Source organism: Micropterus salmoides, unplaced genomic scaffold, assembly GCF_014851395.1.
Source record: "Micropterus salmoides isolate LMB-PRFRI ecotype aquatic unplaced genomic scaffold, ASM1485139v1 Ms_hic_scaffold_5, whole genome shotgun sequence".
Classification (NCBI taxonomy): domain Eukaryota; kingdom Metazoa; phylum Chordata; class Actinopteri; order Centrarchiformes; family Centrarchidae; genus Micropterus; species Micropterus salmoides.
In genome coordinates, this window is record NW_024044237.1 from 39345986 (window position 1) to 39468030 (window position 122045).

The window sequence follows — 122045 nt, forward strand, 5'->3', positions numbered from 1 at the left end:
GTTTTTGTCCTTTTCGTCCTCAGGGTCAAATTCATTACTCTTGATGTCCTCTTGGAGACGTATTTCGGGCTCTTTCCGGTCATTTTCCTGCGCAGGTTCGTCAACGAGACTCATTTTCTATCGAATTCAGACTCTTTCAGACTTGTTTCATTGTCTTTGACACTGACTTAACGTTAATGTTTCTTTTCACCTCTCATTCATGTTCGGCTTGTTTTCAGTCTTCACAACAGATAAATCACGCGTCTCGGATACTTACGGCTGCTCGTTTGAGTCTGATCCTTTGAAACCACCCAAGTGATTAAAAAAAGAAATCCAGATCTGTGTTCTCAGTCAGAAAGCTCAGTGTTGTGGCTGTAATCTCAGCTCTGTGTTTTAAAAAGGACGGTCGGCATTCTTTCATTGGGCTGAACTTGTTTCTTGTGACCAGTTTGTCTCCATATTACTCTGACAGCTCAGCTGATGATTGGCTGACAGTGCAGGACTTTGGGTTGTTTTCTCTGTTTGGTTCCTCCAGACCGTTGTGAAGAATGGTCCCTTTCAGAGTTACATTATTATATATTTCATATTTTACTGATTCTGACATGGATTTTCAAATATTACAGCTGGTGGAGCACATTTTAAACCATGTTGGATAGTTTAATTAATCACGCAGTAACATTTTATAAAAGAATTATCTAATCTTGATTTGTTTTAAAATCTTATTGTAAAGTAACTATAGGTATTCAATTTTCAATTACATTTTATTATATAGAGCAAATTCATAACAGAGTTTTTTCATTGCAGGTCTAGACCGCACTGTTGTAACAAGTTTATAAATAAGACAATCCTTTACTGATCCCACCACCAGATCATCATCATGTGTTACAGAAACAAGGACAAAAGTTAGTTCAGATAAATAGAGAAACTTAAAGAAGTGGTATTATACTCATTTCAGGTTCAAAATCTTAATTAGGGGTTGTACCAGAACAGGTTTACATGGTTTAATTTTAAAAAACACCGTATTTTTCTCATCCTGCACATTGCTGCAGCTCCTCTTCTCACCCTGTGTGTTTGGACGCTCCGCTCTTGAGCTACAGAGTGATGCATCTTGTACAAAATCTTTGTTGGAGTTCACATGCGCAGTTCCCAGGTAAGGACTACTACCAATCAGAAGCAGAGAAGGGCGGGTCGTAAGAAACAAGGTAGTGTGATCCAAATCAAGCCGCTTCAGACCGTAACCTAGCAGATGGTAGAAGTTACTCTCATCCACAACATCATTGTTCCACATCTTACAATAACCCTACAAAATCACCATATTTCACTCTATTTTACTAAAATTGGCCAAACGTTTGCTCCGTAGCTTTCACATCAGGTGTAACATTAGCTTAACTTTAGCTGTGTTAGCCAACTTTACAACAACTCCGCTCTTGAACAGTCCTGAAGTTCATTGCCGTGTTTATTTTAAATATAATTCCCAACCAATAAAGCAAACTTACAGGTTGTGTTTGTGAATTTCCAGAGTTGCATCGTCTTTTAGGACTAAACGTTGAACTGTTGCCGGTGTTCTGACGATCTCTGCTGACTTGCCGAAAAATGCACCATAGCGCAAATCGATAGACTCGACTCTACTCTACCTGCTCCGTTTTCCACTGCAGACAGTACCCAGAGATAGTACGCAGCCTGACGTCATAGCGACGCCACACAACGGCCATGACGTAATGTTCAATGCGACACAACACCCGCGACACACACAGCTTTCTCTTTTTAAGAGAAGCTTCCTCAGAATGTAAAGACAGATAAGCGTATGAAAACCTTCCAGCTGTGTTTTCCTCTGCCGTTGTTGCTGCAGCGGTCTGTGTGACGGCGGAGCAGAGGGCTGGCCGGCCTAGCGCTCCTCCCGTGGTTGCAGCAGGCTTCCCCCGCCGCCGCCTGTGGAGCTCCTCAACTCCGAAAATATTCAAGCACATTCACGTTACATTTTAGTTTCCCTCAGCTCGCTTGGAACCTCGATGAAGGTGAGGTGATATGAAAAAAGTACCTGGAAGCAGGTACAGGTGCAACATTTCTACAATGGCCTCCACTCAGACTAGCTTGGTTTGAGGGCGTGTCTGACCCCGCTAGCCGCTTGGCGAGCTTTATGACTCGTTTGCATTGTGACGTCACAGGGATGAAAGGGAAGCAGCTGGACAACAAACGAGCTGTTTTCAGTTCAGAGCAGAGTTTTCTGTGGGAGATGGGAACTCACTTTGGGCTTTTTCACTTTGCAAACTGTTACAGCACAAAAAAGAGAAATACTCAATAAAGGAGGGAAAGCTAAATAGCAGAATACCACCTCTTTAGAAAATGTGTGTTGTTTCATGTTGTAAATTAAATCTCTGTGCCACAACAGATGTAAAAGGTTAAAACACGTTGATTAAAGCTGCATAACCACAGAGCAGTCTGTAAACCAACATCTGACACATTATCACCTTTTCTAAGGTTTTAGCGAGCACCAAAGGAAATCACCAGCACCAAAACAGCATTTCATATCCTGAATGAATGGGTTTAATAATTTATCAAACAACTGTTGCAGAACATAACATCAGTCCATCCACAGCCGCTGTATTTTACACATGTAGCTGGTGCTGGATTATAAACCAGCTGCTGCGCTGGTTTGACTGCGCCTGAACGCTACGAAGCTAGCGCTAATGGGAGGGATGACTTCCTGTGAAGTAGTATCAAAACCTAGTCGGTGTGGTTGGCTGGATGTGCAGCTTTCTTTTCCTTTGAATGAGTCTTTAGGACGTTTAGTGACTTGTTCAACTCCTTTCTTGTATTCTGCTTCTTATTGTCATCTTTTTTAGAGGAGCTTTGCAGCTCACAACTAAGGAAAAAGCACTTGCGAGATCTTTCATTTCAGTTCTTTGAGATTTGTTGATCCAAAGTTAACATAATTATTATCCGTGGTTTACTGTCAACAAATGGATAAAAAATTTAGCTTAAATTCCCTTTCCACAACTCACAGTGGTCACTGACTTTTAAAAAATCAGGATGAGGAACGATCTGATTCAAGTTTCACAATAAAAATAAAATCATCTGTCAATAACAATAGTAAAATTATTAATTAAATATGGCTTACAGTATTGTGACCCCGCCCCTCCCAAAGGCCTATTCTGAGCCAGGAAAAACACGTAGCATCAACAGCTGCCTGGGTTCAGATTCAGTGTTTGTGTTTAACAAGCAGCTGAAACTCATTAAATATTCATGAGATGTTTTTTCTTCTGCTGAAATGACTTAGTTAATAATCTCCACACTGTTGAAACAGATCTGTTCAATAGAGTGTGAAACGCTGACACAGTTAAATCAGTCGGGGTCGTCTTCGTGCTGATTGGTGGGGGGAGTGGAGGGGCGGGGCCTGACTTTGCTAAACAATTCATGAGCACAGCAGAGATGATTTATTATTTATAGGCTGAACTCAGTGTGACCTTTTTGACCCACAAAACCAAAACGAATCACAAAAAAACATCTTTTACAGTTTTTAATAATTTTACTTTAATAAATGAATATTATGCATTTAATGAGCTTTAAATTAGAAGACCGTCCATCTGTGGTCACTGATCTGATCACTATCATTACACAGATTCACAGTAAAGTTTTTTTTACCTTTTAACAAATCTACCTAAACTCCATAATCCAAGTCTAAGTTCCCTCTCGGCCGCTACGCTCCTCCAACGAACGCCGCCTGGCTCTGCCATCCCTTCACACAAAGCGACCTCAGTCCCTGTTCTCATCTGTGACGCCACGATGGTGGAACGAGCTGCCGCACGCCATCAGAGCAGCGGCGTCCCTCTCTGACTTCAAGAAGCTCCTGAAGAACACTTCCTGTGATAACACCTCTGACCTCTGACATGCACTTCCTGTGCTCTTCTTCTGTCTCCTTACTGTTCTCTGGTATTGATTGCAGTATCCGTTAACTCTTACTTCTTCCCCTGATGCTGGACGTGCTAACAGCTCTTACTAGTATTTGTCAGTCGTAGATCTCATACTTTCAGTGCTTGTAAGTTTTTCCTCAAACGTGAGTCTCAAAACAACATTAAACACGTGTAAAAATTAACATTTATTATTTGCAAACCTAAATTTTAATTTTAGTTTTTTTAAAAGACCTGACTGGAGAGTATTCCAAACAAAGATCTGCATCCAGAATGTAAACTGAGAATAGACCCATAAATATGATGTGTTATTATAGGTTAAGAAGAAGAGACTTTTGATTCACAAGCAGTTTTAAATAAAGTAATTAAAATCTAAGCGAGTGGCTGGTTTCTGTGTGTGAATCTTCTGGTTTAATAAAAATGTTGCTTTGGACCGTGGGAACCGAGTCCTCAGCAGACTAATCAATAATCAGATATCATCCTGACTCTTGCATTTTAACTGGACTGATCTCCTGCGTCCTTCGGGGTTTCTGCACACGAAGGTTCTGGTTCAGTAGAACCTGCAGAAACTCTTCTGATTAAACATGCAGACGACTCTCATCCTCCTCCCGCTCCTCCTTCTCCTCCTCCTCGCTCTCCGGCTCGTTGCTATGCAGAGAAACCAGGTCTTTTCACCCGGCTCTGAGCCGAGCTGTGATTGGCTGTTGCCAGGCTGCAGGGTTGGCACGGAGCGAGCGTGTCTGAGATAAAGAGGGCGAGTCGATCCGTCCTCTCTCTGCTCGGCTTCCCTCTGAGAATAACAAGGAGGCCTGCGGAGACATGAAACCGTCTCCGTCAGGGAGGAACAAAAACTGACGGGCTGTTTTATTCTTAGCGAACACGTGACCTCCTCAAAGGGTCACTTCACAAATCCTCCCCTCCCCTCTGGTGCTGCCGGGCCCTGCAGGTAGTTCTGGGTTCTGTCTCCAGTTTAGTTTGTGAAATATGACATTTAAAATCTGTTTTTGTGGATAAACTCACACAACAGACAGAACTGCTGGTTTTAAGTGGAGGTCAAATCGACTTGTATAAAACCCAAACCCAGGCGTGAAACAAAAGAACCCGGATCAGAAGGGGACCAGAGGAATGCATTCTCACTAGAGCTGCAACGATTAGTTTCCAAGTATTTTGATAACTGATTAATTGCTTTGAATCCCTTTTTTTTTTACTTGTGAATATTTTCGGGTTTCTTTGCTCCTCTCTGGCAGTAAACTGAATATATTTGGGTTGTGGACACAATAACACATCTGAGGACGTCTCCTCAGGCTTTAGGAAACACTAATCAACATTTTTCTCAATTTTTTGGACCTAACAACTAATCGATTAATCCAGAAAAGATTCGTTAGTTGCAGCCCTAATTCTCTCTCCCAACTCGTCACATATGGACACTTGGTCAAGAACCCTTGGCGTCGCTTTTTAATGCCGTGTAGGGCTCTGTGGTCAAGTTAGCAAGTCCACTTATAAACGTCGCACTTTGGTTAGGTTCAGGTAAAGATCATCATAACTAAGTTATGTAATTTAAGAGAGATTCCTGTATTAGATTCCTTGCATGATCCATAACAACTGCAGCACTGCCTGAAACTGCGCTCAAAAATGCATTAAATAAATGAATTAATCGACGCCGACTTTTTGTTTCACACGGAAAACAAACACAGGCTTTCGCAATGTCTGGGTTTTCTGATTACCTTTCTGAAGCTCGGATTAGCTGGAGCTTCCGTCTGACCCACAGATCTGCATCTTTGAGAAAAGTATGGAAGAAACTGTCTTTGCTCCCTGGACTTATTCTGACTCTCTGTCCCTGAAGTCTAGACTGAACTGGGAAAAGGGGGCGTTTAAGAACAACTTGGAATCAGTCACCTGGACCTTCAGGTGGATTAAATGACCTGGAGCAGATCTTTTGACTGATTCATATTGACCCAGATTGATTCCTGATGTTGACGTCCGACGAATCCTGATGAATATTTTTGATATCTCATGATACCGTAACTTATTTTCATTGTAAATTGTTCCATTTTTCTATGTGTGCAACCCTGTTAATCGTGCTGCTGCACGTCTCGGGACGCAGAGACTTTTCCTGCTTAAATAAAGACGACAAAATTTTTAATAAATGAATGACAGGACTAGTTTTTATGTTCACGTTTCTCTTGATATGCGGCTGCACACACGTGTTTGTATTTAAATCATCTGCGGGACATTATATGAAGAATGTTTGATGTGTTGCTGATTTAATGCGTCTGAATAATCCTACGATTCATGTAAACACAGTATTCATTCATTCGCAGGACTGATTCTGGAATGATCTGCTTTGCGGGGGCTACCGCAGCTATATAACACACTCTCTCTTCTAAATGGAGATTTCTTGTGAATGATTGTGGGGTCGTCAGCAGGAACTAGTGAACATGGACTCGTTGGTATTCGTCCTGCAGGAACGTGCTCAGCAGAATGTGTCCGGTAGCTGTAGAGGTCTCTGCCGCAGAAGCCGATGGATGAATCAGTGTTCAGGGTTTCTGTCGGCTGCGTCTCGTCTCCTCTCGCCTGGCGTCCATTTTGTCGTCATGTGTGCAGCTGGCTGTGTTTTTAATGGAGGAGGTTTGGATCAGAGCCACAAAATCAGTCCGTGAGATGCACAGGAAGAAGAAAGATATTCAGGTTTCCTTTTGTTACACACACACATGCACAACGGCTTCATTTGGATTCAGACTGAAATCCTCAGAGGGTCGTATCAAAGCCTTCCTCCCCCCTTTCATCATCCCGTTACCACGGCAACGCCTCGGGATGGGATGTGTGTGTGAGCCAGAGACTCTGCAGACAAAGAGGAGAGCTGTGTGTGTGAGAGAGCAGTGAAATGATCGAAAACTCTCTGTTTTTTGCTTCTTAAATCTGTCAGGCTGAATTTCAGGAGGGGGGGGGGGGGGGTCCTTTAGTGAAGACGTGAAACAACATGGAGTCTGTGATATTCACTATTTCCCTCAGTGGAAACATCAAAGGTTACAAAACACACACACAAAATAATAATTAATCTATTATAAAAGGGTTTGTGGATATATTTGTGGTTTATATTGTATAAATGTGTACGCAACATTAACATTAACCTGTTTATAATTCTTTAATTATTATTGTGTGTGTGTGTTCGTAACCTTTGATGTTTCCACTGAGGGAAATAGTGAAAATCACAGACTCCATGTTGTTTCTGTGTTTCAATCATAATGTGTATTTAAAAAGTGGGCGTGGCCGCCGTGACGTCCCCCATTGGTTTGCAGACTACAGTTTTGAGGCCTCTTTTTAGAACCAGATGTGACCATATTTGGACGAGAGGGTGGAGCTAGCTAGCTTGGTTAGCAAGGTGCATCTTTAGTTCACGTTAGCTGTGATATTAGCTGGGATAAACATTTAAAACAAAACGTACTTCCTGAAAAATGAGCGGCCTACTCCTGATGAGCTTTTTCAACAGCGCTGGTTAAACATACACAGAGCAGCGGGTACAAGTCGCCTCTATTCTTATTGACAAATTGCCATGGTAGCGACTTGTCAATCAGCTTGTAGCCCCGCCCTAAAGCCTCCCCTGCTTCCTGGTCTCTGTTCCTCTAAATGGGACCATAATTTACTAAATGAACATCATGCTGTGTTGAAGAAGACTTGAAACTAGCGACTGAGACCAGAAACTCATCAGGAAAGTGTTTACTGAGGGAATAAATCAGCTGACAAGTAGAAACAGTTTCTCTCTGCAGCCGCTGGAGTCGCCCCCTGCTGGCTGCTGGAGAGGACGCAGGTTTAAGGCTCTTCAGCGCTGGCTTCAGCTGTGAGATCCGGAGGTTCCCACTTCGTTTTTTATTTTCTAATTTATATCCATTAGCTCCTGTTTGTTGTAATTGTTTAATCACACACCTGATGCAGAATCCCTGACTTTGTGCAAGTGTACCTAGAAGAATTGATCTTGTTTTGAATGCAAAGGGTGGCCACTCAAATATTGATTTGATTCAGATTTTTCTTCTGTTCACTCATTTTAAAATTTGTTAATTTATTAATATAATATTTTAACATGTCTGTTTTTGAAAACATTCTTATTTTACAGCATTTTTCCACGTCTGCCTAAAACCTTTAACTAAACCTATAACCTTTATTTCTCTCTAATATTTTCTGACTTTAGGATCAGAAGATTATTAAAATGAAGAAATATTGTCAAATGTTGGCAACAAGAATCAACATTTATCACTTCAAATGTAAACTCCTAAACGTAAAAAGCTGGAATATTTTGCAAATAAAAATGCATATTTATGGGTTAGATTCAATACTTGTGTCTTCACTGTTACTCAAAATCTTTTGTGCTACTGTAACCCCTAAAAATAATAGAACAGTTAAACAGTTAATAAATCTTTAAAAACACCCGTTTACAGTCTTTCATCCAACTGGAGGATTAAATAGATGAAATGAAAAGTTATTATCTGTGTGTTTATAAAATACAAAAATTCTTCAGCCTGAAAACACTCAGCGAAAACATAAATAGGTCAGCGTTGTTTCCGTCCTCTTCTCTGGCAGTCGGCCCAGAGTTTGGGACCTCTCTAATATTCTCCAATACAGAAAACAACTTCTACACCAACTGCAGTTTATATCGCAGGATTTGTATGAATTGACCTTATTTCAGATTTTAGGTTAAATTATAATTATACAGGCACAGAATAATAACCTTTTTTTTACCAGAGTTTCCTTGATTTGTATATTTTTAATTTCACATGACGTACTTTATTTTATACAGCAACATTTCAACAAGACAAATAAAAATCAGACAATTAAAATATTACAAGAATAAAACAGGATAGGTATAAGATACAGACAATGATGATGATAACAATAATAATAAAGTTTTGGAAATAAAACTGTGCTAACATTAATAAAACCTCTTTGAGATGTGATTTAACAGATTCTGCAGATTTAAATCCTCACTGATGCAACATTCATGTTTCTGTTGTTTTTCTGCTTTTTTACCTACATGTTTTTCTTTTTTGTCCTCGTTTCTAGATAAATCTGTATAAAATAGTGTAGTACACGTGAATGTCTGAAATCGGTTAATTGATCTGTCTGCAGTGATGTTACACCTGCTACACGGTGAGTCTCTGAGCTTCTGATGCAGTCGGATCATCACTGCCAGGCGTCAGAGACTCTGCTCGGTGATGTGTTTAAATCTCTCCCCCTCATCTTCTTCCTCTCTCTCTCTCTCTGTGCAGCTATCTGGAGCAGAGAAGCCCCCTGCTGGAGAGCCGGAGAACAACACGTCGTCAGCTGCTGCAGCAGGAACGGACGCTCCTGCAGACGGAGGCAGCAAGGTGACACATCCTGCACCACCCGGGGTGAACGAGGGGTTAATACAGACATTCTGCAGCTTTACAGAGAAAAGCAGATCAATCCATTTACTCAAGTACTGTACCAAAGTACCATTTTGAGGTACTTGTACTTTACTTGAGTATTTCTATTTTCCACTCTGCCACATTTCAGACGGACGTATCGTACTTTTTACTGCACTACAACGATTTGATAACTTTAGTAACTTTGCAGATTCAGATTAATAATATAAAACATTATCAAACAAATAAAAATAACACTTTCTTGATCCCTTGGTGAAATTCAGAAGCGACCCAGCAGAATATAAGTCAGCAAAAATGGGCCAAATAAGGTTGGAGCTTTATGGCACAATTACTGATCTTGAATTGTTGCTACAACAATAGTTGACATGTAAAATAGTTTTGATTGGTCTGAGATTTCATCACGTAGATTTCTCTCATCGGGTGATAAAGCTATTATAAGTAACCTCACCAACAAAGTTATATGTTTATGAAAGATGTTTTGCCAGGCTCTTTCAAATGAAAATATTCATTTTAGGTACTAGCGAGCCAAAACGGGCCACTCAAGAAATTGAGGTTCAAAGGTGTGTGATCAATCTGTTCACTTGTTAATGCATTTTTCAATTAAATATTTGTTCAACTTTTTATTGCATGAAATGTATTTAAATGTTAGTTTCCTGGAAAAATGTAGATGATTTCAGTTAAAATTACTTTACATTATCCTAAACAACATGCTGATACTCAAACTATCATAAAGACAAAACAATTAGACTTTTTCAAATGTTTATACGAATAAATATTTTTTACAAATAAAGATTATTATTATTATTATTATTATTTTAAAAAGAGTAAGATCCTTTTTGTTTAACCAGAAACAGTCTCTCTAGCGCTCTTGTCAAAGCCACCAGACTGTGTTGATAAAAGCAGTAACTTTAGCTCACAGAACCCGGGATTGCTGATGTACCGCTGCCTCGGTCGGGTAGATTGTTTGTGTTATTGTGAGACTTAAAAACACCAAAGTGACACAATAACACAAACTGATATGTCGAGGCAGCGGTACACCAAACGGGTAAAATTCCTCTTTTTGTCAATGGAGTCTGGTGGCTTTGACGAGCGATATAGAGACTGTTTCTGGTTCAACAAAAAGGGTCTAACTCGTTAAAAAAAAGATGTCAGTAGGAATCCGGCATCAGACTGGTTTCAAATAATGTTCTCTGAGTTGAACAGATGTTGACCTCCCCTCCCTTCAGGTGGAGATGGTGTTCTGGCTGCTCTCCATGCTCGCTAACAGAGATAAGGAGGAGATGTCTCGGACGCTGCTGGCTCTGTCCAGCTCTCAGGACAGCTGCATCGCCATGAGAAAGTCCGGCTGCGTCCCCCTGCTGGTCCAGATCCTGCACGAGGCCCCGGTTGGCGGCGCCCCCGGGGAGACGGGCGGTACGACGACAGGCTGCAGCCGAGATGCCAAATCCAGAGCCAGCGCCGCCCTCCACAACATCATCTACTCCCAGCAGGACGAGGGCCAGGCCCGCCGGGAGATGAGGGTGCTGCACATGCTGGAGCAGATCCGGACCTACTGTGACAGCGGCTGGGACTGGATCGAGAGCCACGCAGGGACACCTTCACCCGGAGGAACCAAAACCACCGGTGAGTCAAGCGCCCTCTAAACCTGAAGGAACCAGTCCCTCAGGTTCCTTCTACACCTAGAGCCTAAACCACTCCTGAGCCGTGCAAAGAAACCTGACCTTCTGGTTTTGTCCTCTGCAGACATCCCTGAGCCAGTTGACCCTCAGATCTGTCAGGCCATGTGCGCCATCATGAAGCTTTCCTTCGAAGAGGAGTACCGACGCGCCATGAATGAATTAGGTTTGTGAAACACTTCAAACTCTTCTGGTTTTCCCAACATCAGAGACACATTTATCTGTAAGAGTTTCATGTTTTCCTCCAGGTGGTCTGCAGGTGGTGGCGGATCTGATCCACCTGGACCAGGACATGTACGGCATGCAGAACGACCCCATCAACATGGCGCTGCGCCGCTACGCAGGGATGGCAGTGACTAACCTCACCTTCGGAGACGTCGTCAACAAGGTGAACAGAGACGCACGACGCTATGAACAGTCAGACGTGGATCAGGGACAGCAGGGCTCTGATACAAAGGTGTATCACTACCTGTAGCCCCGCCCACAGGAGATAAAATAACCTTTAGTGAGCTCAAAGGATCCCAGCAGCAAAAGAAAGTCTGAAAACATAATTTCATTTCATTAGGATGAGAGAAGTAAACCAAAAGCATCTCCACTGATCTTCTACAAGAATAGAAGTACTTTATACTGACTGAAAACTAAAGGGGACAGAGCGTTTGCTGTCAGGGCCCTGAGGCTCTGGAACAGCCTGCCCGAGGAAATCAGGTCGGCTGAGTCAGTGAACTCTTTTAAGTCCCTTCTTAAAACATACTTTTATAGGAGAGCTTTTCCCGATCTTATTTGACTTTTTTATCCCTTTTATTTTATTGTATTTTACTAATTTTATATTAAATTTTCATGCTCTTATCTTTTTTTTGTATTATTCTTTACACTTGTTAAAGCACTTTGTAACTTGTTTTTGAAAAGTGCTCTACAAATAAGGATTATTATTATTTATTATTATTATACACCTAAAATAATTATACACCTAAAACAAGTACTTTATGCACCTAAAACAAGTACTTTATGCACCTAAAATAATTATACACCTAAAATAATTATACACCTAAAACAAGTACTTTATGCACCTAAAATAATTATGCACCTAAAACAAGTACTTTATGCACCTAAAATAATTATGCACCTAAAACAAGTACTTTATGCACCTAAAATAATTATACACCTAAAATAATTATACACCTAAAACAAGTACTTTATGCACCTAAAATAATTATACACCTAAAACAAGTACTTTATGCACCTAAAATAATTATGCACCTAAAACAAGTACTTTATGCACCTAAAACAAGTACTTTATGCACCTAAAATAATTATACACCTAAAACAAGTACTTTATGCACCTAAAATAATTATGCACCTAAAACAAGTACTTTATGCACCTAAAACAAGTACTTTATGCACCTAAAATAATTATGCAGCTAAAACAAGTACTTTATGCACCTAAAATAATTATGCACCTAAAACAAGTACTTTATGCACCTAAAATAATTATGCACCTAAAACAAGTACTTTATGCACCTAAAATAATTATACACCTAAAACAAGTACTTTATGCACCTAAAACAAGTACTTTATGCACCTAAAACAAGTACTTTATGCACCTAAAATAATTATACACCTAAAACAAGTACTTTATGCACCTAAAATAATTATGCACCTAAAACAAGTACTTTATGCACCTAAAACAAGTACTTTATGCACCTAAAATAATTATGCACCTAAAACAAGTACTTTATGCACCTAAAACAAGTACTTTATGCACCTAAAATAATTATGCACCTAAAACAATTATGCACCTAAAACAAGTACTTTATGCACCTAAAACAAGTACTTTATGCACCTAAAACAAGTACTTTATGCACCTAAAATAATTATGCACCTAAAACAAGTACTTTATGCACCTAAAACAAGTACTTTATGCACCTAAAATAATTATGCACCTAAAACAAGTACTTTATGCACCTAAAATAATTATGCACCTAAAATAATTATGCACCTAAAACAAGTACTTTATGCACCTAAAACAAGTACTTTATGCACCTAAAATAATTATACACCTAAAACAAGTACTTTATGCACCTAAAATAATTATACACCTAAAACAAGTACTTTATGCACCTAAAACAAGTACTTTATGCACCTAAAATAATTATACACCTAAAACAAGTACTTTATGCACCTAAAATAATTATGCACCTAAAACAAGTACTTTATGCACCTAAAACAAGTACTTTATGCACCTAAAATAATTATGCACCTAAAACAAGTACTTTATGCACCTAAAACAAGTACTTTATGCACCTAAAATAATTATACACCTAAAACAAGTACTTTATGCACCTAAAATAATTATGCACCTAAAATAATTATACATCTAAATGAAGAAGCACTTTATGCACCTTGAGTAATTGCTAACTGAGACACCAATGAAAACTTTACAAGCTGGAATAAAACAGAAATAGAAGCTTTCTTTGAATGAAAATGTTTATTTTTTAATATACAATGAGGTATTTCTTAATTAAATTAGCTTTTTAGCATATCACACAAAGTCAGATGTTTTCTTGTGATAATAAAGCAACCATCTCCAGATATTTACAGGAAGCTTCATCGATTTAATTTTTTTAAATACCACTCGTAGATGTGACGAACAGCTTTTTTCCACATATTTACAGATCAAATGCCACAAAAAATGAGAAGATATTTAAACCTCTGTAAATGTCTGGCTGTAAGAAACAGTGTGTATGATGATCTGACTCCCTTAGAGGGCGAGGAAACAAGTCATTTAGAGAAAACGGCTGTTTAAGATTAGCTAACACAAAAACAACTCACTCAGTATAAAACTGAACACATCTCTCTTAGATATCCGATGTATGAACCAACACTGTGCTCTAGAACAGTGGTTCTCAAACTATTTTTTTTCTTTCTTTTTTTTTTTTTTAAATCAGACCACAGACCCCCATTCTGATTTTTTATTTTTTTATTACAGAAAGTTTATGAAACCTGTGACCCAAGTAGTCATACATTCTGTCATTGGGTTACTTATTGATGGAATTATAACAAAAATAAATTGTTCCAGATTTTGCTGGGGACACCCAGGAACCTCCTCAAGGACCCCTAGGGTCCCTGAACCACACTTTGAGAACCACTGCTCTAGAAAACAAACTTTCAATTAAATAAGGACAGTTTAAAAAAGTTTTAAGTTTAAAATTCTAACTAAGATGAATGAAGTATATAACTGACTCAGTATTAAAGAGACAAATAATAATGTTTATATCTTTTTAATAATGGTTTTGTACATTTTATATCAGTCTGGTAATAATAATACAATCTGAAAAGAGTCATCATCACTTTGCACTGTGGTGTTTCGCCTTAAAGGTTTTTTTTATTAGAAATCAGCCTACTGTTGTGAAACAGTCAATGTCGCATGCTAAGTGTTAGCATTAGCATAGTGTTAGCTATAATGCGAGTGTCAGAACGTCATTAACCTTGGTGTTAGCATTAGCACGTAGCTTCTGCCTTCATAATGAAGTGGTGCGTTTATTGTAGAGTCTATATAGGAAGTGTGCTTTGGACACCAGCTCTGACAGACAGACTTCAGATCTGGTAAACACGTCTTTACTGATTCACCAAAGTAACCCGGGCCCGTCTGTTTTGACCTCCTTTAGGCCACTCTGTGCTCGAAGAAGAGCTGCCTCCAGGCTCTGGTGGCTCAGCTGGCCTCCGACAGCGAGGAGCTCCATCAGGTGGTCTCCAGCATCCTGAGGAACCTGTCCTGGAGGGCCGACATCAGCAGCAAGAAAGTCCTCAGAGACATCGGCTGTGTGTCTGCGCTGATGACCTGCGCCCTGCAGGCCACCAAGGTAACACAAAACAAACCAACCCACGCTGATAGAACGATAGAGAGAGGATGTAAATGTAACTGTAAGTGCCCTACTGTTATTTACACGTCCCTTAATATTCTGGTGAGAGTTAGGTTTATAAAAATAATAATCACCTTTATTTATAGAACACTTTTCAGAAACCATGTTATTATTTAAATGTTTATTTTTAAAGTGTAAAACAAACATCAGACAATAATGATGAAAACAAATCACAATTAAATACTAAGATATTAACTAAATAATATTTAAAGAGAAGGAAATTTATGAAGCACTTAAAATACAGTTAAAAGAAAAATATCTAATCAGGACATGCTCTCTTATAAAAGTTTGTTTTAAGAACGGACTTTAAAGAGTTCACTGACTGAGCCGACCTGATTTCCTCCGCAGGCTGTTGCAGAGATGTTTATATTGATACCGTTCTCATATGTTAAATGTAAGACTACAGAGAGCAGCCAGTTAGCTTCAGGACTGGAAACAACGAATCAGTTAGCCTGGCTCTGTCCAAAGGTAAAAAAATCCACCTACCAGCACCTGAGATTACGAGCTTTAAAGCTGCTGGTGGGTGGATTTTTTTTTTTACCTTTGGACAGAGCCAGGCTAACGGATTCCTCGTTTTCAGGCTTCATATCAAGCTGCTGGCATTAGTTTCATATTTACAGTAAAGACATGAGTGGTAACTATGGGGGTAAATCGATGTATTGCAATTCGTAAAGAGAACATTATTTACAAATAGATTTGAAATCTACAAACTCTCCACGATCCACAAAGAGAAATCAGTACTTGAAAACCAGAATTTGAATGAAGGCTAAGGGATTTGTCTGCGCTTGAGGATCATTTTAGTATTTATAGTTTCAAATTACAATTACAGGTCCAAATTCTGTGCAATGCTCAGAATTCAAGTGTGAAATCTGTGTTTGTGTTTCTAATCGTTGTCACAGTCCCCGTGGTAAACCAGTGTCAAAATGATTTTTAGACTAATGGGAAGCGGTCCGTATACAGAGTTGACACTTGAATGCTGAGCTTTTCACAGAATTTGGACGGTTGTATTGAAACAATGGTTTGAAAATATAAGTTGGACTGAGTTTGTTTTGTTAAGAGTGCATTTGTACAAATTCTAATTTGTGAAACAGTAGTGTCCAAATGCTGAGAACAAATATGAAATAATCTACAAATAGAATACAACCGGATCATTTTGCATAAATTCTGGTTTTCAAGTACAAGGACTGATTTGTGGATCACAGAGAGTTTGTTTGTGGATTTTGAAGCTATTTTTAGATCGTGTTTACAAATTGGTTCATTCATAGTCTCTGCATTTACCCCCATAGGTATCAATCTGAACATCTAACTCATGTTTAACTTTTCCTTTAAAAGACCAAACCAGTGTGTTTGCAAATTTTTTTAATATACCTGAATGTACTTTTCTTACTGTTCATTGCAGCCGTTACTTTCCATTCATTTCTATAAATGAAAATCAATTAGCAGATTCTTGAAACTTTCTTTGAGTTGGCTCTTTAGATTAAACATCACATCATGTCCTTTCTCAGTTCCTCTGATGTAGCATAGTTTAATTTGAAAAGGCCACTCTGATTGACCTAATGTGTACACCTTATGTCCGCTGTGATGGATTACACAACGTCTAAGTTTCAAGTGTCTGCTGATTTATTGTAATACTGTAAAAACGAATGGGAAAACAATAGATGGCTGGAACACTAGAAAACGGTTAGCTGTGATGTCAAGTCTACTCCAACTGTAGTAAATTGGCTAAAACATGCAAAACCACTGGGATGGTCCTTTTAATCATACTTCAAACATCCTGACAACAAAAACATTATGATTGAAGCTGTCAAGATTCAATGAGTGTATTTAGTATATTTTCTGTGTTGAAACAAACCTTTTGTTTTGCTGGTTTTCCAGGAGTCTACCTTGAAGAGTCTTCTGAGTGCTCTGTGGAATCTGTCGGCACACAGCATCGACAACAAGGTAGCGATTTGTTCGGTGGACAGCGCTCTGGGCTTCCTGGTCAGCACGCTGACGTACCGATGTCAGACCAACTCGCTCGCCATCATCGAGAGCGGCGGAGGGATCCTTCGTAACGTGTCGAGTCTGGTCGCCACACGAGAAGACTACAGGTAATGTTTCTGGGAATCAAACACTGAAACTCACATTAGTTAAATGTTTTTAGCGTTAATTTTCATTCTTCACATTTCAAATAATTTGACCAAAAAAATCCAAACTCAGCTTTTTATGGAGCTTCCAAACGCATCTAATGGTCTTCATTAGTGGATCAGTTGGAATCTTTGATGACCTGAGACGTGGTTGAAAACTCAAGAAACAGCTAGTGAGTCAAACTTGAGTTAAGATGTCTTTGTCGTCTTTTAGTTGGACATGAAATTGTTGTTTTCAAAGTCAAACATTAAAGCTAAAGTGATCTCCATTAACATTTGAGTAGCCAAAATAAACTAATACAAATTTAAATATGGTGGCTTTTCAATTTTAAAAGACTCGAGTTAAAGTGTTTTTATATATTTTTTTTTAGCTAAATTTATTACACAAACTGTTACTGCTAATCACTTTACTGGGCACAACAGTTTGTAGATGTTTTCTTACCTTTTCCACACAGCCATTGGCTTCTATTTATCAATCTCTCATATTGACATCAAAGGAAACCAATTGGGAAGAAACACATTTAAGGTCTCTTTCTTTCTTTCCTCACAGGCAAATCCTCAGGGACCACAACTGCCTCCACACTCTGCTGCAGCACCTGCGCTCCCACAGCCTGACCATAGTGAGCAATGCCTGCGGGACTCTGTGGAACCTTTCTGCCCGAAGTCCGAAAGACCAGGAGTTGCTCTGGGACCTCGGGGCAGTTAGCATGCTACGCAACCTTATCCACTCCAAGCACAAGATGATAGCCATGGGCAGCGCTGCAGCTTTAAGGAACCTCCTCACCAATCGACCCCTGAAATATAAGGATGCTGCGGTTGTATCCCCTGGATCCTGCATGCCCTCACTCTACATGAGGAAACAAAAGGCTCTGGAGGCAGAGCTGGACGCAAAACATCTAGCAGAGACTTTTGATACCCTTGAGAGACAGAGCCCCAAGCACCTGACCCTCAACAAGCCGCTTCGGCACATTGAGAGTCTGGCGAAGGATTACGCATCCGATTCTGGTTGTTTTGATGATGATGAGGCCCCCAATGTCTCCAGTAGCCTGGACACTGGGAGCTTCTCTATGCTGTCCATGTTCCTTACCAACTCTAACTTCCAGCAAAACCAGCCACGTAAGAGAGACAGTGAACCTGAGAGAGACATAGACCCGCCCCAGATGGTCGAGAAGAGACGTGCACCTTCTGACGATGTGGTATCTGCCGCTGCAGAGAAGCTTGCAAAAAAGATCACCAACACGGTTGCCAAGATCGACAGGTTAGTGGAGGACATCACCATGCATACATCCTCGGAGGACAGTTTTAGCCTGAGCTCTGAAGACCACCTGGCGGATTGGCCTTACGGACTGGATGAACTCAATGAAGCCCGGGCAAAATCATGCTCCCCCTGCCGTCTCTCTGAAACAAGCAGCTTGGCTCACAGAGAACGCCTCAGTAGAGCCCACGCTCTTTTGCGCCTCAAAAACGCTCATACAAGTGTATCAACAGACAGCCTAAACAGTGGAAGCACCAGTGATGGCTACTGCGGCAGCAAAGACCAGATGCGACCAGCTCCAAGAACTCTTATGATGCAACAACGACCCAATCAGCTTGATCTCAAGGTGGCTCATGAAGATTACCTTAATGTAAGATCGTCTGTTCTGAATGAGACTAACCAGCAGGATATTCCTGAGAGAGATTATGTGGACAACAAAGATATGAAAGCTCTAGAGCTCAGCAGCACAGATGCTGAAAAGAACCAGGATCAACCTGTACAAACACCTGTCAGTGCATCCACTAAAGTCTCCTCTGATGTCAGCATGACTTCAATTAAACTGTCTCCTTCTTATCAACAGGTCCCACTTATTCAGAGTGTGGCCAAATTTGGTGTAGCTAAGACGGCCATCAATGTCCAGGCTGCCCAAGCAATGAGGAGGCAAGCATGGGTACCTACCGTGATGACTGGGGGGAGTATTACAAAATTTTCTCCAATGACATCCACCAGAAGCCCAACTATTGGAACGATGGAGACTGTCCAGAAATACTCAGTGGAGAACACCCCGATTTGTTTCTCCCGCTGCAGTTCACTTTCCTCTCTCTCTTCTGGCGACGGAGCGCTGGATGGACAAAGCGAAAATGAGCTGGAGAGTGACTCGTCATTAGAAATAATTGAAGTGGAGGATGAAGAAGTAGTGAAGAGAGCTGAAGAGGATGAAACCTTGGAGGATTTGAGTGACAGCCAACTGCTCATGACTGACTCAAAAACCTTCCCCAGCAAAGACACCGATCCCACCGGCATCCCCTGTCCTGCCAAAAGAGAAAAGGTGTTCCTTAGAGGAGCTTCACCAGCCGTACTTGAAGACAGGTCTCCATCTAGTTCATCTGAGAACTACATCCACGAGACACCCCTGGTAATGAGTCGCTGTAGCTCAGTCAGTTCACTGGGCAGCTTTGAGTCTCCCTCTATTGCCAGCTCAATCCAAAGTGATCCTTGCAGTGAGATGATTGATGGAACAATAAGCCCTAGTGATCTTCCAGACAGCCCGGGGCAAACCATGCCTCCTAGTCGAAGTAAAACTCCATGTTGTGTTGAGTCAAATGGACCAGAAACACAGGCCCCAGGAGGAGCAGGCCAGTGGGAAAGCAGCCTGCGAAAGTTCATGGAGATCGCAGACTCTAAGGAGAGGTTTAACCTTCCTCCTGACTTAGACACCATGATCTACTTCACTGTGGAAAAGCCCACTGAGAACTTCTCTTGTGCTTCAAGCTTAAGTGCTTTGCCTCTTCACGAACACTACATACAGAAAGATGTGGAGCTGAAATTGACCCCCCTACTCCAGCAAAATGACAAAAATCTACCTTTCCCAGACAATGACGAGCAAGGACTCGACCATGGGGAGCGATATAGTGAGGGCAACTCAGACGACGACATAGAAATCTTAAAGGAGTGCATCAACTCAGCAATGCCCTCCAAATTCAGAAAAGTAAGACCTTCCCTGATGACCACCATCCCTCCTCATATTCTCAATTCCCAGATCCGAAAACAGATACATCTTCCGGTTTACATGATGCTCCCAAATGGCAAAACCCAAATGTGTACTGGAAGGCGAATTGTCATCCCACAGAAGGACTTCAAATTTGATGATTCATCCTTCACAGATTCTGCAGAAGGTACGCCTGTCAACTTCTCCAGCACAACATCGCTAAGTGATGAAACACTTCAGTATCCAGTGAAGGAGAGGGGCGCTAAAGACTGCACAGCTAAAGGTATGAACAAACATGAATTGCTCGACGATGAGGCAAAGAGGATCGAAGACTTGAGGATATTCTCACACTTCCACAAACCAAACAGAATAAACTACCCACCTGAGATACAAATTAACCGAACAACCAAACATGTTGTTCCCACTCAGAGGGTGCTGATGCAAAGCAAAGAGGTAGCCGATAGAGTGGCAAGCCAAAGAAATCGTGATCAGTCTCCTAACCAACAAAAGAAGAGGCAAGGTCAAGGCCCAGTCAGGAAACTGGAACTGCCTGTCATAAAGCAGAACACAGAAGGGAACCTCAATGTGGGATCACAAAAAGGAAACGCAATCTTTCGACAAATGACACATTCTTCAGAGGACAGTAACAGCTTCTACGATGACGAAAATGAAAAAGCTGAAACAATGAAACGAACAAGTAGAAAACAGATCAGGGACGCGAGTAGAAATACTCTCTCCCGGAGCATGACGAATATTGGCAGGATGGATAATTCCCAAGGAAAGTCCAGAGGGTTTCACAGGATAAAACAGAATCTAATAAAGGACGACTCCCTGGCATGTTACTCACTCAGCTCCTCTCTTAGTTCACTGAGTGATGCTGAGTTTGAGGATCCTAAATCAAAGGCCCAGCAAGTATGGCACAAAAACAGACACAACAAAACACTGAATATGATGCAACAAACAAAGCCTATGACCATTCACACCCAATATGAAGAGCCAAGCTCACCGAGCTCTGTCAGCATGGATTCAGAAGATGACCTCCTTCAGAAATGCATAACATCTGCCATGCCCAAGCAGAGAAGGAAGCTTGCTGCCAGGAAGAAGAAAGCAGAAAATACTCAAAAACAAAAGGCCTCTGATGGATGGAACATGGATGAGGAAATGGATAGTGATGATACGGCATGGGATAAAGATTCAGACCTCAATAGTGTTGAATGGAGAGCCATACAAGAAGGTGCTAATTGTGTTGTCACTGGGCTACAAGCATCGAAGTCTCAAGAGCCATCTTCTGAAGAGACTGAATCGGTCCTCTCATTCATGTCAACATCCAGCTTTACGCCAAAAGAAAGGAAGTTTGCAAAAGACAAAAAGGCAAATAAACCTCTAGACTTCGCTCAGCGCAAGCCAGTTCCAAACTTACCAGTTGTTTTCAGAGGCAGGACAGTGATCTATACACCAAAAAAAGAGGAAGCTCCATCACAAAGACCTCCGCCCAGAAAAGTACCAACCAAGACAGATGCTCCAAAGAACCCAAACCTTGCTCAGCACAGATCAAAGAGCCTTCACCGATTAGGCCACCCCCAGGATACTGAACTGTCTTTGCCAAAGAGGAGCTCTACTCCACCTCCAAGGATACCAAAAAGTTCATCCTCTGGATCCTCGCAAAGCTCTACACCATCCAAACAGTCGCAGAAGAAGATAACATCCCCGATTCAGACAAATAAATCCATCCAGAAAAAGAATCCCTTACCAGCTAGCAGCCCGCCAGCTAGTAGTCCCCCTGAAAGAAAGGGACGCTCTCCTGTTGTGAATCAAAATGAGAAATCCCCACCACCTAAAACTCAGAAATCCCCTGTGCGAATCCCTTTTATGCAAAATGCAGTCAGAGCCAGACCTCTGTCACCTCTGGTGACCAACCAAACAACAGGCAGACAAACCAATCAGGTCAATGGGAAAAGGGGGCCACCAGCCAATCGATTTGAACTGGTCAGGATGACTTCTGTCCATTCAAGTGGTGGCGAGTCTGATCGCAGTGGATTCTTGAGACAGCTGACTTTCATTAAGGAATCAAAGACTGTGCTGAGACGTGATGGCTCGGCACGCAACATGCCTGGATCTCAGAATGGATCCCCCAAGAGAGCAGTTCCTGGGGCTTCAGCTGTCTTCCTTTGCTCATCACGCTGTCAGGAACTTAAGGCAGCTGTGCAAAGCCAGAGAAGGGTGCAAGTTAAAGGTCCAGGACAAACACAGCAAGTCCAGAGGCCAGACCGCGGACTTCAGAAGCAGACTACAACCCTATCTAGAGCAACCTCCAGTGAAAGGGACCTATCTGCAAGACGCCCAGGCAGAAGAACTAGCTCCGAAAGCCCCTGCAGGGTGGCTCAGCGAAATGGGCCTGGCAGAGCTTCTGGAGCCAGGCAGCAACAAGACAAAGATACTTTTAAACGTCACGCCTCATCACCAAGCATAAACATACTGAGCCGAGTGACCAGCCGTTCTTCTCTCCGCTCGTCGTCGTCTGATTCGAGTGGAAGAGCAAAGAGCGAGGACGATACAAAGAAGAAGGGGCAGAGATCTGTATCTCGGCTAAATGACAGAGTCACCTGGAGGAGGATCAGGGATGAAGATGTACCGCAGATCTTGAAAAGTACTCTGCCAGCCAATGCATTACCTCTGGTGCCTTCTCCTGACGAGGAAAAGCCAAAGCCACCAGCTCTTCCAGGAAAACTGCCAACCATTTTACTTGCATCTCGCAAGACAAGTGACGCAACAGTCCAGACAGAAGATTTTTCAAACAACAAAACCAACTCGAGCACCTCTCCAACAGTCGAAACAGTTCCAGTGATCTCGGAGGAAGTGGCACGATTAGCGCTGCTCAGAAAGATTAGCGCCACCTCTGGGAGTAACCTCCAGGATGGAGATTCCGACGGCTCCCTTAGGAGCCACAGCACTGTTGCCACAGGAACATCAGACAGCCACGTGGGGGGAGCTGTTCATTTCCGCCAAGGATCCCCCAGCAAGGCCGCCCGAGTCACTCCATTTAATTACATCCCAAGCCCCATTGCCTGCTGCCTACAAGACACACAGAGCCAAGCAGCCACAATCAATGAGAAGTCAGAGGGGAAAAGTGAGTCATAGGACATTTCGTGGACAACATGGACGACTGTTTTCCTGAATGAAACTCAGCACTCAGGTGGAAAGACTAGGGATGTGCTGGTCTCTATACCTCGGGTATTGACCCTTTACTTTCCCCATTCACTGCATTTAAGTTTTTCCTCCCTGAACAATTGACCACAGCTTCCATCTACCATTCACAAAGGGTTGGATGTATGCATTGAGATAGGTCTAACAAACAGACCATCAATAACTTTTAGAGATGCACAGAAAAATCGTACATGAAATGGAAGTGCATCTTTTTGTACTTTTTTTGTATTTGTAGAATAATCATTGCCTGGTAGAAATGTAGTGAAGACAAAGAAAAAGACAGAATTTGATTTCAGCACATAAATCACCATCGGTCTCCTGGACAGAATCGATAAAAGAACAATATTATGCAAACTTTTGAAGGATCTCTCAGCTGGACTTTTACCTGAAAAAGGTACAGACTATGGCGGACTGTTGACAGACTCTCAAAGGACATAAATTCACTAACATGTATAGTCTTTTTTTACATCTACGCTTTGGGCCTTTGCCTATCCACAAAACTGAACATGTTACTCTGTTAGCTTTTTCATATTTACAGCCCAGTGGGGTGTGGGGGCACATTTGTGATAAAACATTTCTTCAAATTAGTAGTCCAATCACCTTTATTCCGCTTTTTTCTGGCTGTAGACATCTAGATTGTGGGGTGGTGATGGGGCAGTGGATAAGATTCATACCTTTGGTGAGAGAGACCCAGGTTCAATTCCCACTGTGACACATTCACCAATTTGTCCCTGAGCAAGACACTTAACCCCTAGTTGCTCCAGAGGCGTGCGACCTCTGATATATACAGCAATTGTAAGGTCGCTTTGGATAAAAGCATCAGCTAAATGAATGTAAGAATATATTTTGATCTTGGACTGACGTCTTATGGCAGCTCAACACAAAGTTGTGTTATCAGAGACATCCCCTGTAATGTATATTACAGGTTAAGAGAATAAAAACTTACCACTAAATTACATTTATTCATTTAGTTGTCACTTTTATCCAAAGCGACTTACAATTGCTATATATGTCAGAGGTCGCACGCCTCTGGAGCAACTAGGGGTTAAGTTTCTTGCTCAGGGACATGTGGTGGATGCGTCACAGTGGGAATTGAACCCGGGCCACCACCCCATTTAATTTTGAACTTCTAGCTTGACAGTCTGGCGTTAGCGAGACGGATGAAATCTATCACCATATATATAATTTTGATGTTACAAAATTTATATACATTGTGCTATAGTACATTTTCTGCACAAATAATTGAGTAGCTGTTTGTGGCTAATTCAGCCAATTAAGTACTTGACAAATCAACGTATTTAATCACATAGATGCAAAAATCCTATTTAAAATTATTTTTTGCATAAAGTAGTCCCAGTCTGTGATTGGCAACATATCCTGCCTGAAATATTCTAGGATTGCTATCGCGATATAAACTGTATGACAAATTTACATTATGTCATCTCCCACAGTAGAAATTTACTACTTGTGGAAATTAAATAAGAATGCTGAGCACTTACATTTCTAATTTGAGGGTATGATTTATCACAGCTGTTCATCTCGACACCTACTGGACTCCAGTTCCATTACTGCTGCAGAAAATATTATAGCAACTACTGTCATTTTCCAAACTATCAGCTGATTCTGAGTAACTTCACACTCTCCTGTACTCTTTTGTCTTAATCCGTATTGTAAATAACATGCAGATATACAAAATCTTCAAAGCTTCCCGGTGGGCAAGAGAATCTCTGTGTTCCTCCCTGACAGCATGCTAATATATTCACTAACTGTATAAAAACACACACCTGTTAACATTGTGGACGCTGGACGACAATGATGTTGTTATTCAGTGGTAAAATACTTTCTGAAGCCAGACGAGAGCGTTACTAGCCATCTGTATTCAAGTGCCGCAAAGACCTATAATGCTATAAACTGTCAGCGTAGATGAACAAAGCCTGTCAATCGAATGCGATGACATATATTGTGTTTGCTCCTAGATTCAGACAGTTTGCTTTTGAGTATTACCTGTCAAGAAACAAAAAGATTTGATTCAATGATGGTTGGGCTTTGAGTTGGGGGACGCGTGTCCTTACTGAAGTTATCCTCTGGAAGTCTTTATAACGTGTTAATATCTGCTTAACTGTGTTGCTGTAAAAGTAGTGATAGGTCGAGAAGAAGTCGATGAATATTCTCTGTAGTTGTACCATCACTCCTCCATGTGTGCCCGGAGATCAAAGACAGCAGAGTGCCGGACAGAAAGATGAATTTACATTAAGGGGCTGTTTATTCATCAGAACGAGGTTTTGTATTTACTACTACCACCCTATTGTATTTCCAAAGCATGTTTTGAGTATGAATAAAGCCCATGTAGCTTTTGAATGCTAATACTTCAAGTCCCACCCGCTATTATGAGATTGATAAATGAGAAGCTGTAACTGTATCTCACCTATTGCTTATGGGTTCAAATAAGGGTCAATAAGATTTTGAGTTTGTGAAATTATTTATAATTTCAACACCTGTGGTTGTATATCACCTTTTGTAAAAGTGTAGCTGTGGAAAACATGTTAGAATTTGTGTGTTATAATGAAAATTTTGGCCAAAAACCTCAGCATTGAAATAATTTCAGATCTCTTTTTTTTGAATTATCATTTTATTTTCTGCAGCTACAAACAGGGCAGATCAATATCTCAAATGAATTAAATTTCGTCAAATGTTTTGGTTTGATGTGTAAAATGTCAACACTGTGAAACCTGACTTATTCCAGCGAGCGCAATGCGGTTCAGTCAAAAGGTGACGTAGACTTCTACATTAGCTGTCTTGAGTCACGACAGTCCGGTAAATTATTATCAATTACACCATAAGTTAGGTTCTCCAACTGGGGGGGGGGGCGGGCATAGAGCCACTTCAGGGGGGTTGTGGATGTTGACTGGACCTAAAGTTGAAGTTCATGTGGTGACAAACACAAGTTTTCTGTTGCTAGCAAGGCTATTTTGCTAATCTGAACTTAATCGCCTGTTTTGTTTTTGATTGATAAAAATCATATCCTATGAGGCGAGTAGACTCACCTCTGCTAACTAGACTCTTGTATCGCCATGGCAGTTGACTGAATAGTGGATGGATCATCTCATGTTCACACAGGTTTATAAATGGTAAAATACAACCACAGAATTTGAAGTGATGTCATAATTTCACAGTCAAAATGTTCTGTCCTTTATTCGAGCCCACAGCAGGAGGTGGATTTATAAACGCTGTCGTTGAGCATTTGATACTTAAAAAGACAGATTTGTAGGTCGAGAATCATTTTAAAAAAACAGCCCCTGAAAGTAAAACCAGAATGAAACGATGAAAATTTGTTTGAATGAGACGCACAAGTTTAAACGCCATCCGAAGGTCTTGGAAGTTTGTCACTGTCAGCTGATTTGTTCACGCCCGGCTGGAGATGAGAATTTAGTCGAGCTCATGTCCAAACTAATGCAGATTAAGTTTAAATAATGTACCTTATGCTCTGCATTTACTCTCAATTCACAAAACAAATATTCTGCATAGATAATGTTATGAACTTGCATGTGGATCAATGGTTTTCAAAACTGGAAATCAGATACATTATTAGATTGATTAGAGGAAAAACCTTTAATTTAATGGACACAAGTTATTAGGTGATGTCTTGTGTCACCTGATCTTAAGGTCCCAGCCTTTCGAGCGTGAACAAGACCACAGAGGCGTTTGGTGCCGTGTGAAATAGGCAAAGCAACAGAGGTGTGTCGTAATAAATGTTTTCATCCAATAAAAAGTGATGTGTTTCATTAAAACGGCTGTGTTGACTTTCCTTCACTCAGACGCAGGACAGGAAAAACAATTTCATCATCAACATAGTGCTTTTTATTTGTTTTTGGGGTTAGGGGTAACATTCACTGACACCTCGTCAAAACAAAAGGTGTTCAGACTGAACGTGAAGTCAGTTTTAAGAGGAGACGCGTAGATAAACAACGTCGGAAGCGGACGACTCGATGGTGTCAACCTGTAAACAAGATCAATTGATGCGCCAAAAATTAGGAGACCACCATCACTACAACCCACATATGTATAGGTGGCGTACTGGTTTTAAATACCGGAGGTTCTCGTCTATTTATTACTCGCTGAGCCGCAGTGGAGGGACGGTAGGAAAAGACTGGAAGAAGAACTTTAACGACGTAGACTAGATTTGATAAACTCAAACTGAAGCTTCATATTAACTTCAGATAAGCTCGTATACTTCTATGTTTGTTCTAAAAAAGACTGAGGATTGTGACCCAAACACTTGCAGTGAAAGAGCATCAGGATCTTCTAATGTCCAGTATGAACAGAAGGAATGATAGAGAGCCCAAGTTTGCCCACCATAGTTTGTCCTAAAACAGTAAATTAACATTTAGTTTTGTGTGAAACCGCTCAATGAACTACATCTCTTGTCTCGCACAACATATGTTAATGACATTTTAGCGCTGTGCTGCTAAGCTAACATTCATTGCTTGCTTGCTACTAGCTAGGTAGCTTAGCTATGTTCCAAGCACAGATGTATCTCACCTGATGTGTTCAATAACATTAGCTTTAGTGACATTAGCGTTAGCTTCAGCAATGTTTGCTTCAGTGAAGTTAGCTTCAGTAATGTTAACTTTAGTGACATTAAGTTTAGCTACATTAGCTTCTGTGACGCAAGCTCCTACGTCATTAGCTTCAGTGGCGTTAGCTTCAGTCGCTGAGAGAAAGTTATGGCGTCACATATGCGACTTTTGGGTTTGTGGTCTTTGTAAATACGCATTTTCTTAGACTTAAACAAAGACGACAAACACAAAAGTCACACGTGATGCCATAACTTTCTCTCAGCAACAGAATCTAATGTCACTGAAGCAAACTGAATCTAATGTTACATTACTGAAGTTAATTGAAGGGAACATCCCTGAAGCTAACGTCCCTGAAGCTCCAGCTACAAAAGCTAACGTCATTAAAACTCACATTACTGAAGCTAACGTCAAAGAGCTTCCTTGTGTAGATGATGTGATGAAAAGACCAGGAGTTGTTGGATTAAACACGTCAGGTGACTTATATTTATGCGTGGAACATAGCTAAGTTACCTAGCTAGTAGCAAGCTACTAATGAATGTTAGCTTAGCATTACAGCGCTAACATGTCAGTGACGTATATTTTGCAAGACGAGAGATTTAGTTCATTGAGCGGTTTCACACGAAACTAAATGTTACTTTACAGTTTCACGACAAACTGCAACTCTTGAATTAAATTATCTTTGAACTGACAAACGTGTGAAATTCTGTGTACAATTCAAACAGGGTCTAAACATTAGTTGCCTCCTGCCGTTGATTACCGTACATATTTTTCTGAAATAAAAAAGGTCCCATCATGGTGAGACTAAGGCTTTCTATCCATTTCTGCAATGGCAAGCAGTTTTAACATTTATTCCTTAAAACTTACAAGTCGCTATTTAAAATCTACTAGTACTTATTTATAAGTCACTAGTAACTTTTTCCATTTTACTAGTAACAATTGATTAGATACTAATACTTAATTTAGTAACTATTCCATTAGTTACTAATTGCACTTTTTTGCCTCTGAAATCTATGGAGCTCTGCAGTTCAGATATCACATTTTCATTAGTTACTAGTAACTATTTAAATTTTAATAGTATCTATTATTTGGATACTAGTACCTATTCATTAGTTAATAACTATTCCAAAAGATACTAGTAATATTTTCATTCTTACTAGAAATTGTTTTGGGTTATTGGTCATTCATTAATGACTAGTAAAATGGCTTGTTGATAGGAACATTTTAATTTTACTAGTGACTGATAAATAAGTACTAGTAGCTTTTCAATAGCGCCTTTTAAGTTTTAAGGAATAAATGTTAAAACTGCTTGCCATATCCATCTGACTGTTGTTAAACGACAGACTTGAAATAATTTGAACTTAGTCCTTCAATAAAAATGCCGTACAGATGTCCCCATCTTGACGCTTTGAAACAGTGAAGGGTTTCCAGCTCTGCTGCTTCAGAGTTCCCTTATTCTCTATATGTGACTACACAAGATGAATAATTTAGGATTTTTACTTCAGGAGCGTGCATACGGAAAACTCAGAGGAGGGCAAATTATCGACGACTGACCACAAACGGACTTCAAGTTCAGTCTAAACACTTCTATCTGATCTGACCAGCAACAATGGCTGATAAATCAAAACTCTACAGTTCTGATACCTGACAAAGGATGTGATTATAGTCAGTTAAGGGTTAGGGGTTATGGTCTTGGTCTGAACTTGTTAAACATGATCATCTCTTTGCTTTACCTCATTTTAGAAGAAATTTAATAGTTTTTAGTAAATGGTGTCCAGGAAAAATACATATCAGTCAGTTTAACATCATTTAACACTCTGGAAATGTATGTCATTTATGGTAATATTTTGTAAGTTAATTGATTTGACAAAGTAAATTGATTAATTGATAAGTAATGACTGAATCAGCCTTATTAAGTTACCGCTGATACAAACATGTCCTGCTGCTGCTGTTGCACGTTAAAGGTTTAGCTGGCGAACCAATGGGAAGCAGCCATCATCAGCACAACGCACATGTTTAAATCGTGGGGTCAGAGGTCAGCCAACACTGGGGCTCCTGAACCACCACCAAGGTCCATCATTGGCAGCTGGGCCACCGGGCCGTCTGCACTGAAAACGTCCCGAGCAGAGAAGGAGAGGACAGTTTCAGAGTGTTTGACCTTTGACCTCTGCCACGTCTCTCTCTAGCTGTTCCCCGCCGCTCGCAGCTCCATCCTCTGTTTCAGCAGCCGATCTCCAACCTCCTGCAGCCGATTGTTCAGCTCCAGGTACTGACGGCATTGCTGGAACTTCAAGTCCACGTCGCTCTCTGAAGGCCGGGACGAGCCTGAGGAGGGAAACAGCCGGAGAGACAGTCAGTAAACTACAGGAGAGACAGTCAGCAAACACACGGAAAGACAGCCAGTAAACTACAAGAGAGACAGTCAGCAAACACACGGAAAGACAGCCAGTAAACTACAAGAGAGACAGTCAGCAAACACACGGAAAGACAGCCAGTAAACTACAAGAGAGACAGTCAGCAAACACACGGAAAGACAGCCAGTAAACTACAAGAGAGACAGTCAGCAAACACACGGAAAGACAGCCAGTAAACTACAAGAGAGACAGTCAGCAAACACACGGAAAGACAGCCAGTAAACTACAAGAGAGACAGTCAGCAAACACACGGAAAGACAGCCAGTAAACTACAAGAGAGACAGTCAGTAAACTACAAGAGACAGTCAGCGAACACACGGAAAGACAGTAAGTAAACTACGAGACCAAACTACAAGAGAGACCGACAGTTCACTACAAGAGAGACCAACAGTAAACACACGGAAAGACAGTCAGCAAACTCCAAGAGAGACAGTCAGCAAACTCCAAGAGAGACAGTCAGCAAACTCCAAGAGAGACAGTCAGCAAACTCCAAGAGAGACAGTCAGCAAACACACGGAAAGACAGTAAGTAAACTACGAGACCAAACTACAAGAGAGACCGACAGTACACTACAAGAGAGACCGACAGTAAACACACGGAAAGAAAGTCAGTAAACTACAAGAGACCAAACTACAAGAGAGACCGACAGTAAACACACGGAAAGACAGTCAGCAAACACACGGAAAGACAGTCAGTAAACTACAAGAGACCAAACTACAAGAGAGACCGACAGTAAACACACGGAAAGACAGTCAGTAAACTACAAGAGACCAAACTACAAGAGAGACCGACAGTAAACACACGGAAAGACAGTCAGTACACTACACGAGAGACAGTCAGTACACTACACGAGAGACAGTCAGTAAACTACAAGAGAGGCCGACAGTAAACTACAAGAGAGGCCGACAGTAAACTACAAGAGAGGCCGACAGTAAACTACAAGAGAGGCCGACAGTAAACACACAGAGAGACCGACACTACACTACAGGAGAGACCGACACTACACTACAGGAGAGACCGACAGTACACTACAGGAGAGACCGACAGTACACTACAGGAGAGACCGACAGTACACTACAGGAGAGACCGACAGTACACTACAGGAGAGACCGACAGCAAACTACAAGAGAGACCGACAGTAAACACACGGAAAGAAAGTCAGTAAACTACAAGAGACCAAACTACAAGAGAGACCGACAGTAAACACACGGAAAGACAGTCAGCAAACACACGGAAAGACAGTCAGCAAACACACGGAAAGACAGTCAGCAAACACACGGAAAGACAGTCAGCAAACACACGGAAAGACAGTCAGCAAACACACGGAAAGACAGTCAGCAAACACACGGAAAGACAGTCAGCAAACACACGGAAAGACAGTCAGCAAACACACGGAAAGACAGTCAGTAAACTACAAGAGACCAAACTACAAGAGAGACCGACAGTAAACTACAAGAGAGACCGACAGTAAACTACAAGAGAGACCGACAGTAAACACACGGAAAGACAGTCAGTAAACTACAAGAGAGACCGACAGTAAACACACGGAAAGACAGACAGTAAACACACGGAAAGACAGACAGTAAACACACGGAAAGACAGACAGTAAACACACGGAAAGACAGACAGTAAACTACAAGAGAGACAGTCAGTAAACTACAAGAGACAGTCAGCGAACACACGGAAAGACAGTAAGTAAACTACGAGACCAAACTACAAGAGAGACCAACAGCAAACACACGGAAAGACAGTCAGCAAACACACGGAAAGACAGTCAGTAAACTACAAGAGACCAAACTACAAGAGAGACCGACAGTAAACACACAGAAAGACCGACAGTAAACACACGGAAAGACCGACAGTAAACTACAGGAGAGACCAAAACTAAACACACGGAAAGACAGTCAGTAAACTCCAAGAGAGAGCGACAGCAAACTCCAAGAGAGAGCGACAGCAAACTCCAAGAGAGAGCGACAGCAAACTCCAAGAGAGAGCGACAGCAAACTCCAAGAGAGAGCGACAGCAAACTCCAAGAGAGACAGTCAGCAAACTACAAGAGACCAAACTACAAGAGAGACCGACAGTAAACTACAAGAGAGACCGACAGTAAACACATGGAAAGACAGTCAGTAAACTACAAGAGACCAAACTACAAGAGAGACCGACAGTAAACTACAAGAGAGACCGACAGTAAACACATGGAAAGACAGTCAGTAAACTACAAGAGACCAAACTACAAGAGAGACCGACAGTAAACTACAAGAGAGACCGACAGTAAACACACGGAAAGACAGTCAGTAAACTACAAGAGACCAAACTACAAGAGAGACCGACAGTAAACTACAAGAGAGACCGACAGTAAACACACGGAAAGACAGTCAGTAAACTACAAGAGACCAAACTACAAGAGAGACCGACAGTAAACACACAGAAAGACCGTCAGTAAACACACGGAAAGACAGTCAGTAAACTACAAGAGACCAAACTACAAGAGAGACCGACAGTAAACACACAGAAAGACCGTCAGTAAACACACAGAAAGACCGTCAGTAAACACACGGAAAGACCGTCAGTAAACACACGGAAAGACCGACAGTAAACACACGGAAAGACCGACAGTAAACACACGGAAAGACAGTCAGTAAACTACAAGAGAGACAGTCAGCAAACACACGGAAAGACAGTCAGTAAACTACAAGAGACCAAACTACAAGAGAGACAGATAGTAAACACACGGAAAGACCGACAGTAAACTCCAAGAGAGAGCGACAGCAAACTCCAAGAGAGAGCGACAGCAAACTCCAAGAGAGAGCGACAGCAAACTCCAAGAGAGAGCGACAGCAAACTCCAAGAGAGACAGTCAGCAAACACACGGAAAGACAGTCAGTAAACTACAGGAGAGGCCGACAGTAAACTACAGGAGAGGCCGACAGTAAACTACAGGAGAGGCCGACAGTAAACTACAGGAGAGGCCGACAGTAAACTACAGGAGAGACCGACAGTAAACTACAGGAGAGACCGACAGTAAACACACAGAAAGACAGTCAGTAAACTACAAGAGAGACAGTTAGCGAACACACAGAGAGACCGACAGTAAACACACAGAGAGACCGACAGTAAACACACAGAGAGACCGACAGTAAACACACAGAGAGACCGACAGTAAACACACAGAGAGACCGACAGTAAACACACAGAGAGACCGACAGTAAACACACAGAGAGACCGACAGTAAACACACAGAGAGACCGACAGTAAACACACAGAGAGACCGACAGTAAACTACAAGAGAGACCGACAGTAAATACACGGAAAGACAGTCAGTAAACTCCAACAGAGAGCGTCAGCAAACACACGGAAAGACAGTCAGCAAACACACGGAAAGACAGTCAGCAAACACACGGAAAGACAGTCAGCAAACACACGGAAAGACAGTCAGCAAACTACAAGAGAGACAGTCAGTAAACTACAAGAGAGACAGTCAGCGAACACACAGAAAGACAGTCAGTAAACTACAAGAGACCAAACTACAAGAGAGACCGACAGTAAACACACGGAAAGACAGTCAGTAAACTACAAGAGACCAAACTACAAGAGAGACAGTCAGCAAACACACAGAAAGACAGTCAGTAAACTACAAGAGAGACAGTTAGCGAACACACGGAGAGACCGACAGTACACTACAGGAGAGACCGACAGTACACTACAGGAGAGACCGACAGCAAACTACAAGAGAGACCGACAGCAAACTACAAGAGAGACCGACAGTAAACACACGGAAAGAAAGTCAGTAAACTACAAGAGACACCGACAGCAAACTACAGGAGAGACCGACAGCAAACTACAGGAGAGACCGACAGCAAACTACAGGAGAGACCGACAGCAAACTACAGGAGAGACCGACAGCAAACACACGGAAAGACAGTCAGTAAACTACAAGAGAGACCGACAGTACACTACAGGAGAGACCGACAGTAAACTACAAGAGAGACCGACAGTAAACTACAAGAGAGACTAAACTGACATGTAGTCAACAGTGTGCACTGCTGGACATTATGTTTTATGGAGTTACTGTATTTTAACATTATCTTACAGCAGCTGCCTCCCTGTTGACTCTGCAGGTCTGTGTGGACTCACCTTGTCCAGTCTTCTCCAGGATGCTGAAGACCGGATCGTTGGGAGCAGCTTTGGTGAGGTCCTCCAGGATCTGGTCTACGGTCGGGGGCTCAGGACGGCTGGGCAGAACCACCCGCTTCTTACTTTTAGAACCAATATTCATTCTGCTGCCGCTTCACCTCCTGCATCTGTGCACAAACCGTCCATCAGTTTACCTGCCACAACAAACATGAGACTGAACAGAGAGCAGCTGCAAATCCCGCGCTCAGGTTCCTCCTCCAGGTGTTCCCCGTTAACGTTGATTACCTGGCCAAGCACTGCTGATCAACAGTGGCACTGAATGTTATGCACATATTATGCTTAATAACATCGACTTTTTATTTAGGATGTATTCCCTGTGTACTATAATTCAACATACACAGCCCCACACGTGAAGGGAGGATACCTTCACCAGACTTCTCTTAATGCATCTATTAAATTACACGTATGTGTCGATGAACGTACACAGCTTGCAAAACACTGACTAAAATACATTTCCGAAATGCTACGTGTTAACTCTTTAATTCGGCATAAAACACAACAGCAAACAATTATTTATTTCAATAAAGAATCAACTTATATAACTTTAGCACAGTAGTAAACCTGTTTCGCGCAGGTATCGTCCGAGGACAATATTGCTAACTTAATCGGTCTCTACGTGGAAATGCGTTGCAGCCCCGTGAAATATTTCTAAGCCGAATTTGACAAAAACTCCTTAAGATTCGTCCAAGATCTTCGGTAAAGACACAAGACAGTTACATATGTGCTGTTTAGCAATTATAGTTCAACTTCCACAACTACTCTACGGAATTCGGCATTTTCACTGAACAGGCCAGAAGGATTAGTTTGTAGGTGCTCACCGGTGAAGTTGTGTTGCTGGAAAACAGCGGGAGGGTCTCAGCTCTGATCCAGACCGTCTCCTGCAACTAACACGGGACCGCAGGACGGTCAACACGGGAGCGAAGCAGGTGAAAATGCATCGGTGGCGCTGCTGGATGGGAGAATGGACGCAAACAGCACGCCACGTCAACGTGTTACCTGCCACGTCAGTACGTCGACAGTCGACGCACGAAGGCCACGCCCTCGTGAAACGTCACACGCTCTCCTCACAGAGGAAATTTGCTTCAGACAGAATTAATTTTCTACTGGAATGTTTTGTAGAAATGAGAATGTGTTTTTCTGTTAACAAACTCTTTTTATTCTTTACTTTACTATTATTCTTTATTACTTCTGCAGTTATCCTTCTTTGGTTAGATTATAATTGACACCTATCCTGCTGCCTTTGGTGAATTTGTAGTTTTGATGAATATGAAGCCTTAATATGATTTTTTATGTATATGTGATGCCTCAATGTTTGTCATGCTCTTGGTATGCATTTAAATGTTAATAAAGTTAACAAAATTACAAAAGGACCATTTATTAGGTCTAGAGGAAGGGAAAGGGACACATGTTACTGTTTTGCTCTTGAGAAAATACATTTTTCAGTCATTAACTGTCGGTAATACTAAAATTATATGAATCCAAATTCAATACTAAATATTTAGCAAGTTTCCTGGAATGTTTATATCCCTTCAAATGAAGAATTAAAATCTTATGTGTGTGACTGACTTGTCAGGACCGGATTTTGTTTTGTTTTTTAGCACAATGACAAAATCTAAATCTAAATCTGAACTCGCCCAGACTCTAAACAGGGTCGGACCTGGTTAGTACTATGATGGAGGAATAAATCTTAAGACATTTGTCTTGACAAAAACTCAAATTCTGCAGCTTCTCTGTCGGCCTCTGCTGGTTCGGTCCAGATTTGCAGATGAACGGTGACGACTCCCAGACAAAAAATATATAGAAAATAAGAAAACATAACTGTGTTAAGTAATGTAAAGTTTTTTTATGTTGAATATATAGGTGTGTGTATTTACCTGTAGATATATTACTTATGGCTACATAAATAATATTCACAAAAGCCATATTTCTAATATAACCCATCCATAGATCAGTATGTAACCGTAAATACTTTAAATATAGTATATACCATAGAGTGTAGTGAATTAAACAAGGTATTTTTTCATATGTATGGCCATAAATGAAATCAAAGACACATCAAAGAGATGAAAAGGATTAAAAATCCATCTAGCAGCTGTGTGAGGCTGTACTGACGTTACACACAAAATATAGATAATGAACATTACACCTGCTAAACATTAGCATGTTAGCATTGTCTTTGTGAGCGTGTTAGCACGCTGACATTAGCATTTAGTTCAAACCTCCGCTGTCTCACAGCAGTCTTGTTTTTATGAGGCTGCGATCTTTGCACCTTCCGTCCGACAGAGAAGTCAAGTGTTCAATTTCTTCTGATTAGTACTTTTTATTTCTTATCATAATGTAATTGTCATATCAAGGTCATGATCTCGTTTATCTTAATGAACAAAACAAAACACATATTCCATAAATAACAGCAACAGGTGTAATGAGAAAGAAAAAGGATACAGTGTCACTGATGCAAAGCACCCGAAGCTGAAACCACCAGATGTTGAGCTTTCACCACCTGCAGGCAGAGTGCTGCAGCTGCTGCAGATGTTAAATATAAAACATTAAACACTCGTAAACAGCAGCTCTACATAAGCAGGAAAGTGCCGCTGTAACTCGCTGCCTGCAGGTGATGCCCTTGTTAAAATCTCAGCGGATGTCTTCTGCCTGCAGGAGGCGACGCTGACGTCTGCAGGTTACTTCCCTTTCCTCCGGGTGGTGCAGGCTGGCAGGTGGATAAGCGTTCTCACAATGATGGAGCAGCTCCACAGAACCTGCAGTCTGCTAAACGTGAGCTGGTGAGTGTTATTATCCAGCTTCAGGTGATTTACATAAAAAAAAGAAAAGAAAATACATCCCCTGAGCCTCAGAAAGCCATTAACAAATAAGAACAATAAGAAACAGGATGTAAAATCAGTCTGTCTGCAGAGTTTTGAACCAAACTCTCACATTTATATATTAAAGCCTGTTAACAGATAAAAATATATGTAATATTATGGTATATAAATATAACCTATCTGACATAAAAAGGAAATCAGTCCCTTTGACAGGAGGTGTTCTCCTCTCTGCTCCTCTCCCCCCACTGAGGCTCCTCCTCTTCCTCTGCTGCTATCTGCAGGACTGAAACAACAGGAAAGAAGCTGAACCACGACTTGACCGGAGGTTCTCCAGCATGCTTGGAAGGGGAGGGCGAGGGAAGGGGTCATCCGTTGGATGAAATCTGCAGCTTCACCGCTAGATGCCACTGAATCCTGCACACTGCTCCTTTAAGTAAGTTGCACACATGCTTTAACGGCGCTGACTGAGCACTGAAACGCCGTTGGGCAGAGGGAGAGCATCGCCAGCGGCTTGTGAGTCTTACTGTGTGTTAATAGAGAACGTAAAGGGAGCTTTTCGCACGCTTGCAAAGTCAATGCAAACACGTGAACAGACGTGAAGTCACGCTGCAAAACCCAAATGACATAATTATCGGGAGTGTTAAGAATAAACACAAGTAGTCAAGTGGTGAAAATTCTATGCGTTGAATGTGAACACACCATTACTAAAGAACACATGAGCTGTACTAAAGTGCATGTGCGACTTATAAAACGCGTCGTCCAGTCACCTCCTGCGCTCCGTACTCCTGCCCCGGACTTTATCAGGGAGCATCCAGGATCAGTGATGTAACGGCGAACCCTGCACGTGACTTGATGAATGCTTAACTCAAACTCTTCTTGCTGATGTTTTCATCAAATCAAGCTCCCAAAAGGATCACTATTATATTTCCTTGCTCTTTATACAAGACTAATATTTATTTTCCAGCTTATCTCCTGTGGCTTGGAGTTGGAGTCGATAGTTGTTGCAGCTGATATTTTAAAAACCAATCAGCAGATTTGTAAAAATATCAGTCAGGGAAACTGATTTCTCTCAGCGCTGATGCTTCTAGTCTAGCAGCAGGCCGGGAGGGAGGGGTGTTCGAAGCTTCCAGGTCTCCGTAGCTTCTTGGAGGATCCTGTCAGCTCCTGCTGCTGCTACAGCACCACGTTAGAAAAAAAGCTGTTTTACCTCTAAAACGTTACAACACTGATGTCCTAAGAGGGTCACCGAGGGTCTAATGATCCTCTAACCACATTCACTGACTGTAAAATATGCCACTGACACCAAACCAGTAGACTTACCGTACTGCTTAACCCAGGTAAGGCTGGAACAGTGAACAGGACAGATGGGTTAGTATGTTCAGTCCTCATCTCTAATCTGAATGTACACAATGTTCATTTAATATTATATTAACTCGCATTTTAACAGTAAAGAGTCCTGCTAGCATCCCACAGATGCAGCCATGGAATCGTACTTATCAGTTGATTTGCAGGGCTGAAGGACATTTGAAGTAAATCTGTGTAAATCTTTTGGACTAGGTTGAACGTTTGTGGACACAAATATGAGAAATCTGTCCTGACCATGTTGACCTTTGAGGAAATAGAAACAGCACACAGTTCTGAGGCAGGAGTTGATGGTACAAAAACATATCTTAGATAAACTGAATATTTATTTGGTGTGTTTGCAATCGATCTAGCTAGCTTGCTAACGGAATAAGAATATGGTGAAAAATGTCCCAAAGACCAAGACTATGTCCTCAAAGGTCCTCTCTTGTCCACACCCCAAACATAATCAGTTTGCTGTCATTGAGCAGGAAATAAATTAATCGCTGTGAGGACGGACTGAAATGTCAGCAGTCAGGGCCATGAAGTGATGATACTGAGCTGGAGTCAGGACAGTTAGCTTAGCTTAGCATAAAGACTGGAAGCAGGGGGAAACAGCTAGCCTGGCTCTGTCTAAAGAGTATTTAAATGGACTGACCAACTCCTTTAAAGCTCACTAACTAACATGATGCATGTCACTGTTCAGTCTGTACAAAAAGAAGTGCCACAGTTTGTAGTTTCAGGAGGAGTCTGTTTCTTCTGCCTGAACGGCTCATATGAAGTTTACCGAGACCCTTCGCGATGGGGGCCGCTGGGATTTTATCTGTCCTGCCAGTTGGTTCAGTTCTGTATCGATACTCGTTTTCATGACTAACTAATAATAAATAAATTCATTCAGAACGGGATTAGAATTTAATATTTTAAACAGAACTATGTTTCTACAGTGAACAAAGTTCAACGGTAAAGTTTACAGCAGTTGGGTTAACAGGAATTATCCAGATTTTAAGGTTCATAGCTGTGCTTTACTTACTGGTCGTTCTTCGCTCGGCTCTGATGGAGCTACTTTAGCTGCTGATGAACTCGGTAAACTTTTGGGTTCAGGCTGAGCGACCGGCTGTCCCGGAGTCACCAGGGCTTTGTTCTTTATCAGGGTGGTCAGGACTGAAGAGAGGGAAGACAGGAGAATTCAACCGAGTAAATGCTTTTAAAAGCTAATGTGTAAGCACAACGTCCAGGTGTTGAACCGGTCTGTACCTTCTCTGGTAAGGTTCTCGGCGGCACTCATGGCCCTCCCGCCGAGGTTGCTCACCATGTTGTCCACCATGGCCTCGTGGCGGAGGAAGATGGGCCGTACCACTTTGTCGTAGATTATCTGGGAGCCGTTCCAGGACATCGGAGCCATGCACCACAACAGGAAGAGACACTGGAACCACAGAGGACAGAGAGATCCACATTAGTCCTAGCCTGGGTTCAGACCTCCGAATCCCTCGTCTCTGATTCTGTAGGGGAATCTAAGAATCTAATAATATACATGTGGGCCACGACAGACATGTGTTGCTGAGTGTTAATGGTCAACTTTAAGTCCTAACTTCAACAATCACTGGTTCTGAAGTGTTCTCTCTCACCTTAAAAGCATAGTAGAACGGGAACCAGTAGAGGAAGATATCGGAGAAGAACTCGCCCAGGCTGAAGACGCCGTACACCACCCAGTACGTCAGCCATTTTGTGTCGTCTTCTTTGCTCGGACTTTCAATGGCTTTGATTCTGCAGATACGAGAGGAGGCAGCCTGTCAGAATGTTTCAGGCGAGCCGTCCATCACGCAGACCTTTCAAATACCGCCATAACCGTCGTACAGTAGAGAGCCTAGGCCTTCCGGTGGACCACCAGGGGACCTTATTACGGAAATATGTATATAAAAATATATAACGAGTATATTCTTTATGAAATAAGGTTCCATGGGGTGGAAGGGGAAGGGAGGGACTTTATTTCTCTATTTTAACTTAGACATAAGCTGGAATCCTTTGCTGAGAGCTTCCAGTTCAGCACTCACGTCCCAAAGGCTTTAGGCAAAGTAATACGAGAAACACCAGGCACCATCTGTCTCGTTTGCTGTCTTGACTGGCAAACAAAGGGACAGGCAGAGCTGTATCTTCACAGGAAGTACTCACGAATAATAAGCTGGATAGACAAAACCAATCAGGTTGCAGAGGAGGGAGGCACCATATCCATACACCAGGTAGAGTCCTGTCAGTGAGACGGCACCTGGACGAGACACACAGGAGACAAACTGCATGTCCACAATGAGGCAGATATACATAAAAAACGATATTAACTGACGAGTGACGAGACACTTAACCCACAAGACGAGACGATATTTTAACATTTGTTCTAACATCTTCAACTCTTAAACATATGAGCGATTTATAGTGGAAATGTTTTTATTTGTGTGGGGAAACACAAAGTTTAGGCAGCAGGTGACAATTGTAAATCTAACCCTCTAACAGAATGTAAGTGAGTGCAGCTCTCAGTCATTCTGTGCTGCTTTCAGATCTGTTTCTCCTGCAGACCAACTTTTCTCCTGTAATATCCAGTCAGCTCACATGCAGCCATGATTTAGTCCTTCCTCCTCTTTTGTCATGTTCACAGGGGGAAAACTTGGCCCAAAAGAAACTGTCAACAAGTTGCTGATCGGTGCTGCACGGTTTTGGGTCATTTTATAATCAGTAGCTTGTTTTTTTAGCTTATTACTTATTGTTACTTATTTTAGACAACGCACGTTTGTTTCTTCTATATTTTAATTGCACTGCATGTTTTCTTATTTTGCAAAAAAAAAACCTTCCTCAAAACATTTTTTTTGTTAGTTAACATTTGCTGTTCCAAGCTATTTGTTCAGAACATTGTTCAAATGTTTTCAAAGAGCGATGGGGACATGTGACCGGCGTCCCCGGTGTAAATGACACCTATGCAAGCAGGTGTGTTTGCAGCAGAGGCGCGTGCATGTGAGTGTGAGTGTGGGGAAAAGAGAACTGACGGGAAAAGCAGAATCAAGAAGTGGTAAGGTGGAGATTGAAGTAGGATTAAAATGGTGAAGTAAGGAATTGGCTATTTCTGACCTGAAATCCAACCAACCGCCCGACAGGCAGATCATTGATCGATCAGGTAAAACAATCAGGTGTCGTGACCTGAAACTACACGTCAAAGGACGATCAGCCAGAAATTCAGCCCGATTGTAAAATGAGTGTCTGCCCGGCGTTAGAGGAAGCAAACAGAATCAGAAAGCTTTCAACTCTCTGCAGACTTACAGACAAAATAAACACAGACACCGAAGGTAAGAAGGTAAAGGCTTCAGAGGGTTGAACAGCCGCAGGTCAAATGACTGACAGACTGACAGAATAAAGACCACGAGGACTCTGTTAACTAACCTGCCACCTCTGCAGATATTCAGACCCAACCTGAGCGGCAGACAGACAGGAAGTAAAAAACCGTCCTACCTCTGATCAGCTTATGTGGCGGTTCACACATGGAGGCCGGCTGCTCCGCTGTCTGTCCCTGTGGATAATCTGCTTTAAGTGTCCCGCAGAGTGGGGGACACTGTGCACCAGGCACTACAGTGACATCATGCCAGCGTGTTACTGATCCACTGTACGAGCACCAGCGTGGTGTGAATAGACTGCTGTTCACTGCTCAGGAACTGAATACTGCGAGTAACAAACTGATCAGTGTTCAATATTCATTGTTTGTTTCTCCTCTTGTTAATGCAAGAGTTTGATCCGGAGCGTCGCTGCAACAGTGAGCGTTTATATTTAAAATCTCCCGTCACCGCAGCCTCCCTGCATCCAACGCTCCCGGTTAGATCCAGGCCGGATCAACGCTTTCAGCAGGCGTCTTACTGTCATCAGCTGTTTTTAATTCTCCACATATCAGGATCAAAACCTGAAGATCTGCTCACACTCACTTCTTTTAAAGCCTAAAACTTCTCTGTTTGCCACTGCATATTACTAAATTATATATAATAATTATATTTTTGTTGTGGCTGTCATTTTTATTTTACTGCACGATTTGTCTTAATCTATTTATTCTTATTTTTATCTTCATTTAATTTAGATTTTGCTCCTTATATATATATATATATATATATATAGCCCTGTATGTCTTTATGTAACGCACTCTGAATTGCCTTGTTGTTCCAACCTGGATTCAGCTAAAGATAGTTTGTTAGAGCTAATCGGTTTGAGTCTGATTGCAGCTTTTAAATGTGAATATTTTCAGGTTTCTTTGCTCCTCTGTGACATTAAAGTGAATATCTTTGGGTTGTGGACAGAACAAGACTTTTATGGACGTCTCCTTGGGCTTTGGGAAACACTGATCGACATTTTTTTACAATTTTCTGACACTTTATAGACCAACGACTAATCGCTTTATCGAGAAAATAATCAACAGATTTATCAACAATGACAATAATGGTTAGCTGCAGCACTATTATGGAAAGAAACACCCTTCTGTATCTGTGTAACTACAAGTGTGTTTCTATCTGTTCATATGTACACTTGAGCATAAAAAACCTGAATGGAAAAACAAGAACAGTGGAGATAATAAAGTCAATTATACTGCAGCAAGATTCAAATATGTAGAGTTATAATTACACAACATTCTGTGTAAATGGTAATAACCTGACATGTTGGGCCTCCGGTGTCAACATGAGAAAGGTTTGTGATCAAAAGTTGCATGTGGATAAAACCAGAAACAGAGTTGATGAATAAACGCTGACCTATGATGAAGCGGTGGGGAAGGCCACCAGATGTGCTGAAAGCTTCAGTAGTAAGTGGATGTTGAGTTTTAACTAAATGTTGCTTTCATATTTAAAAAGAGAGAAAATAAAGACCAACACGCACACAGTGATTTAGAAACGCCTGCCTTATTTTCAGACATGTTGGTGCCTCGTAGGTACAAAAGGTTTAGATGCTTCAGCCGGCAGCCGTGAACAGTTCTCGCTCTGAAATCTCGTGAGAGTTCTTGCAGGAAGACGACGGTGGAAACATGAGAGGAGTTTGTTGTGTTGGAGTAACGTTGGGAAATAAAGTCTAGCTAGCAGCTCCTCTACGTACACAACCAACAAGAAGCACTTTTTGTGGACGCCATTCTGACAATTGCAATGATTTTGGTGACCATATATGAAAATATAACAGACATATAATCTACTGACTATGTGTTTCTCAGGAGAACATTTAGATCATCTGTCTCCACTCAGCAGTTCCCATCATCGGGAAAACATCCACTATCAAATCAAAGAACACTAACATCTTCCACACTACTCATGAGGAGCCAGTCTATATATCGCTTCCAACACCTCGAATCAACTTCCCGATCCAGCAGCATCAAGTCAGGTCAGTTTTATTTATACAGCCCAACATCACTGTTTTCTTCAGGGGGCTTTACAATCTACAGACGACACCTTCTTCATCAGATGATCAAGAAGCTGCAGCACCTCCACTAGATACTAAACCTCCTCAGCGACAGACGGTAAGTTTCGGGACGGCAACATCTCCATCCATCCCCGCCAACACTGAAGCCCCACTGGTCCTCGGCCCCTTCCTCTACACCTGTCTACACCTGCAACAACTCTTAGCAACATAATTCTTTTGTTCTTCTTATCTTTATTCAAAATTATATACAGTTGAAGTCAGACGTTTACAGACACTCAGACATTAAAACTCATTTTTTAACCACTGAGCAGATTTCATGTGAACAAATTATAGTTGTGGAAGGTCCGTTAGGACGTTTCTCTTTGTGCAGGACAAAAGTTTGTTCACAGACAGATTATTTCACCTGTAATTCACTAAATCACACTTCCACTGGTCAGAAGTTCAAACAGAGGTGGATCTTCAGAAAGGACTTGAACATGTCAGCAGCTCGAGCAGTTCTGATATGAAAAGGTAAAATAATTGGGAGCAGCCACTGAAGCTCTGTAGCTTTCTTAGTTTTAACCTGATCTGGGAACATCGAGGAGCATCGGATCGGACGACCTCAGTGCTTTGACAGGAGAACTCATAAGGGTCAAAAGGTTGAGTGTGGAACGCTGGACACTTCTCACCCTCAACGGCCGCCATCTTTGCTACGTAATGGAAGGGGAGGGACCAACAACGGATTTTTAAACTTGTGAAAATGGCGGCCAAGGAAGCTGCAGCGGCTGCGATTGTAAAAGTAAAAGTACGTTGATTTACTGCATGTATGTGTACTTAAGGTGTGCGAGTAGGGAGGTCAACAAACCCAACTCAGTTTCATCAGTTCTGTCTGAAACTTACAGTGAGAAGCTTGTGAAAAGCTCCCCGGACCGTTTGACCCAAGTTAAACTACTTAAAGGCAACGCCACTAAAAACTAACTTGGTCAAGGGCGTCACTTTGTGTTAGAAAGTGGTGAGGACAGAGGGGCTCACAAGACGAGACGATCTTTAAACAGGGTTTTGAGGAAATCTTCAAAAAGTCAAAGTTTCTGCACCAATTTGGGGGTTGGTGATTAGGGCTGCAACGATTAGACGCGTCCTTACAGAGATGCTGTTTAAGGGAGAGGTAGCGATCTTCATGTAGGGAACATTTCTGGTTGTTCGTTTCTAACTGCAGTGCACCACAGGAAGTGCTGGGGCAGCATCGCTTCCACTGCGATGAGACCCAGCTTTAAAAAGTAATGAGTAAAGGTTCAAAGTACAGGAACATCTGGCTCGTGATGCAGCCTGCAGAACGTTCTCCACTGAGTTATAGCCTAAAACCTATAAGCACTCTTGATAAATAAACTGCAGCAGCGTGAAAGCTGCCTGTTGCTTTATTGTTCTAAATAGACACTGTTAGTGTAAAGTTGTGGTTTTAGTAATTGCTTTTAATTTGCTTTTACTTTATATAGTTCCAAAGCAAAAATCTTTGTTAAGCAGTTAAAAGTTTTAAAGTTTGTATAAATCGGCCGACGCTGTCTTGTCTTCTTCTCTGGTTTCCCCCTGGCGTTGATACTGGTGTTTATTCTGAATAGTAAACCTCGTTCACTTGATGGTAACGTTAGCTCGTCAGGCTGCGTGTTGGAGATCAGTGAGTCACTTGAAAGATATTTAATTAGGTATTTATATATATTTATATATATTTAACTGGTTTAATTAGGGCGGGGGGGACAAAAATAATCGTGAGTAGTCGACTAATCATCATTAGTCATTAGTTGCAGCTCTAGTGGAGATGGCGCAGTGGACAAGACGCATGCCTTTGAAATGGCTGATTTTGTCTCCATCACATCAATTATTGTGTCCCTGAGCAAGACACTTAACCCCTCGTTGCTCCAGAGCAGTGCGACCTCTGACCTCTCATGTACAGCAATTACAAGTCGCTTTTGATAAAAGCGTCAGCTAAATGAATAAATGTAAATTTACTCCAAACCTCTCACAGAATCTGAGTGAGTGCAGCTCTCTGTGCTGCATTCTCCTGTAATATTGTCCCTGCAGAGTCCTGATTTAGTCTTCCCTCCTGTTTGGTCAAGTTGTTAAAGTTACTGATCGGTCCTGCACGTTTTTGGTCATTTTATAATCAGCAAGTTGTTTTTTTTAGCTTAAGTTAGTGTTTTTTGGTCAATGCACATTTCTTTCTTTCTTCGGTATTTTAACTGCATTGTAGGTTTTCTTATTGTGCAAATGAACTTTTATCAAAGCATTTTCATTTGTTATTTAACATTTCTTGTTCCAAGCTATTTCTCAGAACATTTATGCTTTCATAATGTGGTGGGGACAGAATCAGACATTTGTATGTCCCCAGCGTCCCCGGTGTGAATGACCCCATGAACTCAGTGCATGTAAACCTTTGACCCACTGGGATTGTGATGAAAGAAATTAAAGCTGAAATTAATCATTCTCTCTGTTGTTATTCTGGTATTTCACACTCTTAAAATAAAGTTGTGACCCTCACTGACCTCAGACAGGAACATTTACAAGGATTAAATGTCAAGAAAAAGCTGTAAATGTAAATGTAAACTTCAACTGCATGTTTATACTGACCGTTTCCTAGATATATATATTTTATTACTTCTGTCTCTCCAGGTGTTTATCTGTTGCGTCACTGTCAAATGTAATAAGTGTTTCTTTATACACAGTATAAACTGTATGATATATCCCATAAACTTCTTATATTTATGTTATATCGAGATGATTCGTTTTTGTTTGAGCGGTCTGTGTTATAAAACTACTGCTGCAGAACATTTACAGGCTGACGTTTACAGACAGCAGCTGTTCTACTATCGCAGGAGGATTAACTGAATCCTCTTCAGCCTTCATGCAACAGGTAAGTGCACATCTACTAAATGTAAAACAGAACGACGGGCGAATCATCCAGAACGTGTTGATCATGAACCGAGCTGAGTGAACAGAAAAAGCTCACGTACCCCCGGCAAGGATCTTCTTCTTTATCCCCGTCTTCTCCTCCACCTTCCCCAGAAAATCCGTCACTATGTTCTTCTCGTTCAGAAACTTTTCGGCTCGGTCTTTTATGGACGACAGGATGTCCAGCAGGCCCATGGTCCTCAATCAGGTCCTCGATCAACAGAGGAGTCAGAGGAAGACGACCTGCAGAGGAGAGGGAGAGACAGCAGAGTGAAATCCTCTGACAGAAACAATCTGCTTTAATGGGGAGAGGAGGAGGAGGGGAGGAGGAGGTGCACAAATGGAGCAGAGCAGAAGAAGACGCGTGACTCGACCCCGTCCTCAAAACCTTTTCTGTTCAGCTGCAGACGAGAAACTGAGCTGACAGCTGACTCACCAGCTGACGGCTTCCTGGAGACAAAGGACTGCTGGGTTTCTGTTCTACAAGGAGATCAGGAAAGTTCTTTGTCCTGAGACTGTTGAGGTGCGCTCCCTATGGCTCCCTGAGGCTCCCTGTGGCTCCCTGGAGCTCCCTGTGGCTCCCTGGAGCTCCCTGTGGCTCACTGTGGCTCCCTGGGGCTCCCTGGGGCTCCCTGGAGCTCCCTGAGGCTCCCTGGAGCTCCCTATGGCTCCCTATGGCTCCCTGAGTCTCCCTATGGCTCCCTGGGGCTCCCTGGAGCTCCCTGGGGCTCCCTGGGGCTCCCTGGGGCTCCCTGCCACTGCTCTCCGACACTGTAGTGGACGCTGTGGATCAATCTACAGCACAGCCCTCAGGAAGGCTGCGGAAAGAGGCAGCAGGAACAGGGTTACAGGGTTTTCATATAAGCAAAATGTTCTTTCATAACTCTAAAGAAAAAAAATTCCAATAGCAAGTAAATGTGTGAAAATGTTCTTAGACCTGGTAGGATCCCAAATCGAAATGAGGTTGGGACCATAGATGGTATAAAAGTAGTGGGCGTAGCCGCCATGACGTCCCCCGCTGGTTTTATGCACGACCGTTTTGAAGCCTCCAGTTTGGCATTCTGGCCGTCACCATCTTGGTTTTTTGCCAAGTCAATAATCATGCTCAGATCAGTGTGATCAGGATACCCGCCAACCTCCAGACATGACAGCCTTAATGTCGACCAAACCTGGTACTGGGGAGTCTTCCCCCCATAATCTATGTTTCAAAACCAGAGACTGTATTTCTTTTAATTCTAGAGAATTTATGGCATATTATAGTTAGTTCATAATAAGCCTTTAGCAATGGAGGAGCTACTTATATAGAGGGGGGGTCTGGGGTTTTATCATTAAACACTGCACCAGTTTCTGCCTTTTCTGCATCACGTTATGGAGTAAATGTTTTTATCCAGGCTATGTCAACGGAAACACAAAACTCAGGCAGCAGGTGACAATTTAAAATATAAAATATACCAGAATATAATTCAGTAGGTGATGATTTAGTCTCTGTAACCTTTTCACCTCAAGGATAAATGAATTCATTTTAATTCAGTTGGAAACTCCAACATATCTGTGTAATCTGACATCTCCAGAAAGATTTTTATGAGAATAACGTCATCATTTAATCACAATAATTTTTTTATCTCCCTATAATCTGCTGTTCATTACTCGCTATACTATAGATGAGACCTGTCCTAAACGAAACTCTGATTCCCAGCTGAGCAGAGCTGTGCTTCAGATTATACAGTTTTATATTGCAAAACTCTACCAGCTACGTTACCTGATCACAAACTGTCTTCCATTCTCTGCGCGAGAGCGAGTTTGCTTGATTCTTGTCACAGAGTCCGCCGGTGTTGCATCAGCGGGGCGGAGTGTCAACGTGCCGAGTCAACGCTATTAGTTATAGGCTACATAAATTTTTCCAATGCGTGACAAAATTGATGTATGGCGTGAGAGCGTGTGAAAAGTGTCAATTGCGTGACTCTCACGCTCAATGCGTGAGAGTCGGAGGACGCAGGTTTAAGTCGCCCCCTGCTGGCCGCTAGAGAGGACGCAGGTTTAAGTCGCCCCCTGCTGGCTGCTGGAGAGGACGCAGGTTTAAGTCGCCCCCTGCTGGCTGCTAGAGAGGACGCAGGTTTAAGTCGCCCCTGCTGGCCGCTAGAGGGGACGCAGGTTTAAGTCGCCCCTGCTGGCCGCTGGAGGGGACGCAGGTTTAAGTCTCCCCTGCTGGCCGCTGGAGAGGACGCAGGTTTAAGTCGCCCCCTGCTGGCCGCTAGAGGGGACGCAGGTTTAAGTCTCCCCCTGCTGGCCGCTGGAGAGGACGCAGGTTTAAGTCGCCCCCTGCTGGCTGCTGGAGAGGACGCAGGTTTAAGGCGCCCCCTGCTGGCTGCTGGAGAGGACGCAGGTTTAAGTCGCCCCCTGCTGGCCGCTAGAGGGGACGCAGGTTTAAGACTCCCCCTGCTGGCCGCAGCCTGTAGGCGGTGCTGACAGGACTGATCCTAGTCTGGAACACAGATGTGTTTTGACAGCGACAGGCCCGCACCTCCTCCCTCACTGAGGACAGGATGACATCCATAGGTTTAAGTCGCCCCCTGCTGGCCGCTAGAGAGGACGCAGGTTTAAGTCGCCCCTGCTGGCCGCTAGAGAGGACGCAGGTTTAAGTCGCCCTGCTGGCCGCTAGAGAGGACGCAGGTTTAAGTCGCCCCTGCTGGCCGCTAGAGAGGACGCAGGTTTAAGTCGCCCCCTGCTGGCCGCTAGAGGGGACACAGGTTTAAGTCTCCCCCTGCTGGCCGCTGGAGAGGACGCAGGTTTAAGTCGCCCCCTGCTGGCCGCTGGAGGGGACGCAGGTTTAAGTCTCCCCCTGCTGGCCGCTGGAGAGGACGCAGGTTTAAGTCGCCCCCTGCTGGCCGCTAGAGGGGACGCAGGTTTAAGTCTCCCCTGCTGGCCGCTGGAGAGGACGCAGGTTTAAGTCGCCCCCTGCTGGCTGCTGGAGAGGACGCAGGTTTAAGGCGCCCCCTGCTGGCTGCTGGAGAGGACGCAGGTTTAAGTCGCCCCCTGCTGGCCGCTAGAGGGGACGCAGGTTTAAGTCTCCCCCTGCTGGCCGCTGGAGAGGACGCAGGTTTAAGTCGCCCCCTGCTGGCCGCTGGAGAGGACGCAGGTTTAAGTCGCCCCCTGCTGGCCGCTAGAGGGGACGCAGGTTTAAGTCTCCCCCTGCTGGCCGCTGGAGAGGACGCAGGTTTAAGTCGCCCCTGCTGGCTGCTGGAGAGGACGCAGGTTTAAGGCGCCCCCTGCTGGCCGCTGGAGAGGACGCAGGTTTAAGTCGCCCCCTGCTGGCCGCTGGAGGGGACGCAGGTTTAAGTCGCCCCCTGCTGGCCGCTAGAGAGGACGCAGGTTTAAGTCTCCCCTGCTGGCCGCTGGAGAGGACGCAGGTTTAAGTCGCCCCCTGCTGGCTGCTGGAGAGGACGCAGGTTTAAGGCGCCCCCTGCTGGCTGCTGGAGAGGACGCAGGTTTAAGTCGCCCCCTGCTGGCCGCTAGAGGGACGCAGGTTTAAGTCTCCCCCTGCTGGCCGCTGGAGAGGACGCAGGTTTAAGTCGCCCCCTGCTGGCTGCTGGAGAGGACGCAGGTTTAAGGCGCCCCTGCTGGCTGCTGGAGAGGACGCAGGTTTAAGTCGCCCCTGCTGGCCGCTAGAGGGGACGCAGGTTTAAGACTCCCCCTGCTGGCCGCAGCCTGTAGGCGGTGCTGACAGGACTGATCCTAGTCTGGAACACAGATGTGTTTTGACAGCGACAGGCCCGCACCTCCTCCCTCACTGAGGACAGGATGACATCCATAGGTTTAAGTCGCCCCCTGCTGGCCGCTAGAGAGGACGCAGGTTTAAGTCGCCCCTGCTGGCCGCTAGAGAGGACGCAGGTTTAAGTCGCCCCTGCTGGCCGCTAGAGAGGACGCAGGTTTAAGTCGCCCCTGCTGGCCGCTAGAGAGGACGCAGGTTTAAGTCGCCCCCTGCTGGCCGCTAGAGAGGACGCAGGTTTAAGTCTCCCCCTGCTGGCCGCTGGAGAGGACGCAGGTTTAAGTCGCCCCCTGCTGGCTGCTGGAGAGGACGCAGGTTTAAGTCGCCCCCTGCTGGCCGCTGGAGAGGACGCAGGTTTAAGCCCCCTGCTGGCCGCTAGAGGGGACGCAGGTTTAAGTCGCCCCCTGCTGGCCGCTGGAGAGGACGCAGGTTTAAGTCGCCCCCTGCTGGCCGCTGGAGAGGACGCAGGTTTAAGTCGCCCCCTGCTGGCTGCTGGAGAGGACGCAGGTTTAAGTCGCCCCCTGCTGGCCGCTAGAGGGGACGCAGGTTTAAGTCGCCCCTGCTGGCTGCTGGAGAGGACGCAGGTTTAAGTCGCCCCTGCTGGCTGCTGGAGAGGACGCAGGTTTAAGTCGCCCCCTGCTGGCTGCTGGAGAGGACGCAGGTTTAAGTCGCCCCTGCTGGCCGCTAGAGAGGACGCAGGTTTAAGTCTCCCCTGCTGGCCGCTGGAGAGGACGCAGGTTTAAGTCGCCCCCTGCTGGCCGCTGGAGAGGACGCAGGTTTAAGTCGCCCCCTGCTGGCCGCTGGAGAGGACGCAGGTTTAAGTCGCCCCTGCTGGCCGCTGGAGAGGACGCAGGTTTAAGGCGCCCCTGCTGGCTGCTGGAGAGGACGCAGGTTTAAGTCGCCCCCTGCTGGCCGCTAGAGGGGACGCAGGTTTAAGACTCCCCCTGCTGGCCGCAGCCTGTAGGCGGTGCTGACAGGACTGATCCTAGTCTGGAACACAGATGTGTTTTGACAGCGACAGGCCCGCACCTCCTCCCTCACTGAGGACAGGATGACATCCATAGGTTTAAGTCGCCCCCTGCTGGCCGCTAGAGAGGACGCAGGTTTAAGTCGCCCCTGCTGGCCGCTAGAGAGGACGCAGGTTTAAGTCGCCCCTGCTGGCCGCTAGAGAGGACGCAGGTTTAAGTCGCCCCTGCTGGCCGCTAGAGAGGACGCAGGTTTAAGTCGCCCCTGCTGGCCGCTAGAGGGGACGCAGGTTTAAGTCTCCCCCTGCTGGCCGCTGGAGAGGACGCAGGTTTAAGTCGCCCCCTGCTGGCCGCTGGAGAGGACGCAGGTTTAAGTCTCCCCCTGCTGGCCGCTGGAGAGGACGCAGGTTTAAGTCGCCCCCTGCTGGCCGCTAGAGGGGACGCAGGTTTAAGTCTCCCCCTGCTGGCCGCTGGAGAGGACGCAGGTTTAAGTCGCCCCCTGCTGGCTGCTGGAGAGGACGCAGGTTTAAGTCGCCCCCTGCTGGCCGCTAGAGGGGACGCAGGTTTAAGTCTCCCCCTGCTGGCCGCTGGAGAGGACGCAGGTTTAAGTCGCCCCCTGCTGGCTGCTGGAGAGGACGCAGGTTTAAGGCGCCCCCTGCTGGCTGCTGGAGAGGACGCAGGTTTAAGTCGCCCCCTGCTGGCCGCTAGAGGGGACGCAGGTTTAAGACTCCCCCTGCTGGCCGCAGCCTGTAGGCGGTGCTGACAGGACTGATCCTAGTCTGGAACACAGATGTGTTTTGACAGCGACAGGCCCGCACCTCCTCCCTCACTGAGGACAGGATGACATCCATAGGTTTAAGTCGCCCCTGCTGGCCGCTAGAGAGGACGCAGGTTTAAGTCGCCCCCTGCTGGCCGCTAGAGAGGACGCAGGTTTAAGTCGCCCCTGCTGGCCGCTAGAGAGGACGCAGGTTTAAGTCGCCCCCTGCTGGCCGCTAGAGAGGACGCAGGTTTAAGTCGCCCCCTGCTGGCCGCTAGAGAGGACGCAGGTTTAAGTCTCCCCTGCTGGCCGCTGGAGAGGACGCAGGTTTAAGTCGCCCCCTGCTGGCTGCTGGAGAGGACGCAGGTTTAAGTCGCCCCCTGCTGGCCGCTGGAGAGGACGCAGGTTTAAGTCGCCCCCTGCTGGCCGCTGGAGAGGACGCAGGTTTAAGTCGCCCCCTGCTGGCTGCTGGAGAGGACGCAGGTTTAAGTCGCCCCCTGCTGGCCGCTAGAGGGGACGCAGGTTTAAGTCGCCCCCTGCTGGCTGCTGGAGAGGACGCAGGTTTAAGTCGCCCCCTGCTGGCTGCTGGAGAGGACGCAGGTTTAAGTCGCCCCCTGCTGGCTGCTAGAGAGGACGCAGGTTTAAGTCTCTTCAGCACAGAGCCAGGGGTTGCGGCTTTAGATTTGACCTCCTGACCTTTCCTCTAACGCCACCTTCAGGACAGACTTTACATGTTTAGCTCCACTACAGGAGGCTGTTTGTCCATAATGTGGCTGTAATGAACCCCGCAGCCTGTAGGCGGTGCTGAAAGGACTGATCCTAGTCTGGAACACAGATGTGTTTTGACAGCGACAGGCCCGCACCTCCTCCCTCATTGAGGACAGGACGACATCCAGCAGAGTGTGGGATCCTGACAGGAGGAATGCGTCCTGCAGGCCGACACACGTCCTCTGCCGTCATGTCAGCAGATAACAAACCTCCACCAGAGTTTCACAGCAGTCAGACGGAACAGCAGCGACCTGCTGAGAGGAGATGTGCGGATACCGAACCATCAAGTACACTTTGTTCGTCTTCTGCTACGCCTTCTGGGTGAGTCTCTGTTGGTCTCTGGAGGATCAAAAGGTGTCACTTCACAGATCCGTTAGTGGGATCGCTTTCCTTAAATACCGTGAAGTATTATCTGTTTTAATACTCTGGTTACTCTGATCCATTCCACATCAAATCCACCAGTACTTTTTATTACTATTTCATTCACTAGAACTATTTATCAGTTCTATTAATACTGTAAAATACTTTATGTTCAGATGTGTAGATTTGTATATTCTTACATGCTTCCTATTATTATTATTCCATTCCTCACTGCCTGGATATGCAAAGTGAGCAGCTGTAACAAAGAACATCCCCTCGGGGATCAGTAAAGTATTTCTGAATCTGATTCAGCAGTGCGTGTTCTTAAACCCGTTGCACAATATGGTTTTACTAGAAGTCGGTTCACCAGCACAGTTACAGCACTTCATAGTAAAAGGAGCGTCTGAAAGCAAGTTTGGCTTTCTGTGATTTTGAAAAGAAGCGCTTCATTTATGGAAGGTGAAAAAGAACTCTCAACAAACCTGTGGTGATGTTTTCCCCAAAATATTGTTTTTAGTTAACACTTTTTCATTCACACTATCATATATTTATACACGATAGTATGTACCTCTACAAGTGAAAAAGCTGGTCATGAATATCTGTTTAGCTTTATGCCTTATTTCATAAAGGATTGTTTCAATAAAGCTAATGTCACTACATTGTAGTTTGCATTGCATTACCTTTCTTGTATGTATCAACATATAGATATTCAGGTGGCGGGTGACAAAATGTAAAAATATAAATTAATGGGGGTTTTTTTTAGCTTCAGTTACTTTTGCACATTGCACATCTGTTTCTTCTATATTAACATTGCTTTGCATGTTTTGTTATTTTTGCAATTAAACCTTTTTCAAAGCATTTTTATTTTTTGGTTAACGTTTCTTGTTGCAAATATTTTTAACAAATGCTTTAAGTGATGGGGACATGTCTATACTGCAGTATATTAAAATATTCGAGATTATGTAAATATGTAAATATATGTTGTTACATTTTCTGGTGTATTGCCATATAGCTTTGTTTCATGCCCATTTCTTTTTCTGCAATAAAGGAGCTTCTCTATTCTTTGCCCTGTGAACAGCAGATTGTTTTGTCACTGTCAGTATTTCAGATTCTCGCCTGGACCAGTAGAAACACCTGTAACAGCGCAGATGCTTGTGTTTTGTGTTGTCGGATATCAGTCTCATCTCTGCGTGTCCGATACAGAAATCGGTCCAGGACGTGTTTAGCTTAGCACAAAGACTGAAAGCGGGGGGAAACTGCTAGCCTAGATCCTTGTCAGTGTTACCTGCGCTTCATGTGGGTCTCTTGATAAAACATGATCTTATTGGCTCTGCAGGTTGTGAGTGCTGTGCTCATAGCGGTGGGGATCTACGCCAAGATCACCAAGGAGAACGGTTGGTAAAATAATTATATTAACAGGCCGCACTAACTATGGGCCCTTTTTCCAGTGCAGGGACATGAACTTCAGGAAGTTGTGAGTGTTTAGGACAAATGTTCTTCTGTGTTTTCATTGTGTGTTGATTGTTACTTGCAAACTGCAGATCCATACTGGAGTCCTACAGGGCTCATACATGCTCATACATGGGTTGCAAGTAGGGCTTGATTGGTGAAATGTGTCAAAGTGATAAAGATGCATGTTGTGAAATTGGTAAAAACCAGATGACTCACAGATGATTAAGATGAGGGGATTTTAAAGTGTGAGGCGGGCGGGGGCTCCAAACAGTTTCAGGGGAGGCTGAGTGAATGGAAGTGAAAGAATATCACATTACTTATTGCATTAGTTATCAAAAGGAGATCACATAGAATAGCCTACATGTGTGAAAGTTCAGAGATACAGTGGTTGTTGGAAACTAATAAATGTCCAACGAAGGTTAAAGTCAAGGGCAATTGGACTTGGTTGAAGATACTGGAAGACGTGTCGTCTCTCATCCAAGCGGCTTCTTCAGTTGCCCTTGACTTTAATCCTTGGTGGATAACTATGACCTGGATGACTGAGAATCTTCACAGACAAACTAATAAATGCTTCTTTTTTTAACCATTTGGTGCAGTCAGAAGTTCTGTCAAACAGCAGTATCAGGCTATTTTGGCTCAAATGTTGAGAGTCTAGGGATCAAATAATACAAACATGATCCCAGAAGCATCCAGGAATTGAAGGAAACTTACCAAGTAAACTAAAGATGTGGCGGTGGTGGTGGTGGGGGGGGGGGGGTTCCCAAGCTTTACCTGAATTGACGCCTGCAGTCTTAGACTTTGAAAACCCCTGGTTTAGATCATTAAAAGGTGGGGAGCAAAGTCAGCAGCAGACAACAATAGAATAAGCTGTTGTGATTTTGTTTCAGCTTTACTGTGAAAACAGGTTTTTGCTAAAAGCTGCACAAAAGGGACATTAATTGAAAATACTCAAGCAAAGTACAAGTACTTCAAATTTACCTTAAGTACAGTACTTTAGCAAATGTACTTCGTTATGTTCCACCACTGGATATGTTTTTACTGAATTTAAAAATTGTAATAATAATGCATTATATTTCTAAAGCGTTTTATCTGAGCACACACGTGGGTGATGAAGGGCAGCCATTTGCAGCAGAACACTCAACACACATCAGCTTGTGGTGGAGAGGGAGGGAAACAAAGAGCCAATCATACTGGGGGAAGGTTGCTGGCCAGATGGAGAAAGCCCGGTTGGGAAATTTTGGCAGGACACCGGGAAACAGACTGCTCTGTGTGATAAGTGCCAGGAGTCTATAATGACCACAGCGAGCCAGGTCCTTAGTTTTTAATGTCTCAACTGAAGGACGGCGTGTCATTCAGTACAGAGTCCCCATCCCTGCCCCACCAACACTGACTTAGTATTCCCAGGAAGTCTCCCATCCAGGTATTAACCAAGCCCAAACCTGCTTAGCTTCAGGAACTCAGCAGAACCACATGTTGGTTTGGCAACAAGGGATGTGTCAGAAAGAGACTGAGATTACGTTATGTTGCTGCAGTGGAAAAGGGAAAGAATATTATGTTTATATCCTTCATGTAGGGGCCCAGCCTGCATGGGCTTACAGGACAGGAACCTACCTGCAGTACTTACACAGGTGTGTGTGTGTGTGTTACAAAAACAATACTCTGCTGTTAACATTCCTGAGGATGAGCCATAAAAATTAATCAGACATGTTGCAACTTTCACTTGTTGCTATTCAGCTGTGTGTGTGTGTGTGTGTGTGTGTGTGTGCAGATGTGGTTGACACCCTGACAATAGATCCAGCTCTGCTGTTGATCGTCGTCGGCTCGATGATGTTTCTCATCACCTTCCTTGGATGTTTCGGAGCGCTGCGTAACGCCACCTGCCTGCTGAAGACGGTAAGACTGCACCCTGATCTGCTGATATCTTCTGAATTTTAAATGATATCAGGTTCAGTGTTTTTATTCTGTCAACACTCACACATATGGACACTTGGTCAGACCCCTTGGCGTCGCTGTTTAACGCCCTTGGTGTTGTTTCTGTAGGGCTCCATGGTCAAGTCAGAAAAAATATTTATGCAACGTTTGGTGAGACTTTCAAAATAAAACTGGTGGTTAACGATGTGAAACATTGTAATTTGGTTAACTTGGTCAGGTTTAGGAAAAGATCATAGTTTGGGTTAAGTTATGTTACTTAACGTAAGTGAGTGAAGTTATGTAATTTACATAAGCAATAAGCAATAATCAATGTTGACTGTTTCACGTGGTAAACAAACACCCGTCTCCATCCATCCACCACAACCACCTTCTCATTCAGGCTGTTTGTCATTTGCTCCTTCAGTTTCTGGGGATCGTGGCGGCCGTCCTCATCCTGCAGATCGCTGCTGGAGTCGTGGGGTACCTCTTCACAGACATGGTAACATCCCACTGCTCTGACATGAAATAGAAAGAAAATATAGACACCATCTTATAGAGACACTTTTTCTGCATTAATTACCTTAAAATAAAGCACCAAACAAAAACCCAACTTGGTGTTGTTGTTGCTGTTCAGGTGATGGAGAGAACAGAAAGGCTGATGATGAAGGCCATCATCCGCTACAGGGAGGACCAGGACCTGGAGAACGCCATTGACTTTATCCAGAAAAAGGTTAAGGAGAAAAGAGGTCTTTAATGATCCAGTTTGTTGGCAGTGAGCTGTTGTTGTGAGGCTTGTTGTTGTGTTTGCAGTTTCAGTGCTGTGGCGTTGAGAGTTACAAGGACTGGTCCCACAATGTCTACTTTGAGTGTTTAGACACCAACCCTAGTCTGGAGGCCTGTGGAGTTCCCTTCTCCTGCTGCGTTCACCTACAGAACCAGGTCAGAACCACAGTCTGTCTGCATGGCCTGTAGGGTCCAAACAGGTTTATTAGGGGACATTCGGATGCCTGGAGTTAGAGTTCCATCTCTGTCAGTTCTTGGAACCAAAACATCCTAATTTAAGATTATAGTCCAATAGCAGGAAGCCTTAGTGGAGCTCCGGCGGGACCAGATGCCGAAGCTCATAAGGACCTGGTTAAATTAGTGGTATTTAATTGAATGAATGATGAAGCAGTCCAAAACCAAACAACGTACATCCGCAAACAAACAGTTGGTAATCCATAAATCCACACAAAACAGGGAAGCACCAGGGACGAGGCTGGCCAACGAGACATCCTCAAAAGCACAGGTAGGCACAGAGGAGAAACAATGAACTTACTACTAACAACTTACTACTTACTACTAGAACAATGACTTAGATACACAGGATCGATAAAGCTAACAAGGTACATGTTCACAGATAAGTCACATCAGACAACCAGTGAACACACAGACAGGTAGTAAAACAAGACAACACCACCACAGGCATAACAACTTCAGAGCTGGTAACCTGAACACCAACATCCCAGAACCGAGACAGAAACTGCAATAAAATGTTATGAACCAAAGATCAACAGTAATTGTGATAATTACCCATGATCTTGATATTGAAGAAAATATCCATTGCTTTATTATTTTAACTTTAATGAAGCACACCACACAATTCTCACTTCTGATTGGCTGAAAGGTTTGGAATAACTTTTAGAGACTGGACAACAATCATTGACACAGGTGTGTTTTCACAGTTCTTGATCCATTACAATCATGCAACATGCGATGTTAAAAACTCAAGTCAGGATCAATGAGGGAACCACGACTGTGAACTAGATGGCCGACGTTTAGAGTCCAGCATTTTCAATTTCTCTGACTTGGCTTTCTGTCTTGGTTTAGTTGCTGCTCATATTGTAACTTCTAGCATTTAACATGATAAATGCATTGAACCATTTTATTTGTTGCGTTGATACAAAACCAAACAATAGGGTATCATCTGCATATGTGTAAATATTAACCATGTGTTTCCTTACATGTGAGAACTTGCAGGCGCCCCCTACAGGCTTCAGTGTTCATTACAGCCACAATCTAAACAACATCCTGATGATTTATCTGTTCTCAGAGTCTATACTGTAGTGGAGTTAAACATCTAAAATTTGTTCTGAGGGTGGCGCTAGAGCAAAGGTGAGGGGTGGTACTTGGAGTCTGAAGGGTTCATCATCTGGGAAGCAGGAATAGTGTGTTATTTTCTTTTGCAGACGGTGCTGAACACCATGTGTGGTTATGGGATGCAGCATTTGGAGGAGCGTATGGCTGGTAAGAACGTCTTCACCATCGGCTGCCTGGAGAAGATCATCTGGTGGGCCAAAAACCACCTGCTGCTGGTGGCTGGTCTGACTGCCGGCCTGCTGCTGCTCGAGGTAACACCGCTGACCGGAGGACAGGTTTAGTTTCTATGTGTTTCTGACTTTGTGAGTGGACAGTTGAGTTGACTTTTTAAAGTTTTTATTAAATTATTTGTCACTTTTATCACGTACAACACCATGCATGTCTTCCAGGAGTGCTTGTATTCTTCACCTATTTGAACGATTTCACATCTCTGACTCCGATCTGACGTCCAGATTTAGGTCGCATTACAAACAATCCAATCTGGTTCTGATTCTGACCACATATGAAAGGGGCCCAAATCCGAACTGGAAAATATCAGATTCCATGTGAGCTGTTCACTGTTAGAAACAAACCGGATCTGAGTCACCAGTGTTTCCCGCAGACTGACTGATGAGTGTAACTGTGTCGGGGGGGCAGGCAGTCTACTGTCACAGTGTTATGCCTAATTTTGCATGCCTGCCGAGAATTGTGAGAAAATGCATTAAGGTTCTGCTTTTAAACGCCATACTATTCTTTGTGGGGTTCATCAAAAGTGATAAATGATCAGTGTATATTTTATGAATGTTAAGAATTGTTAATATATTATTACACTTAGTAAAAGTACCATTTCTTGAGATTCAGCAAAAACATGTGGCGTTAACCGCGTTCAAACAGCAAAGTGTCCTAAAAGGACCTTAAGAAGTGAATTGCATAAATCGGCAAAACAGATATTGTAGGCTACCTGCCTCTTTTCTCAGTATAAGAGAGCCTTACCTCCTGCGAGGTGTATGCAGTTCACGGCAGGCACGCACAATTCGGCACAAAACCTGCGCTGCAAAACGTCACTAGACCTTGTGGGAGCAAGACCTGATCATTGTTAGAAACTCACAGTAAGCTCACGCAGTCTACCGGAGGTAGATCGTCAGTTATCTCGAACGCACCTGTTGACTACCAGTTATACAGCGTGGTAACTTCGACAGCTGTTTTCCAAAGTTAACATAGCTCTCATTATTAGCTGGGCTCCTTACATGCTAATAACTGTTTTGAGGATGGGTCTCCGACATTGACAGCGTTGTGTTGGACAGATTTGTGCAGCTTTGTTTATGATACCAGCCATTCAATTCACAGACGGGTCTGTTGTCCGTGTTTGCGAGAGAGAGAGTGACCGAGTGAAAGGATGTGCAGAGCGAATATGCACTACGCAGCAATCAAGAATGATTTTAAAATGGGTCGCTGTTAATCCACCTGGGCGGCCCCCCCAAGTAAAGCCTATGTATGGGAAACACTGGAGTCACTTTGGCTATCTGTCTTGTGATGTCTTATTCAGAAAGTTACACAAATTGAAGAATTCATTCTTTCTAACAATCTTTGGTCAGTAGGACTTCAGAGAGCTCGCTTGTCATTTTAACAGCAAAAGGCAAAAGTCAGTGCAGCCTGCATGTCTTCTAAACCGATGTTAGTTAATATAAAAGCAACATGAGATGAAAGACTCTATAAGAAATGTGTTAGCTTAGGAGTTTAGTGAGTAAAGCTTTTTTACTTTATCAAGAAAAAGATCCATCAGGACCTAAACATAAACGCCGACTATGAATTCTTAAATACTTATGTTTCCCTGAACGCACCAACAACAGAGCGTTTTTCAGCGGACTGCTTTCAACTGCATCACCACACGATGAGAAAGTCTTCCTTCCATGTTGTTGTACTTTCAACAGACTTTGGCTGCCATGAGCATCTGAACAGTGAGTCGTCAGGTTAATGACAGAAGCAGCTCTGATCACTTTCTAATCTGTTAATGTTTCCTCTGGCAGGTCGGCATGATCTGCCTGGCTGCCGTTCAGATCTCCAGGATAAAGAGAACTCAACCAAAAACCCAAGGAAATGCAACTAGAGGCAAAAGGGAGAGAAAGGACAGCTATTGGACTCCTGCGTTTGCAGAAGATCTGCTGGAGAACTGAAGCTGATCAGAAAAACCTCCGTGGACTACTCAGGACGCTTCAACACGGTTTAGAGGTGTTGGCAGATGAACTACTACCTCATGTAAAAACGCTCTTTACATCCAGTTCTTTCTACAAGTTATTCTTAAAGAAAGGCAGTTTTGTCATCAATAGCATGAACAACCCTTCAGCTGCACATTTAGCATTTAAAACACGGTCAAAAGATATTTTTATATAATAAAAAGCTGTTACTTTAGATTATTAGATTATTAAACATTTGCATTTTACTAGAACAACAAATGTTGAGTACTGTGTATTAACAATGTGTTTTTTGTGTACTAAATGTGAACATTAATGAGAATAAAGCTGTGATTCCTCAGATTCTCTCAACAGGATGATGTTCAGTTACACAGAAACATGTGCAAATATATTGCAAAAGAAAGTTGAGAAAAAACACCAGTCAAATACCTACGATTTGTCACGTCCTTCGGCGTCTGGTACCAACTCACATCGCAGCCTTTGGCATCACTGTTCACCGCTAACAGTAGGCCTAGTATAAATAACAGAGAAGTCAGACTAAGGAGGTGGTTGGGTGGATGGGTGTTTCAGAAACCGGACGTGTCCACGTGTTCCCTCTGGCTCAAAGAAAAAAGAAGTGACAGATTAATAGTGGAGTAAAATAAATTTAGTTTAATGTCTTTTAATCAAATTGATTGGAGGTAGAGAGCAGGGAAAAAACAACTGATTGGAAAAGTATAAAGATTTAAATATTTAAATAATTTACCTAACAGTATTATTTCACACTTCACTTTTTGTAATTGTTTTATGTCAGTTTGGGGTTTTTTAGAAATCCTCATGACGAGTTGTTCAGTTAACCTTTAACAAATAATACTAGACTGCACACATACAACCCAATAAATACTCTTTCCCCCATCCACCATTATAAAACAATCAATAAAGGACAGAGACACGCTGCAGACCGTTCTGTTGGCGACCTCTAGAGGCTGCAGAGTTAATTACACGCCACAGCCAGACCTCATGCTTACTGATGATGCATCCAGTTGTTCTGCTCCCTCACAGCTTCACATGGTGTTATTAACATTATATAATTATATGTTAAGCTTCTGAGTTAGTAGCTGCAAAAAGGGCTGAATTTATAGGTTTAACAACATTATTATTTTCAAGTCTGCTCTGCTTTACCATAAATGTCCTTCAGAAGAGAAACTCCCAGCATGCAAAGCCAGGAGACCCCCTCAGTAAACCTGGTTAATCCCTGTTGTTCCTCCCTCACTCATTAAATCTTCATTGTGCCTTTAATCTGTGGTGGCGGATTAGCAGCTGAAGTCCCGTGCGCCTCACGCTCGCCTTATTGGATTAAGGACCACAGAGCTCTGACAGTGCGGTAAAAATAGCAGCAGCAGAGCGCTGTAATGGTGACGTCCTTTAGTGTCCACGTGTTCCCTCCGCAGTTCTGTGGTGGAGTCTTTGCACTCCCTCTGGGACAGATTAAGGGATATTCAGGTTTATTGCAATTTATATTAGTCATTTACTCCTGTGAGTAATGATCACGCTGAGGTCTGGCTTAAACGCTGGACTAGTGCTGGACAATAAAACAATAATATTTATTGCAATACAATTATTTTCAATAACAAAATAACAAATGTTCAATAAATATTCAATAAATCAATGATTTTATTCACTTGAATCATTCAGGAATGGTGCATATTTGTTGACACAGATTTTATCATGATTTTTTGAATGTTATGCCTCAGATTTGTTAAGTGATTCACTGTTTGGCATCAAGTGTTTGTCCCATTCTGACCATAAAGAAGAGTTTAAACCACAATTAACCATCAGGTTTCTTCAACTTTCACTCAAAATCAGCCTTTAAACTCGAAAGAAATTCCGATTTGATACTTATCGTGATAATTATCGATATCAAAAGATATGAAACGTTTTATCGCAGTGGATCTCAACCTTTTTTTGCGCCAGCCTATGCATTATCCAGGTCCCCTTACCGCCCCCCATCAAAAAAGATGTTTATGTTATTTGCCCTGAATATTGTTGATTTTTTTTATTGTTACTATTGCTATTAAAAAAAAAAGCACGAAGCTGCACACAAGTAGCTGACAGAGAAAAAATACACCGTCTCGTCCAGTCGCACTAAACTGGCAGGTTTTAATGTTGCAGACCACAGTTTTTTTGCAAGTAGTTTAAAGTTTAAACTCGTATTGTTGTGAATCTTAAGTGTAAACTCGCCTTAGAATTTCCAACCAACAAACGCACCCCAACAGCAGCTCAGCGCCCCCCCTTCCAAAATATTGCTTCCAGCGCCCCCGTCGTCCTCGGAACGCCCCTGTTGAGAAACACTATTTTATCGTGATAACATTTGTGGCCATATCTTCTTCATATCACCTATTCATTAATTACTAGTAACCAGGGGCGTTTCCAGGCACTTGAAACATCGGGGGCTGAGCCCGGCCCAGAAATCTTTCATCCCTGTTTCTGTTGCTACCTTGTTATGCCATTTGTTAAACAGAACTTTATACCTACTTTACCTATGAATTATTGAGCTACATCTTAATTATTAAATATCATAAGCAATAAATAGATCCATCCAACCATCATCAACTGCCTCCCCGCAGGGGGGGGCTGACGTTGGGCGAAAGGCGGGGTACACCCCGGACAGGTCACCTGTTTTTATAATTACTACTGATAATAAGAAAAATTTGGGCTTTAAACACTTAATTTCCTACATTCTGGTGAATTTTTCTGCACCAATTTATTGAGGAAAAATCTTTATTTATAGAAAAGGAAACACAAAATTCAGGTGACAGGTGACAAGATATAAAACGCAGTGCGGCTGTCTGGCGTTCTGTATTGCTGTCAAATATGTTTCTCCTGTCTATCAACTTTTCTCATTTAATTTAACGCCTGCTGAGTCTACATACATGCAGGCATGACTGAAGTAGTAAATTCTTTTTAAATGTGCATGTGGCACCTTTACACCTCAATGATAAATTAGCTTAATTAATTAGAATTAATTTAGAAACTCCTGCACTTTAATAGCTCCTGTGTTTCAGCAGGTTTTCTGCTCATGCTCAAAACTTTCTGCACATTAAAAGTCTCTCCCACATATCTGTGTTCTCTGACATTTGCAGAAAAATGTTTTGAGACAAAAGTTGTAATATCACGAGAAATAAAATCATCATCTGATGAGAATGAAGTCATGATATTTTAACAAAATCTACCTGCCTGTCTGCTGTGCATTAGTCTGCGTTATTGCTTTGCTGGTAGTAGGTTTCCCCCTTTAGACCGTCTGACAGACAGACTGCCTGTCTGGTACTGTACTCGCTGCTCTTCATCAGAGGTAGAAAACAGAAACTGAAAACACTTGTGATCAGACAGAAATCTCACTACACATCCACACAAATGTTCACTTCAGCACCTCTGATAAAGTGCAGCTCAGCCGCTTCAGAGGGAATTAAGAAAAGCTGTTTTGGCTTCTCCCGACAACTTTGTCTGAAATGTCGGCTGCCTTCAACATAGTACATATTCCCCGGCAATCTCAGCCTACAATCTCCGACAATTCGAATATTGTGGGGCCTTCGCCTGCCAGCAGCTCCAGGGGGAGATCCCGGCTTCGGCGCTCTGAGCACACAGCCTCGACTATCCAGGCGCCCGACCGTCTCCAACAAAGCCTTTTCTACTGTACAAGGATTCGCACACAACTCTCCAACAGCACTTCCTGCGCTACTTCCGGGGCAACGCTCCAACGACTCCACGCCGCATCCCCCAGCTGCAGACGCAGAATACAACCACACATCAGCCCTCACACAGGGCCGGGCCGTATGGACTAGGGGTACTAGTCATTCATTAAGGATTAAGTAAAATGGCTTGTTGATAGAAACATTTCTTACTAGAAAGTATAGAATAGTTACTTTTACTAAAATATAAGCACCAGTAGCTAAATAATAGATGCTGGTAAAATGGTTTAGTTACAAGTAACTATTGGAATAGTTGAACATCTGAGTCCTCATCTCTGACACCTTTTCCACACATTCTAGGACTGCATGGTTTCAAATCAAGAAGCTGAACTGATCGCCTTTATTAGTGGTTCTCTCACTCACTGCAGCTTTGACTTTAGTTTGCCCTCCTTTATTTTTCCTTTATGATTATACAGCAGTTTAAGGATTTACTTTAGTTTGATTATTGTCAGTCACCTGGTTTGAAAACTGAACAGAATTTGAGGAAGAGTTGGAGAAATATGGAGCCATCAGCAAAGCCTGAGGAGCCCAGAAGGATTTTACAACTAAAAATTTTAGAGGTTTCAAACGGGGAGCAGCTTTTAACCGAGGCTTCGCTGGAAATGAGGAAACAAAGAATCCACAGAGCTCCGCCTCTTCCTGGAATGAGCGGCAGCTTGATGACCCCTCCCTCTGCTTCCTGCTCTCCAATCACAGCGAGCTCCACTCTGTCCATATATTTCCTGGTTCCCTCCCCTTCAGATCTACAGTTTGAAGATGGGTGTGACCAACATGTGCTGACGTGCAGCAGCTGACAGGCCCCGTTCACTGCAGAAACACATGCTGTTCAGATCAGAGCTCAAACTAGCTGCACTTCTGAGAAGTGAAACTCAGACAGTCGTTGCCACTGAGAGGTGAAATGGCGCAGAAAGGAGTTCAGCTGGACCGGGAAACCATCTCTTGTTCCATCTGTCTGGATCTACTGAAGGATCCGGTGACTATTCCCTGTGGACACAGCTACTGCATGAACTGTATTAAAACCACTGGGATCTAGGGGGGAGGAAATCCCCAGCTGCCCTCAGTGCAGGCAGACCTTCACACCGAGGCCTGTCCTGCTGAAAAACACCATGTTAGCAGTTTTAGTGGAGGAACTGAAGAAGACTGGACTCCAAGCTGCTCCTGCTGATCACTGCTATGCTGGACCTGAAGATGTGGCCTGTGATTCTGCACTGGGAGAAAACTGAAAGCCCTCAAGTCCTGTCTGGTCTGTCTGGCCTCTTACTGTGAGAAACACCTGCAGCCTCATTATGATGCTGCTCCATTCAAGAAACACAAGCTGGTGGAGCCCTCCAAGAAGCTCCAGGAGAACATCTGCTCTCGTCACGATGAGGTGATGAAGATGTTCTGCCGTACTGATCGGCAGAGTATCTGTTATCTCTGCCCTGAGGATGAACATAAAGGCCACGACACAGTCTCAGCTGCAGCAGAAAGGACCGAGAGGCAGAGAGAGCTCGAGGTGAGTCGACAAAACATCCAGCAGAGAATCCAGGACAGAGAGAAAGATGTGAAGGTGCTTCAGCAGGAGGTGGAGGCTATCAATGGCTCTGCTGATAAAGCAGTGGAGGACAGTGAGAAGATCTTCACCGAGCTGATCCGTCTGATGGAGAAAAGAAGGTCTGATGTGAAGCGGCAGCTCAGATCCCAGCAGGACACTGAAGTGAGTCGAGTCAAAGAGCTTCAGGAGAAGCTGGAGCAGGAGATCACTGAGCTGAAGAGGAAAGACGCTGAGCTGAAGCAGCTCTCACACACAGAGGATCACAACCAGTTTCTACACAACTACCCCTCACTGTCAGCACTCAGTGAATCTACAGACTCATCCAGCATCAACATCCGTCCTCTGCGCTACTTTGAGGACGTGACAGCGGCTGTGTCAGAAGTCAGAGACAAACTACAGGACGTTCTGACAGAGACATGGACAAACGTCTCGCTGACAGTGACTGAGGTGGATGTTTTACTGTCAGAACCCAAGACCAGAGCTGGATTCTTAAAATATTCACGTGAAATCACACTGGATCCAAACACAGCAAACACATGGCTGTTATTATCTGAGGGGAACAGAAAAGCAACAAGAATGAGTCAACATCAGTCTTATTCTAGTCTCTCAGACAGATTCACTGAATGTCTTCAGGTCCTGAGTAGAGAGAGTCTGACTGGACATTGTTACTGGGAGGTGGAGTGGAGAGGGGGAGGAGTTCGTGTAGCAGTCGCATACAAGAACATCAGCAGAGCAGGGAGGGAATGTTTATTTGGATCAATGACAAATCTTGGGCGTTAAGATGTGACACAAACAGTTATAACTTTTGGTACAACAAAGTCCAAACTCCCGTCTCAGGTCCTCGGTCCTCCAGAGTAGGAGTGTACCTGGATCACAGTGCAGGTATTCTGTCCTTCTACAGCATCTCTGAAACCATGACTCTCCTCCACAGAGTCCAGACCACATTCACTCAGCCTCTCTATGCTGGACTTTGGCTTTATTCTCCTGGAGACTCTGCTGAGTTCTGTAAAGTGAAATAGTCAGAAGTCCTTTCAGGGACAGTGGGTTAAACTCTGTGTTTTAATCCTTAAACTTCTTTTGTCTTCATGTTTGTTGCTGAGAGCTGATTGTTGGGGCATTTCTTCACCTGTCAATCAAACACTGTGGGCGGGACTTTGACGTCTTCTCATCAGCTGCTGTGGAAATGTTGGAGCTCCTTCCTGTGTCTGTTTAGCCATGGAGGCCATCACTGCTCAGGATGACTTTTGTTTCTCTGCATGAAAATGGAAACTTGTCTGAGCTCTAAATGTTTGTTGAATATTTGGATTGATGTATTTGTATGTTGTTGTTTCTCTTCCACTGCATGGGTCTGAAGAGAGAAAGCAGCAGACCTTCCTTTACTTTGGAAAGAAATCTAGAATTCACATTTATTTGTTTGGCAGAGCAAATGTTGTGTCCAAAGAGACGTCCAAATGAGGGACTACGAGGGATTGTAAACTGTAATTATTATGATGATAATCAATAAGAGATGGTTCATTCTTTTCTTGGACTTAGCAGAGATTCTGGATGAAGTTTAACAGACTGAAGGTTTACATGCTGAATAAAGCAACATGAACAAAGTCTTTTCTCCTCTTTATTCCAGGGCAGCAGACAGAGCTGATGGAGAACATGTGAAACTAATCTGAGAGTAGAACTGAGGCAGTTTTCCTCCTGAAACACCACAAAGTACAGAGTTCATGTTCAGAGCAGAAGTCACTAAAACAGCTTTGTCACAGAGTTTTCTGCCACTTGTTGAACTTTGTGCACTTAAGTCAATAAAGAGGATTTATTACACAGACTTAAAGCTGCCGTAGAACGGAAAACTGTATTTATCAGTAGGGCTGCACGATTATGACCAAAATGATAATCACGATTATTTTGATGTATATTGAGATTATGTATATTCATTGATTTTAGGGACAACCACGAACAGAAGAGCTAGATGGGAATTTCACTGTATGGAAGGAAGAATAAAGTATATTAACACATTGTTTATTTTCAAATACAAATACACACAAAATCCAAAAACACATGTATATTTCATATAAAAAAGCAACAAATGAAGTCTGTACATGATGCAGTTTGATGAAAGGTTTGCTTTGGTGCAATGTGGGCTGACGTGTGTGTTGGCAGATGAACATTGAGGTTTGTGGATTGAAACGACGGGTTCAAACAGTCAAATTAAGGCAGATCTACGTCTTCACCTCTAACTCTGACACAACTAAAAACACAGAGAGAAGGTGCACTTTACCTATTCAGCCTAAAGGACTGAATCTTGAGTGTTTCACGCTTCAGCCACTTAAATACAAATCATTTAAAGTTCATATTTTAATTTATTCTGACGGCTTTTAGACTGATTTCTTACTGGTTACACTTTAATCTAGAAAATCAACTTGAAATTTGCTGCAGAAAAATAATCCGTGACATTCAGTTACCTCAAATCTTTCTTACCTCCATCACTCACATCATCAGGAATGAGAAAGTCAGATGTGAGTAAACAATACTATCCGACTTGGGGTTATTAACACAATCAAGCAGTTAGCTGGCTAAAATATGGGAAATCACCAGTATCTTCCTGCTATTATTAAAACCTTAGTAGCCCGTTTTAAAGGTGGGGTCAGTGATTCTAATCCAACACAGACTAAATCTGAGCTCCGGAGTGTTTGTACTCAGCCCTGGCTCTGTAAATGGCAAACAAACAAAGCGGCGGGCCCCGCCACACCCGCGGACATTCAGCTGACTTTCTAGATTACCAAGACACGCTGTTGTTGTTGTGATGTTAGCGAAAGCAGCAGGAGAGCTGTGAGTACCGACCCATTCGCTTCCCAACTCATCCCATATGGATGCTTGGTCAAGACCTCTTGGCGTCGCTTTGTAACGCCCCCTTTGGTGTTGGTTTTGCACATGCAGGGCTTCGCCGTCAAGTTAGCGAGAATAAATATGCAACATCCGGTTAGACTTAAGATAAAACTAGTGGTTATCGTCGTGAAACGTCGCAATTTGGTTAGGTTTAGGAAAAGATTGCGGTTTGGGTTAAAACAACTTATGTAACTTAACTAAAAAGAATCAAAGTTTTTTATTTCACATGGGAAACGAACACCGGTCTCCTGGGTGAAAGTCTGGTTTCTGACCCACCCCATCAACCCCAACCACGTCCTTACTCTGACTTTTGTCTTATTTACTTTTAGCATTGACAGTTAAGCTAAAGGCTGCCATGTGCGTTGGTACCAGACGCCGAAGGACGTGACGATGCGTACATATTTGATGCCTTGGGATTGAGAACTCTGCTTGTTAGTTTCATGTTAGCAATGCAGCAGCAACTGGAGCAACAGTTAACACAAATCTTAGCTAACGTTAGCTAAGAAACTTGCTGTGTGGTTACTCTGTGCCATGTTGATTTTTTGCAACCAGCGGCACCAGACGAAACCATATTTGGACAAGACGGTGGAGCTAACGGCTGTGTGTGGAGCTAGCTAGCTTGCTTAGCTAGGTGCATCTATAATTCACGTTAACGGTCATTTTAACAGGGCTAGTTAATAATCCTGCCCACAGATATCCCACAGATAATCCCGCCCTAAAGCCTCCCCTGCTTCCTGGTCTCTGTTCCTCTAAATGGGACCATAATTTACTAAATGAACATCATGCTGTGTTGAAGAAGACTTGAAACTAGCGACTGAGACCAGAAACTCATCAGGAAAGTGTTTACTGAGGGAATAAATCAGCTGACAAGTAGAAACAGTTTCTCTCTGCAGCCGCTGGAGTCGCCCCCTGCTGGTTGCTGGAGAGGACGCAGGTTTAAGTCGCCCCCTGCTGGTTGCTGGAGAGGACGCAGGTTTAAGTCGCCCCCTGCTGGCTGCTGGAGAGGACGCAGGTTTAAGTCGCCCCCTGCTGGCTGCTGGAGAGGACGCAGTTTTAAGTCGCCCCCTGCTGGCTGCTGGAGAGGACGCAGGTTTAAGTCGCCCCCTGCTGGCTGCTGGAGAGGACGCAAGTTTAAGTCGCCCCCTGCTGGCCGCTGGAGAGGACGCAGGTTTAAGTCGCCCCCTGCTGGCTGCTTGAGAGGACGCAGGTTTAAGTCGCCCCCTGCTGGCTGCTGGAGGGGACGCAGGTTTAAGTCGCCCCCTGCTGGCTGCTGGAGAGGACGCAGGTTTTAGTCGCCCCCTGCTGGCTGCTAGAGAGGACGCAGGTTTAAGGGACTCTGTATTCGCCTCAGTTCTCTGACCGGAAGCTCCCCGCTTGGTTTGTTCTGGTGTTTTTTCTAGAATCACTTACTCCACATTTATTGGCTTAATGAACACGCTACACTGTCTTTTTGGAGGTTCTCATGTTTTCTGTCCTGGTGCTGCTACAGAAGAAATTTGTCTCATAAAATAAAGTACGGCATTTCCATAAAGTTAGTGTAGTCCTGCTGTCATTATTCTTTCTGACATTAACTAAATCGGTAATGTTGTTCGACGACGTAAATACCTGTATTCTTGATTTAATTACATGTGCATGTGAAGAAATAGCCTAAATCATGCTTTCGAATTAATATATGATAATCTATTCAACAATAGTCGACATGTTTACTGGATGTCAAAGATAACACAGGCCAAATATAATAATACATCCACCTACGGGGCTGCCTGCAACTAACAATTATTTCCATAGTTGACTGAGCTGGCGATTATTTTCTTGATTAATCGTGTGTGAAATGTAAAAAATAATGTTAATTTCTCAGGTGATGTCTTCAGTTTGTTTGTTTTGTCTGACTAACTGTTCAAAATTTTAAGATGTCAATTTCCTGTCATTATATGGCAAAGACAAACACGTCGTCACATCTGAGAAGCTGGATTCAGATCCATTAATCATCATCAATAGTTGCCATATTTACTTTGCTTCAACAGCATTGTTTTATACAATTTCTGTGCACAGTTGTGTTTTATTAACTGGAGAGTACCATTTAGTACCAAAACTTTGACAGACTCCATAACAGACTGTGCATGTGTGATATCATCCCGTTTGGGTTTGGAAAAAAAAGCCTAAGGGGCAAGAGAACGTTGTAAAAACTGTAAAATCAATCAAGTTTTTCAGGTGATTGAATCAAGTTGGCTCTGTGGCTCCAGACAAGATCAATACTGAAAAGTAACAGAATCTATTTACACTCAAACTAGCATCTGTTCACGTTAGCTGCAACTGTAAGATTCCCAGAATGCCTCCAGCTCTTTGTTTACTTTGCAACATTCAAGTCAAAACAACAACAACAACAAGAGGAGGAGAAAATAATGCACGGGGACTTCAAATGAAGCCAGTTAGAACGCATGCCAGCATGCTGTCAAATACAAACGAGACAGAAGGAGGAGAAGGTTCAGTCTGCAAGATGAAGAGCACTTTGATTTATTCAGCCGTTTGATTGGACGGATTAACCCTTTAATCCGTCAGCCGGTCTGAACACAGTGAGCATCGGCCAATCAAAAGCGGAGTCCAGTATCAGGATCCAGGTGGTTCTGGACCCTTAAAGCCCATCAGCTTTGTTTTTGACGATGACCACCATGCATTTTAAATTTCATCTAGTTTGATCCGACTTGGTTTCTTAAGATGTCTCTATTGTCTTCTGAAAAACTGATCCATGTTTTTAGGCAGATTTGTTCCGGCTGTAAAGCTGTGAGTAAAGATGATGAGTAGCAAAAAAAGCGCAGATAAGTTGTCCAGGTGCTGATCCACGTCTGCAGCCAAGTACGCAGGATCACGACCATTTGTTCAGAGAACTTCTAGGGCTGGCTATCATTTTTTATGCCAGTATTGGGGTTTCTATACGGACATCAGTGGGAAATATCTGGAAAGTATCTGGTGGTGAGCACGAAATGGTGCACACAAAATACTTTCTGGTGCACATGAGATACTTTCTGGTGCACACAAAATACTTTCTGGTGCACACGAGATACTTTCTGGTGCACACAAAATACTTTCTGGTGCACACGAGATACTATCTGGTGCACATGAGATACTTTCTGGTGCACACGAGATACTATCTGGTGCACACAAAATACTTTCTGGTGCACACGAGATACTTTCTGGTGCACATTAAATACTTTCTGGTGCACATTAAATACTTTCTGGTGCACACAAGATGCTATCTGGTGCACATTAAATACTTTCTGGTGCACATTAAATACTTTCTGGTGCACACAAGATGCTATCTGGTGCACATTAAATACTTTCTGGTGCACATTAAATACTTTCTGGTGCACACGAGATGCTATCTGGTGCACATTAAATACTTTCTGGTGCACACGAGATGCTATCTGGTGCACATTAAATACTTTCTGGTGCACATTAAATACTTTCTGGTGCACACGAGATGCTATCTGGTGCACATTAAATACTTTCTGGTGCACATTAAATACTTTCTGGTGCACATTAAATACTTTCTGGTGCACACAAGATGCTATCTGGTGCACATTAAATTCTTTCTGGTGCACACAAGATGCTATCTGGTGCACATTAAATACTTTCTGGTGCACATTAAATACTTTCTGGTGCACACGAGATGCTATCTGGTGCACATTAAATACTTTCTGGTGCACACGAGATACTTTCTGGTTCACATTAAATACTTTCTGGTGCACATTAAATACTTTCTGGTGCACACAAGATGCTATATGGTGCACATTAAATACTTTCTGGTGCACATTAAATACTTTCTGGTGCACACGAGATGCTATCTGGTGCACATTAAATACTTTCTGGTGCACATTAAATACTTTCTGGTGCACACGAGATGCTATCTGGTGCACATTAAATACTTTCTGGTGCACACGAGATGCTATCTGGTGCACATTAAATACTTTCTGGTGCACACAAGATGCTATCTGGTGCACATTAAATACTTTCTGGTGCACATTAAATACTTTCTGGTGCACATTAAATACTTTCTGGTGCACACAAGATGCTATCTGGTGCACATTAAATACTTTCTGGTGCACACAAGATGCTATCTGGTGCACATTAAATACTTTCTGGTGCACATTAAATACTTTCTGGTGCACACGAGATACTTTCTGGTGCACATTAAATACTTTCTGGTGCACACGAGATGCTATCTGGTGCACATTAAATACTTTCTGGTGCACATTAAATACTTTCTGGTGCACACGAGATGCTATCTGGTGCACATTAAATACTTTCTGGTGCACACGAGATGCTATCTGGTGCACACGAGATGCTATCTGGTGCACATTAAATACTTTCTGGTGCACACGAGATGCTATCTGGTGCACATTAAATACTTTCTGGTGCACACGAGATGCTATCTGGTGCACATTAAATACTTTCTGGTGCACATTAAATACTTTCTGGTGCACACGAGATGCTATCTGGTGCACATTAAATACTTTCTGGTGCACACAAGATGCTATCTGGTGCACATTAAATACTTTCTGGTGCACATTAAATACTTTCTGGTGCACATTAAATACTTTCTGGTGCACACAAGATGCTATCTGGTGCACATTAAATACTTTCTGGTGCACACAAGATGCTATCTGGTGCACATTAAATACTTTCTGGTGCACATTAAATACTTTCTGGTGCACACGAGATACTTTCTGGTGCACATTAAATACTTTCTGGTGCACACGAGATGCTATCTGGTGCACATTAAATACTTTCTGGTGCACACAAAATACTTTCTGGTGCACACGAGATACTTTCTGGTGCACATTAAATACTTTCTGGTGCACATTAAATACTTTCTGGTGCACACAAGATGCTATCTGGTGCACATTAAATACTTTCTGGTGCACATTAAATACTTTCTGGTGCACACGAGATGCTATCTGGTGCACATTAAATACTTTCTGGTGCACATTAAATACTTTCTGGTGCACACGAGATGCTATCTGGTGCACATTAAATACTTTCTGGTGCACACGAGATGCTATCTGGTGCACATTAAATACTTTCTGGTGCACACGAGATGCTATCTGGTGCACATTAAATACTTTCTGGTGCACATTAAATACTTTCTGGTGCACATTAAATACTTTCTGGTGCCCAAAAGATACTATTTGGTGCAGTATTGGCTGCTTGTAAGGGCAGTCTCGTTCTTTCGGTCACTACCTAAAGCTTGTGAGCTGAGGTCAGGGGTTGGAACGTACCTTTCCATCTTCCACTCTTTTGTTAAATTAAATTACTGGATAGCAGCTTTCTGTTCCTGACAGTTTTTGACACTTTGGTACATTTCGGTCAGTACCAAAGATTAAGTCTGATACCCAGCCCTAGAAACCGTTGTTGCGTGTGTTGTGTGTATGTGTTTACGCATCAGCCACAGAGGGGTGAAGTAACCAAAGGACCAGGGTGCATTGTGCTCATTACAGCCCAGACATACGCATCAGAATATGCTTTGACAAACCTGCGTACCTGTTCAGGCGTCCTAGTTTCAGCCTGTTAACAGCTGATGTTCCTCAGAGTCACAAACGTGCAACATTTCAATTAAGAAGCAACTACAAAGTCCCTTATTTTCAACCAGTAGACAGCGTAACTTTCTCTGTGCAGGTGCTCCCAGGAGGGCGTCGTGTACCCATAATCCTCTGGTGCAGATCAGGCACCTTTTCAGTGACAAGCAGAGATGCTGCTGGATTTCTTTGCTCGATACTTAGCAATAGTCTCAATTTCGAAAATTCCAGCTAGCTTGCGAGTTATCATTAAAATGGCGTCCTGATCCTCGTGCCCGTGGAGCTTTTGTTCTCTTTGTCGTCAGCGAGCAGGAGAACGAAGCTCCACGAGAAGCTCCGATCCACTTTTGGCCAAATAAACCACGGTTCCTGTTCCTCTCCCGTCCTGTTAAGAAGATTGCTGCTCTGTTACCACAAAGTCCGTCTCGTCTTAACGCTCCTGCTCAGATGGCACGCTGAGATTTGACCGGACTCTCCCGGGCTTCAGCGGTGGTTTTGAGGCGAGCAGATCCGTCACCTCCGATCACACCTGGCAGATGTTGTAGTAGACGGTGTGCGCGTGCTTCTCGCCCGGTGAGTCGAACATGCAGTCTTTGTGCGTGTGGATCTCCGTCATTGGCACGTCTACGCTGTGGGAGTTGTTGTGAGGAGTCTGAGTGCCGTAAGACGGTACATTCTGCAGAGGAAACACACAAAGACACAATAAAAACACTGTACGGCCGTTAACCATGCTGTAATTTATAATGCTTTGGGGGATGGGCGTCTTTTTTTCCTGTGATTTCTAAGAAGATTACTGGATTTTTATTCAGCAAGAATATCAGAGATGTTATATCCACGGAAAGTTTAAATCACACCGAATCCAAAAATACGTGTATGATGTCTGATAGTTCAGATTTGACTGAGTTGCAAACAGTGTTGGGAAGGTTACTTTGGAAATAAATAGGTTACCAATTACAAGTTACCCTATTAGAAACGTAATAGTAGTTGAACTGTTTCAATTACTTTATCAAAGCGTAGTAACTTAATTACATTTAATTACTTTTGGCCTACTTTTCTAAATTTGTAATGAATATTCTCAATTGTTTGTTTAAAACGGGCGGAGAACCAATCAGAACAGTATCAAACTTTAGTAAGCACTAAGTGTGCTCATGAAAAACATGCAAAGCAACAAAATGAATATTATTCAACATAAAGCCGAGATTTTTACAGATATATTCAGATGTTACCCCCCCAATGTGATCATGAACATTTTCATAAGTAACTGTAATTTAATTACACATTTTTACCCAGTAACTGTTGCAGATTACATTTATTTTATAACTGAATTACATGTAACTAGTTACTCACCAATACTGGTCATAACTCCCAGAAGGACTGCTATGGTGGAGTGTTTTAACATCCCCAGTGGGCTGTGTCACAGTTACTGTACTGCAGTCTGCAGCAGCGAAACCGGGCTGCGATCTAATCTTTATGGGCAATTGCTCCCCGTCAAAGTCCGTCCACTGAAGAACTTGTTTTTGCAGCTGACAGGCTGAAGTGTGTGACAGCATTATGGAACGGATCGCTTCGAGAGAAACCTTTTTTTAAGAATAAAATAATTTTTGCTTAACCAGAAACAGTCCCTATATCGCTCTCATCAAAGCCATTGATAAAAACAGTCATTTCACATTAACAGGAGTTGCTGGTCTACTGCTGCCCTCGTTGCTTAGATTGTTTGCATTATTGTGTGACTTTGGTGTTTTTAAAGGGTTAAAAACACCAAAGTCACATAACTGATGGAGGCAGTGGTAGATCAGAGAGGTAAAATTACTATATTTGTCAAGGGAGTCTGGTGGCTTTTACGAGAGTGATATAGCGACTGTTTCTGGTTAAACAGAAAGGATCTTACTCTTAAATAAGAGCGATCCGTTCCATAAAGCTGTCAGACACTTGTAATAACAAGCTGAGCGTGTCGGGCTGTCAGCTACTGTGATGGTGAGTGATTGTAAGTGATTTTAGAAATAATTCTGTTAAACTAACTAAAGTATTTCTCAGTTGGATATTAATGGACTTTTCTGCCCGGCAACAGGGAGCGCTGCAGAGGGCTTGACAAAGACTCGAGCTGACAGTCAGAGCTTTAATCTCTTGTGTTTGTTGGTCTGACCTCAGCAAAGTCTGCTGTAATCTAATCTAACACACAGGCATTAAGGAAGTCACAGCTCACAGGTGTAATGGAAAGGTTAATTTAGTTAATTTATTCTAACATTTTACAGTAACTTTCCTCCATGGAAGCCAGTTTCTGATGGGAAATAAATTTAAAGTAATAAATGACAAAAATCAGAACACTAATGGGAAGTGTATATTTATTATTATATTATATTATTATATATACTATAATGAATGCTATATTACTCTTTAACAGCAATATTATGAGACAGACATGTTTTAAAAGCCAACACTGACAAGTCAAAACATTTATCAGAGTCAAAATTACAGACTGTGTTTTTACTTTTCCTGCTTCACTGAGGGGGAAATCTTTCCGACAGAGGTGGCCGATGATTCCCGCCGCCAGAGCGTCGCCCAGAACGTTGATCATGGTCCGAAACCTGTCGCTGCAGACACGGGGGGGGAGGAGGATACATGTGAAACCAAAATATATATAATATATGGAGTATTTTATACTCACATCCTTATTACCATGTGATGCTACTACACAGCTGGAGTTACACGTTACTTTGCAGATTCAGACATTAAACACAAAACTTGTGATTACTGAATTAATTATTGTTATTTATTTGACCACCGGCAGAATATAAAACAGACAGTGGTGGGCAGTAATTAAGTACATTTACTAAAGTACTGTACTTCAGCACACATTTGAGGTATTTGTACTTTACTTGAGTATTTACTTTTCATGCCACTTTCTACTTCTGCTCCACCTCAGAGGGAGATCTTGTACTTTTTACTGACAGCTTCAGTTTCTTTGCAAAGTCAGAGTTTATAAAATATGATGTTTAGTTATAAATTAAAACTATTAGAGAATATTTTATACAAGTACAGCTGGTACATTTATCAGATTGACATTTATATTAACCGACAACAACTTTTACATTTACATTTTTCATGTAAAAACATCTGATGGTTCCACAGACGTGAAGATTTGCTGCTTTTCCTTTGAATTTATTTGTAATAATGTTGATCTTTGTGCCGTTGGTCGGACAAAACAAAGCACTGTGAGGGCGTCACTTTGGGCTCAATTCATGGGCTCGAAATTGATTAATGGAGAAAATATTCAGCTGACTGATCCAGACTGAAAATAATCAGCTCAGCTGCACTCTGATATTAAAGAGTTAAAATGAGCTCAACAACTACAGCAGCAACATCCTGCTTTACAATAATGATGAGGAATAACAATAAACTTATATATAATAGTACAACAGTCACAGGACATTGAGTACTTTTATTTTTAATACTTTAAGTACATTTTTCTGATTACACTTGCTGCTGTTTTTTTTTTTAATAATGTATACTAATAGTACTTTTTACTTTTGATACGTGTATATGTTTAAAAGCAGGTACTTTTGCACATTGACTCAAGTACAAATTTAAGTTAAAGACTTATATGAAGGAAAGGTATCTCTACTTTTACTTTAATAGGCTACTTAAAGTTCATTTTCCTGATTATACTTGCATACTGTTACTTTAGTAAAGTTTTCAATGCAGTACTTTTGCTTGTAACAGTGTATTTTTACAGTGTGGTATTAGCACTTTTACTGAAGTAAAGGATCTGAATACTTCGTCCTCCACTGCACACACACAAAAATATAACTGAGTAAGTTCAATTTTTATTGGAAGCAGTTTATAATTACAGTGTTTAATAAATAGCACAGTTTGCCTGCTGTATTTATAAATTCGGTTTGTCATGTCAGTAACAGCTGACACACAGAACCGTACTTTTTACTTTTGATATTTGTATATTTTTAAAAGCAGGTACTTTTGTACTTTGAATATTTAGCAAAGGTATCTGTACTTTTACCCAAGTACAGGATCTGTGTACTGGAAACAGGGAGCTCCATGTTAACGCGCCACAACATTAAAGTGTAAATAATACTAAGACCTTTCTGCATTACGAGCGCTGTAACTTACAGGATCCAGTCGATGGCCACGATGAGTGTGATGTCATCTGGCGGCAGGCCCACGGATGTCAGTACGATCACCATGGTAACCAGACCGGCCTGAGGAATCCCCGCTGCACCGATGCTAGCGGCTGTGGCTGTGATGCTGCCGGACAGACAGAAGAATAATTTAATTTATTTAGAGCTGATGGCAGGCTTGTTGTCTTTGACCCAGGTAAAATAAACCTGACCCCGAAACCAAAGCAGACTGAGTTTGAATGTGAAGGTCTGATCCTGAATAATAATAATTTTCTATCTTATACTGGCTCTTCATTTCAGCCTCTGTCTGAAACAAGCTGTAGATGCTCCTGTCTCTTGTTTAACATGAACATCTGACATTGTAACATTATAGAAATGCCAGAAAATGTGAAAAACCATAATTGGTCCCCTTTAAATTCATTCTTTTGACACTGTTAAAGAAAGTTCTGTCTGAGGGCGCTTCTTCAAATGAGCATGTTAAAATCTTCTTATGGTGCTCAGTAGAGCTGCAACAATTAGTCGATTATTCGATTAGTCGGTTGAAAGAAAATTAATCGACAACTATTTTGATAATCGATTAATCGTTTCAGGCATTTATTAATCGAAAATGTGAAAAATGATCTTGATCTTGTTAAATTGAGGAATTGCTGCTATTCTTTGTCATTTATGATAGTAAAGTCTTTGGGTTTTGGACTGTTGGTTGGACCAAAGAAGCAATTTCTTGACATTTTATAGATTTAACGATTAGTCGATTAATCGTGAAAATTGTTGGCAGATTAGTCAATAATGAAAATTAGTTGCAGCCCTAGTGCTCAGGTAACCTGGCCAGTTGGTTTTGTGCATATTAATAGTGGGGATGAAGAATACTGTAACAGGACATTTTATGAGATGTTCCCAGTTTAGGATGTTTTATGGGTATTTCAGATTTTCAGTTGGTCCAGTATCGAGCGAGCGCTGCAGTCGGCTCAGCTTGTTGTTACAAGTCTTTGACAGCATTATGGAAAGGATCCCTACACAGAGAGAGACCTTTTGTTAAGGAGGAAGACCCTGTTTGTTTAACCAGAAGCAGTTACCATAGCGCTCTTGTCAAAGTCACCAGACTCCATTGATAAAAACAGTCATTTTACTCTGCAGATCACGGGAGTTGCTGGTTCAGCACTGCTTCACTCGGTTTGTTTGTTTCTGTTATTGTGTGACTTTGTGTTTTTAAAGGGTTAAAAACACAAAAGTCACACCATAACACAAATTAACCGACGGAGGCAGCGGTGAACCAGAGAGGTAAAAGTACTATTTTTGTGAAGGGAGTCTGGTGGCTTTGACAAGAGCGATATAGTAACTGTGCCTGGTTAAAAAAAAAAGATCTTACTGTTTAAAAAATCTCTCTCTCTGCAGGGATCCTTTCTATAATGACACTTGTAATAACAGTCTGAGCCTGTCAGCGGCAAAAAACAGGCTCTTTGACAGGGTGCAATCTGACAGACATTTGTTTTGTTACCCTTTGGATAAGATTCTTTCCGTTTGAGAAAAAGTTTGACATTTTGTTTGTCCTGTCGCTCAAAACCTCCCGACTTGTCTTAGAGACAGTCTCAGCATGTCTGTGCTGGTTTACCTGATGGTGACCAACTGGCCGAAGTCCAGCTCGTAGTCATTAACCTGAGCGATAAAGATGGCCGCCACGGCCTCGTACAGCGCTGTGCCGTCCATGTTGATGGTGGCGCCCACAGGGAGGACGAACCGCGCGATCTGCCGGTCGACGTGGCAGTTTTCCAACAAACACTTCATGGTGATGGGCAGAGTGGCAGAGCTGAGGAGGAAGGGCGTCAAATTAAACCTTAGTGACAACCTGAACACACCCACAGACCAGCAGGTTAACCGAGGACGGTCCTGGACTCTGACCTGGAGGAGGTGGCCAGGGCGATCACCATGGCCTGCAGCAGCCCGCGGATGTAGGAGAAGGGGTTCTTCCTGGTTAGGATGAAGTAGAAGAAAGGGAGGAGGATGAGTCCGTGGACGAAGAGCCCGGCGAGCACCGTGATGCCGTACCAGCCCAGCTTCCTCCCCAGCGTGCTCGGGTCCTGCATGTCCAGGATCTTCCCCGCCACCAGAAAGATGATCCCAAACGGAAAGTACCTGAGAGGACGGAACAAAACGACATCCTGATGATTCGCGTGAGGCTCACCGGTCGTGGAGCTAAACATGTGAGGTCTGTCCCGAGGGCGGCGCTGGAGGAAGATCACAGAGTCGATCCTCCGGGGATCAGGAATATCCACCCCAGATATAATAGAAATCCAGCCAGATAGTTTGTCAAGGACCAGGTCAGGGGATGATTTTAGCCTGATAGGGACACTAGAGGACATTGCAGATAAAAGCTAAAGGGTTAAACCTGCCCCTGAAAACAAGGGCTGACCCTGAATAGCTGCAGATTCGATGCTTCGATAGGCGGAGCCTGATTCGACTGTCAAACTCACAGTCGAAGCTTCGCGCTCAACGTCTGATTTCACACAGAACTACCAGTTTTCTCCCAATAAGTTAATATACAGCCTGTTACAATAAACATTTCAACGTTTAATGCTGTAAATAAACTTTAAACTTTCAATAAATGTTTTTAAAGTGCGTGAATAAATCCATAATTGTAACCATAACCCCGGGGCGTCACGTGTAGGCAGCGGAAGAGGAACACTTGCTGAAGAGACGGAGCTCCAGCTTCACTGGGGATAATTTATCACGGTTGATGAACCACACAAAGAAAATGATATCGGTTTTAAACAGCAGGCTACTTGAAATAGACCCACGAGGAACCGCGACGTGCGCTCAGCTGTCGGCAAAAACTCTGCACAAGACCGGTGAATGACAGGCGAGAGGCGCCGCACACACAAAAACACACGCGACTACAGGCAGGACGTGACGGTTCCGATTGGACTATGTAAATCCTTAGTCGGGACAGCCGGACTGAAAACCTCTGGGTACTATCAGAAAACCTCTGGGTACTATCAGAAAACCTCTGGGTACTATCAGAAAACCTCTGGGTACTATCTGAAAACCTCTGGGTACTATCTGAAAACCTCTGGGTACTATCAGAAAACCTCTGGGTACTATCTGAAAACCTCTGGGTACTATCTGAAAACCTCTGGGTACTATCTGAAAACCTCTGGGTACTATCAGAAAACCTCTGGGTACTATCAGAAAACCTCTAGGTACTATCTGAAAACCTCTGGGTACTATCTGAAAACCTCTAGGTACTATCAGAAAACCTCTGGGTACTATCAGAAAACCTCTGGGTACTATCAGAAAACCTCTAGGTACTATCTGAAAACCTCTGGGTACTATCTGAAAACCTCTAGGTACTATCAGAAAACCTCTGGGTACTATCAGAAAACCTCTGGGTACTATCTGAAAACCTCTGGGTACTATCAGAAAACCTCTGGGTACTATCAGAAAACCTCTAGGTACTATCTGAAAACCTCTGGGTACTATCTGAAAACCTCTAGGTACTATCAGAAAACCTCTGGGTACTATCAGAAAACCTCTGGGTACTATCAGAAAACCTCTAGGTACTATCTGAAAACCTCTGGGTACTATCTGAAAACCTCTAGGTACTATCAGAAAACCTCTGGGTACTATCAGAAAACCTCTGGGTACTATCTGAAAACCTCTGGGTACTATCAGAAAACCTCTGGGTACTATCAGAAAACCTCTGGGTACTATCTGAAAACCTCTGGGTACTATCAGAAAACCTCTGGGTACTATCTGAAAACCTCTGGGTACTATCAGAAAACCTCTAGGTACTATCAGAAAACCTCTGGGTACTATCTGAAAACCTCTGGCTACTATCTGAAAACCTCTGGGTACTATCAGAAAACCTCTGGGTACTATCTGAAAACCTCTGGGTACTATCTGAAAACCTCTGGGTACTATCAGAAAACCTCTAGGTACTATCAGAAAACCTCTAGGTACTATCTGAAAACCTCTGGGTACTATCAGAAAACCTCTGGGTACTATCAGAAAACCTCTAGGTACTATCAGAAAACCTCTGGGTACTATCAGAAAACCTCTAGGTACTATCTGAAAACCTCTGGGTACTATCAGAAAACCTCCACAGGACAACATGTCTGCTGTTAAAGAGGCCAGTGTACTGTAGCGTGTACTGTGTGTACTGTAGCATGTACTGTGTGTACTGTAGCATGTACTGTGTGTACTGTAGCGTGTACTGTGTGTACTGTAGCGTGTACTGTGTGTACTGTAGCATGTACTGTAGCATGTACTGTGTGTACTGTGTGTACTGTAGCATGTACTGTGTGTACTGTAGCATGTACTGTGTGTACTGTGTGTACTGTAGCATGTACTGTGTGTACTGTGGAATGTACTGTGTGTACTGTGTGTACTGTAGCATGTACTGTGTGTACTGTGTGTACTGTGTGTACTGTAGCATGTACTGTGTGTACTGTAGCATGTAATGTGTGTACTGTAGCGTGTACTGTAGCGTGTACTGTAGCATGTACTGTGTGTACTGTGTGTACTGTAGCATGTACTGTGTGTACTGTGTGTACTGTGTGTACTGTATCATGTACTGTGTGTACTGTAGCATGTACTGTGTGTACTGTAGCATGTACTGTAGCATGTACTGTGTGTACTGTAGCATGTACTGTGTGTACTGTGTGTACTGTAGCATGTACTGTGTGTACTGTAGCATGTACTGTAGCATGTACTGTGTGTACTGTAGCATGTACTGTGTGTACTGTGTGTACTGTAGCATGTACTGTGTGTACTGTCTGTACTGTGTATACTGTAGCATGTACTGTGTGTACTGTAGCATGTACTGTGTGTACTGTAGCATGTACTGTGTGTACTGTGTGTACTGTAGCATGTACTGTGTGTACTGTGTGTACTGTAGCATGTACTGTGTGTACTGTGTGTACTGTGTGTACTGTATCATGTACTGTGTGTACTGTAGCATGTACTGTGTGTACTGTAGCATGTACTGTAGCATGTACTGTGTGTACTCTAGCATGTACTGTGTGTACTGTAGCATGTACTGTAGCATGTACTGTGTGTACTGTAGCATGTACTGTGTGTACTGTAGCATGTACTGTGTGTACTGTGTGTACTGTGTGTACTGTAGCATGTACTGTGTGTACTGTCTGTACTGTGTATACTGTAGCATGTACTGTGTGTACTGTAGCATGTACTGTGTGTACTGTAGCATGTACTGTGTGTACTGTGTGTACTGTAGCATGTACTGTGTGTACTGTGTGTACTGTGTGTACTGTAGCATGTACTGTGTGTACTGTAGCGTGTACTGTGTGTACTGTGTGTACTGTAGCGTGTACTGTGTGTACTGTGTGTACTGTGTGTACTGTGTGTACTGTAGCATGTACTGTGTGTACTGTAGTGTGTACTGTAGCGTGTACTGTGTGTACTGTGTGTACTGTGTGTACTGTGTGTACTGTAGCATGTACTGTGTGTACTGTAGTGTGTACTGTAGCATGTACTGTGTGTACTGTGTGTACTGTAGCATGTACTGTGTGTACTGTGTGTACTGTGTGTACTGTAGCATGTACTGTGTGTACTGTAGCGTGTACTGTGTGTACTGTGTGTACTGTAGCGTGTACTGTGTGTACTGTGTGTACTGTGTGTACTGTGTGTACTGTAGCATGTACTGTGTGTACTGTAGTGTGTACTGTAGCGTGTACTGTGTGTACTGTGTGTTCTTCTCACCAGACGGCAGCGTTGATGATCTTCATTACGCACTCGTTGATACACTGACAGACGTTGACCAGTGGAGCTCCTCGCTCTCCCATTCTGCCCAGCAACAGGCCTACAACAACACAGCTATTATTATTATTATTATTATTATAAGAATAATCAGAAAACGCCACTGTGGTTTGTTCAGGGGGAGGAATGGGAGGGATTATGGGTAGAAGAAGTTATACCTGTTCACAAAAGAGTGAACTACAGAAACTGCAGACGTCTGATCTGTTTAACAACCAGCTCAATTTAGAAGACGGCGTTTCTTATAAAAACCTCAGGACGCAATAAGCGTGCGGCGTTCTGCTCACCCATGGTGGCGGAGAAGATGACGATGCCGAGGACGTTCATCTGCTGGCTGCTGCCGGGACTCGTCTTGTACATGATCTCCGGGGGCGGCGTCAGCTCCAGGTACACCGTGCGACCTTCGGGGCCGCTCTCGTGGGGGACCACGTACACGAAGTTTGGCTGGATGGTTCTGGTCGGGACTTTGAGGATGGGAACCAGGTCCGTTTTGTACTGCAGAAACACAGAGTCGGGTTTGTTACAGGAAGTTCTGAGACGATTTGAAAAAGTGCTAAACTTTCTCCGCGTGAATCGTCTCACCTGCTGAAACGTGGCCTCGATTATATTAGAGGGAACCATGTTCCTGTGGAGGCAAAGAGAAGACGCGTGATTCAAAATGACGAGAACACAAAGCTGCGATGTTCAAATATTTGAGCCTGAGTTTAAGATAAAAGCAGAATAATAAATGTTATGATCAACGGCATCAAAACCCTAAAACAGATCAATAAAACAAATGATTCCAGACCAGCAGCTGCCCGATGGAAAAGGACGCACTTCCTCTTCTAACAAGACCAGGACCATGAATAATTTGTTCCACGGTTCTGAGAGGAGACGGCCTCAATAAAACTTCTCAGCTGGACACTTGTGAATAATTTGGTGATTTTTGGGCACAGTTTGGTGGACAAGAGGATAAGATTTGATTGATCCCACATAGGAGAAATTCACTTGTTACGGCAGCTCCAGATACAAGAATACACAACAGATGCAAAAGCACAGAAAGACACAATATACTGTAAGAAAATAAGAGAAACAGTTGTAAATAAAGATCAAATATAAATATATAGATATTACAGCTGCAACGATTATTCGATTAGTCGGTCGAAAGAAAATTAATTGACAACAATTTTGATAATAAAGTAAAAATGTGAAAAATTTGCTGGTTTTATCTTGTTAATTTGAGGAATTGCTGCTATATTTTCTGTCATTTAAAGTCTTGACATTTTATAGACTTACCGATTAGTTGATTAATCATGGAAAAAGTCGGCAGATAGTCGATAATGAAAATAATCGTTGCAGCCCTAATGTATCTATCTATTGATCTATATATATATATATATATATATATATATATATATACACACACACACACACACACACACACACACACATATATAGTCGTGTGTTTGTGTGATTTACTGATTCCTTTTACTGATAGAGCTGCAACTACCAGTCGATTAATCAATAATCAATACGTAAAACATTTTAAAATGATTTCAAATGACTTTCCTCTAAACATCGTGGTAAATTAATTATTATTTTGATTTTGGACAAAATGAAACTTAATGACATTTTCTGATGTTATTTTGACAAAGCGATTAATTGATTAATTGAGAATATAATCAGCAGATTCATTGATTATGAGGATTATTGTACTTTTAGTTTAATCTGACACAAGATGTAAAAAAAAAAAAAAGGTTTTGTGTAATTTGGGGATCTTTTGACGGGTTTGGTGTGATATCAAGTCGCTCATGATAATCCCAGTACAATCACTGATGTGAAATAAATATATAACCTAATATATTCATGACATTTTGATGTATTAATGTTGTGACAACAGAAACAGGTACAGGTTGCTGCCACAGTGAAGAAGTAGTCGTGTAAATGACGTGTAAATGTTTAGTTTACTACAGTAAAGTACATTTAATGAAGTACAAAACAATCTGAGCTTTCATGTCACGCTGTAACATTTATTTAGTTACTAACAACTTAACAAATCAAGATTTAACATTAAAAATGTACGTTAAACTTTAATTCAGAGCATGGTTATATATTAAACCAGTGGCTCGCGGGCCTTTCAGCGCGTGCACGTGATCCAGCACGTCCGACGTGACGCCGGACGGCAGGAAGGTAAACGCCGGTGAATCAGGAGGGAAAACATTTGAGATCACTCGACCTTCACCAGGAAGGTCAGAGGTCAACGGGATGATGATGCGTTCGACCTGCTCGTGAGCTGGGTCTGCCAACGTGCTGCAGCAGAGATCATTGATGGCACCGCCGCTGACTCAGTTAATCTGTCACTTATCCCTGCAGGATTACTAAAAATACACCGATCAGCCCGGTCTGTAACTGGATTAATGTGTGTTTGTGTGTTTTCTACTACTTGTTGTTGATCTAAGTGTTGTTCGGCCGCTCCGGTCTGTCAGTCACCGAGTTTCTACAAACTGATCTGTTCACAGAGCAACTGCACTTTTATTAGCCGACCTTTTATTAAAACGACCTGTGTGTTACGTATAACTGATCTTAAAGCCTTGAGTCGAATGTAAACAACTATTAACACAAATTCAAGAAATCCCCGTGAATTCAGAGCAACTTGCAAATTTGACGGATCGCTGCAACTTCTCTGGAAATTTGCAACATGCTGTCACGCCTCAGCAAACTCAAACTTTTAGACGACGCAGCAGCACACGTGCGACACCAATAACTTCAGCAAAGCGGGGAAGCTGTTCTGCAGAACGTGCAGCGTTGTGGTCGAACATAAAGGAAACACTTTGAGAGAGAACGTCAGAAAAACATGGAGGAGGTCAGAGAGACACTGAGACACAGGCTGCTGCATCCGATCAGCTGCAGGACAGAATCAGCTGGTTTAAATATGCGGGGTCAGGCCCGGATATACTTGCTTTTAACTACGCGTTTGGGTCTGCAAGATGGCGTCCGTGCGTTCCTTTGGAGCGTAGGTTGTGCACGTCTGCAGAAATTAACGCTACGCGCAAACTCCTGCTCCAAACACCAGCCAGGTGGTGGCGATATGCAGTGGGTTTGCCAACCGCCGTTAAACACAAAAGAAGAAGAAGGTCAGATTTAAGAAAGATTTATGGCGGGTTGTTTAGAATAAAACTCCTGGAGCTAGTCCGCAATTACTGAGATCGTTATGACGTCTCATTAAAACCACAACCTGCTCCAGTGTCGCCGTGTTTAGTTTGTTTACAATGTGCACATTCGAGAGATGATCCGGTCCTAGTGGATTCAGGTTAAATCCTCCAGGTACACGCAAAGTACGCAGGCAAGTATGTGAACAACGTCGTTCGCTTCGCCGACACCTGTCTACGCCTACACATTGTTGAAAAGTAAGTATGTCAGGCGCTTTAGGGTTAGGCCCTTAACAACTATATTTCTAAAGTTTAAAATCCACCTTTGCTGTTTTCACTTGTTCCCACAATTTAATAGCAAAAAAGAACATTTCAACTTTCATCATTATTTTTTAGAAAAGCTGCTGCAAAATCTGAAAAAAGGCCCTTGAAAGCCTGGAGGGACTGATTAAAGATGATTAAAGTTAAGATTTATTTAACTTTTACTTCTTTTGACAGCGATTCATTATTTGTATTTTTAGTGTTTTCTTTATTCACAACTAAACATTACCTTAATTATCAACTTATCTGCCAACAATTTTATTAATAAATTCATTGTTTTGTCTGTAAACTGTCAAAATTTATCATTTATTTATTTCTGTAAAGCTGATGTCTTCAAATGTCCTGTTTTTTATTTCCAACAGTCCAAAACTCGGGTCACTGAGAGGCCGACTCCGAGAATGATTGACAGTTTGTGGCTGATAATTCACTTAAATGATCAACGACCCCCCCCCCCCCCCCCCCCGACACTGAGTTACGTGGAAGCACGTGAAAGCCATGAGTCCTGAGTTCTTTCCAACGGTATTGATGATAACTCTCTTATTAAAAAAATTAAATACTGATATTGTGTTGTAATAATAAAAAATAAAACACACCAATGCTGTTGACACAATGTACAGATAACCTGCAACCCCTGCTGGAGCAAGAGAACTACACAACGATCATATACGATATTTAATGTTTAATTAGGCTCAAAACTCATGTTAGGTCTAATTTTCGGGACAAACCGGAAAGGGGTCGGGACAACTGCTCGTAATTCGGGACTGTCCCGGATTTTTCGGGATGTCTGGTCATCCTACCACCGTGAAAAGAGTAGCGTTATTTCCTGTTGCTGGAGTTTATAGGTGTTATTCACTCTGGGGACCCTGGGGACATTGTCCCCACCACTTTTTGAAATGGCTGATTTTGTCCCCACCACTTTTTTAAAGCACACTTTGTTTAAAAACATTCTGAAATATAGCTTGCAGTTAACTAACAAATGAAAATGCCTTTAGAAAGGTTTGTTTACACATTAAGAAAACAGGCAATGCAATTAAAATGTAGAAGAAGCAAAAGTGCACTGTCCAAAAAAAGGAACTTAAGCAAAAAAACACCCAAAAAACAAGCGCTGATTATAAAACAACCTAAAAACGATCAGTAACTTTAACAAGCTGTTGACACAGTTTCTTTTTTTCCGTTCTCTCCCTGTGAACATGACAAAAGAGGAGGGACGACTAAATCGTGCCTGCATGTGTGCTGCCTCAGCAGGGACGATTAGCTCGGCACTGAGGATATCTTTAAAACACTGTCTAAGCATCTTTTAGTCTCGTTCTGGTGAACCTAATATCGCGTATCGTGAAGTGTCTCTTCACACCCCTGATCTGAGCCCCTGTGTCCCCACCGCTTTTCAACACAAAGTGACGCCCTTGCTGGAGTTCAGTGGTTGAGATTGTAGAGAAGGTGCAAACTACAGGTCTTAATAAGACGGGAGCTCTTCTGAAAACATGATCTGTGAAATTTTAGAGGGTCTCTAAAATATTTTGACCTGCATTTCTATTTTTCTGCATCTTTATCACCATGGATGGACCACGATTTCCATGCCTGATCAGAGAGGCTGCTGTCAGTGCATCCTGACCGAACCTGTGCCGGAGATTTAAATAATCAATAAAGTTATGATGCCGTACCTCATGTGTAAATGTGCACAGTGGAACATCTTCCCACCTGAATAATGCGCTCATTAAACTGCAGTGAAAGGTAGTCAGGTCAAAAGTAGTGAAAAGCATTGTAATTCAGAGACAGTAATATAATTAATTACTCTAAAATGACAGTAACTAATAATCTATGATGTATTACATTTTGGAAGCAACACTGAGCATGACGCACAGCAAGCAAAACCTCCAACCAATAACATCGTCTCCAATTTAAACTTTAACCTCAACACCGCCTGCTGCCTTCAACCTTTACCAGAAGTGCGCTCTGAGCTGCTGAGCTGTGCACCGTCACGCACATCGCAGTCATCAATATCCAGCCTGTATCCTTACTTACATTCCCCCCAAAACAAACTCACAGGTTTCATTTGAAGGCAGCATCTTTTCAAAATGACAGAGGAAGATATTCAGCGTCTGATGCGCTGAGGCGGGCTGTCCTGGCTCCAGAGAGTCCCCCATCTGATACTTTATGGCCTCTGAACATCCACCTTTAAGCTGACCTCTCTCACCTGATGAGGTCGAGCAGGGCGTCGGCCGAGGTCATGACGGGCCCCGCTCCCAGCCGGTGACTCTCCATCTCCGTCCCCACGCCGGGTTTGATGATGAGGACGAGCACGATGCCGACGACCACGGCGATGAAGGTGGTCCACAGGTAGTAGGTGACGGTCAGGACGCCGATACGACAGCACGCCTTCGACTCCATCGACGACAGACCCGACATCAAACTGCACACAGGACAAACGGACAGAATGCGTTTAGCCTAGCTTAGCATAAGGACAGGAAGCGAGGGGAGACAGCTAGTGTAACATGTTTGTTAGGTTTCAAGTTCAGTTTGATGAAAATCACCTCGGCGAGACTCAAAACAGAAAGAAAGACAGCATTTTTTTTCTTTACTGTCTAATGCTAATTAGCAAATGCTAGCATGCTAACTAAGATGGTGAACATCATAAACATTATACCTGCTAAAAAGGATGTTAGCATTTAGCTCAAAGCACCACAGTACAGCTGCTAGCATGACTGAAACTCTTGTTCAAACTTTCAAACTCTTGAAACTCTTCAGCTCTGGTGGGAGGTTCATTCAGATGAAGCAGCTTGTTGGTATTTTGGTGGAAAATGTTTTGAGCTGACGTCTGTTTCTGGTGCAGCGTCCCTCTGCTGCCACTTTAGTAGTTTTACTTACAAAAGCTAAACTAAAAACTTGCAGCAAATGTGTAGAAATCACAGAATAATCTTAAAATGTAAATTTTAAAATAATTTTAATTAAACACTCTCCAATGTTATCGTGACAAAAAAAATTTAAACCATTCGATATCGATAATTATCACGATAAAGGTACAATCTTTATTTCTTTCAAGTTTAGAGGCTGATTTTTGCTCCTGAGTGAAAACTTGAAGAAACCAGATAGTTAATTGTGGTTGAACGTGACAAACACTTGCTTCTAAAAAGTGGATCACTTCACAAATCTGAGGTAGAACATTCAAATTATAACAAAAAGTAAATCTTTTTTCAGCCCCTTTTCCTCAACATAATAAATGTCTTAATAGAAAAATGAAGTGCTAATTTGTTTGTGATTTAAATTAAATAAATCAAACATTTATTGACTTATATTGTTATTGAGAAATATTATATTGTGATAATTATCATTATTGGTTTCTTGCCCAGCCCTACTCTCCAACCAATAGATGTGATTAAAGCGACACTATGTAGTAATTTTATCATGTAATTTGGAGAATGACGTCTTTTATCATGTCTGGCACTACGTAGGATTGAATTTCAGGGCAGGATCGCGAGAACAGCGTTGCTGCTTTATAACCTCACAACACTTAACGACACTCTTCAGCGAGCTATAAGAGGAAGCAACAAGGATAAAATGTACAGTGTGAGTTCTCTGGAAGAAGCTAGCTGTGTGTTCTCAGTATGGATATCAGAGGCTGCAAAGAGACTGAAGAAGATGTCGGAGGAAGACAGGAAGAAAAAAAAAAGGGAGAGACTGAGCGAGAGACCGGAGAAGAGTAAATCTGGGACTGGGGCTGAGCAGCCTCTATGGACGTAACGTTAACTAAAATCAGAGGCCAAGAGACCGAAGAGGACGCTGACGGAGGAAGTGAGGAAGAGAAAAAGAGAGAGACTGAGCGAGAGCTAGTGTTGTAGTACTGGAGACCGGTCTCGAGACCACTTTTTAAAGGTCTTGGTCTCGTCTCAGACTCGACCGCACTTGTACTCGGTCTTGTCTCGGTCTCTGGCATTGAGAACTCAGGATTTTATTTCAAGTCCATAACTTTGATGTATTTATCAAGACCATAACTTTGGTAATATCAATAAATTGCTTTTGCATTATCTGTATTTATTAACATTCTAACTTTGAGTGGATGTAGATAACTAAATAAAAATGCGTTGTTACCTGTGATGGTAAACATGGAAAAGGAGCGTTGCTTACGTTGATTTCAGCTCTTAGTGTTTGTATGTGCGAGTTTTAATGGGAATGTGGATCTTTCAGATCAATCTGAGAAGCACCTCTGATTTTTTTGTGTGCCATGTAATGTGGGGAACTGGTCTTGGTCTCAGCCCCTAAAATCTCGGTCTTGATAAACTCTGGTCTCGGTCTTGACTTGGTCTCGGTTTGGGCGGTCTGGACTACAACACTAGCGAGAGCTCAGTGAAATAAAAGTCTGCAGGACAGACGGCGAGCTTGACGTCTCTCTGTTGGACTGCTCAGTAGTGTTGCTCTGTCTTGTGTTGTCGCACTCACATTATGTTTGGCTTTTAGCAAAGGCGGCGACTTGCTAGTTTTTCATCATAACTAATGTAATCATAACAATGCGCGTGCACGTGCACAGAAGTCCTTATCTGTTATTTTATTCATTTATTTATTTTAACCCTGTCCTGCCCTGTAGACAGATTTTACTTTAACATTATATTAATATACTCCTTTGTCTGTTTTATTATTTATTTAAATATGTATGGATTTGTCACCGGGCCGGACAGGGGGGGGAGGCATGGGGATGGAGGGAGCAAACAAACACCACAGAGAGAGGAGAACACCTGCAAGAGAAGGTGGTGGGGGGGGGGGGGGGGGACAACAGGAAACAGAACAGGAAAATAACTCCTGCTGTCCTTATTTATAACAGCGGGGAAGTTCACTCTGAAACGGTCCCAGATCACTCAAAGCACCACATCTCACATGATCTCGCTTAAAGATGGAACGTCTGTAAATCATCATTGATTTATAAATAAATCAGTGATTCTTCCATGACTGAAATAAAGTTTCTCCTTCAGTTAATTTAATCTCCGCAGACACCTGAAGGCAGCAGCAGCAGCAGCAGCAGCAGCAGAGCTGAGTGACGTTGCACAAACACACTGTTCACTGTGTTCATTAATTCACCTGAACAGAATACACACATTAGACTGTGGAACATATCAGGAATATAAACAAAACAGACCAAAGTGAAACACAGACGAGTCCAAGATTCTGTCCTGAGGATTCAGCACAACCACTGACTTTTCTCTGGAGCTAAACACTCCCCATAAAGTCTGTTAGAGGGCTGTGAGGAGCAGAAACGTCTGGAGACCACTGCAGTAGAGGAACCTTAAATGTCAGAAAGGGTCCAACACGTAAAAGCAGTCGAGTAAACACTGACTGTGATGGATTATCTCCCCTCAGCAGGGTGATTTTCAGCGTCACATCGACCCACCTGGACGTGATGAGGGGAAGAATGAGCATCTTCAGCATCCTCATCAGCAGCTCTCCGGGAAAAGAGAAGTAGATCTTTGCCTGCGGAGATAAACGAGAGATGCGTTTTAGAAAATACACGTCACTTCAAAATAAAAGCGGGACGTTGTCATCGTGTAGTTGGCAGGAGATTTCTCTGCTATGTAAATCAGCGTCCAGCAGAGCTGCAACAAACGATTATTGTCACGGTTAATTAATCTGTCGATTATTTGATTAGTCGTTAATTAGTCTAAAAGTGTCCGAAAGATGTCAAAAATGTTGATCAGTGTTTCCCAAAGCAAAAGATAACGTTCTTAAATGTCTTGTTTTGTCCACAACCCAAATAGCTTCAGTTTACTCGTCACAGAGGAGGAATGAAACCAGAAAATATTCACATTTAAACGCTGGAATTAGATAATTTTCTTCCTTGTTTGACTGGCCCCAGTCAAACAAGGAAGAAAATTATCTAATTCCAGCGTTTAAATGTGAATATTTTCCACAAGGCTCAGTGCTTGGACCCCTCCTTTTCACCATTAACATGCTCCCCCTCGGATAATACGTCACCATGGTCTCAGTTTCCACTGTTATGCTGATGACACACAGCTGTATATCAACACCAAACCATCCACTCAGCTTCCCTGAAATAAAAACCTGGATGTCATCCAATCTACACAAGCTAAACAGCAGCAAAACGGAGCTAATGGTAGTGGCTCCCAAGCCGCTGCTCCTGAGGATAATAATAATAATAATAATAATAATAACAACAACAATAATAATCTTTATTTGTAGGGCACTTTTCAAAACAAGTTACAAAGTGCTTTAATAAGTGTAAAGACAATAATACCCAAAAGACAATAATACAAAAACAATACAAGATAAAAGCATGAAAACATTAAAAAGACTAAAATACACGTTTTAGATAAATATAAAATTGGTAAAATAGAATAAAATAAAAGGGATAAAATAAAGTCAAATAAGATCGGGAAAGGCTCTCCTATAAAAGTATGTTTTAAGAAGGGACTTAAAAGAGTTCACTGACTCAGCCGACCTGATTTCCTCGGGCAAACTGTTCCAGAGCCTCGGGGCCCTGACAGCAAACGCTCTGTCCCCTTTAGTTTTCAGTCGAGACTCTGGAACAGACAACAGACCTCTGCCCGAGGATCTCAAGGTACGTGCTGGTGCGTATGGGACTAAAAGGTCAGAAATATAACAAGGCGAGAGGCCATGAAGAGCTTTAAAAGTGATCAATAGAATTTTAAAGTCAATTCTAAAACATACTGGGAGCCAGTGTAATGAAGCTAAAATAGGAGTAATGTGGTCATATTTCTTTGTTCTGGTTAAAAGCCTGGCAGCTGAGTTCTGGACAGTCTGGAGTCGATCAATAGATTTTTGGGTTAAACAGGTGAAAAGGCTGTTGCAATAATCCAGGCGTGATGAGATGAAGGCGTGTAAAATGGTCTCGGTGTCCTTAAAAGTTAACATAGATCGAATTTTTGCTATATTTCTAAGTTGATAAAAACATGATTGAACAAGCTTTGTGGTGTGCTGCTCGAAATTTAAATTACTATCAAACCAAACACCAAGGTTCTTTGCCACAGGCTTAATGTGATTTACTAGGGAACCAGCAGATGGCAGTATTTGATTTGCCATCTGCTGAGACCCGATGACCAGGATTTCTGTTTTGTCTGAGTTCAGCTGGAGGAAATTATTTGACATCCATTTTTTAACTTCACAAAGGCAGTTGTTAAGTGAACTCAGCATTCCAGGGTCTGTGGATCTGACAGGCAAGTATATTTGTGTGTCATCAGCATAAATATGAAAAGAAATGCCATGTTTATGGATAATATGTCCAAGGGGAAGCAGATACAAGGAAAAGAAAATGAGTCCTAAGACCGACCCCTGAGGCACACCATATTTAACTGGACAGAACGAGGAGACATAGTTGTTTACAGACACGCAAAACTTCCTATTTGACAGGTAGGATGAAAACCATTCTAGAGCAGTACCAGAGATCCCCACCCAGTGCCTCAGTCTGTCTAACATGATGTTGTGATCAATGGTGTCAAAAGCAGCGCTAAGGTCCAGGAGTACCAGGACTGAGCACATGCCTTCATCAGCAGACATTAAAAGGTCATTGGTGACTTTAAGCAGGGCAGTCTCAGTGCTGTGGTACTTCCTAAAACCAGACTGAAACTTTTCAAATAATTTGTTATTTTCCAGTACAGTGAGCAGCTGTTTGGACACAATTCTTTCTAGAATCTTTGCAATAAAAGGCAGTTTTGAAATTGGTCTAAAATTATGTGGGAGGGAGGGATCTAAACCAGGTTTCTTTAAAAGTGGGTTCACGCAAGCCGTTTTAAAATAATCAGGGACACAACCAGTAGATAGGGAGCTGTTGAAAACAGAGATCAAATGGGGCCCAACAGAATCTATTACTTTCAGTAAAAACTTTGTAGGTATTACATCAAGTGGGCTGGAGGACACTCTCATTTGTGATACTGTTAAAAGCTCAGACAAGTCGATGGGATAAAACTGGTTAAAACTCTCTTGTTGCTGGTGAGGAACCTCTGAGTAAGAGGCCACGGGGGTAATAGAGGCTCTGATTGACACCACCTTATTGGTAAAATAAGATAAAAACAATTCACAGTCATCATTACTTCCAGCTGAGGCACAAGGAGGGGTTGGGTTTACCAGCTGATCCACAGTCTGAAACAGAAACCTGGGATTGTGTTTATGTGTAGTAATGAGTTCAGAAAAATAGTGTGGTGATCTACTCCTCAAAGTGGATGGTTGCTCCATCTCTCCATCCCAAGAAGTCCACGACCTTGGTGTCATCTTGGACTCCACCCTTTCCTTCCACATGTCAAACTTATTACCAAATCTGCGTTCTACCACCTCAAAAACATCTCCAGACTTCGACCATCACTCTCAGACTCTGTGGAAGAGTATCTCATCCACGCCTTCGTCACCTCCCGCCTGGACTACTGTAATGGTGTCCTGTATAGGGTTCCCAGCAAGGTCCTGGACAGGCTACAATACGTCCAGAACTCGGCTGCCAGGGTTCTCACACACACAAGGTCGTGGCAGCACATCACCCCAATCCTCACTCAGCTTCACTGGCTCTCGGTCAAATTCCGCTTCACCTACAAAACCCTACTCCTCACCTATAAATCTCTCCATGCCACTGCCCCCCAGTACCTACTGGACCTTCTCCACCCCTACCCCCCCTCACAGGAACCTGCGGTCCTCCGACAAGGGCCTGCTCTCTGTCCCCCGCACCAGACTGCGGACTTTTGGGGACAGAGCCTTCAGCATCGCAGCCTCCACCCTCTGGAACTCCATCCACACAGAGATCCGAAATGCTCCCTCTCTGGACACCTTCAAAAAACTCCTAAAACCACCTCTTCACAAAGGCATTCAACCCTGAATGACTTTTTGTTGCTCTGTCTCTGCAATTATGTGTAAAGCATCTTTAGGCCTTGTGAAAGGCGCTATATAAATATAAGTTATTATTAAAAAATGACTCAAACCAATTATTAATCGATTTTCAAAATAGTTGCTCGTTAATTTAATAGTTGACAGCGAATCGATTATTCAATTAATTGTTGCAGCTCTAGCTTCCAGTAGAGTGAGTAAAGTTCATCTTTGTTAAACTTGTCCGATCACTGCGGCAGCTGTGGTGCGTTGCTAGATGTCTATGGAGCCTTCTCCCTAGTGCTCATGGGAACTGTAGTGTTTTAGGTCATTCAAAACGCCACATTAAAAGGGATCTGTCGGGAACACAGAAACTGAAGTTACAGGCTGCTGAGGAAGTGAGCAGCTCCAAAGAGACAAGTGAATATGCCATCCTCTTCATTTAAAACATATATGTCGTTGTAAGTTTTGCAGTACTTGTTTTTTTCTGCTCCATAAAACACCAGGAAGCTCGAGGCTGGCCACCGAGACGTCTGCAGAAACAACGAAGAGAGACGAGACACGGGTGAAACACATCAGGGCCGGTGCAAACAAGCAACCCAGAGACACAAGGGTTGCGGTCAAAAAGTCTTTTTTGCTCAGGAAGATTCCTAACTGAGTGAAGTATTTCAGTGTCAGCCATATTGAGAGCTGGTCGAATTCTCTTAAAGCTGAGGAAAGGTGCCTCAGTGCTTCCTTTCTTATCTCCTTTAGCGTTTTTCCACCAGGGCTGCGGTCGAAAAGTAAAAAAAAAAAAAATCTCCTTTCCTAACCACCTTTCCTTGACCTTAACGGAAAACGTCATGAGGTCAAGGAAAGGAGATAATGCCGTCCCACAATTCCTTGCGGCAGCAACATTTAAAGCGACTCACGTTCTCAAACGATAAAATCCATCGACAACATGTAACAAAATCCTGCAATACAGACGCACATCATGACACCCGAATAAGACCCACAATTTCCTGCTTTCTTTTGGCTTTGCTGTAATCTGATGCTGCTCCAACAACATTATTCGACAGTAAGTGTATTTGAATTTTATACAATAAAAAAAAAGAAAAGAAATTAGAGACCATGACGGATAAAAGACATCGATCGTAGTGACTCTCTAATTTCTTTTCTAGGCTAAGTTACCATCAGCTATTAAGCGTTTTCTCTCTTATGCCATAACCTGCTAATATGTGTAGTAGGGCGGAACCAGTTTGCAGTTTCAGTTTGCATTAGTTATTTTTGGCCAATGTATTGCAGCCTTCAGCAATATCATTGATTTACTTCTGTCACAGATTCTTCCTTAATAAAGGCCTCAATGAAGCTGGATGACCTCTACAGTAAATGTAATGTCTCATTTCAGTGTTTCCCACACACTGATTTGATTTTTGATTTTTCTGCAGCCAAGGACAGGAAGCAAAACCAGACAAAGACACCAGGGACAGAGCAACTTCAAAATAAAAGGGAAACACGTGACAGAGCTGTTAGTATTCATGGAGAAACACATCAGCTGCATTTCTGTTGGCTGTCAAGCTTGAACTTTTGTGTGTGGTGGCCTGAGAAACACGCCACCGGTGTGCCATTTTAACATGTTATAAAGAGTTCAAACACTCAGCTGGTGGTTGCTTGTCCAGCAGTGCGAGCCTGCGAGCCTCTGCTCAGGGTGCTATTTCTAAACACTGGCCTTCTTCAGACTTCCACTGTAAGTGAAATCTATTAACCTTTTTCCCCTGAAAATGTTGGGTTTATTACTTTATACTTCCTACTGCACCACATGCCAGAGGGAAATCTAGTACTTTTTACTTCACTCCATTTATCTGAAAACTAATGTTTCTTTCTGCTGAATCAAATTATTCTTTACAAAATATATATTATTCTGCATGAGTACTTTTACTTTTGGTATTGGTGTAATACTTTTACTTGAGTACATTTTAATTGCAGGATTTTTACTTGTAACAGTTCACTCATTATTATATTAATATTTATTCATGCTACTTCTGTCACGTACTGGAGAATACTGCACTTATTTCTACACTCCAATTTGTATTTCTCTATTTCTTTTATCCTGTTTTTTATTTTTAGCAATGTGAGCAACTGTAACGCGACAATTTTCCCCTCAGGGATCAATAAAGTATTTCTGGTTCTGTATTTCTACACTGCTGTTTTACTACTCCTGCTGAAGTAAAAGGTCTGAATACTTCTTCCACCACTGAAATACAATAAGATAAATGAAGAAACTAAAGAAACCTCAGATCTGGTGACTTGGTTTACTTTCTGCTTCCTCACCAACGCCAGAGACGTTATATAGATACAGGCCTGTAACGCCAAAGATGGCGTTGTCCCACCTCTCCCATTAGAAAGCCAATAGTCTTCTTTTTAACAGCCGAGGAGGGAAAGATTCTTTCAGCCAATCGTGCGGCTCTACTGCGCATGCCTCACTAGAAGCGTAGAACTATAACCGGTGGGGAGAAACGCTTTTTAAACCTTATTCTGGGGCAAAGCTGTCCAACTTTTTAATTTTGATTTTAATGCTGATTCTATTCATGTGTTTTTTATGTCCCAGTGACCAGTGAACGTGCAGCTCTGGCTCTCTCGCCATTCATTCAGATATTATTGGTCCAAAATAGCTGCCCGGAGGCGTTGCCAAGATGGCGGCCAAGTGGCAGGACCTGCCTATAAGTACTTTGCCAACGCTGCCGGTCTGACTTCACATTTGACATCACATGTCGTCTAAGTGGCTCAATGACCTCCATGTTTCTGTGCAGACTATCTCCAGCCGCTGTTCGATACAGTCTGTCTGAGACGGATCAATTCTTCCTGGAAAGTCAGTTCGCACAGAAACAGAACTATTTTTAACTAACAGCTGAACTGACTTACGGATATTACAGACAAACGTAACTGAAGAAGCTCAGAGAATCTGCTGTGCTGAAGGACTTTTACTTCTATTATTACTACTTTTACTAAAGTAAAGGATCCGAGTACTTTTCTGAAACTGAAGGACTGATCGTGTAAATAGTTGCAGCTTCATTAACTGATGGATCATTAGAAGTGTATTACAGTTTGTTGTTTAATTATTTATGTGCATTTTATCACCCAGCATTAAATCTAAACAGCTTCAGTGGTTTATTTTGAAAGAGGTCATATTCTGCTCATTTCCAGGTTCAGCATTTGCACACTGCTGCAGCGCCTCGTTTCACTGAACGCTCCGTTGTTGCTTTTTAACTTTGCAAACCTATTACATGCACAAAAAAAGATATTTAACACAATAAAGGAAAGCAGAATATGACCTCTTTAATGTCGGCCTGCGTTAAATGAAGTCATATTTAAACGTGCGGAGGCTTAAAATACCTGATGCGTCCGTTTCAGGTGTCTAAAAGAGTAAATTATTATTGCCAGAATAAATACAGAGGACATGAGCTCAGCGTCTTGATTTACTGCCGCGTTTTATTACTGAACTTGTTTCACTTTCAGCTCCTCAGCAGAGAAGACAAGAAGGAGAAACTCTCTGAGAGGCTGGCAGCCAGTAACTGAAAGGAGGGATTAATGACGTTGGATTGGCTGCAGTCTCCCTCTGCGGCTGTTTAGGCTGACACTGTTTCATACAAGAGCAGCGTGAAAGTGTCAACACGGAGGAAGGCATGAGGGGAAATTTAAAGCTCCCTGTGCGACTTTTTGAGCTTTGACGCATGCATTTTTATTCTGTGCATTTCATTGTTTTTGTCCTTGTTTGCGGGACAGCAGTTTAATTCTTCCACGCAGGAAGCACACAGTGACATTTCTTTTTACATAAGAAGAAGAGCTTGAAGCGGTTGGCAGGAATGTGTATCCCACGTGGCCGGCCTGCTCGCTCGCTCGCTCGCATGAACGTGCGTCCTCTTGCACAATACAAACCAAACTCGTCACTCACCCGTAAAAACATTGCTACTAGTCAAAAACAGGGAACCCTTAAAGGAAGTGTCACCCTGGGAGCAGGCTTTGAAGTCCTGACCGGAAATTTAAAGGAAATTAAAGCTACAAGAAGCGTTGGACGGGCCCTCGCGCCCTGAAGCACATTGGGGTATGTCAGTGAGATGCACCTCCACCTATGTGGCACTAGACAGCACCTGCTAAATTTATGTTGTGTATCAGTACTTGAATTGAAAAATAACATGTAAATCAAATGATTTTTATGCCATTACATTTTGTGATTTTTGCCATGTACATGTGTTCAGGGCAGGACTCTTATAAAAACATGTAAAGTTTGGTGCAGATCTGAGCATGTACAACAACTTCCTGTTTCAAGGCGAATGATCGATTTTCAACGCCACGCCACGGACACGCTAATGGACAAAAACTCACAGATAGCACAACATTTCATCGTCAATGCCTTTAGATTGCACAGCAAAAATTTGAAATCGATCGGATTAATTCTGTAAGAGGAGTTTGTTAAAGTACGCACCCTGTAAAACACAAAAAATGACCATTTAATTCAGGTTGCTTTTTAGGGGGCGCTAGTGAGCCATTTTGCCATTTGTCATTTAATTTAATTTGGGACAATAACAATTTCTTGCTCATGTTCGAGCCCTAAACATCAACATGGGAGCTTAACGGGACATATTAATCTGTTAGATATTTTTTCGCCCACCTGGCGGCAGCAGAACAGGTTGTAAACACGTCATCCGACATGTTATCGCCTTATAAAGTAGTTGTGGCTAACATGTAAACAAACAGCTGCAACATGATCATCTGAGTCTGAAACCTGGACAGAAAAATAACGTAACGTCTATTGGAATCAATTCAGTTTTATTTTTTAACGCCAATTCAGAACAACACTGCACTTTTCTTATAGAGAATACTGTCTGTTATATTATTTACAGAGACCCAACAGTTCCCACCAGTGCTAATGCTAACTAGCCTCTGCTTTACCAAGTTTAATCTTTACCTTTGTGAGTGAGACACAAACTGAACATCACGGTGGGTCGAACAAAGTGTTGAGTATTCATGTGATAAAGTCACTTTGTCTAAAATGTGTCCAAAAAACGTATCAACACGAGTCTGAGCAGCTAAAAGAAATAAAGTACAGGATCAGTAAAACCTTCCCTCAGGTGAGTCATACCTGTGTGGACAGGTGAGTTCCTCTCAGCATGAAGCCCAGCATGCAGCCCGTGGCCACGGCGATGACCGACAGCGTCAGCAGCCCGTTCCTCTTAAAGAAATCCCTCACGTTCTTACTCAGGTCCTCCTTCACCGTCGCCTTGACAAAATTCTTCATTTGGTCCTCCACCGTCCTCCCCGCGTCCCCGGGAACATGCGAACTGTTCTCGGAGAGGGTCTCCTCCTCGCCGCTCGGTAACAGAAGCTCCTCCATCGCCCTCCAGATCTTCTTCTGGTCTTCCTCTCTGTGCATTTGCGGCTGGCAGGGTGACAAGCCTGAGAGAAGGAGAGCTAACCTTTTCCACTGAGGGATTAAATCATCACGGTGTGATCAGGGCCAACGGCAGCCCTGCAGGCCGGCTGCAGGCAGGCAGGCAGACTTACAGGCACTAAGAGGCTTAAAGAGGTGGGACAACGTCTCACACGCCTTTGTTGTGGCATCTGGCCCTGCTGCTGGACCCGGTCCCGTTGTTGTTTCCGCTTTACTGCGTTTGGATGAACGGTCAGGGTCAAAAGGACAACAGAGCGGTCGGAGGATCTGCAGGTTTACACGGAGCACCTTTAACCTTTGTGTGTAGTTTGAGAAATGATGTTTGAAAGGTGTTTATTGGTTGTTGTTGTTGTTCTCCAGCTTTTGTAGAAACAACATGAGAAATTTAAGTTTGTGAATGTGCAGAACATTTCTGAGAATGTCTTTAAAACCTGTCAACCTGGATAAGACGCAAGCTTTTGGTGTGAGAGACCCGGGTTAGAATCCACTGAGACACCAAGGTGTCCCTGAGCAAGACACTTAACCCCTCGTTGCTCCAGAGGCATGCGACCTCTGACATGTAGAGCAACTGAGAATAAAAGCTTCAGCTAAATGAATACATGTAAATGTAATGTACTCAGATCTGAAGTTAAAGTACTAATACCACAGTGTAGAAATACTCAAGTTACAAGAAAGCATCAAAGTGATGCAAAAAGATGTTTATGTTCAGACTCAGATCAGAAAATCCTTCTTAAGGAAAGTAAAGTTAGATCTTGATCAGCCGACCTGCACGGAGATCTTATTGATCACATTACAGCCGACCTAAACGCAGCCATTAATCCAGAGTCCAGATCATGACGGTAGGATTTGTCAGAGTCGTCTTTAAAGTGTGTCAAAACACAATCAAACTCTGGTGCATCAGCACTAATCCACTCAGTGCTGTTCGAGGCTGGCGTCACGCCGGGGTCAGGTCTGAGCGGTGAAGAAGCAGCCGTGATGAACCAATCAGAGCCCGACACAGAACTGCAGTCGGATACACCTGAACTGGTTTTCCTCAAACTGACGAGTTAATTCACAAAATGTCCAAACTTAGCTCCTCTGTGGAGGATCTCAACAGTTCTGTGTTTTAGCGACTCCTAGTGGTCGTTTCCAGTAAAGACACCAGCGCTGTTTTTAAATTCAGCAGTCCACTGGAGCTGCAATACGTTGACTAATCGATTAGATGTCAACTTCAAAATTACTGACCAACAGTTTTGCCCTTTTTTAAAGAAAAAACGTCCAAATTATGTGATTCCGGCTTCGTAAACATGAATATTTTCTGGTTTCTTTCCTCCTCTGTGACAGTAAACTGATCATCTCCGGGTTGAGGATACAAGAAGTCATCTGTGGACGTCACATTGGGCCTAACGACTCATCGATTAATCAAGAAAATAATCTACAGTATGCTCACAGCGTGACTGCGCTTTATCTTAAAATTAAGATTATTAAGAGTAAAATAGTTGTGGCTCCTCCTCCACCTGCAGATGAGGAAGGAGTGAGGAAGCAGATAAATGACTAAATATTCACAGCTGGAAAAGAGAATGCAGGGAAGCAAAGATGGGAAAAAACATGTACAGTACATGACAGGGTTTATTATCTGGTTATAATTAAAGACTTCTTTATTTAAGGCGGAGGATCCTCCTCCCTGTGCCCCGTCTGAAAGGGACTGTGAACTGTTATTTGCTTATGTTACTGTTAAAGTGGAGTCAATTAGAGCCTCTATTACCCACAATACCTCTTACCGTGACATCCCTCACCCGCAACAAGACCGTTTTAACCGGTTTTATCCCATTACTTTGTCTTCCAGCCCTCTCAAAGTAATTCCAACAGAGTTTTACTGCAGTCTGTGTTTTTATCTGCCGACTGATTTACTGCTCATGTGATTCTGCTGATAAACCAACCTGGTCTGGATTCCTCCCTCCCATAAAACTGTAGATTCATTTCCACGTTATCTTTTATTACAAGCGTCCCAGCACTGAGGCCGCCCTGTGCTCAGTCCTGGTACATCCTGGTTTCAACGTGTGGACAAAGGAGGTTCTGTGTCTTCATTTTGTTCTGTTAAGTTCAGCTTAAGGGAAAGATTTCCTCCAGCTGAACTCAGATCCTGGTCTTTGGGTCCCGGCACAAAAACAAATCCTGCCGGTTCCCAAGTGGATCATATCAGGCCCGTTTCAAGGCTTCAAGGTACATTTAATGGTCCTATAATGACAGGGTTATAATATGAAACTCCCTCTGCTTCGCTGCAGAAAACAGTCTGACAATCATAAAAAGGTAAACAGAAAGAAAGTGGAAGCTGGATTTCATGGAGCATAGAGCTACTTTAAGTTTGGAGCCGCGCATCGTATATCTTTTATAAAGGTTTTATCATCGACCTTTTAAAGACACTGAGAGCATCTTACACGCCTGGATTACCTCAGTGCCTTTTTTAACGTGCTTGAACCATAAATCTATTCATCGACTCAGCTGCCAGGCTGCAGACCAGAACCAAGAAACGTGATCACTTCTGTTTCGGCTTCATCACACGGGCTCCCAGGATGATTCAGAGTAGATTTTAAAATGTTACTGATTACCTTTAAAGCTCTTCACGGCCTCTCCCCCTGCTCCATCTGACGTTTTATTAGCGGATGCACCGGCACGTACTCCGAGATCCTCGGGCAGAGGTCAGCTGTCGGAACCACAGTTCCGACTGAAAACTAAAGGGGACCGTTTGCAATCGGGGCCGCGAGGCCTTGGAACATCCTGCCTGAGGAAGTCAGGTCGGCTGAGTCAGTGAACGCCTTTAACTCCCTTCCTAGAACAGACTTTTATCAGAGAGCCTTTCCTGATTTTATTTGACTTTAACTTTCCTTTGAACTGTATGAATCTGTTCCCGTTTAAAACCTGACAGCTTTTTGTTTTTGCGGTATGATCAGTTAATCAGCTGACCTTTTTCTTTCCAAACTGCAGGTTTTGCACCTCACTCCCTCTGTTAGGACCAGGAGACCCTTTCCTTTTCAGATGTGGAAGCTTTTAAGAGCTCGAGTTAATGCTGCTTCAGAGGAAACATTCAACACAGTACTACTGAATCTTCGTGGCCTTCTCGCTGTCTCGTCTTCTGTCTCGTCCTTTTGTCTGCATGTTTATGTTATTGTGTCATATGTGTACTTCACGTGTAGGTTTTTGTTTTGAATTTCACGTCTCAAACAAGTTATTTGCCTTTTCTTATTTTATCCTTGGACTACTTCCTGTCCACACTACCGCGTTTTCGTTTTAAAGCAGAGACCTTTTGCTGCGTCTGCGCCTCCCGTCCAGACTAAACGGTGAAAACAAAGACCTAAAACGCTGCCGACCCCGTTTTTCATTTTAAAACTCCAGGTAGCGTTTTAGTGAAAACGGGTAAGAACGGAGGACTTTAGAAACGATGATGCAGACGCTCACGCTCAGCTCTCTGATTGGGTCTCATAAGTCGTGCAAAGCAGAAACACGATGCTGCTGACGGAGTTTTTGATTTGGTATTTTCATTAAAATATTTTGTACCGTGCAAACAACACTTACAGCCCACACTTGTACTGTGCATGTCGCCATATTTACTCCCAGTCTGTTTTCCGCCGCCACCGCCGCTGTTAACTCCCATGTTACATTCAGTAACAGTCCCAGCTCGTGATTGGTCCATGCAAAATTAAATCAGGTGCGATTCTTCGTCTGTATTTCTTTATTTTTAAACTAAAACGGACTTTTGCTTAGGCACACGGTGTGTTTACAAGCGGTCTTTCCATAAAAACGTGTGCAAGTTGTTACTCGTGCACCTTTTCACTGAAGGCCACGCCATTACCACGCCTCCTTTTAGCCAAGTGGCAGAACCTCAAACACACATGTTCACACACAAACTTAATTGACCTCCATGCCAACTTTCAGCTGCCTCGGGTGAAAACTGTGGGGAAAGTTTTGTAGCTGGAGCTACAGAGCTGAGAGTTCTGCGTCGACTCGTCTCCGAGAGGTCCAACTCTGTCAGGATGAACGCCACGGCAGAGCGGCGGCCTCTGAGGGAGGAACACGAGTCAGAACAACAGGGTTCTCGTCGTTATTTGTGGAACAACAACTGAGACACGAACTCATGGACGGACACAAATGTGTTCGATTTATAATAACAGTGTTGATTTAATTATCTTTGAGATGATGACACGTTTCATAAAGAAGGAGTTACCTGATCAAAGACACGACAAAATAGTCTGAGGAACTGAAAACACATGAACTAAAAAGCTTCTGACTGTTGAGAGACAGCCAGAATATTTAAATTGACATTGAGAATCAAAAGATATTAAATATGTTTTAATTAAGTTTTTATTTTCACAGCAGGTTTATGATCATGAAACCTCCACCAATCACGCTCCAACATCACCTCGTCAATATGAATATCTAACACAGAAATCAAAGTTTGGAAACATCATGGAGAGCAAACGTTTATCACAATAACAGCAGTAAGAATGCAGGCTCTGTTGCCCCAGTGCATGCTGGGAGGGCTCCTAAGACACGTTATTTATGTCCTGCTAAAGTTTCAACAACGGGGGCGAGTTCGGCGCCGACAAAACGTATTTTTCAACGGAAACTGTGGTGCCTCGAACACCCTGTTGTGAACGCATGCGCGCTGCATTTTCCTGCCTTTTTAACGCTGTTGTGTTTACGAACTTGTCGCAGCCGATTGGGTAACACCTGTGACACGCCCGCCAAACACAAGAAAACATAACTCGAAGCCCGTTGGGGAACGTTGCAAAACGTTTTGAGATCGAACTCGCCCCTGATTGGCTAATCCTAACCGAGTGTCGAAACACTGGCAGGAAAAAAAGAACGCTCCCAACACACCTACCAATCACATGATCAGCACTCAGCCAATCATAAGAAAGCTGATCAAGGTTTCTACTCATTTTGCCTTTCTTTCAAAATAAGAGCGCGCTGTTTCTCAAGATAACGTCAACATAAAAAAATAAAAAATAAATCAACCCTTTAACTGCTGAAAATAAACAGGAGTCTTTTAGCCCATGAACAACAAGGCCCAGGGGATCGAGTCAACAACAACAAAAAACCTAACCTAACATTTCCAGGTAGAGACGAGCTGGTGAACGAAGAGGAGCCAGAGGTTTCAGCAGCGTGAGGACATCACGTCGCTCTGCATCTGCAGCCGCTCGCAACAAATAAATAATCAACATGGTCTTAAATACCAAGCATGACAATAATCTCACGTCAACTAGCACAGGAGAAATGAGGAGATGGGCCAAACCTTTAAAAATACAAAACATCACAATGGTTTAGGTGCAGACACTGATATATCCCGACTGTCTTTAAAGGCTCCGGTGTTTATAGTACAGACTAACTTCACACCTAAATATATTAAACTTTGCAGCTGTGGAAAGTACATTTACTCAACTGTGAGGTACTTCTACTTCTATTCCACCACATCTGAGAGGGAAACACTTTTCACTACATTACCTGACGGCTATATTCACTGATTTAAGATTAACACAAAATATAATTAGTATGAAACTATGTATTATAATTAAACTACCCAGCAGTATATAAATTAGCTCCACGTTTACCAGCTGCAACATTAAAGTGATGCTAAAAAACAAATGCATCAATAATATTATATAATATACATAACTCTGCAGCTCGCGCACCCGTTACACTGCCACCGTTTCATGCCGTTCTTTTCTAATTGATAATCAGTGATTGACCGATATTTAGCAGGATTATATATAATCCATTATTCCTGCAGAGTGCAGTCTAACCTACATGTTCTCTCAGCAGTAACGTGTTGCTTCAGATCTTTTTATTAATGAATGAAACTGAAACATACTTCTTTCAGAGCCCGTTTATACTTCGTCGTGAGCATTTATACTCGTGTGTTAGCGTCTGCGTTGCGTTACGTCGTCGACGCTCAAAAGTATTTAACCACCGTGTTCCCGCCGCTGGTTTGGCTGCTAGTAAAACTGGCTTCAGAGCACGCAGCACTTCCTGTGGACTCAAAAGGAAATACAATGCTGCCAAGCTGACCAATCACAGTTTGCTGTCTGCGTAGCCGCGACGTGTAGTTACATCTCGGTGGAGGTTCTCATCGGGCTACGACGTAGATTCAGCGCAGATGTATAAAATGGCCTTTATCCTCTGCAGCAGGTTTTCAAAGTGGGAGGCGGGCTCAGTGAACGGACGTGAAAATATTAGTTATGAAAAGGAGATCACACAGACCAGCCTGAATGTGTGCGATTTGGTTAAAAGAGATGCAGAAGATACTTTCCCAGAGTCAGAAACTAAAACCTGCTTCAGGAAGCAAACTGAAAAGTAAGAGGGCGCCTTTTTCCAAGGTTTGTCTGAGGGGACGTCTCAGACTTTGAAAACTCTTCTCTACAGTGTCTGTGTGTGTTTTAGATAGATTTATTTATTTTTATCACTAGTCAGAGCTGCTGTCATTCAACTCTTTCAGCTCCTTCCTGGAACTCGTTCACCGCCAGTTCCCTGACCGCAGACGTGTCCACACTTCCTGTGAGCGCAGGTACCGACAATAATCTAGCGTGTCGGTGGTTTTGTTAACTTTCATGTGTTATTTTTGTTTAAATCTGAATAAAAATAAATAGTTGATCCAGCTGCTGCAGGTGTTTCCGCCTCTCAGCTGAAATCTTCGCGGAGTTGTGCGTTTCCTTTGGTTTGGCTGTGTGCGTCCGTGCACTTCCTGTCTGTCACCACTTGATGAAGACGAGCGCGGCCAGCGCCGCGTAGCCGAGGATGAGGAAGAGCACTTTGAGCAGCCGGTCCTGTTTGTCGTCCAGCTCTCGGGACAGAATCTCAAAAAAGGTGACGAACAGGAAGGTGCCGGCGGCGAATCCCTGCAGCACCACCGACACCACGGCGCCAGCCAGCGTCTGAGCCGACTCGATGCCCATCCCCACCACCATCCCCAGCGGGATCATCAGGCTGACCGTGACGCCCAGCTTTGCGGCGTCCTTCATGCCAAGGGACGCCTTGGCCACGCTCACCCCGAGCGCCACGGCGGCCAGCGTCTCGTGCACGGCCACGCCCAGGAAGAGGCCGCCCAGCTTTCCTCCGTCCTCCTGCAGGCCGAGCGCCAGGCCCTCAAACACCGAGTGAGCCGACAGAGCCAGGACCAGGCTGGCCAGCCGCAGAGGCCCCGCCCCCGCCAGCTCGGCGGGGCTGAAGTGCCCGTGCTGGTGTCCGTGCAATCGGCGACCGCCGCCGGCCGGCGGGCCCCGTGCAGAGGAGATGAAGGGCGTGTCGTACTCTGAGTCGCTGCCGGCCTCGGAGCCGCCGGCGTTGAAGGTCTCCAGGTCGATGAAGGCCGGTTTCTCCTTCCTGAAGGTGAGGACGGCCTGCTCCACGAACACGGTGAGGAAGAAGCCGAGCATCATCATCGTCTCGGCCAGAGGATAGTCGCTGCTGATCTTCAGCTGCCGGAACACGTCGGCCACCTGAGGAGAGAAAACAGACCGAGGATCTGATTCTGGATCTGGATCCAAATCCTTTTGTAAATAACCGTCACCGAATGTGTCGTTGCTTCCTGTTGTGTGTTCAGCTCGTACCTCCTCACGACAAAGTCAAAGTGTCAGGCGTGAAGTTGTAATTTGTGCGTTACCTTGTCTCTGACGGCGGGCAGCAGAGCGTTGAAGCACGTCGCCAGGAAAACGCCTCCTCCGAACGAGTTGCAGAGCGACAGCGCCCTCCTGTATCTGTGAGCCTTGTCGTAGTCCACCAGCAGGAGGCGCACCGGGACCAGGACGCCGGCCAGCATGAGGCCGAACAATCCCAGCAGGCCGAGCAGCTTGGCCACCAGGATCTCCATCCTGAAGCTCCGCTCAGCACCACAGCCTGCAGGACTCTACTGGGACATCTCTACTGGTTCTACTGGGACAGAGAGAGCATGAGAGCGAACATTTCCTCAGTGAGGAAGAACGTTTGGTGTTTCAGGCGGCTTTCACGCCTCGCTGGGTCCGGACTTTCAGACTTTTCAGTTTGATCAGAACTAAAATTAAGCGTCTGTTTCAAAAGATGAGCTGTGAGATTCATAATCGTGTCTTCATTTCAATTCTTCTCTCTGTGCATTTGTTTGTTTCCCGGTTTACACGGGAACCACTGAACTTCCTGTAAATGTTCTGAGAGTCCGAACCATCCCATAAAAACCTTCTGCACACCGAGACTTTATCCTGTCGGTCCGGGGATTGAACCGGCGACCTCCCAGTCACAAGCTCGCTTCTCTAATCTTTGGGCCGCCGCCCCCTCCACACTACTGCGTTTTTGTTTTAAAGCAGAAACCTTTTGCTACGTTTGCTCCTCTTTTGGCCATTTACAGGTTCTGTACTTTAACGAACTCCTCCTGTTGAGCTGTTGAGTCTAAAGGCATCGACGATGAAAAGTTGTGTTAGCTTTGAGGTTTCATCGGAGGGCGTGTCAGCGGCGTGGCGTCGAAAATCTGTGATTCACCTTGAAACAGGAAGTTGTTGTAACTTCAGTGTACATGTTCACATCTGCACCAAACTTTGCATGTTTAATAAGAGTCCCGCCCTGAACACATGTACAAGCCAATATTCAGTTATAGTCGTAGCGCCACCTACTGGCAACAGGAAAAAAGTCATGCGTGACAATCAACATTTGATTTATTTGGATCACATTGTGGATTAAGGCCGCACAATTAATCTAATCGCGATGTCGTCGTGTGCGATTTAATACCTACCGTAACCCCCCTCCCCGCCGCTGTTGTTCAAAACATAGTCGGACTCACTGGTTCCTCCTCCTGGTTGTGGATGGAGTCTCTGCAGTGGACAGATGATGCCAGTGCGCCAATATTTGCTCCTTCTCGCCGCCTCCTCGCTCTCTTAGTTCCGTTTTACCAGTTATTGTTATGAATATTGTTTCTCGTTTAACTTTGTTCAAAAACACATTTCAAAACGTCAGCAAGTAGACTCAGAGTACCATTTGTTCCATTATAATCAAATCGCAAAACGACTTTTTCTCCAAGCCCTAATTGTGGTCCAGACTTCATATACTGGTGGACGACATGTAATTAGTGGCGGCGATTTCAGCGCCGACAAAACATGGCAAAATGTTGTTTTTTTTCCCCCAACGGAAGTGGTGGTTCCCCCAAAAACCCTGTTGTGCACGCAGCGCACTGCATTTTCCTGCCTTTTAACGCCGTTGTGTTTACAAACTTGTTGATTGGGTAACACTTGGGACACGCCCACCAACTGGGAGGAAACCATAGACAGTATATTACTGGATGAAGCCACCCCGCTGATTGTGCGACGGGGTGTCACATGGATCCCTCCATGCAGGCTTTGGTCGGCTTCACTGTCCGATCTCCGGCTTACCCCCTTGACCTCGAAGCCCGTTGCACAACGTTGCAAGGAAAGATGTCGTTCAATCCGAAAACGTTGCAAACCGATGCAAAACATTTGGAGATTAAATTGCCCTGGATGTTCTCCAGAGCCAAGTAGGCATGGTTCGAATTACGGGGGAGATTGGGGGGGTTTGAGCCCCCTAATTAAGACCTCGCCTCCCCCCAAAAGGGGCAAAAACAATAGTTCAGGGAGGTCTTTCTTACCTGTAATTGTATAGATTACAATATATTTCCCATACTCATGCCTCATATTCAAGAAACTTAAAATACGATTTCAGACACCCCTAAAATGGACCGTACCATTTCCTAACTTTGACAAATAGTTGAACGTCTGCCTGCATCACACGCTGTAAGTTAATGTTAACACACTTAACTTTCCCGCCTTCAGAGTTTCGTAATTAGCATTTATTTTCCTAAATGAGCTACATGTTAGCAAGCCGAGGGGCCCACCCTGTCATTTCATTATCACCTATATCATTTCATATTTTATGTCATTTTTAACCAACACTGAGGATTAGTTATTGTAGATACACATTTATTTATTATTTCATTTTGAGTTGGCTACTTTGTGATTCTTTCTACCATCAGCATGATGTTTGTTTTCACTCTGGAATTCAGGAGTTTTACCTGGCCAGGTAAATGTTCAAATCCAGGAGGGTTATTTAAAATGTATTCACTTTTATTTATATAGCAACAATTCATTGCAAAACATTTTACATTTCACAAGAGAAAAGAATTTATTTGATAAAAAAAAAAGTTGAACCTTGAAATTAGAGATAATAATGCAGACTGGATTGTATGACCGTGTCTTTGGTTCTGGTTCAACATTGTGTGGGTCTGTTTTGAGCGGTCGTGATGGTCTGCTGTTGTGGGTCTGAAGGTCTGGAGGTTTTACTGTAGAATAGTGACCTCTACATCTTGATCTTACATTCAGCCGACGCTTTTATCCAAAGCGACTTACAATTGCTATATATGTCAGAGGTCGCACGCCTCTGGAGCAAGTTAAACTGGTGTAAGGAATTTGATTTATCTTCATCTGCACACACTAGTTAAATAAACAATGCTATTGTAAGACTTTAGTTTACTGACCCCCCCCCCCCCCCATCCTTTTTTTCTGTCCCACCCTGTTTTGTCTGTTTTTTTTGCATGCTGATGTAAAAAGAAAAACATTTTACTAACAGTTCAGTCTCATAAGATAATAACTGTACCTGACGTTGCAGACTTTAGTAAAATACGGATTAAGCAGATAAACTTGCTTGTTTTTCTTATTAAACGTTACCGTAACGAACCAACGTCAAACGAAAACATTAACCGCGCTTCCTGTGAGGAACTTCAAAATAAAACGTTAGCTAAACCACTTCGGAACAACTAATTATTTTTTTTAAATGTTTTTCTTGTAGCTGCCGATTCACTTTTTATTACACAGTTATTTAACACATATAATGTAACTTCTGAAGTTATTCTGGCAGATTTTATATGTTCATATTGAAGACAAAAGCGCCCCATTTCCGGTCGTGTTCCAGCTAACGGCGTGTAGCTTGACGGAGATGCTAACATTAGCCGCTAAAGACGCTAGCTAACACTCCGGCTCCGTAAAGGACAGCAGCTGCTCACATCTGCGTTTTTCAGTCAGAGCGGCGACATCAGCTCCTCGTGAACATGTTAAGGGCCTGAAGACACGAGTCAGAGGGAGCGTGTTTACCTGTCAGATCGTCCTCTCTTCATGCTCCTCTCCGGCAGGTGTATGAAAACACTTCCTTGATTACGTCACGCAGCCACCCCGCCCCCCGGGCGCTGAGTGGCCGATCCGCTGATGACGTAAGTCAGGGACGACGGACCAATCCAGAGCCGACATCGCTTTTTGGTTCCTGCAGGTTCTCTTCAGTTTTTAAGAAATGTTAATTTCACAGAAGAAAACTTTGTTTCTGATCATTTTATTTGGAATTAATAAATAATTAATATTGAGAACAAGTCGTGCAGCAACAAACATCACATACTTTCTGCAGCAACATTATTTTTTGTCTTATAATTACGAGTGATTTACTGTGGAAAAAGGCACCTGCTATACTTAACAAATATACAGAGATATCCTGCATTTTTGGCTGTTTTCCTTTCTGTCGTTGTGTTAAATTCAGTGTTGGGCAGGTTACTTCCAAAGTAATAAATTATAGATTACTAGTTACTGTCATTTGAGAGTAATTAGTTATATTACAATATTAGTGTCTCTGAAGTGCAATGCTTTACACTACTTTTGCGTTACTTTAGAGTTACTTTCACTGTTTTTAACTTGGGCAGTTTGCTGCTTACTTTGGTTCCATTGAAGGTTTTTCACTGGAACTACTTAGATTTACAGAAGAACTACAACACTTTTAACTGGTAATATGTATATAGCACCATTACTTTCAACAAATTGGTGTCAATATTTGCAGATATTCATGACAGATCAAAATTTTTATAAAAAATAAGGATGAGACAATAAAACATCTCGTCAGCACACAACAGGATTTTTCACTTATACCAAACGTTTAAATAAACTAGAAGCCAGGCTGATATAATACTGTACTATGAAAGTAAAATAAAGAAATCGTAGGTGATATTTCCTTAATAAAAATAATAAGTTGGCAAACTTATTAATTTTATTAAGGAAATATCACTTCCATAAAGCTTGAGGTCTCGTCCATCATTTGAAGTGAGTTGATTCATTTAATAACAATAAATGTGTCTGTACAATTAGTATTCTACAAGTATTTGTTACTTTAATACTTGTCTTTATATAATTATTTATTTTGCTGTCTCACACACATCACAATTGTCGCCCGTCCTCCTGCCATGTTCGGTATGGAGCCATGTTAGGATTTAATATAAACTTTCATTATGATGCTTTAATGTTCCAGATGTTCTCTGTCTTTGTTTGTTTAAAGTGACAATAAGAAATTAGCTGTTTTGATTTATACACAGTCAGAAAAATGCTTGTACATGTTAGACTGTGGTGCTTTATTCCCAGTACAGTGTGAAATACAAGCAGAGGTATTGAATCCATTAAACGATCGAGCTGAGAAACATTTGAAGAAGGAAGCTGCGCAAAATGAAGTCCTGAAAAAGAATCCAACATTTCTGAAGAGGTCAGGCTCTGTGGTGGTGAAGGACCCATCGGTGACGTCTGGAGTCACACATGAACTGAGGCACAAGAATTCACACTCATGATCCTGCTGCTGTCAGTGAATTCCTTTTTTAGAAATCAAAATGAATTGAGCTGTAGAAATATTGTGTGAATTATACTTCCCTGAATATTAGCAGAAAGAAAACTGTCACGTCGTTTCTGCTGAAGACTAACTAGAAAAAACAGTTTTGTGTTTGTACATAAAACAAAGTCAGTAATAAACAAATTTCATCAATAAATATTATTTTTAATGTCAATTTAAGGGTTTTATAAATGAACAAGTAAACGTCACTGATCTTTAGGACTTTAAACTCTGCAGCAGGTTTGAGTTTCTAAAGTCAGTTTTTAGATATGACGCCTTGAAACTAAACCATTAAGTATTTTTCAGCCGCTCATCACGGTTTGCACACGTTCACAGTAAAATGTCCTCTTCATATTTATGTGAATTCCAGTGGAGGTAAAAAAAAAAAACAGGTTCTCCTGCTTCATTGAAAAACTAAATGTTTTTTTTAACATTTCTTCTAATCTGTGATTTATTTCCCTTCAATATGATAAAAATATAAGAATCTGTGGAGGAAATCACTGAAGTGCCTGTGACGAGGGGAAGAAAGAGACGTTGCTTCATGTTAAAAGGAGTCACAAGTAGGGCTACAACTGATAATTATTTTCATTATGGATTAATATACAATACAATAGGTATTGTCTCAATTAATCGACTGGTAAAGATGTCGATCAGTGTTTCCCAAAGGAGATGTCCTCATATGTCTTTTGTCCACAACCCAAATTTATTCAGTTTACTGTCACAGAGGAGGAAAATATTCACATTTCAGTAGCTGGAATCAGAGAATTTAGATGTTTTTCTTTAAAAAAGCTTCAAAAGCTTCAAAATTGTTGGCGATTAATTTGACCAACTAAACGGTTCATGAACTAATGTTTGCAGCTGTAGTTGTGGACAAAAGAAGACATTTGAGGCTGTTGCTTTGGGAAACACTGATCAACTTTTTTCACAGTTGTCTGGACCCAACAACTACAACCCAACAAAAATAATTGTTAGTTGCAGCGAATCAGCTTTATTGGCCAAGTATGTGTATTCCAGCCCAAAATATATTCTAAAACCAAACTAACCAGCTCTGGTTAGGGCTGCAATGATTAGTCAATTGATTAATTGTTAACTATTAAATTATCGCCAACTATTTTGATAATCAATTAATCACTGAGTCCTTTTTTAAATCATGAACATTAAAATTCTCTGATTCCAGCTTCTCAAATGTGAATATTCTTTGCTCCTCTGTGACAATAAACTGAATATATGAATAGAAACTAGGGCTGCAAATAACAGTTATTTTCATTATCGATTAATCTGTCGATTAGTTTCTCAATTATTTGTTTGGTCCAGAAAATAGAGAAAAATGTGGATCAGTGTTTCCTAAAGCCCGAGGTGACGTCATCAAACGTCTTGTTTTGTCCACAACCCAAATTTATTCAGTTTACAGTCACAGGGAAGGAAAGATACTACAAATATTCACATTTGAGAAGCTGGAATCAGAGAATTTTAATGTTTTTCTTTATAAAAAAAACAAACAAAAAAAAGGACTTACAGTGATTAATCCATTATCAAAATACCTGGTGATTAATTTATTAATTGACAACTAATCGATTAATAGTTGCAGCTCTTGTCACAAGCAGAACAAGTTGGGAGTCGCTGGTCTGGTTAAACTGATTAGCAGTAGTGGAATGTAACCAAATACAGATTTAAAGAGGTGGTATTCTGCTAATTTTCAGGTTCCTCATCTTATTTAGAGTTTGTCCAGTAGAGTAAATTACATGAGTCTGTTTACTTTTAATGGACACATGTAACATGTTTTATACTTTCTGTGAATATAATCCTATTAATCTTATTTCCATCCTGTACAGACATCTTATTTTGAAAACCGGACGTTGTCACATGTGTTTCCTCCTCGCGCTAAATCCATCCAGTCCGACCCGGTTTGATAAATAATGTTGTAACATGAAGACTTCACAGCCTCTCTTCATACTAAAGAGACAAACTGACAGGATAAAGTCTCTAACCTGCCTGTCAGCTCGCTCTGGGCCGCTTCACTTACCGTAAAGGCTTGAATACGTGCGCACTCCAAATGTAGGCGGGGCTAGTTTCACCTCCTTCTCACAGAGGAGAGACAGAAACACTCAAAGCGGTTCTTTTCTAAGAAGTCAGCCACAGATGGAGCGGATGTGCTGGAGACAGTTCAGCAGAACAATTTTAAATGCTTCCACGCTGCCGTCATGGCAACTGAATTGTTCGGTAATTTTAATTCGGCCTTTTTGACTCAGGCCGAACACCGCTCTTTTTTTGTTTGCTATTTTCGGCCGATTAATTTCAGGGGCCGAACATTCGGTGCATCCCTAGTGTACACTTTAATCATAATATCTTCAGTGTTTCACCGTGCCGTTCTTCAACCCCCCCCAACTATCCCTTTTACTTTTAACAGTATTATTAGTCTGATATGTTTTACTGAAGTTATGGATCTGAATACTTCATCCACCGCTGCTAATTAGTTTGCTTCCTTTAAACGGAGTGCGGATCCTAACGCAGCGTCTGTCGTTCTGCTGTGAAGCTCAGAAATCAGGAAAACCAACCGTTTGAATCAACAGACATCAGACAGGAAGTGTAAAATGTTGAGATGCTTTTTTTTAATTCCCAGACTCTGTCGCTTCCTGTCCGAGGAGTTCACCCCGCCACGCACACTAATTTACCCCCAACATGCACTCACACACTCTTTCACTCGCTCACACACTCGTCATAAACAAGGTACTGGACACAACTTTGCATTTAAAGGTACACTGTGTAGTTTTAAGAAGAAATTTCAAGCTTCACGTTTAACATCTGGGATCCCTGTTCCTATTAGAGCGCGTTTATTAGAATTAATAATCTGGGTTTGATATTTAAGTCGAAATGTTCTTCCTAAAAAAAACGCACAGAACCGCAGGAAGTGGGTGTTGTTTTTTTTCGGTGACGGGGCTCCTGAAGGAAGCGGGAGGCCTCTCGTTCTCTCGTGCAGGTTTTACTCAGTGAAACAAAACAAGTCCTTCGAGTTATAAATGATCCAAATGATGAGCTCTTCTCCTCCAACCTGGAACACAGAGAGAGAAAGGAAATGAAAGTGAGACAAAAACAAACCCCGCAGGCGTCCATTAGGGCGCCACGACTCTGAAGCACAAGTTATACGTCGACGAACACTCCCTCCAAAAAATGCAACTACATGTTGTTGCAGGGCTGCACGATTACGGATAATCACCATTATTCACTGATTTTAGGGTTTAATTTAAATAAAGTGTACAAATCTTTGCATCAACATAAGGCTGATAACATGAAACTGGAGGAAAGACAGCGGCTGTGTCGCGGTTTTGTCCGGCGTCGACTCACACTGACGTGTTTCAGCAGCGGAGCGTTCAGCCTGCACGTTAACGTGTTGTTAATTTGCTATTTTGTGTGCTTCAACTTCAGAACAGCTTTCTGTAGCTCTCTGCAGGTAAACGTTACATATCCACATGGAGCATTTCAGAATAAAAGCATTTTCCTGCCTGACTTGTTCAGATTTTGCTTATTTGTTCAGCCGTCCTTGATTTTTGTGCTTACACTACGGTAAAGTAGCTACATTAGTTAAATGGTTTATTTTTTTTGTTAGTTTTAACTGTGTTTATTGTTGATGTGCGATCGGGAGTCTGCAAAGAGTGTTTTATTTTGAAAATCGACCGGATTCTCTATGCTGTTCCGTGTCTGACTTCCTGCCTGCTTCATCTGCTCTGTGCTGCTCGACACGGCTTCTGTCAAAAATAGGTTGGCAGTGAATACTGAACTTCAGCAAAACTTTAATCGCAAATTGAATCTTAATCACAATATCTGGCAGAAAAGTTGCGTTAAGATTTTCTCCCCAAATTGTTCAGTCTTAGCTTCTTCCTATGGCTTCTACTCTGCTTACCAGCAACGCGGTTTTGTCCGGGCTGCATCTCCCACAGGGAGCCTTTCAGAATCAGAGCGTTTCGCCTGATTTTGCTGACATGTTCAGATTTTGTTGATTTGGTTTCAGTGTTTGCTTTTTGTGCTTCTTCTATGACTAAGTAGACGACGACGTCTGTTCTGTGTTTTTTGTTGATTTATGATCGGGAGCATGCACGGGGCGTTTTACGCATTTTAAACGGCGATATCGCATTCGATCATGTCCATTTAAACGTGGGAAGCTAAAATCGTAATCGCGATCAATATTCGAATAAATGTGCAGCCATCTGTTGCGGCAATGCAGACAGCATGAACTGCGATTGGTCGGCTCGGTGGCATCGCATCTCCGACATGGTCCTCCTGTCTCAACCGGTTCGAGGCTCGTACACACCATCTCCTCTGACGCCTCCTCTCGTTTCTGCATTTGTGTAATTTCACTAAAACTGCTGTTGAACACTGATCAGCTCCAACATGATCTGCTCACTTTCCGTCGGCCTACACCAATGAAGAAGAAGAAACCCCCACAGTGGAGCGTAGAAACCCCACCGCCAACTACTGCTTTGGAGCTCAAGCACAAATGCTTATGACGGCACGTAGCCTACGCCATCGGCTGCGGCGTGAACTCGATGCAGAATTAGAAACTGGCCTCGACACGTCAACCACATCCAGGAGGGGGTGGAGCATCTGGTCACGGAAACGCCTCTTTTTAAAGAAAAAGGCTCCAGGATTCGATTACGCTTCATGCATCTCAGCCAAAAGCAGCAGAAGCATTCTGCACATGGCTAACTTTAGTAACATAAATGTGAACTGCTGTCTGAGAGAGAGAGAGAGGTGAACTATTTAGCAAGTAAAGTCACATTTAGAGAAAGCGCTTTAAAAAATAAGAAAAATCGGTCCATGATATAAAAAACTGCATCTGTGTCCCACCTTAGCACACGCACTTCTCCCAGAATCGCCTCTGATTAGCTGAGCTCGCCGTTATCTTCATGGCTGCGGACGTTAGCTCCAACGGCTAACGTGGTTCCTCAAATTAGTTGTGCATTTTTGTAGATTTCACCCACAGCGTGCGTTTTGTCCAGTTCGTGCATCACAGAAAGTTCATAAAATCCAAGATGTGCCCAGATATCTGCTATCAACATACCACCCGCTGGCTTCCTCTGCCACATCTCCAAACATGAAAAGCGTGTTAGCCGTTACGCTGCAACATCGCTTAACAACTTCATTATCCATCAACTATCATCGTTGGTGGGCTTTAGTGCTGCAAACTCCTGATCGTGTTCCGTCACTGCAGCGATGCAGAATCATCCACACTAGTGCTGCACCATTTGGAGAAACAGTCATATTGTGATTCGACTATAATGGAACAAATGGTACTCCGAGTCTACTTGCTTATCAAGGAAAATGCACAAAATACTGACGTTTTGAAATGTGTAAAACGATAAACAATATTTATAACAGTAACTGTCAAAATGGAACTAAGGGAGCGAGTTGCTCTACGGAGGAGGCGGCTCGGAGCAAATACTGGCCCACTGGCGTCCTGGATCTGCTGGATGGATAAATCGTGGCGGTGATGGCGCAGTGGATAAGATGTGGCCTACTATTTTACCACTAGTTGAATATTAAATCCACTTAAAGCCGTTTCATTTCTGTGGGTTTTTATTTATTCATTAAATCCTTGAGCTCTGCAGTGGTCTTTAATGTGTTGTCAATAATCATATTGTTCATCATTTGGAAGTTTACTGTAGTAGATCAAACCTTTTTAACGTTCCGCCCCATCCAGCCTGTGATTGGTTGGTTAACGAGAAAGCGAAACTTACAGCCGCGTTTCTGAAAAGTTGAACAACAAAAGGTGTTTAAACGTTAAATGGCCAGCGAGTCAAACCCAAACTTTACTTATCTTCTCCCTGTTTTCTGCTGTCTTAACGCTTCAGCTGCTGCAGCGTCTGTCTCAGAGCGACCGGCGTTTCTCTCGGTCCGACTGTGTTTTGAACGATTAGCGGCGGGGGGGTCACGGTAGGTTGTTAGTATTAAAAGTTACTGGCACACTGCTCTTAAATCATTTTTCTGATTGCACGTAGGCCTACATATGTGCAGAGCCACATGCGAGAGCGCGGTGTGGGCGGGGATAATGAGCAGACTGCAGCACGCACACACTTTTCGCGGTTATGTCATCGCACATGACGACATCGGGATTAGATTAATTGTGCAGCCCTAATCCACACCGTCATCACGACGCATCTGTGGCTCCACCCACACTCCTACGTTTTCATTTTAAATCTCAGACCTTCTGCTACGTCTCCGCCTCCCGTCCAGACTAAATCGGCGAATCCGAACACCTAAAACGTTTAAGTTTGAAACGGCGCCGACCCTGTTCTGGTTTTAAACTCCGGGGTTGTGCGTTAGTGCAGACAGGTGAAAACCATCACTCAGACGTGATTTTGTAAATTAACTTTGACTGCAGGACTACTGAAGTACTCGTTTTCGCCTGGACCCCTGTCAGTAACACGTTCTGTGAGAGACGACGCTTCCTCTAACGTTCTCTTTGTTCCTACTGAAGCATCGCCCCGACTGAAACAGCCCTCGGGCGAACTGACCTGAGTGTCATGGCTGCTCCTCGTTTCCAGCGCTGGGCGTTCGGTTTGCGGATTTGACTCCTCAGCTGTTCGATGAGTTCGGGGTTCTGCTGCTGCATCTGCTGAGCAAACTGCTGACCTCTGCGACACACAGCAAAAAACACCCGTTAACAGCCTCCCGACAACAACGCAGACAGTCACGTGTCGACGTGAAGGCTGGGAACATCAAGTGAGAACTCGCAGCTCGAAATGAACCTGCGTGGGTCTAAATCAAACTCCGCTGGGGTACGTACGCCTGGATGAGTCCTGATAAATCTCCGGTTGCAGCAGGTCCAGCAGCTGCAGCAGGTCCAGCAGCTCCAGGGGCCGCCGCACTTCCTCCTCCTAGTCCTGCTCCTAGTCCTCCTAGTCCTCCCAGTCCTCCCAGTCCCGCTCCTAGTCCTGCTCCTCCTCCTCCTGCTGCTCCT

At 42.9% G+C, this 122045-nt stretch overlaps 7 protein-coding genes and 1 pseudogene across 10 annotated transcripts in view; 3 read left to right on the plus strand and 5 right to left on the minus strand.

The window, feature by feature from the left end:
• Nucleotides 1-9094: 9094 nt before the first annotated feature.
• On the plus strand, nt 9095-23109 carry LOC119888384 (adenomatous polyposis coli protein 2-like). Its single transcript, XM_038698946.1, has 7 exons — nt 9095-9247; nt 10513-10909; nt 11030-11128; nt 11211-11350; nt 14628-14822; nt 16758-16972; nt 17559-23109. The coding sequence occupies exons 1-7, from the start codon at nt 9095-9097 to the stop codon at nt 23107-23109; spliced, it is 6750 nt and encodes a 2249-aa protein (XP_038554874.1).
• A 3901-nt stretch (nt 23110-27010) lies between these two features.
• On the minus strand, nt 27011-35335 carry LOC119888394 (UPF0449 protein C19orf25 homolog). Of its 2 annotated transcripts, none has more exons than XM_038698957.1 (3): nt 35179-35335; nt 34301-34467; nt 27011-30074 (listed from the first exon to the last, which is right to left on the minus strand). In XM_038698957.1, the coding sequence occupies exons 2-3, from the start codon at nt 34440-34442 to the stop codon at nt 29932-29934; spliced, it is 285 nt and encodes a 94-aa protein (XP_038554885.1). In that variant the 5' UTR covers nt 34443-34467; nt 35179-35335; the 3' UTR covers nt 27011-29931. The 2 variants fall into 2 exon arrangements, with proteins under 2 accessions (XP_038554885.1, XP_038554886.1); XM_038698958.1 differs by having other exon boundaries at nt 34301-34494; nt 35179-35330.
• A 1329-nt stretch (nt 35336-36664) lies between these two features.
• Nucleotides 36665-47076, minus strand: LOC119888393 (receptor expression-enhancing protein 6-like). 2 transcript variants are annotated; one of them, XM_038698955.1, is made up of 6 exons: nt 42013-42433; nt 40690-40783; nt 40146-40284; nt 39775-39943; nt 39551-39681; nt 36665-37158 (listed from the first exon to the last, which is right to left on the minus strand). In XM_038698955.1, exons 1-6 carry the CDS (start codon nt 42041-42043, stop codon nt 37039-37041), a joined length of 684 nt encoding a protein of 227 aa, XP_038554883.1. In that variant the 5' UTR covers nt 42044-42433; the 3' UTR covers nt 36665-37038. The 2 variants fall into 2 exon arrangements, with proteins under 2 accessions (XP_038554883.1, XP_038554882.1); XM_038698954.1 differs by lacking the exons at nt 36665-37158; nt 42013-42433 and adding exons at nt 37780-38352; nt 46929-47076.
• Nucleotides 47077-53307: 6231 nt separating this feature from the next.
• LOC119888392 (tetraspanin-33-like) lies at nt 53308-61152 on the plus strand. Its single transcript, XM_038698953.1, has 8 exons — nt 53308-53443; nt 54819-54876; nt 56703-56827; nt 57270-57344; nt 57480-57575; nt 57656-57784; nt 59074-59235; nt 60991-61152. The coding sequence occupies exons 1-8, from the start codon at nt 53387-53389 to the stop codon at nt 61135-61137; spliced, it is 849 nt and encodes a 282-aa protein (XP_038554881.1). The 5' UTR covers nt 53308-53386; the 3' UTR covers nt 61138-61152.
• A 4597-nt stretch (nt 61153-65749) lies between these two features.
• On the plus strand, nt 65750-67837 carry LOC119888388 (annotated as a pseudogene).
• Nucleotides 67838-75390: 7553 nt separating this feature from the next.
• Nucleotides 75391-104901, minus strand: LOC119888387 (excitatory amino acid transporter 5-like). Its single transcript, XM_038698949.1, has 11 exons — nt 102146-104901; nt 93596-93675; nt 90413-90628; nt 85352-85394; nt 85057-85264; nt 84716-84815; nt 80897-81130; nt 80610-80804; nt 78993-79127; nt 77356-77458; nt 75391-75543 (listed from the first exon to the last, which is right to left on the minus strand). The coding sequence occupies exons 1-11, from the start codon at nt 102434-102436 to the stop codon at nt 75391-75393; spliced, it is 1758 nt and encodes a 585-aa protein (XP_038554877.1). The 5' UTR covers nt 102437-104901.
• Nucleotides 104902-106589: 1688 nt separating this feature from the next.
• On the minus strand, nt 106590-113648 carry LOC119888390 (zinc transporter ZIP3-like). Of its 2 annotated transcripts, none has more exons than XM_038698951.1 (3): nt 113551-113648; nt 110091-110356; nt 106590-109926 (listed from the first exon to the last, which is right to left on the minus strand). In XM_038698951.1, the coding sequence occupies exons 2-3, from the start codon at nt 110295-110297 to the stop codon at nt 109180-109182; spliced, it is 954 nt and encodes a 317-aa protein (XP_038554879.1). In that variant the 5' UTR covers nt 110298-110356; nt 113551-113648; the 3' UTR covers nt 106590-109179. The 2 variants fall into 2 exon arrangements, with proteins under 2 accessions (XP_038554879.1, XP_038554880.1); XM_038698952.1 differs by having other exon boundaries at nt 110091-110359; nt 113551-113612.
• Nucleotides 113649-117677: 4029 nt separating this feature from the next.
• Nucleotides 117678-122045, minus strand: part of LOC119888460 (short stature homeobox protein 2-like) — a 5246-nt gene continuing 878 nt past the window's right edge. Inside the window, exons 2-4 of the mRNA XM_038699015.1 lie at nt 121872-122043; nt 121600-121719; nt 117678-118139 (exon numbers count right to left, since the gene is read on the minus strand). Coding sequence (XP_038554943.1) covers nt 117971-118139; nt 121600-121719; nt 121872-122043 — 461 coding nt within the window. The 3' untranslated portion in view covers nt 117678-117970. The remainder of the gene's footprint in view (nt 118140-121599; nt 121720-121871; nt 122044-122045) is intronic.

What these genes read in the sequence shown, in the direction of transcription:
- LOC119888384 (XM_038698946.1), top strand. Translation starts at nt 9,095, where the DNA reads ATGTGTTTAAATCTCTCCCCCTCATCTTCTTCCTCTCTCTCTCTCTCT. An exon ending in CGGAGGAACCAAAACCACCG is followed by an intron (nt 10,910 to 11,029) that starts GTGAGTCAAGCG and finishes TGTCCTCTGCAG; the next exon opens with ACATCCCTGAGCCAGTTGAC. An exon ending in ACGCGCCATGAATGAATTAG is followed by an intron (nt 11,129 to 11,210) that starts GTTTGTGAAACA and finishes GTTTTCCTCCAG; the next exon opens with GTGGTCTGCAGGTGGTGGCG.
- LOC119888394 (XM_038698957.1), bottom strand. Translation starts at nt 34,442, where the DNA reads ATGAATATTGGTTCTAAAAGTAAGAAGCGGGTGGTTCTGCCCAGCCGT. An exon ending in CCTGGAGAAGACTGGACAAG is followed by an intron (nt 30,075 to 34,300) that starts GTGAGTCCACAC and finishes TTCCCTCCTCAG; the next exon opens with GCTCGTCCCGGCCTTCAGAG.
- LOC119888393 (XM_038698954.1), bottom strand. Translation starts at nt 47,061, where the DNA reads ATGGGCCTGCTGGACATCCTGTCGTCCATAAAAGACCGAGCCGAAAAG. An exon ending in CGTTCTACTATGCTTTTAAG is followed by an intron (nt 39,944 to 40,145) that starts GTGAGAGAGAAC and finishes CTGTGGTTCCAG; the next exon opens with TGTCTCTTCCTGTTGTGGTG. An exon ending in CGAGAACCTTACCAGAGAAG is followed by an intron (nt 39,682 to 39,774) that starts GTACAGACCGGT and finishes CCCTCTCTTCAG; the next exon opens with TCCTGACCACCCTGATAAAG.
- LOC119888392 (XM_038698953.1), top strand. Translation starts at nt 53,387, where the DNA reads ATGTGCGGATACCGAACCATCAAGTACACTTTGTTCGTCTTCTGCTAC. An exon ending in CCACCTGCCTGCTGAAGACG is followed by an intron (nt 56,828 to 57,269) that starts GTAAGACTGCAC and finishes TTGCTCCTTCAG; the next exon opens with TTTCTGGGGATCGTGGCGGC. An exon ending in TTGACTTTATCCAGAAAAAG is followed by an intron (nt 57,576 to 57,655) that starts GTTAAGGAGAAA and finishes TTGTGTTTGCAG; the next exon opens with TTTCAGTGCTGTGGCGTTGA.
- LOC119888387 (XM_038698949.1), bottom strand. Translation starts at nt 102,436, where the DNA reads ATGCACAGAGAGGAAGACCAGAAGAAGATCTGGAGGGCGATGGAGGAG. An exon ending in CTTCCCCTCATCACGTCCAG is followed by an intron (nt 90,629 to 93,595) that starts GTGGGTCGATGT and finishes TCCTGTGTGCAG; the next exon opens with TTTGATGTCGGGTCTGTCGT. An exon ending in ATCATCAACGCTGCCGTCTG is followed by an intron (nt 81,131 to 84,715) that starts GTGAGAAGAACA and finishes CCGTCCTCTCAG; the next exon opens with GTACTTTCCGTTTGGGATCA.
- LOC119888390 (XM_038698951.1), bottom strand. Translation starts at nt 110,297, where the DNA reads ATGGAGATCCTGGTGGCCAAGCTGCTCGGCCTGCTGGGATTGTTCGGC. An exon ending in TGCCCGCCGTCAGAGACAAG is followed by an intron (nt 109,927 to 110,090) that starts GTAACGCACAAA and finishes TTCTCTCCTCAG; the next exon opens with GTGGCCGACGTGTTCCGGCA.